Genomic DNA, 108,437 nt, shown 5'->3' with positions numbered 1-108,437 from the left:
TTTTTTTTAATAATTTTCTTTGTTTAATTTAGTTTATTAATGTTAAATTTTTTTATTTAGTTATCAGCTTTTCATGACACTGATCGCGGGTTTAACAGGTTAACTTGGTTTCACGGGTTAGCCCATACTTTTTTTTTCTTTTTAATTAATTTTTTTCGTTTACTTTAGTTTGTTAATGTTAAATTTCTTTCTATTTAGTTATCAGACTTTCATGACACATATCCCAAGTTTCACGGGTTAACCTGGTTTCACGGGTTAACCCAGTTAATTCTGGGTTAACCCGTCCATTTTTTTTGTTTTTTTTATTTTGTTAATGTTAAATTTTTTTTATTTAGTTATCAGACTTTCATGACACGGATCTCGGGTTTAACAGGTTAACCTGGAGCAGTCTCTTTTATCTTTTCGTTTTTTTCCTTTTTTTTTTGAGCTGTTTTTTCTTTTTTTTTTTTGAGCTGTTTTTTTTTTATTTTTTATGCCTTTCGTTTTTTTTTGCTTCTTTCTTTGTTTTTTTTTAATAATTTCTTTGTTTAATTTAGTTTGTTAATGTTAAATTTTTTTATTTAGTTATCAGCTTTTCATGACACTGATCGCGGGTTTAACAGGTTAACTTGGTTTCACGAGTTAGCCCAGAATTTTATTTTATTTTTAATTAATTTTTTTTGTTTACTTTAATTTGTTAATGTTAAATTTCTTTCTATTTAGTTATCAGACTTTCATGACACATATCTCAAAGTTTCACGGGTTAACCTGGTTAATTCTGGGTTAACCCATCCATTTTTTTTGTTTTTTTTCTTTTGTTAATGTCAAATTTTTTTTATTTAGTTATCAGACTTTCATGACACGGATCCTGAGTTTAACGGGTTAACCTGGTTTGACGACTTAACCCGGAGTTTTTTTTTTTTTTGCTTTTTTTTCTTTTTAATTAATGTTTTTTCATTTACCTTAGTTTGTTAATGTTAAATTTCTTTCTATTTACTTATCAAACTTTCATGACACATATCTCAGGTTTTACGGGTTAACCCGTCCTTTTTTTTGTTTTTTTTTCTTTTGTTAATGTTAAAAAAAATTTATTTAGCTATCAGACTTTCATGACACCGATCCCGGGTTTAACAGGTTAACCTGGTTTGACAAGGTAACCTGGAGTTTTTTTTGTTTTTTTTCTTTTTAATTAATTTTTTTCGTTTAGTTTAGTTTGTTAATGTTAAATTTCTTTTTATTTAGTTATCAGATTTTCATGATACATATCCCGGGTTTGACGGGTTAATATGGTTTCACGGGTTAACCGAGTTAATTCTAGGTTAACCCGTTAATTTTTTTTTTCTATTTAGTTATCAAACTTTCATGACGTGAATCCCAGGTTTGATGGGTTAACCTGGTTTGAAGGGTTAACCTAGTTAATTCATATTTTTTTCTTTTTCTTCATTAGTTTTTTTCTTCATGTTGGTTTTTTTCTTTGTTTTTTTTTTATTAATCTATTTAATTATCACACTTTTATGACACGACCTTGCAGCCAGACCCACATCCAAGGCTCTTGGCTCTGGTGTTGCAGTCAGACTCACTTAAACTTGAGTCATGTAAGTTTAATATTATTATTAATATTATAAATATTATTCTTGGGTCAAAGCTTTTGGGTATATCTTTGCAGAAAGACCTAACACTCTTAGATCTTAGCCTTTTTTATATTTTTTATGCAAGAAAAAAAATTAACCCGTGGGTATACCTTTGTTTTTTTTTCCTTTTCTTTTTATTTTAAAGCCTTTTACTGTGGACTGCACAGTGCAGTCCACAGTGAAAAAGTTGATACCTTTAGTTTTTTTTTTTCTTTTCTTTGTTTCTTTGTTTTTTAATTATTTTTTTAATTTCCTTTCTTAATATTAAATTTTTTCTATTTAATTATCAGACTTTTATGACACGAATCTCAGATTTGACGGGTTAACCCAGTTGATTCAGATTTTCTTTCTTTTTCTTCATTAGTTTTTTTCTTTCTGTGACTTTTTTTTTCTTTGCTTTTTTTTTAATTAATATTTTTTTTAATTTAGTTCATTAATCTTTTTTTTTTCTATTTAGTTATCACACTTTCATAACAATGATCTCAGGTTTAATGGGTTAACCTAATTTAGCAGGTTAACCCAGTTGATTCAGATTTTTTTAATTATTTTTTTTCTTATAATTTCATCTTTTAATATTGTATGCAGTCCACAGTAAAAAGGTTGATGCCTTTAGTTTTTTCTTTCTTTTTTCTTTTTATGCCTTTCACTGTGACCTGCATATTGGAGTCCACGATGAAAAGGCTGATGTTTTTTTTTTTCTTTTCAATTAATTTTTTTTAATTTATTTTGTTGATATTAAATTTTTTTCTATTTAGTTATCAGACTTTCATGACACGGATCTCAGGTTTGATAGGTTAAAATAGTTAATTTAGATTTTTTTTCTTTTTTTTCATTAGTTTTTTCTTCTTATAGGTTTTTTCTTCTTTTTCTTTTTAATTAATATTTTTTTGTTTAACTTAGTTCATTAATATTAATTTTTTTTTCTATTTAGTTAGTTTTTTTTTTGTTTTTTTGTTGTTTTTATGCCTTTGACTCTAGACTGCACAGTGTAGTCCACAGTGAAAAAACTGATGCCTTTTGTTTGTTTTTGTTTTTTTTTTTTACTTTTTAATTAATTTTTTTCTTTTAATTTGGTTTGTTTATGTTAAATTTTTTTCTATTTAGTTATAAGACTTTCATGACACGGATCTCATGTTTGACGGGTTAGCTCAGTTAATTTAGATTTTTTTTCTTTTTCTTCATTAGTTTTTTTTCCGTATAGGTTTTTTCTTCTTTGTTTTTCCCTTTTTAATTATTTTTTTTAATTTAATTTGTTCATATTAAAATTCATTCTATTTAGTTATCAGACTTTCATGACACGGATCTCAGGTTTGACGAGTTACCCAGTTAATTTAGATTTTTTTTTCTTCATTAGTTTTTTTCTTGCTATATGTTTTTTTTCTTTTAACCCAGTTAGTCTTTTTCTTTTTGCTTTTTTTCCTTTTTTATGCCTTTGACTGCGAACTGCAGAGTGCAGTCCACAGTGAAAAGGCCGATGTCTTTTATTTGTTTTTGTTTTTTTCCTTTTTAATTAATTTTTTTTGTTTATTTTAGTTTGTTAATGTTAAATTTTTTTTCTATTTAGTTATCAAACTTTCATGACACGGATCCCCGGTTTGACTGGTTAACCTGGTTTGAAGGGTTAACCCAGTTAATTCAGATTTTTTTTCTTTTTCTTTATTAGTTATTTTCTTCATGTTGGTTTTTTTTCCTATGTTTTTTTATCTTAATCTATTTAATTATCACACTTTTATGATACGATATTGCAGCCAAACCCACATCCAAGGCTATTGAGTCTGGTATTGCAGCCAAACCCACTTAAACTTGGGTCATGCAAGTTTAATGTTATTATTAATATTATAAATATTACTTTTGGGTCAGGCGTTGCAACCAAACCCAAGATTCTTAGGTATAGCTTTACAGAAAGACTTAACACTTTTAAATCTTAATTTTTTTTAATATTTTTTATGCAAAAAACAATTGACACGCGACATCGCGCGGGTCATCTAACTAGTTCAACCTAAACCGGAACGGCATCCGATAAAAAGACAAATTACATTATTAGCCACCACAAAACAATCTAGGATATTTTTCAAATCTAACAAGGAATTAAAATTCATGAAAAGTAAGCATTATAATTGAAAAGGGGCATGGATTATCCAATGGAAAATCTTGGTTTTGGACCATCAGTCAGCTATTCCAATCATAACAAAAAAAAAATATCATCTTTTAAGGAAAATAGTATTCTACGGTATCATGAGGAGGACGAAAGCAATATGATTATGATAGTAACTTAATTATTATTTATTTAGCATTAATATCTTCACAAAAAAGGACAGTGTCCATTGATTAAATGGATTTATTGTTAAATTCAGTGCAATCGTGCTACAATGAATTCGTCCAATCCGAGCCATGCACGTTGTTGGTCATCAAAACTTAGTGCTAGTCTGACTCAGACCTGGTCCACGTTGACATGAACATGCCACAGGCAAACGAGGAAGACGCCATAGGCATACCTGTGGTTTTCTGCCCTAGACTGAGTTTTTAATTCAATTCTTGTGACTTTGAATATCTTTTTATTGATTGATTGGATGACTTGAAAATAACATAAAGCATACACAATGCAAATTTGATTTCATATCAGCCATGATAATTTGTGCCTTTGAAGTTGACAATAATGGAGTGTTTGATTATGTGTTTCAAGCTATATTTAGAGTGTTTTTAATTTATTTTTTATAAAAAAAATATCAAATTGATATATTTTATGTTTTTTTATTTATTGATATAAAAAAATTTAAAAATATATTATTTTAATATATTTTTAATTGAAAAATATTTTTATAAAAACACATATTACCAAACACAATAAATGATAATTTAACATTGTGGTAAATTCTCTGCTTCTCGTCTAAAAATATATTAAATTGATATTTTTTTAGGTGTTTTTTATGGTTTTGATATGCTAAAATAACAAATAAAAAAATATTATTTCAATATATTTTTAATTAAAAAATATTTTTATAAAAATATAATACACAACATTATCAAACACATGTTAAAAAAAACTCATGGTTGCCATGATTTTTTTTTTTAAAAAAAAAACTGAACTAGTTTCAATGCTTAAACTTTTTTTTTATTCAATAGTAAAACATATATATTTTTTAATATAGTGAATATTTTTAAGTTAGGTTGTTTAGAATAATTTTAAGAATAGGCCTTTTATATCAACTTAGTATATATAGGAAAATAATTTTTAAAAAAATATAAATTTGAAAATCTGAACCAACAAAATCGAGAGATAATTCACACGTGTTCTGCCCAAATTTAAGCAAGTCCATCATTAAAGTGTATCGTGATTATTAATTTCCAGAATTTGTTTAAATGCTCCACTAGCAGTATACAACACCAAGTACACAACCACTTGGCTTCTAACTCGATTTGAAGTTACGTGCTGTGATGGATGGATTTAATTCATGTTCCCATGATTGTTCTGGTTTTGCTGACAGCTCAGTGCAATCCGCCATGAACATGCCCTTTTCAAGCATTCATTCTGGGCAAGCTGATTGCTGGTCAATTTCATTGTTTTTTTCTTGGTGAACATTATGAGCTTTGAATTAATGCAGATGATAAGATCAATCTGTCAAACATTTGGCCTTAGGGTTTGGGGGTTAGGCCTTCTTCATTTAATTTCTTTTGCTGGGCCAAGTCTTAAACTAGTCTGGCCTTTCATGCCTGTCTGCTTGCTTTGTCCCTAGTTAGTTTTTGCATAGTTCTTCTAAAAAAGAAAAAGGAAATTGTTGCAGAAGGGATTGTCCCTCTCTCGAAAATGAATATCACTTTGAGCTGGCTTCCTTTTAATCCAGAAATGTCATTAATGAGGACAGATCTATTAGTTGTCCGAGATCAATTTAGAGTTTAGATAATGTGGGTGTTTGGTATTGTAAGGGTTTTTTCAAAAATATCTTTTAATTGAAATTATATTAAAATGATTTCAATTAGGATTTTGTATGGGATCTACTCTAGGACATCTAGGATTTAAGCCAGGGCACCTGAGGTTCGGATCGTCGTCTTAGGCACTCAACTATAGTTCATGATTGAGTGTTTGTTTGGGAATGTAGTTACGATTATTTTTTAAAGTGTTTTTTACTTAGAAATATATTTAAATAATATTTTTTTATTTTTAAAAAATTATTTTTGATATCAGCGTATTAAAATAATCTAAAAATATAAGAAACATATTAATTTAAAACAAAAATAAATAAATAAAATTAATATTTTAAAAAAATATTTTTAAATCACAAGACCAAACAATAGCTGAATCAATGATGCTCGGTTTCGATTTGAGGCACCCGAGATATGAGGTGAAACCTGTGTTAGGGTGCTCGGTGTTAGGGCTTGGATGTGATTTGGCATGCTTAGGTCTTAAGACATGGCATAGGGTTAGGACTAAATCTAGATCACACAGGGTTAAGGTTGAGATCGAATCTGAGGTGTCTGACTAAATCGAAATTTAATTTTTCCTGGTTTCATGGGGAGAATAATATCAAGTTTTATTTCCCAGCCCCCTAGCCTCTTGTCTTCGTCACTGTTTAGAACTTCAAGGATCGACCACATACAAGGCTGTAAGGTGTTCGGTTAAGATTAGGTTCATAGTGTCTCGAGGTAAGAGGTCAGGAGCATCTTGAGTTCAAGAGCACGATTAATATCTAATTAAAAATATATTTTTTTATGTTTTAAAAGTTTTTTAAAAAAATTAAAAATTTTATTTTTTTATTTTAAATTAATATTTTTTTAATATTTTCATATTATTTTGATGTGTTGATGTGAAAAATAATTTTTTTAAAATTAAAAAAAATATTTTTTTAATGTATTTTCTAATAAAAAACATTTTAAAAATTAATCATTATTCCACTCAATGCTTTTGTGTTTTTATAGAAAAAGCTAAAATAAAAAACTAGTAAAAAAAGTTATCAGATTTTTAAAAACAAGAAAAGATAGTTGAAAAATGGAAACAAAAACAAGAAATAGAAACAGAAAACAGATATGATTCAAAATAGCCCCTCAATTATTCATAAAAACAACCTCAGAATCAAATTGTCGCATCAAGTATTCGTGTATGATTGACCCTCGACGTGGATTACGTAATATATTTATATACCACGTTGTTCTTAAGATAGACAAATTAATAAGGCAAGCCTCGATGATCCTGAAGCCAGGCAAAACAAGTACAGGCAAGCTGTACGTCACTGAAATAGAAACTCCTGGCAAATAGTCTTGAATTCTGAAACGTTGAGGAAGTCTATTTCTATTTTATGGACTTGGAGGCCAAGCTGAGAACCGAACCGTGATAATATTGTTAATTTTTTATTTTAGTATTTTTTATTTTTTTTATGGAGTGATTGGTACATCATGCTTGTTATTTGTAAAATGTTTTTTATTTATTTGATATCTCCCTAACGATTAAATTAATGTTGATTTAGAGAGAAATCAATTATATTTGTAAGAAAATAGCTTTTTAGGTTAGATCTATCATTGTAAAATAAAGAAAAAAAAATTGAAAAAATTATCTTATTTTTTTATAACTCTTAAGGTCTCTCCTAGCATATTGGTAAAATATATTTATCTTGTCAGAGTAAAAATTCTCTTACGTATTAGGATAAGATATTACTGTCTTGTCAGGATAAAAAAAAATCTCTTACGTATCATGATAATAAATCCATGTCCTGTCAGGGCAGAAAATATCTTTGACTTGTTAGGATAAAATATCTTTATCATGTCAGGATAGAAAATATATCTGATTTGTCATGATAAAAATATTTCAGACTTATCAGTATAAAAATATCTATAACTCACTGTCCATCATGAAGCTTAAGATTCTTCCGAGTTAAAAAAAAGTTTTTCTAGAGTTAAAAAAAAACATAAGCTTGTCTGATAAATTGCTAGACTTATAGACATAGGCTTACCAACTAGTCAAACTCATACATATTTTGGCTCAGTACTTGATTAAGTCTAGAGATGATAGTTCTAACAGCTTATCAGACTCATATACATCTGAGATCAATGTTATATATATAAACAAACTTAACATTAGGTTAATTCCAGCGGTCAATCGTATGGTTCGCCATGTTAATAAAATTTTGATATTTTTAACACAATAAACTGTGCTTGATATTTTTAACGGGACCAACCATTCTATTAGCTGTGTTAACTGTTAACACACGCAGTGTTTTTTTTTTTCACACGCTATGCCCATTTCCATTTAGGTATTCCTGGTCTGATGCATATGCGTTGGTCAACTTGGCACATTGCTTTCGGTTTGGCACTGAAATTTTGTTAATTGCTAAGTCATGGTTTTCAGTGTTGGCTGTTTATTTTTGTATTTGAAAAGCATTTTAAAAAAAAATTAAAATTTTTTATTTTTTTTTAAATTAATATTTTTATATGTTTTTAAATTATTTTGATGCGCTGATATCAAAAATAATTTTTTTTAAAATAAAAAAAATTATTTTAATACATTTCTGAGTGAAAAACACTTTAAAAAACAACCGCAACCACACTCCTAAACATACTTAATACAACTATTAATTTAGATTTTTTCCCCAATAATTTGGGGCAATACTGTAAAGGGCAAAGAAGTGTTTTAGTTCAAAATCTCTCAGTCATGATCGTTTATTCAGCTTTTTTTTTTAAATCCTAATAAAACAAATTTAATTACACAAGTTAACCCCTAAATCTGATTTTAAATATAATTTTTTTTAACAAAATGTGAACACTTTAGTTGATCCAATTTTGGGAAATCTTCTTGTTACACCACTAACATTGCCCCTAATAATTTTGATTTAAAATGTATTAAAATAATATTATTTTATTTTATTTTTTAAAAACTAATTTTTAATCGCAACCCATCAAAACAATTAAAAATAAATAAAAAAATTAAAACAATTTTTCTTAAAAGAAGAAGAAGCAGTAAACGTTACCTTGACACTAGATATTCATGGGGGCAGACATTCACGCAAAAGTCATAGGTTATTATTGTTTCTCAACATATTTTATGTTAGAAGAAATCAAATCTCTACCGGTAGCTTTGACTTGTGTACCAAAGATTAAAAAAATAAACCAGTACAGTTGGTGGCTCTTTGTCTAGCAATTATATTTATGGCGTCAGCTCAGCTATGAACAGTGAATACAGAATCCCTCTTCTTCTTCTACCTATAGTTCTTGATCTGCAGTTGACCATTTCAATTGCTTCTTGGGTGAGATTTATTAAAATTTAATCTGATGGAGTTTTGAGTCATTTTTAACAGTGAAAATCCTATTCTTTCTTGATTCATCGTTTTGACTGGGTAGAATATGAAGAAGAGTCGATGGAAATTGTACAAAAAAATATTAAAAAAAAGTTATGCCTCCTCTTAAATCAAGGAAAATAAATAAATAAATAAACCTCAATCCTTTATCATCTTATAAAATAATTTAATCACATTGTTTTGAGTGTTTGTTTTTGAGTCACAACTTAGTTTTTAAAATACTTCTTAAGTTATTTTTTATTAAAAAATATTAAATTAATATATTTTATTTTTTAGATAATTTTAATATGTTTATATCAAAAATAAAAAAATTATAGAAAATATATTTTAAATTAAAAAGTATTTTTAAAAACATATTGTGACATAATACTAAACTCAGAACCCCTTTCACATGTAAAACACAAATCTTTTTGAGACTAGAGACAACTTTGTGAGCAAATTTGAAGTTCAACATTTTAACATTCAAATTCTTTTTTTTTTTCCTCGTTTTGTTAGTTCAGCAATAAAAAACTTAAAAGCCTAATTTAAGTTATTATATCATTAGATCAATCGTCGTTCAATGAGTGCAGTCTGGCCATTTCGAAACATTGCAGTTATCGAAGGAAAGCGCGACCCATTAGCACTAACTTGACTTCTTGGCTCTTGCCTCGGCCAGTCACCCCCTTTGACAGCAACTCTCTTTGGGATTTCACTTCTCTTCCTTTCTCTCTCTATACTCTAAACTAAGCTAAACCATACCAGTAAGGGAGAGGAAACGCTCAAAGAAGGGACCTTTACACATTTTCCAGGAAATTTCCTTCCTTCCTTCTTCAATCACATGAATGATTTAAGAAAAAGTAAGTCTCTTTATCTTCCTTTGATACTAACAAACAAAGCCAACCTTTTGTTTACAACAATCACTTGGATTTCTTCCTCTTTAGAGGTACCATTCTCCCTTTCCCTCTCTTAAAAACCCTCCCTTTTTCCTTAAAAATCCTTGTCTTTCTCTTACATGTAGTTTAATTTTGCTTCTGTTGGTTGAGTTTCAGTTTATTCTCTTATGGGGTATTTTAGTTCTGCTTATCTTTTTTTTTGTTTTTGAATTTTGCAACAAGTACTTTAAAGTTGTCCTGATTCTGGTTTTCTGTTTAATTTTGGAAAATATTTTTCCATGAAACTTAACTTTCACAAAAACAAAGGTCATTTATTGTATATATTTGTTGTGTGCCTGTCTATTGGCTGTCAAGGTATTATTTTTGTAAGGATTTTAGTGTCATATCTGCAATTGGGTGTGTCCTTTGGAAAATCTCTCCAGGTGTCACTTTTATGTAATTCTAAAAAAAAAAGTCTTTGATTAACCGTACCATTTCCGTGAGTCTATAAAATTTTCAACAAGTGTGTGAAGATAGGGTTTCTGAGTTTGTTTTATCCAATGTTTTATAATCCATTTTGTGTTTTAACAGTCAGTTTTAACTATTAGGGTTATTGTTTCTATAAATTATGATTCCAAATGTTCATGAACTGCAAAGGGTTGCATTTGCTGGAGTAGGGTTGAACAGGAATGCATTAATACAAGTTTTATTATTATTTTTTTTATTGTACTTACTGTTTTTCTTGCAGGGGTTGGCATTTTAGTAGATTAGTGCGCAGTATATGAAGAAGTTTCTTGGATTTAATTTTTTGATTAAAGGTTGATTTTTTTATTGTGGACTACCACTTAAATTAAGCCAGAATCATGAATCAACCACAAGAGAAGTTTGTGAGGTTAGTTCATTTCCACATTGCAGATATTTGTTAACTTAAGTGTTTTATTTACTTTTGATGGCATTTTTATGCTGGAATTTAAGGAACAATTGTAACATTTCAGAATTACATTTCTTAGACATGCAAGCAAATGATAATTGATGCATCATCTGTACTGCTGCTTCACATAGACGCGGAGAGAATGAGGGTGCTGATTGCTTGCTTTTAAAAGTGAAGTTTTGTATTACTGTTCCATCATGGATGCCTTTGTAGCATTAATGGTCAATACGTTGCCAAGTTTTGTTGTTATATTGGAACCAACTTTGGAATCTCCACTTATTATGCATTGTTTAACAAGAATGAATTACTATTCTGTAATTTGTTATTAGCAACTTTTAACTGCCAGCGTCACTGCCAGTTCCCTTTCTCTTCTCCCCAGCCATCATCATTGCTATTGGTTTTTTGCATCTAATAGCTTACATCCAGGTGTGGTCTCGAGATGTTATATAATTTTGGTGTTGCATTTCGTGCTTCTGTGATTGCTTGTTGCATATTTGATGTTCAATTTAAGTGGATGGTTTAGAGTGAGGGTAAACCATTATGTTGATAATGTGTTGTTCAGGTTTCAAGATTGGAAATCAGAGAAAACTACTGAAGGTCGGTATTCTGCAAGTAATGGGATATATCCAGGAAAAATTAGAACAACAATAAGCTCAGTTTCGGAGAAGGTTCAAAGAGGATTGGAATCTGGTTCTGCAAGCTTTAGAAGGATTTCAAAATCATTAAAATCACATTCATTCAACAGTGAGTTTGCTTCCAAGCAGAAAATTCTTGACCCACAGGGGCCTTTCCTTCAAAGGTGGAACAAGATATTCGTATTATCATGCGTGATTGCTGTTTCACTGGATCCTTTGTTTTTCTATGTCCCTGTGATTGATGATAAGAAGAAATGTCTTTCTTTGGACAACACGATGGAGATTACAGCAAGTGTTTTGCGCTCTTTTACGGACATCTTTTATATACTACATATTATATTTGAATTCCGCACTGGATTCATCGCTCCTTCTTCTCGGGTATTTGGAAGAGGTGTTTTGGTTGAGGATACTTGGGCAATAGCTAAGAGATATCTATCATCATATTTCTTAATTGACATTCTGGCAGTCCTTCCACTCCCACAGGTAAAGGAACTTCTTTTCCCTGCCTATATACTGTTTGTGACATGCTTATCAGACACAGTATTTACAAAGAGGACTATATTTCATTTGGCCTTTATACTTGTGATGGATACTTAAACTTGTTTTCCTAAGGTGAACACGGAAGAACTTTGTGCCTGTATATAACCCTCATTAGTGGACCTTGAACTGTGAATTGGGGTCACTTGAGATTGTTATGTGAGATATCCATGGGTTTATCCATGGAAATTCTCCATCCACCATCAAAGTTTTTCTTCACTTTTCCTTTGCCCTATCCTTTTAATCAATCAGATGCTCCTTGTACCATGGGGAATACACATATGCTATCCATGTGGCAGAAACTGGGAGGATAGGTTTATCTCCCAAAACTAAATGCTTTTTGTATCTAATACTAAAATTTGGCATTTTATCAAAGCAAGTTGCTTGAAGAACCATAGTTTTCAATTTTTTTGCTCTTGGGAAACTTTTACTGGTCAAAATCTTGGCTTAGTTGGCATTGTTATTTATAGAGTTTGATGTGGCTTGTGGGCTTCTAACTCGCTGCTCAATTTCCAGGTGGTGATTTTAATTATCATTCCAAAAATGGGCGGCTCAAGTTATTTGAATACAAAGAACTTGTTAAAATTTGTTGTTATCTTCCAGTATGTTCCAAGGTTTGTGCGAATCTATCCATTATATAAGGAAGTTACAACTTCTGGCATCCTTACCGAAACTGCATGGGCTGGAGCTGCATTTAATCTGTTTCTGTACATGCTTGCGAGTCATGTAAGTTTGACTTACTTGATCTGTGTTTAATTTATAGTAAAATAGATGAGAAATCTACTGCATGTGCCATTCATATATATATATATATATATATATATATATATATATATGTTGAATAAGCTATCCATAGGATAGTTTATGTTGGGATCAACTAAGGATGAGCTGGCCTAATAAACACTCGTTACCTTAACACTATTATGTCAATAAAAGTTTTAAGGGAATGCATTTTAAACTGAGGTGGCATCAAAAGGTTGATCAATTATGTCTACCGGTATATATAATGATATTCATCTTTTGTTGTACAATTATTTCAATGAATTCTACCATTTTTCTATTTGTTTACTCAGATGTTTTATTAGTTTGTCCTTTATCGTGTCATGTGAACTACACTCCATGCATTTTAATGTTTTATATGCTCTTGACATGTGCTCATATATATATTTTTTTAAGTGGATTTGGTGCTTGGCTCATTCTATTGAACACGAAATGATATGTTGGATCTATTGATAACTGGGTCTATTGATAACTGAAGAAGATTATGGAAAGGGTTGCAACTTTTCATAATTTGAAAGTTTTGTCATTGTCTTTCATGAATTCATTTCTGTTTAAAACCTGATTAGATTAAGCATGCTGTATTATGCCAGAGCTCTCTCTCTCTCTCTCTCTCTCTCTCTTTTCTTTTTTCTTTTTTCTTTTTCGGAGTCAGAATTTGATTGTGATTGGAAGTGCATCTTCTGGCTTGAAGCATAACTTTCAGACTACTAATTGGTTTAACTCAAATTTTAGATACTTGGAGCCTTTTGGTATTTGTTCTCAATAGAACGAGAAACAAATTGTTGGAGAAAAGCTTGTGGGAAAAATTGTGGATGCAAGCCTGAACTTTTGTTTTGTGATAGAGATGTTGTTGGAGATGTCACATTTCTGGATGGTTATTGCCCGATACAAACACCAAACGAAACAATCTTCAATTTTGGAATATTCCTTGATGCCCTTCAGTCTGGTGTTGTTTTGTCGTCCATGGATTTTCCACAGAAGTTCTTTTACTGTTTTTGGTGGGGCCTGCAAAATCTGAGGTAACCGTCATTTAAATTATTTTCACATTACCGGGTTTATGCATCATCAATCAAGGCAGAAAGGCTGAACACTAAATTATGAAGTGATTAGTGTTCGTAACCTCATTCGGTAAAAGACCACTACCCAATTATGTTCTATCTGAACTCTTTAGAGAGAGTATGTGAGAACAGTCCTGTCCTTTTTTCATGAGATGGTTGTACTGAAACCTACAAGTTTGTAAACATCCTTTTAAAAATATTGTGGTTTATGTTCTGCAAAGGTCTCTGCTTTATAATAGTTATGATCACCATTTTGTTATTTAGGGCTTTTGAATCTTGGTTATGTGTCCCCCCTCCCCTGACAGTGCATGCATGCACACACCAATGATGTTGTGATTGTCTCTTTGAATCTTGGTTTTATGTCCTCTTCTTCAGTCCATTTCTCTTTTTTTTTTTTTTTTTTTGCAGTCCAACTCCTTGTATATTTTTATGCTCTCTGCATTCATGTCCTGTAATGAACTATTGGTACTGAAAAGGTTCTCTGATATCTCATGTGTGTCTTTTGCAGTTCTCTTGGTCAAAATCTTCAAACAAGTACCTATGTTTGGGAAATCTGCTTTGCAGTTTTCATTTCTATCTCCGGCTTGGTACTATTTTCATTTCTCATCGGAAATATGCAGGTTGGTATTATTATCTTTATTTTATATCTCTTTGTAATGCAGTTATATGCGGCAGAGTTGAGTAGAACTTTTTCTAATTTCAAGCAGGAGTTTATTAAATTTTTATTGTTGGGAGCATGCATCTTATGCTTTCATGCCATGGTCCCAAAATTGAGTCCCACAAACACCTGATCAAGCATTCTTTGATCAGTAATTAGAAGGACCTTCCTTATAGTTTGCATCTGGTGGTATTGGTAGGGTAGCTTAGTCTTTAGTGGAATCTCTCATTAACAATATGTACAATATGAAGGCGCTAGGATTTATTTCTTTTTACTTTTCTGTCATCTTTGTTTTTCTTATTTTTTTGTTCTTTGAAAAAAAAGATCTAGTATCTGTGATGCTGCTTTGAGAATAGTAAGTAGGATTCTTATTCATTATGGCCACCAATGACATGCTCCTTGGTTTGCTTAACCATTGCCAAAGGGTTACCATCTTGATTTTTGGACTATCCAAGGAACATGGGTTCCTGAAAGTTCATAAATAGTTTAGTTTACAGATCAAGCATGAGATATTTGTTAATGAAATGGTTGAGAGACATCTTTTATTTTCACGATGCCCATATCTTTTGTGTTTTGATGAACTGAAGTTATTCTTAATCAGACATATTTGCAATCCACAACTACAAGATTGGAGGAAATGAGAATCAAAAGACGAGATGCAGAGCAGTGGATGTCCCATCGCTTGCTTCCAGATAATATAAAGGAGCGGATTAGGCGGTATGAGCAATATAGATGGCAAGAAACTAGAGGTGTTGATGAAGAGACCCTTGTCCATAATCTTCCCAAGGACCTTAGAAGAGACATTAAGCGTCACCTCTGCTTGGCTTTGCTCATGAGAGTGAGTTATTCATCTTTTTGTAATTTCCACTGGTGTTGCACATATTGATGGTGATTTAACTGATATTTCCCTTGCTACTACCTGCAAATGTTGGCTTAATCTCCTTGTGGTTTCAAATGTTCTTTCAAATTACATCTTTGGGTAGCAATTTATTGATATGACTAGTTGATCTGCATTTATCATTTGAGAACTATTTAGTGCACTTTTATTGGAGATGACTTGAGTAGTCATGTCATGAGAATCCTTTAAACCACCCATTTTGGAGAAAGGTTCATTTTTCTATAGTTTTTTTTTTTTGTTTTTTTTTCCATGAGTGTTATATGAAGAGGTTTAAGCTCTTATTGCCTGCTCATTTTATTTTGCATGCATACTCCACGATCCACAAAGAAGAAAGGCTGCCAGAAATTACTTTGCGAGTTGAAATTTCATTGCATCCTTGGTTAACTACTAGATGTTTAATTTCTTCTCTTGTTTGGGATGTGATTCTCAGGTGCCGATGTTTGAAAAAATGGATGAACAATTACTAGATGCTATGTGTGACCGTCTTAAGCCAGCATTATACACAGAGGAGAGCTACATTGTTCGTGAGGGTGACCCGGTTGATGAAATGCTCTTTGTTATGCGGGGCAAGCTATTGACCATGACCACCAATGGTGGAAGAACTGGCTTCTTCAACTCTGAGTACCTCAAGGCTGGTGACTTTTGTGGAGAGGAACTTCTCACATGGGCTTTAGATCCCCACTCCTCATCTAATCTGCCTATCTCAACTAGAACAGTTCGAACCATTACGGAAGTTGAAGCCTTCGCTCTAATGGCCGATGACTTGAAATTTGTTGCTTCTCAATTCCGGCGGCTCCACAGTAAGCAGCTCCGGCACACTTTCAGGTTTTACTCACAGCAGTGGAGGACATGGGCAGCCTGTTTTATACAGGCTGCATGGCGCCGTTATAGTAAAAAGAAGCTCGAAGAGTCTCTTCGGCAAGAGGAAAACAGACTACAAGATGCATTAGCCAAGGCTAGTGCGAGCTCACCAAGTTTAGGTGCCACAATATATGCCTCCAGATTTGCTGCTAACGCTTTGCGTGCTCTACGGCGTGGTAGCAATCGCAAGTCAAGGGTACCGGATAGAGTTCCACCAATGCTGCTGCAGAAGCCAGCAGAGCCTGATTTTACTGCTGAAGAATGAATGACGGGAAGTATGCTACTTTTCATAATTTGTGCTTTTGATTGTTTGTAGAAACTAGACCAACTTTTTCCAGCAAAATATTAGATAAAAAAAAAAAAATCAAGAAAGGAGAGCTTGGCACAATGTTATAGCAGATGGCTGCAGTTAGTGGGTGTTCCGAGGCCTGTATATGTATATGTATATCATGTTGTATATGGAAGTGTTCAATTGTTTCCTGAGTTGATTTATGTTCATAGTTTAGAACAGAGAAATCTAACAGGATGTAATGAATTAGTGCAGAGTGGTGTCTGAATATGCAGAACTATGTTAAGGGAAGGCATGCTAGATTACTTATTCTAGCCTTTCTTATTTTTTTATTTTATTAAGAATATCACTAATTGATTTGTTTCTCAAATAATTATTAAGATGTTGCATGTCATCATCCTATTGGTTAATCATTGGTCAATTGATGACAAATGGTCAAACTAACATAGCTTCACCATAGAGATAGACAGAAGAATACATGTCAAGATGCTTTTCAAGGGCAAGAAATGGAATAAGCTTTTAGTTTTCACCATTGTAGGGATCAAATTGAAAACATTTTTAGAAAATGGACTGAATTTATTATATTGTTAGAGGTGAGCCACGCCCGCGCCTACTAAACAACTCCCGATTGACAATCTAGAAAATCCAGAAATTTTCCCAGTAGTTAGATTTTTTGAACATAAAATCAATTGTTGGATGTTCAAATAGTTCGGATATTATGAACATAACATAGTATGCATTTCAAAACATGACATGACAAATCATGTTTTAAATTTCATAATTAATTTTGGAATTAATAATCTAAAACAAAAAGAAAAAAAAAATTAATAGTCTGTTTGTTACCATTCACTGTTTTCTATTTTTAGAAAATCAAATATTCCAAAACATGCATGGCAATAATAATAATAATAATATATTTGCAAGGGATATAAAGATAATAATGATAGTATTTGTGAAGTTAATGATAATAATGAAGATGTTAAAGAAAGTGATGGTTGTGAAAGAGTTAGATAAAAATGTTGGCTGTGGTATTTAAGACAGCTGATATCGTGTTTCTTAAAAAAATAATTTATTTTTTATTTTTAAATTTTTTTAATGTGTTGATGTTAATTTAAAAAAGAAAACTAAAAAAATATTATTTTGATATATTTCCGAACAAAAAACACTTTGAACCGCAACCATTACCACACTTCCAAATACTTCTTTAGTGATTGTGATATTTTGATGATGATTGTGATGATGATAACAAGGATAATATTTTAATAATGATAATACTAATGATGATGATATTTTAATAATGATTATGATAATAGTAACCAAAATGATATTTTAATAATTATAGTATTAGTGAAGTTAATGATATTTTGAACCGCAACTACTACTACACTCTCAAGCATCTTTTTAATAATAATTATATTTTGATGATGATTGTGATAATAGTAATGATAGTGATATTTTAATAATAATGATATTAATGATGATGATATTTTGATAATAATTATGACAATGATAACGAGAATGATATTTTAATAAATAATCTAGAAAATTATTAATTATTTCTTAACGAATAGCCGAAATCATTAACATCATGTTATGTCAATATCAAGTAGATTTCTTTTGGCGAAAGTGATGTAGTAATTTTTCTAATTATAAATATGAACAATCAAACATAAAATAAAATGCTTATGACCTTAAAAATATCATGATTTTCACATTCAAATAATTATTTAAAAAATGCATTGAGATCTTCAATGTAATTTAATGAAAAAAACTATGTTAATTTCTTTTTTAATCCTCAATTATTTTTTACGTGAGCTGTTTATGGAATAAAACGTACAATAATGGAATAAAAAGAGAATCACATTCTAAATAAACTCTTTATATATCACACAACTACCTATTAAATAGAAAATTACTTCTCAAATCAACAAATAGAATTTTAATATTAATATTTATTAAACTATTTGATAGCCTATCATCTCAATTATATAAATCACATCTTACAATCTACACATTGTCAAAGGAGTTAAGTTAAATACTCATAACTTCATTGCCATGTTATATATTAATAATGTTTTTTAAAAGTCTGTTTATTATTGTGGTAATGATTATTTTTTAAAGCGTTTTTTGCTTGAAAATATATTAAAATACTGTTTTTTTTAATTTATTTTTGATATCAGCACATCAAAATGATTTAAAGACATAAAAAATTAATTTGAAGTAAAACAATAGTTTTTTATAATTATTTTTAAAAATATTTTTAAAACATAAAAACAAACGAGTTTTATATTCTTTGAAACAATTGATATATTCTGTTAACTTCATTAAGAAACCTCAAAAAACCCGAAAGTTAACTTCATCTAATGTTAGTTAACCAAGATCTGCTCCCTTGATGATAAATTGATAGATTTGATTTTATGAAGATTAAATTGTTGTTTTAGGAAATTGAAGTGTCTTTACTTTGATTTAGGTCTCATATATCTATTATATGAGATTTTGTTCCTTCTACATCTTTAAATTTAATATAATTATATTTTTATCTCCATTTGTTTAGGTTAAATTTAGGAAAATAAAAAGGGAATTTAGACAATAGATATAGTATGGTATTGTAAGAAATATAAAATTTAATCTCTAAATGGATATACTTATTTCAACCCACTTAAACCATATTCTATCACTCCATTTAAATTGCCTGTCTTATTTTTACCAAGCTTATGATTTGACGCATAGGGACTTAATTGACTCTTATAATTTAAATAATACATTATATTTATTGTAAAATATAAGGACACAAATTCACATAAGGATGTATTTGTAAAAAAAATAAAATAGAAAGACTAAAGTAAAATTTTAAACAAAAGACCAAAACGAATACAAACGAAAAAATCATTTTGTGGGCTGAATTTTTAAACGGGTTAATGGGAATTAGTAGCTTCGGCCACCTTACTCCCACTCTCCCAACACAAAAAAAATCATAATAATAATATCAATCACAGTTATAAAATACAATCACAATTATAACATTAGTTGATCCTAAAATATCATAAACTTTGTAATAAATTCTATGAAGAGGTGTTGATACTAATTTTTATGTTTTTCAATGGAGGACATTTCTCTGTTTGATACTGATGTGCTCATAACTTCTTCTTTTTTTGGATTCGAGGAAACTTCATTTCCTGGAAAGCACATTTTGTGGGTCCAGATGAGCGAGTAAAACCCCGATTATCCCAGATACTTACAAGAGGTGTACGCCCTGACTCGAACTCGAGACTTACTGTGCAGATCTCAAGTTCTTTACCATCACGTCACGCCCCTTGAGTACTGATATGCTGATAACGAGTGCACAGACACAATCATAGAGGTTTCAAATGTGACTCTCATTTATGAATCTTTCCTTTTATCTTTAATATTTATGCAGTTGCTTATAACGCTGGTTGATTCTCAAAAAAGGTGAAAAGAAATTCTGCTTGCTCAACACAAGATTGAAAAGACATGATAAGTGGCAGGGATAACCTCTATACTAGCTAGAAAAAGAAGGGAAAGAAGAAGACAGCTTGTTCTTTATTCAATATTCTACCAGAAGTTATAAGGGGCTGCAGAGAGAACATATTAAAGTTCTTTTCCGAACAATTTTGGTGGGCCATGCATTCATAACTTTATATATGTATACTCTCCATGCACTTCACATGTTACCGCATAAAAAAAAATCGAGTCTAGCTCAAACAACTAATTACTTCTTAATTAATAAAGACCAGAAATCATTAACTTTTCTTAGATACTAGGTTAATTTACTCATAGTTATTAAACCTGATAAATTAATATAATAATTTAAAATATAATTTAAATTAAGTTTATTTCAAATAATTGTTGACCCGAGTTCAATTTCTGTTGATTCGGTAAAAGAAGGATTAAAAAATTATTTTTTTAGATAAAAATAACAGACTTAAATTAACCGGATAATTTTAATGACCCGAGCTCTTAAATTGATTTAATTAAATTCTAGACTGAATGGACGTGACAGCCATAATTTATATAAATCATTAACATATACTTGATTTATATTTGCATCATTTCTGTGGTTATTTAGTTCGAAAAATTCTACATTAGGTCTGGATTTTATTTTCGAACTAGTGTAGTTGCAAACTTATTTTCTAAAACAAAGATCTTTTTCACATAATGGCATTAAAATATATATTGAAAAAAAAGATGACATGCAAATTGAAAAAAATAAGAATTCTTTGGCACAAATTAACTGATATTAATTTTAATATATATTGAAAAGGAAAATTAAGCTCCCTCTCCATTCCTTGTATTTGAAAACCTGTAATATTTTGCTTTCATATTCCATAAACAACCAAAATAAATACAGGTATAAGTATTATATTAAATTACTATGACATTTAAAGTTTAAAATACTAATCTCAATTTGTTTTACTAATTATTATCACTACAACTAAAAACTTGAGCTCAGTTTAACTAATCATATAAACATAACAAATCATATAAACAATGAATCATGTTAAATAAATTTGTGTTTAATTTTTATCTTATATATTTACAAAATATGAACTATTGTTATGAATAAAGAATAATATTTTATCTAGCCATATATTATTCATAATATGAACTATATAAGCATATAATTTAATATTTATAGGATTTTGAATCAAAATAAATACAAGTATAGAAATTATATTAAATCACTACATGACATTTAAAATTTAAAATGATAATCCCATTTTTTTTAAACTAATTTATATACTAAAAATCTTATAACAAGTTTATATGCTTAATCTATAGTCATTTTAATTCAAATATCACAATAATAAATTTATTCGCAACACAATAACTTGATTGTTTTGTTTCATGGCACAACGTACGCAACACAACAAAACACGATGAACGGACCACAACATTAACCGAATCATTGTGCAGCACAATGCTGTCCAACGTGAATTCAAATAGGCTCAAAGGAATAGAGCACAACTTCCAAGTAAGCTAAAATACTTGCTCCAAGCTAAAGCCACTTCACTTTCAAGCTAGACCGATCAATCACTTGGTATAAATTACTATAAATTAGTTCTAGTTAACAGATCCTATTCTTGTGTTTATCATTAGTGTGTATACGTACTAACAATGTCTATAGCACTAAACATTGAGGGCTCTTCACATAGTCCTTCACATAGTCCTTCGCATAGTACTGATCATGCGTGGCTGCAGTCCTTGATGACCGAAAGTAGGGCCGGAAATTCCAACCAAGTGAATGAGCTAGAGGTTCCAAGGGTTCCATCAGAGTTTCGTAAAATGAAAGAGAACACGGATTGCTATGAGCCACTGGTTGTCTCCATCGGTCCCTATCACCATGGGAAAAAAGAACTCAAGGAAATGGAGAAGCTCAAGGCTGAAATGGCCGGCCAGTTTGTCAAAGATAGGAGAGTGACTGCTGAAGAAATGTACAGCAAGGTCAAAGAGTTGGTCACCGATGCAAGGAAATGCTATGCAGAGGAGTCAACACGTCAGTTCAACGATGAGAAATTCACCCAGATGATGTTTCTTGATGGCTATTTCATTCTCCATGTTGTCTCCCACAAGCTTGCGAAACAGAACCTGAGGAAGGAAGAAGTTGCTTCGGTTAGAAGGGACTTGTTCTTACTAGAGAACCAACTCCCCTTTCGAGTTCTTATCCCATTGATGAGGTTGTTGGTTACAAGTATGCTAATGTTTAATTTAACTAGATGTGATTTAGCATGAACATGAACTAGAATTTTTACTTTAGTTGAAGTTGTAATCTTAGCATTAAAATTATAATTGTTGATGAACTCAGGTTATATAAAAGGAAAGGGGATCACATTGCCGTGGAGGATACTTCTTCGTCCAAACATGTAAAACAATCTTCTTTCTGCCATCTATTTTAGTTCTTTTGTGTTTAGTTTAGGAGCATTCTAAATTTATTAATTTTTTATTGAATTATTTATATTATTCTGCTCATAACTTGCATGCATCATATATTGTACTCGCATAAAAAATTGAACAACACAATTTTATTGCATTTTTTCCAGAGTTCGAGTCCGGAAAGTGAAGATCAAAATTGGATGAAAATACTTGAAAATTTCTCCAAAGACATTCATGAAATACCCCCTCAAAGAGAGTTGTGCTGGAAAAAAATATCCCTTTTTTTTTCAGAATTGCCGAGAGCATTAAAATTAAGATCGAAATCCCCAATATCCAAGGATACTGCCTTTGGTTTAGATCCTTATGATCATCTTCTCGAATTTTTTTATTTCATGTTCGTATACGGCAAATTAGGACAACATCTACCAGAGAGAAGAAGGTACGGGGAGATCACAAGCTGGAACCGGTATTATTCTGTCAACGAGCTTAAGAACGTTGGAATTTCTTTTATGCCAAGCAACACCCGTGTCTTCACCGATGTCAAGTTCAAAAATACATTGCTCGGTGGAGCACTCTGCATTCCTCCACTAAGCATAGAGGACTCAACCAAGTCCTTGCTTCTGAACTTGGCAGCCTATGAAACATGCGCTGGTTGGTATTATGGTAGGTGCACTTCGTATGTATGCCTTATGCGTTCACTGATTGATAAACCTGAAGATGTGAAGGAGCTGCGATCAAAGGGAATACTCCGCACCACTATAGGAAGTGACGATCAGATAGCACAAATCTTCAAAGAGATGACAACCAATCTGGCGCCCAACCCTACTGCTTATACGAAGGTCAAACGCTCTGTTGAATCGCATTATAGAAGCAGTGTCAAGAGATGGATCCTTGAAAATAAGGGTCCTTTTTCTAGAGCAGTGGTCAAGTACTCTTTTATTTATGGCATTGCAGTAAGTGCCATACAAGCTTACTTAGCAGAAACAAAAGAGAAACCAGGTTTCGGCAACTGCAGCTGCTCAAACGCCACCCTATAACACCCTTAAAACTTGATCATACACATAAGAGCTGTTTTTTTTTCTTCGTCCTTTTGTTCCCCCCATTAACAGTGTGGATTGGTTTGCCATATATATGTAATGTTGTACTGTTTGGATTGTCATTTCTTTCAAGAAGTCGTGTGATTCAAATTGATAATAAGCAATATATCATTTCCAGATACAAATTTATTAATGCATTCGCTTTCGCATGCACTTTCAAGAAGTCGTACAATTTACAGTTCATGGTTCTTTCTTTTCTTCTCTTATGCATTTTCAAGCTTTCATGGGACCAGTAAAGCATTCATATTGAAGCTATCTTTATCCCCCACGCATTTCACATTTTACAGCATGGAAAAAATTAAAAAAAATCAAGTCTAGCTTGAACAAGAAACGATGAGTTACTTCTTAATTAAGAGCAGAAATCATTAACATCACTTGAATATTAGGTATACATAAATCGATATTGACAAACACCCTACATCTAAAATTAATATATATTTTTTTAATATGAGCCTAGCTACCTTCAGATAAAAGGATAATTAATATGATATCAATGCCATATTTTCTATTTAAAAAACATATGAAATAGATAAAGCAAATCCAAGGTGTAGGGATTTAGTGTGCATAAAAGAAAGAGATAAAGCTTAATGAAATTGATTTTTTTTTAGAGTTGCTGGGATATAGGATGATGATGTGATACATTAATTAATAGGATTGAATGAGTATTATAAAATTGTTTTTAGACATTTTCAGTCAATATCTTTACTCCAATTAAATAAGAAATTATTAGGTATACTTTTTTTATATAATAATTATTAGGTAGGGCATTATTACCAGACATTTTAATATTTTTAAACATTAAAAAATTTGAAAAGTTGACTTCGAAAATGTTTAGGAATATAGTTGTGGTTGTTTTCAAAGTACTTTTCACTTAAAAATACATCAAAAAAATATATTTTTTTATTTTTTAAAAATTATTTTTGATATCAACGCATTAAAACAATCCAAAAACACAAAAACAATATTAATTTTAAACAAAAAAAATTCAAAATTTTTAGAAACACAAGTTGGACCGTGTACCAAAACGGTCTCTTCATCTGACTCTCCACAGCTAAATTTGGCTCCTCTTCATTAACAATAAAATTTCATAACAACTGTTTTAGAGGGTGTTTGAAAATATAGTAACGATTATTTTTTAAAATACTTTTCGCTCAGAAATGCATCAAAATAATATTTTTTTTATTTAAAAAAATTATTTTTGATATCAACTCATTAAAGCAATAAAAAATAAAAAAAATAAAAAAACTTTTAATAAAAAAATTATTTTTTAAAAAAACTATTTGGAATACAATTCCAAATCACCTTAAGTTCATGACTGAGGAACAATTTTTGTTTTTTCAAAACTGAAGCAAAAGAAAACTAAACAATTGTGAAACACGCTGTTAATAATTTTGACTTGAAAGGAAATTTCTGATAATCCCTTAAAATATCTTCACGAGAGTTGTGATTTGCATTTGGTATCAATTTCTACAAAATGGGGGAGGAAGACCTGCATTATGTAGATCTTGTAGAAAGAATTACTATGGTGTCCCACCTTCAGTGGACTTCCTAGTGACATTTTCTTTGCTGGTAAATGTCAAAATGCAGTTAAGAAGGTTAGATAAGAACCTAGTGATAATTTATTCACACAATTCGTAATCAAGATTCACATTTAACTCTGAAAAGCTAAAAAAATTCGATAAAAATGACTCACCACGTTAAATATTGTATTATCAGTACTCAGCCTCTAATAAACATTGATCATAAACACCATCGATTCCCCAACAATTAATATCAGAGTATAATTTTATAATAATATTTGATTTTTGCTCGAAAATAAAAGTGATCCAAATAGTGTTTTGGACATACCATCATGTAGAGGAGATTGAGAAAAGCACAAGGGTGAAAACGGTATAAAATTCTGACGTGAAACATGACCGCATGCGCCATAACACGTCGACGAGGGAGGCTGCCCACGCGTACCAACACGCCCACATGTTTTCTTCTCTGAAATGGGTTGACCCGACCCAACCCATGCATATGACCCGAATCATGATGACATCTTCATGACATCAACATGCACTGTTGACACGCCATGTCTACGACCAGTCAGCTATAGTGTTTTTACATGATGACTCTATTTAATAGAATTTTGTGTTGTTTGTACTTGTTTTTCTAGTATTGTTTTTATTTATATTATTTTTAATTTAATCATTAAATCAACTCTTTTTTATTGTTTATTTTGCCAGTATATTTTACAAGTCCAGTTGTATAAAGGATCGGCAAAATGTAATCATTTAAGCTCGTTTTTGAAATCTACATGAGGCTCAGAAGTTGTTATTTAAGATTATTCTATATTTTTCTAGTTATTTTTATATTCTTCTTTTGGTTAGATTTCAAAATTTTAATTTGATATGACATAATAATAGCATCTATTTAAACAGCTTGTAAGTTATGTTATATCAAAACAGAGTAGTGTCGTCTCTTTAGCACTTGAAAAGCCCAGAATTGCCTCAATGGAAGAAATGGCCGTAAGAGATGCAAGAACTAACTGATGAATCAAAGTCCTCTTCTCTGTTACCTGATTCCATTTAAGTTCAGTAACTTATGTTCAATATCCTATAATGTCCCTGGCTGATATAATAAAAATCCAATGGCCAAAGCCACAAAAAAACTACAGAGTGTGGTCTCCTTTTGATGGGGATCATGGAGTTAGCTCACCTCCCTTGGTCTTGGAGTAAGCTCACCTCTCTCTTCAAAAATCTTGGCAATGCAAAGGCAGCTGAGTGAACCTGTCCAGAAAGCATCACAGACAATATTCAGCTCTGCGAGTTTTAAGCCGACAGTTCAATTACACTGCTACTCTGAGTAACAGGATATCTTCTCCCTGGGAGTCCCAGGCGAGAAATTAGTTTTAAAGATGAGAAAATCCGTGAAATGCAGTTACCATCAATGTAATAAAGATTCCAAGACAGAATCTTTATGTTTACATGATGCAACATAAGAAAATAAAAATGTGGGGTTTTTGCAAATCCCAAATTGGCCATGAGAAATCAACTCTTGCAGGTACTGCTCATCTCTCATCCAGCTACAGCAAAAAGCTGTGCTCATGTCTACATTTTTAACCATCCTTGGAAAGGAAATAGACCACAGTAAGGAAATGAAACCATGAGCAGATAAAGTTGAATTTTGACCAAGCAAGAAGCTTTTCTACCTAATGAACCTATGAACATTAGAGATATGAAGACAAGTCCAGATAGGAGCAATTCAACAGTGCACAAAATTCAAGACATTTTTCATCAGCAACCATCACATTCACCTAATGAACCTATGAGCATTAGAGATATGAAGATGCGAGGAGATGACATGTACTTGAATTTCAAACTTTAAAACGGAGCTATTACCTCAGAATTATAGTACTTGAGTTCTTTTTTATGCTTGGTAGCTCCTTCTAACTTCTTGATAGGATTGACAGGATTCAAGAAATCAACAGGCGGGCCCTCTGTTGAGCATAGGACAAAGCCGATCACACCGCTGCATGCCAGATAGCAAAAGAGACGTGTAAGAATCAGTTCATACTCAGATAGAGAATTCACTAACATTAATAAAAACCAAAATCTCAACTTCATGTTGAAATTATTCAGCATTGAACATAAACAACAAAGGGTGTGATTGCAGAACTATACTTCAAGTGGGCATGATTTAAGTATCCACTGGTCCCACAATTGTTAGAAAAATATTTATGAGATGAAAAAAGCAAGAACAAGTATGAAAAGAAATAGAGCTCATCATTACCTTGGATATGTTGGAACACTTGCCCAGGCATAACGGACAGAACCCTTAAATGTTTCACAGCATATAGAGATCATATCCTGAATAAGATGTGTATGTAGCCACGTACTTTCTGCCATGTTACAGAGCACACCACCAGGCCTTAATGCTCTAGCTATTGACTCGAAAAATGGCTTTTCTACAAGCTCTTGAGCAGGACCTTAATCATGAAGAAAAATCTCATGAGCAACATTCCTAAATGCTACAAGGCTTAAAACTACAGAAGTTTCTATGAAGATCACAGAAACCAAGTTTTCAAATACTTCAGTTCTGACCTGTAAAAGGCAAATTAGGAAACTCTAGAACCAAAAAATTATTTCTCAAACTCAAAGGACAGTTTCTAGCAAAAATTTTCAATCAAATCAAACCAACACTTACGTTGAGAATATCCTCCAAATATAAACAACTAGAAACCAGAAGTTACAACAAGTTCATTCATTTGCACAGTTCCGTGGTTCCAAAACATGATTCTACCTCAATAAGTTACTGGCCAGGTATCCTGATTTTCCCTCTGGTGTTAACCACTCAACCTTATAAATAGGACAAAGACAGGTGCGCAAGGAGAAAGAGAGAAAATAAAGAAAGCACCACTTATTCATATTCTAGAACATACCTATAGGGTCTAACGAATCAACAATAATGGCATCGTCCTTCCCTTCAGGAGCTGACCGGAGAAACTCTACAGCTGTAAAGATTTCAGAAGTGAGATCAGCTAGGAAGATAACTGCAATTCGCTTCAATTAACCCAAGGAAAATTCATGCACAAATAATGAAGTCTTTATATAACCCAAGGAAAAGTGTAGAAAAAGGAACATGAAAAAAAAATGTTTGAACATACCATCACCTACATGAAGTCGGACACGAGGATCCTCAAACCCAACAGATAATTGTGGAAAAAACTTCTTAGACACCTACAGTAAATTGAAGGAGTTAGATGGAGAAGCACATAGCTTGTGATACATGAAGTGTTTCACCAAATCATCGCTTACATCTATAACCATCTGATCTATTTCACATATATCAATAAGGTCCACAGAACTATGGCGAGAAAGTTCCTCAAGAACTCCACCATCACCACCACCAACCACCAAAACCTGCGTTAGGCGTTGCATGAAGTGAGTATGAACCAAACATGAAAATGAAATTAAATACAACAAGTTCAAAAGACATCAAGACATAAAACATGAAAATGCTGTTTCCAAGGAAAAGCAACCAGTCAATTTTTAGCTGCATGGCTATGGGGAAACATATCCATGAAGTTCTAACGAGGAAATACAAAAACTGTAGCAAGGTAAATGACTCTTTTGCTACAACTACACAGAGTACTACGGCATCATATCAGGATTCATACAAGGGTAGTGGAAACACTATTGCATGACATCTCATGAATTTCAGATTGAAGACTCAAGCTTATCTTAAACTCAAGTTTCATTCTACTATCATTTTCTCGTGCTTTTCTTGCTTTAATTTACTATTTCAGAAAGAAAGGTAATAATAGTTCTTTCTTTGGAATGGAAGTTTTCATAACTCATTGACAAGTATAACTGTGAGAAAAAAAGAGAAGTAATGTTCATCTTCCATTTCAAAATTTCCTCCTAGAGTTCCAACGAACAGGTATTTGGCGGGGAAAAAACATGAATGTTGCCTAACCAATCACTTCTGGCAGTAAATAAAATACAAGAGGGTGAAATTATTAGCACTGGTTCATACAGTTTTGGGAGATGGAATCGAACAAAGGGGAAGATGAGTGATCATCTCCTGGTATGCACATTCATCTTTCTCAGTCAATTGAACAATACCATCAAGAACAAGCACTTTCCCAAATGATGTTGACTGCGAAGAAACAACTCTGTATCAGCCATGTCATTTACAAACTACACAGATGCATCAAATGTAGGTAGACTTCATAAAGAGAGGTGGCCAAACCTCAAAAACCAGGATCTCTTGGTACTCTGACTTTCCCTGGTAAAAAATCTCTTTCACTTCCAATGTGTGTGCTTCTCCTGAAAAAGGATGCCCCAAACAACATCTGAAGAGAAATTAAAATTTTAATTGCTGATACATTCTATATAGGACGAGATTTGCTGCATAAGAGAAAATTAAAAAGAAGAAGAAGAAGTAAGCAAAAAATTAAAAGAACTCTATTGTGGAAGCTAAAAGATGGCAGGTTGAACCTCTGGCATCCTCTGTCCCTAATATTATTTCCCAAGGTTCTCCTCTGTCGTGCAATGTTTTTAAATTAACTTCAGCAATTAAAAGAATCACGGAAAACACTTGGAGATTACTATTCACCTCAAAAACTGCAGAATTCGATACAAATAATTTGAAGTTGCAAGTTATTTACTATCATCAGTAAAAACACAATCCCAGATAAGCGTATACAGGGTCAACAAGTGGAGATAGTATTGCATTAAATGGAAATTCCGTAAAGGAGTGAAGCATACCGGGCCACATGGGGTTGTTGAAGTAAACCCTTTTGCTAGCTTTACCTATAATAACAAGGGAAAAGGAGTGTTAGCAATAGTAGCAACCAACAAAAACCAAAATTCCCAAAATCAAAAACAGAAATAATAAAAAAAAAAAAGATAATGACCAGAGCAAGAATGAGATTCTGAGAACCACCCAGAAACAACTGTAGAGTGGCATTTTGCATCAAGCTCAGGGGCAGATGCCTTAGCCTTCAAGCAACAAGAAGGAATAGCCTTCTCTGAACTATTCCCGTTATTCACCTTCCCATCCATAGTCTTCTGGCATTCCAAACCTCTTCCTGCGCCGCCCTCCATAGATTATCCTTTTCTTCTCCGGCTCAAGCCTCTGAACACCACAGAGTCAAGAAAAATTAGTGAATGCAAATAAAAAAAAAAAACAAACTTTATTAGTGAATACAAATGAAAAAACAATCATGGTGGTTAATCAATGATAACAAAATCAAAAGTTGGCCTTCAAATACAATCATTCAAAACATAAGAGTAAAGATTACCAAAAAAACTGTATAATTAGTGAATATAAATTATTAAAAAAATGAATAATTAGTGAATAAATACCGCAATGATAACAGGATCAAGAGTATTGATAATCAATAAATTCCAGATTAGTGATTGATTCAGTACCAAATAGAAAGCACAAGAATATATAATTAAGACTCTAATTGGATACAGATGCTACTTTCACTGAATATCAGAGAAGAAATTATTCATTTCCATTTTTGAATAATGTCACGGCATGCAAAGTGTATAACTTAGAAAGAAAAAGAACAAGAAGAAGTCCTATCTACACAGAAATAATCTATTCAAAAAATATTAAAAAGAAAAAGAAAATGTCAAAGGCAGGGAAATTGAGAGTTGGTTTATTAATAAAACAAAAAAGGAAAGGAAAGTCAAATTCAACTAGCACTGCCTTATTTATTGAACATGATAGCAACAAACGCGCAATAAACAAAAAAGGGTATGTTTGGTTCCCAAGAAACTGTAGGAAAATAAAAAAGAATCAAGAATATCAACATTCTTTTTCCACAAACAATAGTTTTTTTGTTTTATCGTTCTTTGAGAAATTAAAGAAAGGGTGCAAGAAACTGAATTTTCTCGAGAAACAAACAAGAAAACGTTAGGGTTTACTAAAAATGGAAAAAGAAACAAAGCCTTTAAAAAAACTTCTCTTAAAAAAAAACCCAAGAATGAATTCAAGAAAATGAAAAACTAGAAAAAAATATATATGAAAAAAATGATAAAAGCAACACATAGAGATATGACTGAAAGAAAGCTTAAAAGATAAAGAAAAAGATTATAAGAAAAGAAAGGTTCTTTCCTGGTGTTAATGTCAGTGAGAGAATGTATTATTGTCAGGCTCAATCTATGATGATCAGAAAGAATGAAGTGAGTAAACGGGTAATGACAGAGAGAGAGAGAGAGAGAGAGAGTCTCTCCCTTGTGATGTCATTCTTTTACCACCACTTGTCGAGTGTCTCGTTTCTAGATCAGATGCACCAATCATATTGCAGTAACCCCTTTATGTATTGACATGTTTTCTTGGATAATTTTATTATAAGCGAAAATGATCAATAATGTAGTGATTTCATAGCCCACATTTCGGTTTTTTAAACATTGAAATAAAATTTGAATTTTTTTTATGTTTTTATATTGTTTTTTATGTGTTGATATTAAAAATAAAATTTTTAAAAATATATATTATTTTAATTTATTTTAAAAAAATAATTTAAAAAGTAATTATTACTACAATATCAAACGCAAATTATATCAAACAATTTAATTATTAAGAGTGTTTATGATGATAATAATAAAAATAACTTTTCAATCATAACTAAATAGCTTCTAATAAAAAAAATATTTAATAGAAAAATGAACTCAAAATATTTTTAAAAAAGAATTGAAGGTAGTAAAAGTTAGAAAAAATGAGTTAAAATTTTCTAAAATAAAAATTTGAGTCTTTTAACTATCTTTTTTATTCAAGTCAAAAATTAATTTTAATCAAATATATTTATAATTTTTTTATTCAAAATCTAAATACACAATTTAAATTAACTTATAAAAATTATATCAAATATAATTCAAATTATCCGGTATCAATGGATTAATATAATGGTTAATAAAATGTAGATTCAAAACTCATACTTGCTATAAGTAAAATCTTATAAATACTTTAATTTTGATGTAATTAGTGTGTGTTTGGTAATACAGTGCAAGATGTTTTTTAAAAATATTTTTTAATTAAAAGTTTATCAAAATGATATTAGTATATCAAAATAATTTAAAAATATATATAAATTAGCAATTTAATATTTTAACATGTGAAAAGTAATTTGAGAAGTAGAAACTAGAAACTAAAACCAATTCAAGAATATCATCGAACATTAAAAAAATAAATAAATAAATAAAACTTGATATTTGTGAGCCAATATACACCATATATACACCATATATCTTAAAGTGAATCAAATAAATCATTGTTTTTACTTTCTATTTGCTTGTGATGGTGATAAATGTGGATCATACAAATTATATAGATTTTGTTTGGAATTTTTTTTTTTATTTTATAAATTTTGTTTTAATATCAATATATTAAAATAATTTTAAATAAAATAATAAATTTAAAACAAACAAGAGTTTTAACTGCAATTCCTAGCTTTCCTTGTCAGATTCTGTCTTTTCTTCAAAAAGTAGCTTGTTGCCTAAAGAGAAACGATTTGTACAGTAGCTGTTGCTGTCCTAAAGAGAAACGTAATGGTACTTTACCTTGATCGAGCTTCCATTTTCATGGCTCTGTTTTTTCTCAGCTTCACATTAGGAATGGTCCCAATGTGAATGATGTGATTGGATGTCACGTTCATTTGATGCTCGAGGCCAATGTCGTTGTGCTAGACAAATAGAAAGTTATAATTTTTTTTGATTCCTAAAAGTGTGTTTGTTTTGTGTTTAAATATTAAAAAAATATTATTAATTTTTTTATAAATTTAAATTGTTTTAATGTGATGATATTAAAAATAAATTTTAAAAATAAAAAATTATTATTTTAATAAATTTTCAAGTAAAAAACACTTTGAAAAACAATCGCTACTACAATTTCAAACACTACCTAAAAATTACACTTTAAAATTATATAAAAAAAACTCAAATTCTAAATAAATTTATAAAAAGATTAATTTTAAAACTAATCTCAACATTGATTATAAAACTACTTGCTATTTAACCTAGCGGGTTGTAAATGTTTTTCCAAAAAACAATATTGGGTATACAAGCTATTTCGAAGTGTTTTTTTACATAAAGAAATTCAAAGTTAAAATAAAAAAAGATTTATTCAAATATCTAATGAAATAGATCAATAATCATTAATATAAATAAACAAAAAAAATTATCAACAATAACTAAAAGAGAAATTGGTAAAATTAAGAGATGAATGTATATCAAGATATTTAATAACATAAAATAAAATATTTATCTGATTGTGTTTACTGAACTTGTTTATTTAAAAAAATAAATGATAATAGAAATATAAACATAAATAAAACTGATTGAATAAACTCATGTCCTAAAAAATATTATGCTAGGCCGAACATACAAGAAATATTATTTAAAAATAAATATTTTTTATTTTGAAAAATAAAGCTCATTTGTATAAAACAAAAAAAATGAATGAATTAAAATAATATCTTTAAAAATCAAATACAAACAAAATAGTTTTTTTTAGAAAAAAAAAATTCTATTCAAAAAACATTTGAAAACTTGTGACTCAAGTAATAAGACTAGAATAAACTTATAGAAAATAAATTTAAGATAATCACAAAATCAATCTTTATTTTTAGAATGACAAGATGTCTAACGACATTAACTTTTTAAACATGTAACCCGAGTCATTAACTAGATTAAAATCATTGCAAATGGAAAACAAATAAAGCTCAATCCCCAACAAATCAAATGTCGATGATGAAACTAGAAAAAAACATTAATTACACAAAAGAATCTAAAAAAATTATAATTAAGAGAATGAGGGTGAAGATAAAAAAAATAGAGCACAAACAAAAACTTTCAATTGGAGGGTTAAATTGAAATGAAAAATAAATTTAACAAAATAAAAACAAATCAAAATAATGAGGGTCAAATTAAAAAAAAAACAACATAAACTTTGATTGAATTGTGAAATTGAAAACCAATCAAATTTTAACAAAAGGGACAAGGAGAAAAAAAAAAAAAGAACCAAAATGAAAAAAAATACTAGAAATTATAATTAAAGTACTAAATTGAAAACAAAATTTTTTTTTCTAAAAGGGATAAGAATGAAAATAATAAATCAAAAGAATGAGAATTGAAATTGAAATAACAAAAACAAAAAGTAAAATTATGTACTTTAATTTCCTAGTAAGAGAGAGAAAAGAAGCGGAAAAAAAATGATCAGTGGCTACAAATCGCTATCATATGTTATAATGTGTTACACCACGAGGAAGAAGATGTGGTGATGTTTCCAATGACACAATAAAAGTGCATGTTTGGTCACAGGATGACGTCTCATGTGCCGCCTAAAAAGCATTGATGCCACCCATAAACTAGTGTATAATAAGCACAACTCAGCAGCTTTCTGAAATAAAAAAACTGAAAATTCAAAATAAATATACCAAAACACCTCTTATTACTCTGGAAATTACAAATAAACTCGTGTGAAAGGACAAAAACATCTCTAAACACAAAAGGTTATTTTTTGTCTTTTCTAAGAGCAAACACATATTTCTAATGTATTAAATAAGGGCAGAACAAAAAAAACTCTTGGTCAACAACTCAATATTTTTTTTTACCTTGGAGGTAAATATTTTTACTATTTTAAAGTCTTTAGAAAGACTAAAAAACCCTTGGTCAACAATTCTAATTTTTCTTGACTCCAAGGGTAGAAATGTAATTTAAGTGTACAAAAAAATTAGAAAAGATTAAGATACTCCCAAATAATCTTTTAATGACAAATGGACCTCTAGAAATGACCAAACCACCCTCATCACAAAACCTCTCATTTTTTTCCATCCAATAGCAGAATGATAATTTTATTATAGTTATCCACAATAAACTATAGCTATCCAAGGGCAAAATGATAATTTTACTTACTCTTTGAACATGATAGAATAATTTAGTGTATAACTAAATGCGTGTTCGATACTACGCTATGAGCTAACCTATTTTTTTTAATGTAAAAAGAATGTTAAAGTTATGCAAGCATTTCCAAAAAAGAAAGGAAATTTGAGACTCATGTTATTATTTCAACTATATTTAATAAACTTGGTTAATTTAAATAACTTGAATAAAAAATACAATGATAATAAATAAATTGGAAAAAAATTCACAATGAAAAAAAAAACATGTTCAATTTGAGACCCTGATCATTGATTTGACTAGGTTCAATAAACTTGATTGATGGAATAATATGATTAAAAAAACCATCAATAGTAAATTAATCATTTTTTTTGCAATAATAATTAACTATAAAAATGAGTTGCCAAAATAATAATCAAGAGGAGAATAAAGAAATGCAAGTTGAAAACTCATCATTGCTCTGTTGTGGACATCTCTTTACCATAAAAAAGAGTTAATCAAGATGGTTCTGATGCTATAATGAAAGGTTGTATTATAACACCAAAAGAGGCTACACGCATCGTAAGAGAAATAACTTAGAAAGCAAATCAAACATAAAATCATGAAGTGAGCATCTCATACTTATATTTAATTAATTAATTTAATTTTAAAAAAAAGGACTCGAGATAACCCTGCTCAATTCCAAACCCAGTGAAAATTCCTATAGAAAGGAAATAAAAAAATAATAAAGTCCAATCTCCAATTAAATAAATGTTGATGAATGAAACTTAAAAATGCATGAGCTTAAAAAATGAAAAAAAAAAACAAGCAGATTCAGGAGAATCTCTTAAACTTGAGTTAATCTCTTAAACTCACAACTCGTGAAATCCTTGATCCAAACCCAATCAATAAGCTCAATTCCCAACCAATTTAATGTTAAAGAATGAAATTGAAAAAAAATAAATTTAAAAAGTTTATCATAGCAGAAAAAATAACCATACAAAAAATTTAATCTTATATGAGAAAAAATGGAGGATGAAATCGTAAAAAATCAATTTAAAAAACCATCTAAAATAAAATAAATAACAATAAAAAGAATAAGGACTAAATCTGATAAATAAAAATAATTTAAAGGAGGATGAAATTAAAAAAAAATCCAATTCTATAAATTAATTTAAATAAAACAAATAATAATTAAAAGAACATGGACCAAATCAGAAGGAAAACAAATTGAAGGGTTGCTTTAAAAGTTTGGAGGGTCAGGTATAAAAATCAAGGAGGAGAGAGAAAAAAAGACTGAAGGAGCCAATCTAGAGATCCGTTGGCCATACGTGCACCATAAGCAATCGTTTGATTGCCAAACACCAACGCGTGCAGCACATGTCAATCACTTTGTTTTATTAGTATTAGTATTTATTAAATGACTAAATTACCTTGAAATCAACTTGATTATAACAAAAACAAAACCATAAAAATATGAAAAAGCTCATGAATGTTAGTCAAAGAATTTTTTTTCTTAGAAGGGTATTTTAATTAAGAAAAAAACACATAGATTTGTTTTAATAAAAGCAAAGGCACAAAATAGCAAAAGAACATATTATTGCCATATATAGTATTTTGTGACATGATACAAAGTAAAAACATTATCTCTTTGAAATTGTATGGCATTATATTTTTTAAAAAGTGATTTTTACTTGAAAATATATTACATTAAAATCATATAATATTTTGATATGTTAGCCAATTTAATGTTTTTTTAAATTTGTTTTTTTTTATTTTTAATATCAATACATCAAAATCATCAAAAAAATACTATAAAAATTAATTTAATATTTTCCAAAAAATATATATTTTTAAAAAGCATATAAAAACAAATCCATTACACTCCCAAAAATATTTTTTAATTTTTATTTATTTATTTATTTATTTTTGTTAATGGTAATTGATTTTTTCACTTTAAATTAAAATGTTTTAGTATTTTTTGATTATTTTGATGTGATGATGTTAAAAATAAATTAAAAAACAAAAAAAAAATTGAATTCAATATATTTTCAAGAAAAAAACAATTTAAAAAACAATTGTTATCACAATGCCAAACAAGTAGGCAAAATTAAATAATTATGGTAGCTTATGCTTTTATGGTAGATCAAAGTTAAAATAACATATTTTTTATTTATAAAAATTTAATTTTTATTTATTTTATATATAAAAAAATATCTAACTAAACATATATTTTTTTTAAATCAATTTTTATAAAACTATGTTATAAAAATTGAGGACCATTACAAATGCTAGGGCAAGTTTACCAACCATAGAGGCCTGTAAGCAATTTGGACTTTTAGTCCTTTAAAGGGGAGTAGATGATGCACAACTCCAAGTTGAGGTAGGAGCTTAACCAAGTATAAAATATATATTGCATTTCCTTCAACTCTACAAGGCTTTTGATTTGATTAATTCATTAGAAGTGAAATAATAATTATTTTTTAAAATATTTTTTATTTTTTATTTTTTAAAAATTATTTTTAACATCAACATAACATAACATATCAAAACGATATGAGAATAAAAAAAATATTAATTTAAAATAAAAAAATAATTTTTTTTATATTTTTTTCAAACATCTGATTTGATTCAAAATTCTTTTTATGATTTATTATGTAAATCCTAAAATAATATCATTTTAATTTAAAAATGAAGCAACATTATTTTAAATAAATAAATCAATACCGGATTGTATCTCAGCTAAGTCATAAGTTTGATCAAATTAAATATATTCAAGATCTATATCTTTAATCACTAAAACTCGGCCTGAACGACACTCCAAACCCTTAAATTTCAAAGTTAATCATTCAGATGTACTAATTGCCGTTTGGTAGAGCGATTAGACCGCATTTAGATTTAATCGAATAAACTAAATCAAACAAGTTTGATCAAATTAAATATATTCAAGAAGATCCATCTTCAAATTCGGCCTGAACGAAAACTCCAAACCCATAAATTACCAAGTTAATTCGGTTCTAACATAACCATTAGTTAGAGATCATCATTCAATTGTACTAATTGCCGTTTGGTAGAGCGATTATACTGCTTTCGAAAATACTTTCAACTTGAAGCAGAAAGTCTATGATCCATCAAGATCTAGTTATAGTATTTCAAAGTCAAATACAACGAAAAAAATATAAATATAAACAGGTACCATACTGTACGCATATGTATGTTAAATACTCTATATTAACAGGGAAAACTGCGGAGCTTCTTTAGCTCAACAACGATCACAGTAATGTTATCTTTACTACCCCGAGCCATTGCAAGCTCGGTTAGCACTGCCGCTGCCTCAGCTGCGCGACAACTCTCGCTCACGACTCCCTCCCGGGACTCCCTCCTCCTCATCCGGCCACTTAGACATCTCTTTGTGACCCGGCATGCGAATTCGTTGGCGATGACATCCCATAGGCCATCGCTTGCTAGGATGAGGAATTCATCATCTTCTGTTCGTTCAATCACGGTGACATCTGGTTTGGATGATACAAATGGTTTGAGATACTCATCGCCTGCACCAGGATATTAAAGCCTCGTGAGGAAGGATTCATAATAAAATCTACAGAGAACAGAGTCAATTTAATAAGCTTCAGACATACCTAAGGATCTAGAAGTGGCAAGAACTCCAAGAACACGGTGTCCATTCCAGTTTATAACCCTTCCACCTGCCGCCTCAACCCTCTCCAACTCATCAGGTCTGTCGGGCTTTGCAAAAAAGAGGTGTCAACAGATTGTTCATTAATTCTTAATTATATATTTATATTTTTACAGTAGCAGTGTAATTTACAGATTCTGATTTCATTTTCCTTTTGAAATTTAATATAGGACCTTGAGTTAAGATAAAAAGGTGACCGTCCCATTTGATTATCATAATATTCTATTATTATCAAATGATTTTTACTAACTAAACAACACACAGCACCCTAAAGACAAATTTTATTGAACATTACCTTATGATCAACAGACAATGGTACAGCAACCCCACTTGTACAAATCACAGCTCTGGAGTCCCCACAATTAGCCACCACAACCTCGTCCTTCCCAACCACCGCAACAACCGCCGTGGACCCAATCATCTTATTCTTCACCACCTCCTCATCCATCCTCCTAAAACAATCTTCCATCAACTCCTCCCACTCCACACCACTAACCCCTTTCTTTCCGAGCTTTCTCTCCATTATCTCCTCCACAATAACTCCATGCAACCTCTCTTTACAAGCCTCCGCCACAAGAGCCCCACCATGTCCATCATAAACACCAAAAAAATCATACTTCTTTTCACCTCCATTAAAACTCAAAAACCCCAACTCCACCTTCATTGTATCCTCCATTTCTTTCCTCATCCCTATAACCGAAGCTGATCCATAAGACGAAACAAAGTCATCTTCCAAAACAACATCATTTCTCAGCGATGTTAACGACAAAGACTCTTCCTTTGACTCATCACCATCGTTAGCTTTTGCACCAAAGAATTCTTCTATCTTCTTCTCTTCTTTCTTATCTTCACCCCACAAATTACCACCCTTCCTCTCAGTGCCACCATCCCCGCCGGAGATTGTGACATGGGATTTACTATTTTGACACGTGTACCTCATTCGCCGGGTTTTTAATCTTCTACTTGATTCATTTCTCGCTGTAAGCTATCTCAAAAAAATCGCCAAGTTGTCGCAACGGACCACAACACGAACAAAAAAGGGAAAAAATCAGTCTTTCTAGTGTTAACAAAACAATCCCCACAAAAAGCAAAACTCAAAGTCTTGGTGCCGACACCTTCATTTGCATGCATGAAAGAAGAAAGCTTTTTAGCAGTACAGAAAGAAAGGCACTTACACCTAAATATAAACAAATTAGCAATGGTGATTACCTAAGGGTTAGGCCATTGATATTTTTGGTTCACTTGGACACTGCCACATGGGATGTATAAGAGCCGCTGGTGTAGATATTGTAAGAGAGACGTGGAGGGTGGAGATTGAATAAGGAGTACGTGGAGGGTGGATATGTGAGTTCGAGATTCGATGCGGTAGAGAGTGGGACCCAAGAGGGTATCGTGTTGTTTAATTAAAGTAGTGAGAGTTTGGGGTTTTGGATGTGTTCGTATCTGACAAGGAAATTTTTAAGACACGTGTTTAATGACGCAGAGTCGCTTGTCCGATGGGCTGCTGCTTTGACTATCAGTGTCGGTTATGAAATTCTGTGTTTATCTTGTTGGACGGTTGCTACGTATACGTTAAAATGTTCACGGTGGGTGCGTGTACAATAATCGGAGGCATGTCGTTAGTCGGGAGAAAATTTCGAATTGTACTATAGATTAGTGATTATTTTTAAAAATTATTTTTTTATTTAAAAATATATTAAAATAATATTTTTTATTTTTAAAAATTATTTTTAATATTAACATATTAAAATAATCTGAAAAGAAATTAAAATTAAAAAAAATTAAAAATTTTTTTATTAAAAAAATATTTTTAAAACATGAAAACAAATAAACTCAAAGCAGTGATGGGAGGAAAGAGAGAGAAAAAAATATATCATGATTCTAAAGATATATTGAAACTTTAACTACAACAATTATAGTATTGATATAAAGATATCAATAAATCAAATCTAATAATATAATAAAAGGTTACCGATAGTAGTTGAAGTAGGCTATATATATTGTCCGAATAACACATTTTATTTTTATAAGGCATATGTGGTATACTTTGATTATCCATTGATGATTTTTTTATATATATATTATTTAATTTATCTCATCAAAATATTTTTAATAATTTTAAAGATGATTATTAATAATTTTAAAGATGTAATCATCGAGGCTTCGATATTACTCCATATTCTTATTTATTTTTTGTTTCTTTCTTTTTCATTTCTCTCTCTAAGCTTTTTATTTTAACAATTCTTTAAAATATCAACTTTTAGAAGGCCTATATTCAACTTTTAGAATTTATGTATTTTTTTCTAAAATAGTTTATTGTATAAAAGGGATATTAAAAGGAAGTGATTTTAGGATCATGAAAATGTTACAAAAATAATCAATTAAATTATATTTTGATTCGATTATTTATACAATGACATGAAAATACACGCATAAATTGATGTCTATAGTTCTTTATTTTGAGCTCATCCCTTTAGTTTTAGTTACATAGGACTGAAAATACAATGAAAAATACAATATTATCAATGAGAATATTGAGGGATGTATAGTACTGTTATTAAACCTTCTTCTAACTTAGTTACTCATTAAAATGGTCATGTTTTTTTATTTCTTCATAAGCTCTGCTTATCCATCCATGAAGATTAGCAGTCGATGAATTTTTATCAAGAACATAACTAGTAGGTTTACAAATCCCAGGCCAGTCAACAAAATGGAAATGGAATCTCCTTGTAGCTTTTTTGAATGAACAAACGTATACTACATTGAGTTGTCAATAACTTTCTGTCAAACAATGTGATTACATTTACCAGTAATCATTGCAGGAGCAGGTTCCATCCTTGAAATGATGAAATCTATTGGCATCCCTTAACACTATTTCTTTCCTTCTGACAATAGAGAAGTATTTGAATGCTGTGTGACAATCTCCGCAGACGCGAAGATTTTTGAACACCCTTATAGGTCTAGATGTTGATGTGCTTATAAAACCATATGCAACAGCAATTTTCTCACTGTGCTGGAACAAGTATTGCTCCTTCTGTTCTTCTTCCACATCATGAAGAACAAAATCTGTGCTGGGAATATAGCCTAATTCCTTTATTTTCAAAGCCAATTGATCTAGTTCATCATAAATCTCTTGTGCTTGTGGGTGTGAAGTATCCCCAACATAGAACTTGTGCACCTTGTTTTCCACTTCTATCCAGCTACAACCAGCTTCTTTAGTCAAATTTCTCTCCTTCATTTTCTTTCTTATTTCAGCCACCTCTTCCCATTGACCAGCTGAAGCATGCAAGTTTGAAAGTAGGATATATGCTGCTGGATCATGTGGATCCTGCTCAAGAATGATCTCTGCAGCATGTTTCCCGAGATCCATGTTGCCATGAACTCGGCATGCTCCCAGAAATGTACGGAGGACCAAGGCATCGGCCTTGAAGGGCATTGAGTTAACAAGCTCCATTGCTTCTTCAAGATGTCCTGATCGACCCAATAAATCCACCACACATGCGTAATGTTCCATTCTCGGAACAATCCCATGTTCTACCTTCATTGACTTGAAGTGTTTCAATCCCTCAGAAATCAAACCCACATGGCTACAAGCTGATAAAACAGCAATATAGGTGACCTCATTTGGGCTCACACCTGCTTCTAGCATTTTATGGAAGGTTTCCAGAGCTCTTGTTGCAAATCCATGTTTTGCAAACCCTGTGATCATTGATGTCCAGGATATAACATTGCCATCTCCCATCTCATTAAAAACTTGGAAAGCAGCTTCTATATTTCCGCACCTAGAGTACATGGAGATCAGAGCATTACAAATGTGAAGGTTTGACTTAAAACCAGATTTCAGTATCCGAGAATGGATTTGCTCGCCCTTACCAATTGCTCCAATGCTAGAAGCTCCACTTAAGAGACTAGCAAACGTGAAAGCATTAACCCCAGTCCCTGCACCCTCAATTTCATTAAACAGTTCAAATGCTTCTTCAGAATTCAAACTCTTGGCATATGCATTAACGATCGTATTATAAGAAACCAAATTCTTCTCAAACAGAACATCAAAGGCTTTCCTAGCATTTTCCATGTTACCACACCGAGAATACATGCTAATAAGAGAATTCCCAACACAATTAATCGACGCAAGCCTCATTTTAACCACAAGTGCATAAACCTGTTCACCAAGCCAAATATCAGAAAGATTTGCACATGCCTTGAGAACGCTAGAAAATGTGAAATGGTTCGGTTTAACTTGTCCCTGAACCATTTCCAAGAAGAGTTCAATTGCTTCCCTATCACACCCACCACTCTGCACATATCCCGTGATAATTGCAGTCCAAGACATAACATTATGAACAGGCATCCTATCAAACACTTTCCTAGCATCATCAACAGACCCATCCGCCACACACTTTGCATACATATCCACCAAACTACACCCAACACAAACATCCAGATCCAACCCTGACTTCATAACCAAACAATGGAATTGCCTCCCTAGCGACAACAAACCCATTTCAGCACAAGCCGAAACAACCCCACTTAACGTAAACCTATCCGGGACATATCCACTTAGAACCATATCTAAAAACAAATCAACAGCATCCCTTGAAAATCCCAATTGTTGAAACCTAGTTATCATCAAAGTCCAAGTAACCACATTTCTGTCAGGCATTCTATCAAACACCTTATAAGCAGATTCCAAATCACCATTCCCCTTCACAAACATATCAATCAAAGCACAACCCACACACACATCAGACTCAAAATACCCAGTTTTTAACAAAAACCCAAAAATGATTTTCCCAAGCGAAATGTTCTCTTTGTTCGAACATGCCCGAAAAACCCCAGTAAAACAATACTCATTAGGATAAAACCCACATTCAAGCATGTCAAAAAAAGCACTAATAGCCTCAAATGCTTTCTCATTATTAGCATAACAAGAAATCAATGCGCTCCATGACACCAAATCTCTCTTATTTCCCATACTTTCAAAGATTTCATGTGCTTGTTGCCAATCACCACATTTTGAGTAGAGACTGATTAAAGAGTTCAAAATGACCGAGTCAAGCTCGAGTCCCGACTGAGTCAAACGATGATGGACGAGGTGACCCAGTTGGTAATTATGTGACCTGATGCAGGATTTGAGGAGGAGAGAGTAAGTGATGAGGTCTGGGTGGGTCCCTTTTTGGGACATTTGATCAAGGGTCGAGATTGCTTTCTGGAGATGACCCGCATTAAGGTGGTGAAACAGACGGTCCTTGAGGGAGTAGAAGCTGCTGTTTTGGGGTTTGAAGGTTGTTGACGATGGAGGTTTTTGGCGGGAAGGGTGGTTAGTGGGTTTTGGAGAAGGTAGATGGGTTTTGGCGGGAGAAGAAGGTAGAGAGAGACTTATCATTGTTCGTTTCGTTATGACAATTTGATGTCTGAAGAGGTCCATGTGTTTGGTTATTATGGAGTAAATTCTCTTTTAATCCCTCAGTTTTGAACATTGTTATAAATTAGTCCTTTAACTTTTATCACCATTGTTATTAAACCCAGCCCAACAAATCTACTGTTGTTGAAATTTAATATTATTTTTACCCGACCAGATTCCCCAATGAATACCATAGGCTAGCATACGGGTTTCCTGTTGTTGAAATTTCCTTTTGAACAAAAACTTTCACCGAAACAAAACTTAATCAATATCGCATGCATCATTGAAAACCTAACCAATCCACGAAATATTATCTGGATGAATTCCTAAATTTTAATATGAATTACACTTGTAAGACTCAACTGAAAAGGGTTTTTCATTCTGCAAAAGCTTGCTTTAATATACTATGATCATTTAAATTAAAAAATAAATCATGTGCTTTTAAATTTTGTAATACCCACCTATGGATTTGCATGGTCAGCAAGTAGACTTGCTTCCAAAATGTGTTTTGGTTCGAGTGCTAGATCATGAGGATCTATTTGCCAGTAAATTTAATTCTAGTATGTGTAAGCTATTTAAGAATAAAGCTTTATACTATCAAAAAATTGATATATGAAGAAAATAACCTGGCTGTATGGAATTTCTCACCAAAATTTGCCTCAGCATATTTTTATCACCAACATCGGCAAGTAGTTTTTGATTCTTATCACCTGCGATACTAAATGCCGATGTTCCTTCAGGAACTGGAGAAGACTTTGGAGGCAATGTTAGGCTTTCTACTCCTTGTTCCAGCATCTCCAGGACTTTGTTCATTGGAGGACGGTTGTCAGGAATTATTTGTATGCACCATAGCGCGCGGCGGCGACAACTATCTTCTTTGCTGTTGTCTTCTCCTCCTCTCCTGTTGCATCTCCAAATTCCATGTCTTTTCCGTGCAAAATTTTAGTGTAACAAACGTGAAGGAAAGTAAATCTGGATTGAATTATCTTGTTCGGCCACTTTATTCAACCTCTTTCTTTAGCCTGCCTTTTCCATTAACAGCATGCCAAAACTATAAATGTCAGCTTTCCGTGAAATACTTCCAACGTTTTAGCAGAAACAAATCTGGTGCTATGTATCTTATTGTTCCTGTTGCTGCAGTCAGAAACAGTGTTGCTGCTCGAAGGATACAATTTAGCAAGTCCGAAATCAGAAACTTTCGGAGTGAAATTCTCTCCAAGAAGAACGATCTGTGGCTTGATGTCAAAATGCAGAATCTGCATTTCACAGCCCCGATGAAAATATTCAATCCCACCAGCCACCTCAAGAGAAATCTCATACATTTTTTGCCAACTCAAAAAGGTATTTCCTTTTCGAGATAGAAAACATTTACCGAGAGATCCATTAGGCATGAAGCCATACACCAAAGGACGCTTTGATCACTCATCACAGAAACCAACGAGCCTAACATGGTGAATCCTTACTAGAAAAAATAGTATTGAAAGAAAAAAACCAGGAAGATGGAAATAACAGAGAGTGCTTGAGGAACCTTAGATGTTGTCGTTTGAGTGTTTGAATAAAATAGGCACTTAGCCGACTTAGTTAGAAAAGAAAGAAAATCCTAAAATTATTAGAAAAATAAAAAATATCTAGGAAAAATTAAAGAAAATTAAAAACAATATATTCTAGGTTAAATTTTGAGACCTTCCCTACCTGAACTTTAGCTGACATTGCTATAAAACAGAGCCTGTAAAACATTTTAAGTATAAATGATTAACTAAATAATTATCACAATTTTTCATTAGTTTCAACAAGCTATGTAATTAGTAAAAAAACTAATTGCTAATATGAATGGCAAAGTTTGATGATAAAGAAAAAGAAAAAAACATAACAAATAAAATGCACATGATTTTTTTTTGTTTGGCACAAAAACAATATAAACTACAATCTTAAATGATAAGTGCAAAGATCACAAACATAAAATTAAGTGATTTATGGACCAAATTGCTAGACAATGATGATATATAACTTGGATCACGCTAGCTCAAGTTGTTGTTTGAAAGTGTAGTTGCGGTTATTTTTTAAAGTGCTTTTTCACTCGGAAATGCATTAAAATATTTTTTTTTATTTTTAAAAAATTATTTTTGATATCAGCGCATTAAAATGATCTGAAAACACTAAAAAAATATTAATTTAAAGTAAAGAAAAAAATAAAAAAAATTAAAATTTTTCAAAAACATTTTTAAAATGCAAAAACAAACAGGATATAGTATCATGGACGTAGTTATGTATTAGTTGATCTTACTTTTGCTATTGTCATTTTTTTTCTCACTTTTCTCTCCCCTTCTCTGTTTTTTTTTCACCGTCACTTCTCACTCCTTTTATTTTTCTTTGTTTTTATACTATCATCTTTTTTTAAGATAACAAAAAATTAAAATAAAAAGACGAGAAAATAAAAGTACGAAGAAAAATTTTAGCAGAAAACACCACTCAATTTCCTTGTTTCTTCTTCTGTCTCCTTATCAAACTTTGTTGTGCAGATGAAGTCTAGAGAGAAACCACACTCTGGATCAATTAGGATGTACTTTTCCAGTCGATTTTTAGTATATATATTTTTTTATATTTAGAAAATCTTGATATTATAGCTACAGGATATCAATAGGATTCTTTTGGATATTTACTTTAAGATCTTTTACTTTTGAGTATGTGAGCTGATAATTTTTTATATATTATACTAAAAAACTAATATAAATACTTGAATTGTTAATATGAAATTTATCATGCTTCTTGATAATTCTTATATTATTATTTTTTCCTTATCTTATTTATGATTAAACATGATCATTTATTGAAATTGAATCTTTGATATGAACTATTATACATTTATGAATTGATAGCTCATCATTTGATTAATGTTATTAGTTGAGCCTTGAGATATGAATGTGTGTTTGATTATGATATAAACATATGGTATGTCAGTTAGAATACTCATATTAATATGGTTGTGTTAGTCTTTATGCACATCATATCTGAAACTCTAGGGAGTCACCAACCTGTATGGACTAATCATCCTACAATACGGAGCCTCATGCTCATTATATTTTGATTTTTTTACGAGCTTTATCTTATAATATTCTTGTTATGGCTTATTTGAGAAACTTTCTTATAAGAACCTAAAGTCATATTTGTATATATATTTATCATTGTTGTATTACCTCGTGTATGTATATTGAATGTTATCTACTCACTGAGTTGTTGAACTCACCCTCTCATTATTTATCATTTTCAGGCTTATAGCTTGTTAGCAAGTCGTTTTTGTTTTACCTTCAGAACTTGTTCTTTTGTTGTAATTAGTACTTTTCAATTATGTCTAGCTAGTACTCCGCAATTATAAAAGTTTGTATTTAACTCCCATATTAAGACTATCAAATTATATTATGAAGTAAATTTTGTATTAGTGTTCTGTTAAACAATGATTGAGTTATTTAAAGAATAAGTTTATATGTAAGTTTAGGTTCGTTTGGGTATGAGTGTCTGGAGGGGGATTTTGTCTATGTGTTGGTCATGGATCCGGAAATTGGATCGTGACATGATGTCTTATACCAAGATGTATAACATTTCATCATTTCCAGATGAAATCATTAGAGGAAACAATAGTCTTTCTTTGAATTGGACCAGACCAGAATGTGGATTTTGTGAAGAGCAAGGCAAGTACAATAAATTGAAGGTTAACACTTCCATGCTTGAAACTGAATGTTATGACAAGCCCAAACCAACTAGAGGTATATTCATACTTCCACATTGTATGATAGTTTTGCAGTATCTTATGATTCTTTCAAGTTCCGTCAACTTTACAAGCTAAAAGAAACCATTTCTATTGCAGGAACCACAAGAAGATTGTGGCTGCTGGTGGGTTGTCTGTGCTTTTCGCTTTTATGCTTTGTTAATATTTTCTTGCCTGTACTAATTGTTTAGAAGACATGGATTCTTGACTGGTAATTTTTTTATGCAGTTAAAACTATTGGTTTGTTTCTTCTAGTACTATTGGTGGTTGCATTCTACCGCAGATTAAGGTCTGACAAAGCAGCAAAAGAAAACCAAGAGAGGGTTGAAAGGTTTTTGGAGGATTATAAAGCTCTCAAGCCTGAAAGATATTCATATGCCGAAATCAAAAGGATTACAAATGACTTCAAGGAATTTCTGGGTCCGGTAACTTGGAAAAGTGTTTAAAGGAAAGCTTTCTGATGAAATCTTTGTTGCTGTGAAGAACTGTTTCAACAGGAAACGGGGTAGAGTTCATTAATGAAGTAGGAATAATGGGAAAAACATGTCAACAATGTTCGCTTAGTTGGCTATTGTGCTGATGATTCAAAAGGGCTCTAGTTTATGAGTACCTTGCAAATGAATCACTAGAGAAATTTTATCTTCAGTTCTTGGAAAGAGTGTACCTCTTGGTTGGAAGAAGCTTCAGGATTTTTCCCTTGGCGTCACCAGAGGCATTGAGTATCTTCATCAAGGATGTGACCAGAGAATCCTTCAAGACCAGAGAATCCTTCATTTTGACATTAAGCTACAGAATATCCTGCTGGTTGAAAATTGCAATCCAAAAATTTCTGATTTCGGTCTGGCGAAATTATGTTCCAAGGTTCAAAGTGCTGTTTCCATGACTACAGCTCGAGGGACCATGGCCTATATTGCACCTGAAGTTTTCTCTAGGAACTTTGGGAACGTGTGCTATAAATCTGATGTTCACTGTTTTGGGATGGTATTGCTAGCAACAGTTGGGGGCAGGAAAAATACAGATGATACAGCAGAGAACACTGGCCAAGTATATTTCCCAGAATGGATATACAACTGTTTAGATGGAGGAGAAGAGCTGAGACTCAAGATCCAGAAATTGCAAAGAAACTTGCGATTGTAGGATTTTGGTGCATTCAGTGGCACCCTATGGATCGTCCCTCAATGAAAACTGAAGTTCAAATGTTGGAAGGAGAAGGAAACATATTTGCAACTTTTGCCTCTTCTGGTGCAGGGAGAATGAATGCAAATATGGCTAGCAGACAGCTTCACCATGACTTGGTTGCGATTCCTGAAGCGGAATGAAGTTTCATACCACCTATAATATTCAGAGATGGATAGGAAGATCATGATTAAGCCCAGCAATGTAATTTTTCTTCCACTAAAGGTTCTGAACTAGTTTCCAAAAGTGTAATTTTGCATGACATACCAGACAATAAATTAACTGCACATATATTTTATTTTTTTACTAAGTTTGATGGGCATCATGGTGAAGCATATGCCGTTTCTTACCTGAAGTCAAGTTAATTGTTATAGGCTGAGCTCTGCAGTGAAAGTAACCTCAACACTAATACACATTAGAAAATTGCTCAAACTAAGAAGAAAGAATTCTCAGCAATTTTGAGAGAAAATTATCTGCCAAGGAATCTCACTATCCTCAAAGTATGTACATGAGTAAAATTTTTGCAGAAAGAAGGTAAAATTGAGCCTTTACAAATTAGTTATTCAACCAGAGTTTATAAGTAAACTAATTGTTTCATTCGAGTCAAATAGCATAGAAGATGAACATGTTTCGTCCGTAGAGTAAGTGTAATTCGTAGGTGTTTCATCTGGAAATAGAACAGGTTTTGGAGGAAATTCTAGGCTTTCAACATCTCCTTCAAGCATCTCCACAACTTTGTTCATTGGAGGACGATTAATAGGCTTCATTTGTATGCACCACAGTGCCACTATAATAATCTTCTTTGCCAATTTATTTTCATCTTTTGTAGCATCTGCAATTTCAACCCTTCCATCAACAACTTGGTTGTAAACCCAGTCAGGGAAGTAGTTTTCGCTGTTACTCTCTGTCACCGGATTTGTACTATGTCTCTTTCCAACCATTTCCATTAACAACATACCAAAACTATAAACATCAGCTTTGTAGGAAACACTACCGATGTTTTTGTAGAACAATTCTGGTGCTATGTATCCTAGTGTTCCTCTTGCCGCAGTAAGCATGACAGTGTTGTTATTTGTAGGATATAATTTTGCAAGTCCAAAATCAGAAACTTTTGGAGCGAAATTCTCATCAAGAAGAACATTGTGAGGCTTAATGTCAAAATGTAGAATCTGCATGTCACAACCTCTGTGTAAATATTCAATGCCACGAGCCACTCCCAGAGAAATTTCATACATTTTTTGCCAGCTTAAAATGGTATTCCCTTGTCGAGATAGAACATATTTGTCAAGCGATCCATTAGGCATGAAATCATATACAAGCGCACGCTTTGATCCCTCAGCACAAAAGCCGATTAATCTCACAACATTAACATGGTGAATCCTTCCAATTGTTGCTACTTCATTGATGAAATCTTGACCATTTGCACTGGACTTGTCCAGCATCTTTACTGCTGCAAGATGTCCACTACGGAGCTTCCCTTTATAGACAGATCCATAGCCTCCTTGACCTAACTTTTCCTTGAAACCATTGGTTATCTTCTTAATATCCGAGTAAGAGTACCTTATAGGTGCAAAGTTATTTTGACTTTGCAAAAATTCTTCAATAATGTCATACATCGATAAATGTCTCCTTAGCCATTTATATATCAAGAATGCGAACACAAATGGACTGCATAGTACAGTTCTTGCAATGATGAGTCCCGCTGTGTAGTAAAAATTTCAGGGAAAAGAAAGTCAGCTGCTATTGGCATCTTTGCCTCCTGGAAAATATGATTTAAACTTATAATCCAAAGAACAGAAAGACTCTTACCAATCATCATCAATATAAACCACCAAAGTACTGTAAGAACAAAATAACATTAATCAGGGGAGTCATAATCAGATAGCTGAAACCCAATTACACTATCTTCTAAACCAAATGCAAGCTGAGATAGGCAGGGGCTAAAAACATTGTCCTCATGAATACTAACCCTGCACATGTTTTGGCTACCTATGCATAGACTCAGAGGCTCCTGTTATTTTTTGGTATTTATGCATACTGTTGCAGCTTCGTTTTCGAAACCATATCTATAAACAACGGATAGCATCCATTTACCATTCTATCAGGTCCATATGCATTGTGAGCTATTTTCCATTTCTAAAATTCACAGCCAAAAATGACCTCTTTAAAGACTATATTTTTATCTACATTATGATGACATCTTGTGGCTAGATAAACATTTTCTGCAGAAATTTTTCATGGTGATGTGGGGGAAGTGATCAGTGCTAGCTGCTAGGTGTATGCTTATGCAAAGCAAGAGCCAGTAACAAAATGGAGAGAGAATCCTTACATCTGATTTGGGTGATTATTTGGTCAAATATACCTACACATTACGAAAAACAGATAACATCAGCAAAAAAAAAAGGGGGAAGATAAATCTATAACAGAACAAGAGTGCTGCAATTTTAAACAAAAATGGAATCATTTATGACCAGGTGGCTCAGTTGGTGCCATTAACTCTACCAAGATGGTTTTTTATCAAAACAAGGTTAGTATTGTCACATATGCAAGGAATTCAAAGTTTCAGCTGAGCTATGATTTTTCTCGAAAACAAAGGGATCCACAAAAGGTAAAACAAGACAGTAATTGCTTACTTTCTGTGGGACAGGAAAAACCTTTGCTTGGGAGGTAGCACTTTTCTTTTCCTTTGCAAATTCCACAGTTTACCTCATTCCACCAAAGCTCAAATCCATAGACAAGTCTATTGTGGATGTCCATGTAGGAAATGTTTCTGTAATCTTTTATCGGCAACGATGACATAGCAATTAGCTCCACTCTGCACAAGTTCTCCACATATGACAAATTGGCCTCAATTAGAACATAAGAATTTGTTCCATTGATGCAAGGAGCAGTGTCCATATAAAGAGGAGACTTCACCGGATTCGCACACTTCATGAACATCATTATCTTCTGTGATTCATTACTGGGTGACCAAAAAGAGGTTCGCCAATCAAAAGGGTCTGCGTAACTGAAGTTGCTTCCTGTCAAAGAATGCTGAGGGAGAGAGGAGCAGTTACCCTTATTAACATTGGAATCAACAACTCTAATTGTGGAGTTATTGTAATTAATGGACTGTACAAGGTATCTTCCTGAATACATGTACAGGACTGTCTGATTGTTCTCACATGATAGCTCGTAGAAAGAGAAACCACAGTTTGGTGGATCCCCTTTTAGCCTAAAAGGCAAGCTGATGTTATGGAGACTGCCACAAGAAGAAGGAGCACAAACATGATTAGTCTGTGATGTGCAAGTTTGGACTTGGATACATATGATGAGAAAGAGAAGAAGAGCTGTGCCTGTGTGACTGGCAAGGAGGATCTTTGTTGCAGACATCTCACGAAAGTCAGAGGTTCTGCAATTACGAGGGCCTGAAATGTGTTGATAATGTAAAAGCAAGGGCACCCCTTGGGATCTCAGAGCATCTCCAGTAACAACAAGTTAGGAATAAAAAAAGTATTATTTTAATTTTTTTTAATTTACATATTTTAAAAAATTACTAAACAAAAAAATATTTTACTTTAAAAAAAAAAAAATTATTCCCACGAATCTTACAAAAATACTAAAATACTATTTATTACAATACTATTTTTTTTCTTTTAATTTTTTTAAAAATTTATATTTTTTATGAGATTATTTTGATTAATTATAAATTTGATGAGTTTATCCAGTTAACTCGTATAATTTTTTTAGTTTTTTAATTGATTTTTTAAAAATTTATCAATTAATATTAAATTAATTGAAAATAACCCGGGTTATTTTTAGACTTGTAAAATTAACTAATCATATTAAATTATTTAAATATAATTAGTTCTTCTAAAAGGTTATTTTGCATTGGAATACACCAAAAAAAAAATTATGTACACTATTCATAGTCATATTATCAAATGTGATGTCTGCCATGCGCACAAATTAATTCAAATTTGACTTATTTTTCCATTTGGTTCATAAACAATGGACTATATTCCCTGGTTTGGAAAGGTATCCATTTATTGAAAAAATAAAAAATAAAAAAGCCAATGGATATTGCATTTTAAAATGCTATTGGAGTCCCTTTCAAAATTATTGGGATTTCCTGCATATGGGCAGCATTAGCTTATGCATCTTTAAGAACAAAAAAAAAAAATTCCATATTCATAAAGAAAATCATACATATGAGTTGTGGAAAATGCAGAGGTGACAAATTTGACTTCACCTTCCCCCACCCTTTTCTTTAATGTATCCATGTTTGACTTCTTCTTAGCAGTTCCCCATCACGACATTCACTGCACCAAGAAAAAACAATGGTATCCGCTGCATCTGTGTGCACCACAAAGCTACAATAATCATTTTCTTTGCTGTTTTCTTTTCATCTTCTGCTGCATCTCCAATTTCAAGTCTTTCTTCAACAATTTGGTTATAAACCCAAGAGGGAAAATAGCTTTCACTGGAACTCTCTGCCACTGGATTAGTGTTATTTCTTTTTCCAGCCATTTTCAATAACAACATTCCAAAACTATAAACATCAGCTTTATATGAAACACTTACGATGTTTTTGTAGAACAATTCCGGTGCAATATATCCTATTGTGCCTCTTGCTGCAGTAAGAGTGACAGTGTTGTAGTTTGTAGGATACAATTTAGCAAGTCCAAAATCAGAGACTTTTGGAGTGAAATTCTCATCAAGAAGAACATTGTGAGGCTTGATGTCCAAATGTAGAATCTGCATGTCACAACCTCGGTGTAGATATCGATGCCACGAGCCACTCCCAGAGAAATTTCATACATTTTTTTCCAGCTTAAAATTGTCAAGTGATCCATTAGGCATGAAATCATATGCAAGCGCACGATTTGATCCCTCAGCACAAAAGCCAGTTAGTCTTACCACATTAACATGGTGAATCCTTCCAATTGTTACTACTTCATTGATGAAATCTTGGCCATTTCCACTGGACTTGCCCAACATCTTCACTTCTGCAAGACTTCCACTACGAAGCTTCCCTTCGTAGACAGATCCATAGCCTCCTTGACCCAGCTTGTTCTTAAAGCCATTGGTTATTTTCTTAATTTCTGAGTAAAGAGTATCTTATTGGTCTGAAGCTATTCTGATGTTGCAGAAATTCTTCGATATTCTGATACATTGATGTATGCCTCCTTCGCCATGTGTAAATCAAAAAAGCAAACACAAATGGACAGAAAAAAATTTCCCTTCCAACAATTAGTGCCCCTGTTCAGTAAAACCATCAGGGAAATGATTTCAGTTGCTGTTGGCATCTTTTACCACCTGGAAATTATGCGATCAAAAGAATTTATGCATTCAAATATAAAAAATTTAAGTTCTTACCAATGAGCATCATTGTGAACCAACGTTCTACTGCATGAACAGGAAAATAATTAGGTGGGTTAGATATATTAAGTTGAAAGCTAGCATATTTTCCCTACCCCATTCTACTACCATCTAAAACAAATGACAAGATAGAGAAGCCAGGGATAGAAACTTTTTTCAGTTTAGGATTTGAGGCTTTGTTGTTGTTTTGTTGTATTTTATAGTATCTTGCTTTTAGATAAACATGATCATTGCAGTTGCAACTCTTAATTATGCTGTGAGTATTTTAGGGTAGATGAATCTTGATTTTACTTTTTCGTGAAAAAAAAGAAGATAAAATGGATGGATCTGTTCGATTATGCTGCCAATGATATCTGTAATAGATGACAATACAGTAAAATCAGCGAATCTCACAAGCAGATCATACTAGATCAGAGAAATTCTCACAAGAAAATTATTGAAGAGATAGTTGTCCCTACCTTTTGAGGGGCATGGAAAACGTTGGCCTGGAAGGTAGCACCTTTCTTCTCCTCTGCAAACTACACAGTAAATTTCATTTCAGGAGAGCTCGAATCCGTAAGCTAGCCTGTTGTGGATGTCCATGTAGGAAATGTTTCTGTAATCTTTTATCGGCATTGATGATATAGCAATCAGCTCCAGTTTGCACAAGTTCTCCACATATGTGATATTGCTCTTAATTAGAACATAAGAATACGTTCCATTAATGCAAGGAGCAGTGTTCACATAAAAAGGAGACTTCACTGGATTTGCACACTTCATGAATATCATTAGCATCTGTGATTCTTCGCCGAAAGAAGATAGAGAAATAGGCGGGTTATAAGGGTCTCCATAGTTGAAGTTGGTTATGGTCAAAGGATGCTGAGGGAGAGAGGAGCAGTTGTCCTTATTAACACCGGCATCCATAACTCTTATTGTGGAGTTGTTGTAATTGATTGACTGTACAAGGTATTTCCCCGAATACAAGTGCAGGAATGTTGATTTTTCTCTCAAGCTAGCTCATAGAAAAAGTAACCACAGCTTGGTGGATCCCCTTTCAGCCAGAAAGGTGAGCTTACATTTCGGATATTGCCACAGGAAGAAGGAGCACAAAGGTGACTAGTCTGTGCAGTGCCAGTCTGGACTTGGAAACTTATGATGATGATGATGATGATGATGATGATGATGATGAGGAGGAGGAGGAGGAGGAGGAGGAGAAGAGAATCCATGTTGCAAACATCTGCAGAGAGAGTGAGAGGCTCTACGATCTTTGATGCATGTATAAAACCTTTCCATAGTTTCTTTGAACATACCAATTCTTCACCCTATGTATAAGAACATAAGATAATTTCAACAAAACAATAAACTCTGTAATTTCCATGTAACATTTTACTTACCATGTATCTATAATCATCAAAATCCATGATCTACGACCCTGTCACAAATCATATATTATCATTAGGCTCCAATAAACTCAGTAATTTATTTGTGAGTACTAATCCATAAATCTGATTTGCTCATGTAGACCCAATTGAATGTCAATCATTGATTTTAAGAACCAAATCATGACATTTCAAACCCCAATGACTAGAATGTATCATTATAAACTTACAGGGACCATTGAAGATTTTTACACATCATCTTCCTCAAATTTCATGCAAATCCCTTCGTTCAATAACAGTAACAAAGTCAAATCAAAGATCATTACAACGACAACGATCCTCTTACTTCTAAATTCATATAAAACCATTAAATTTCCCAAAATTTCTAAAAGAACATTAATGCAGACAAAGTATAAGCATATATGAACTTCAAGAATGACAAGAGTGGAGTTTGTTCAAACCTTTTACCCTACTCCCCTTGTTGGTTTGGAAAGGTGAGAGACCCCCTTCAAGAATTCTGATGGGGGAACCCTTTTGCGTATGGCCAACATTAGATCATGGCATTTCACGTTTGCTTAATATGTCCTGTAATTAGTGTTTGCGTAGTATGCCATGTAACTAATTAATGAGTTACATGGTATTATTATATTTATATAAATATATATTTATTATATTATTTTTAGTATTCATATAATATTATATTAATAAATCTAGAATAAAGATAAAGTTCACGAGTCAAAAATATTTTGTAAAGAAAATTATAAAGTTGTTATAATTATAAGATTCATTGTAACACCCTGTAATTTAGTACATTCATAAAAGAACTTTGAGCCTTAACTTTTAAAAAAATGGGTATTTTTTTTTCATCCACCGAACTTATCCGAGAGTTGCCAAAATTTCCACTGAAATTTCGGCAGAGTTTCCTTTATACCTGGAGGTCCCAAGTTATCGACAATCATCCTGTATAGTTATACTCATTTCTCAATCATATCATAGTCATGTAGAACCTTAACAACACATCATTCATGGTACATGCCTCACATTTCGCATGCGCATTTCTTTCCCATTAACACACATAATTCATAACAATTGCAAGTAAACAAACTAAGATTACAAATACAGAATAATACATTTTTATGTCCGACACTTAATGTAAAAGGAGTACTATTACATATTAAGTCATTTAGTTCCTTAAAGACAAAATACATTAATGTTCATCTTCTTATTCAATCATACAAAAGGAGACTAGAGGACCTAAAACGCTACTCCTGGCGTGAATCTGAAGGACCTGCAATTTCATAATGTATATAATAAATATAGCATAAAAGGAAAATCACACAATACATGCACAAGTAATTAAACATATATTCAACGATATGCAATCATAATTCCTTGAAATTCTCATTTATCCTTCCATTATTACGTCTCTATTCATCCTTCCTAGAATCATTCAACATTTTCATTTTGTGTCTTGTTTCACCTCACGAGCGCATTTAATCCATTATAATATCTACCATGTGATTTCTCTCCCTCTTACTCTATCTCTTTATATCAATTTCAATCCCAACATCTATTATACCCATTATGGCTTTTCCATATAAGTTGTCGAACTTGTCATGATTTCGGTCCAATTTTAGTTTATAAATATATTCAACTTACAAATTTCTTGTGCCCATTTCGACACATTCCAATGTTTCTTTAGATTTTCAGTAAAATCTCTCATTATCATGGAACCTGCCATCATTTTCACAATATTCACATCCGATCCATCTTCAAATAATATGAATACCATACATACATCATTCTCTTTAATTCATCAACCTAATCTCATTTGACCACTATAATTAAGGCCAAATTTCATTATCTATCACTATTATTGGCATTTTATTACACTAGTATAATTATCACCAAATTCTTATCATGCCAGCAACAACACGAAACCTTACTACAACATATTTACATTATTAGTCATAATTTCTTTGACATCCTCCATGTGCGCAGGACATGATTCTCAAATTATATCAATTACAATTCATTAATTAATTCAAAATACAACATATATATATAGCATTGCATTCCTTAAGTGTATAACACCTACCATGGTTAATGAACTTCTATTCTCACGTCCCAAGCGATACGATATTTGCCTCCATCCTTCACAAGAATTAGATCTTCATCAGTTTCTCTCTTTTTTTTTTCTTCAATAATCCATAACATAAACATAAATTACCATTTTTGTTTAACAATTAGGTATCGTCCAACATTCCGTTTATAATCTGACAAGTCAGTCATCCTGACAATATTAACACCACACAAGTAAGTTTAACTCAAGTTGTATATTCCGGTCATTAGAAAACAAAACTAATGCCACTAGCCCATCACCGGTTAACTAGTTCCTCCGCCCATCTTATTCCATAATTTCCAATCAATATCCGCCTCTTCAAGGCCGAATGAATAATCCTATCAAGATGTCAATCCCCATTTCATTAATATTTTTAATTATTCCCTATCGGAAATATCATTATAATACCTCTCCCCTAAAACTTGGAAGGGAATGCTGACACTAATAAATTTTCATTAGTGTTATTAGTCTCCCATATCAGGATCGGCTAATCAAGTTCATTGTAAACATCAAAATTAATACCACTGATTGATGTTGTCGACTATTTCTAACATGAAATAGCCAATCAGATTTTTCTTTCCATAATATCTAGGAATATTTCCGGAAATATTGATGTCAAGATTCTTGACACCATTAGCTTTCACTTCAGGAATAGCTAGTCAGGTTTCATGTGATTGCCGATATCGACAACACCGGTCGATATCATTAACTATTCTCACCCAAATAGTTAATCAAATTCAGTATCCCTCATTTTCAGGGATGATTATGCCGATGTTAGTAAACCTTACTAACATCATTAGCCTCCGCATTCGGGACCGGCTAATCAAGTTTCGTGTGATTGCCGATATTGACAGCACCGGTCAATATCATTAACTATTCTCACCCGAATAGTTAATCAAGTTCAGTATCCCTCGTTTTCAGGGATGATTATGCCGATGTTAGTAAACCTTACTAACATCATTAGCCTCCGCATTCGGGACCGGCTAATCAAGTTTCGTGTGATTGCCGATATTGACAGCACCAGTCAATATCATTAACTATTCTCACCTGAATAGTTAATCAAGTTCAGTATCCCTCGTTTTCAGGGATGATTATGCCGATGTTAGTAAACCTTACTAACATCATTAGCCTCCGCATTCGGGACCGGCTAATCAAGTTCGAGGAATGATCATCAACAAAGTCTATTAGTGTAATCCATATTCTTAACCCAGTCAAGTACTCAAATCCATTTTTAATTTCTCGTTTATTTCACTTTATCCTCTCTCTTTGTGGTTTCACCCATAGACGCAAAGACCAAGAATTTAATAAGTTAGTAAATTAACGCTACGTAAAAAGTATAGGTATAGAACACCTACCAGCTGCAGAAGCTCAACTCGCTCTTCCTTGTTGTTGTTGTGCCCCTCTTGCAGTCCTTCCTTAAGCTCCTACTATACGAGCTCCTGAGAAGTCGAGTGAATGCTTCTCCTACATTTTTAATAAAACATCCTGAATCATTATTGAATCTTCCCGATTTATTCATAATATTCATAAATTCACAAAATCGAATACTTCCGTAAACAATTTCCATGAATGTATTTTATTTTCTTACTTGTCATTTAAATTCATTTACATTAGAATTTATTTACACTAACATTAAACGCCCATTTAATTCAATTTTTCATCGATGATCTTCAATGTCCAAAGGGCATGACTTTTCGTCACCGATTTTCTTTTGTCCCAAGACATTTAATCTATCACCAAACAATGTAATTTAACTTAAATTTCATCAATGACTACACATGCCAATTTTTTCCAAAAGCACACTCAAAATGATTCCTTATATCATAATTCAACTTACAACATGATTTCCCATTCTAACACAACCAAAGTATTAGTCAATCACTATTCTTTATAGAATTTAACTATATCATCACTTATCAACACATCAAACATGACTCAAACATAACACAAACACAACCATCATCATTAAACCCATTGCCATTATCCTTAGTCCCAAAACATACTTTTTATGCTAAACCTCATATTCTCATTCAATATTTCTCAAACCAAACTTAAAACATCATTCTGTAAGTTTAGAATTCAATAAATCCAAACAGTGGAATTATACATCATCATCATTAGAATAACATATCCAAAATTAACATACATCCAACGGTTAAACCTCCCGATATCAGAACAATACTGGACTGACCTGAAATTTGGAGACCTGCTGTTCGGGAAGTATAATTTCTGGTAGGAGTGTTCTTTTCCGATCCAAACCGTTCAGAATTTATATAACATCTGGATGAATAACATATCCAAAATCCAGACCAATCCAACGGTGAAACGATGATATAACGGCCGACGAACAAAGCTGTCTTGAAGGGTGATTTTCCAGAAATGTTCCTCCGGTGACAGCCCTCAAAGGAAATCTGATATTTGCAATCCCTCCGGTCAGAATGTAGGTGACATGGAGTATAATAACATATCCAAAATTCAATCTAATCCAACGGTGCAAAGTCAAAATATGGCTGCCGAAGTTCCTGCCCTGTTGCAATCCCAAAACCCATAGTTTCAAATCAATTTATTCCTTCTATTTTTCAGCAAATCAAGCCATTATCATGCAATTAATCTTGAAATTCACATGAACAATTACTCCCCCAAAATATTTACATGAACCCTAGAATTTTAAACTTGGAGGTTTTCTTCTCCTCATGCAAGAACAAGAGAGAAAAACGAAATTACTAAAGGGTATGTTGCTTACCTTTGCTACTTTAACTTATTTCAATGAATTCTTGCAAAAATTTACAAAAATCATGTCCTCCTCTTCCAATTTCCAGCTTCTTCTCTTTGTTTCTCTCAAGCTCTATAACTCTCTAAGTTGTCATTTAATTTGTTTTCTTGGATATAATCCTCCTAAGCACACTCCCTTTTGATTTAGCTTGAAGAAATGAAGAGAAAATGAAGAAAATGGGACAAAACAAATGGTCTCCCTCCTGTTTTTCCATTTGCAGAGGACGTGCTCTGTTTTTAAAGAGAGGAGAGGAGAGTATTTGTTTTGATAAAATTACAAAAATGCCCTTATTAATGCCCCTTGTGTCATCTTCTTCAATTTACCCGATTTTCAGTGCTCTCGTAAATCCTTCCCAAACTTCGATTAACATGAAATTTGAACCTAATATAAAATAATATGTTTGGAGATTCCTTATAAAATTTCAGCCCGATCCAACGGTCGGATTGAGATATATCATCGATACCGTAAAACTAGACAATCAATGTCTTTTACGCTAAAATCTGAATTTCATGCATTAATTTATTTACTTAAATCCTCGTGACATTTCCCCTTAATTTATACTCAATAAATTCAATATTACCACATTTATCATTAATTTGTCAAAATACGTGTTTTGACCGGGGTTTACATATCTTCTGGTTTTTTTTTTTCTTATTCTTTTATCCATTAAAACTCGTCACTGGTTTCGCTAACGTTACAAGTTTTAAACTAAAAATCATGACTCTCTTTTCGACTTCAACAATATCTTTAAATTTGTTTATGGAGATCATTCTCTCTCTCACATGACACATTTATTGTCATTCCTACTATTTATTCATTTCTTTCATACCGAATATCCATTACTCATCGAAATGTCATTACTTCGATCCTATGTGTTTTATTATTATTATTATTATTATTATTATTATTATTATTATTATTATTATTTATTTTTATTTACGGGGGTTTACATTCATATTGCATCAAAATATTGTTTCTAAAATGTTCATGGTTGATGCTTTCTTAAATACTAGATATTTATTAGAGCCGTAAAAACTAGTACATATTATGTTTATTTTTTTATGAAAGGAATCAATTATTCTCATAAGCTAAGGTATAAGGGATACCTCGAACTAATATGTAAGTGTTTGTCACAAAACATGTACACTGAACTAACCTGCATGAGAATTCCATATGGAAAGATCACATATATCTATGGAAAGACTCATTTGACTGTATGTTGTGTAAATGATTCTTAGACTTGAGATCATTAAGTCATTTTATATAGATAATATTATGTTTTGATCATGTTACATGTTATTTTAATTGAGGTAATGAAAGAACAGATATTGGGTATAGCATAAACTATATTAAGGTATTTGAATGATTAAGAGATGATTCATTACCCTAAGTTAATTAGGAAAAATGTTTCATCTGTTCTCAAATAGTATTAACTGAGAAATCATTTGCCAAAGTGGAATGAGATTTTAAAAGAGTTTCAAATCTTATTCATACGATCAATGACTATTATGTATAAAACAAACATAATTTAACATGGCAAATATACTCATTGCTTTAATGTTAAATCGAAACATTATTGATGAAATGATATTAATTACACTGAGAAATCAGTCATTATAAAAGTTAAGTCAAACCACTAATGATTTTTCTAATATTTGGAGGATCATGCCATGTTGCTAGACGATGCACTTAATCTTCAAATATAAATTAATCAATTGTTTAATTGATAATAAATTAAATTATTTAATTCTATTTAATTATAATTATAATTTATATTTGAACTAACATATTAGGAATCTAATGGATTACACATATTAAGAATTATTAGTCATAAATTAAATTGGGATGATTTAATTAAGTATGACTTGATTAAAATATCTTTTAAAATTTAGAACTAGAATATAATTAATACATGGATTATATATCTAGACCTAGAAAAATCAAGTAAGGACTTGATTGAGTTAATTTTTAAAATTATCTTGATTTAATATATAAATATTATTCATGTGAAAAATTGATATTTTATCAATTTATAGGGTTTTTTATTTTTTTATAAATAGTAAGTTATGACTCTTATTTTTAAGAGTTATTGTTTGTTAGATAAAAAATTACAAAAATATAAAATTAGAGTTAGCACTTTTGGCATAGCAATCTCTCTCTTTTAAATAAGAATTTAAGAGATTTCTCACGGGTGGTTTGTATGAATTACTGTTGGAAGGCGAACAATTGAACGACTTGTGGTTTGCGACAGTCCAATCTTTAAAAAATTATTTAAAACCGAAAAAATCAGATTTTCAGATAATAAATAATTAAATAACTCTAAATTTATCTAATAAAATCATAAAAACTCCTAAATAATTTTATTTAATGGTTTAGTTTCCACTGCATATCATATTGAGAGGCCAACATTTCCATGAATCAAAAACTCCACGTTCATGAAGAAAAATGACACATAATTTAACGTTTTTTAAAAATCAATTTAGTGCTGCCTCTAGGGATGGATCATGGAAGAAGGGATATTGCTCATCTTTTTCGTGGAAAATGACAAACTTGACTATATTTTTTCCGTATACTATGGTCACAAGAGTTAATGCTTTCTCAAGGTGGCAGATTTGACTCCTGACTCTTCCCAGCACCACAACATCGTTACCCCACACGGAAAGAAATAATATATTTTTTTTATTTCAAATTGAGAAAGTCATTGAATATTTCAAGTCAACTATATGTGTAAAGAGCCAAACCACAAGTTACAATCTCAAAATAATAACATCATAGATGTGTGTTCTTGGTCCAAACACTCATATTAAATTAAAAAAAAAAAAAATAACAACATCATTTGCAGGGCAGCTGAGCTCAAAAGAACTTGTCTTTGGAAATGGATCTCTCTGTAGTTGGCTTGTTGATGCTGGTCCTTGTAGGTCATGGAGTTGGCCTTCCTGATCAACTCCTTCCTGATCGGTGCCAAGAAGTGAGGTGTAAGAAAGACGGTCCAGCCATAAGATTTCCATTCAGCCTCAAAGAAAAGCAGCCAGATGACTGTGGCTATCCTGGGTTTGAGCTATCCTGCACGGACAGGACAGAAACGTTGTTGCAGCTACCAAATTCTGTGAAACTATACGTCAACAAAATTGACTATACATCACAGCTGATCTTTGCTGCTGACCCAGATAAATGCTTTCCAAAGCAACTCAGAAACTTCAATTTGTCTACATCTCCTTTCAAGTTTCGAGACATGCAGCAGGATGATTATGCAATTTTCAACTGTACATCATGGAAGGGAGATACATATCAGAAACTGGCTTGCCTTAGTGGTCCTGGATATGATATTTTTGCCTATAGATCTGATTATCTCATCAGCTATACAGACCTGACATCTTGTACTAAGATATATAATCTTTCATCAGTTCCAATGGAAATCATGATGGAGGAAAAAATACTACGTTTGAATTGGTCAATGCCAGCATGTAGACTTTGTGAAGCACAAGGCAAGTTCTGCAGATGGAAGACTAGTGCTAGGCTTGACACTGAATGCTATGACAAGCCTAAATCAAATGAAGGTATGGTCTTTCTTACACCTTTCTCAGTTCACTTTTAAACTATTGGATTATTTGTAAGTTAATAAAATCAAATTTGTTTATGAGTTCTTCAAGTATTAGTAATGAAACATATAGTATCCATGTCAAGTAGAACCGAAAAATAAGTTTAAGTAATCTTAATTGGAAATAAATCAGTCCAATTATCAGTAGATTGGGTAGTTGATAAATGATAATTATTAGGAATTTCTGCTAATTAGTCCTGATTTGCATAGAATCCATGGATAATGATTCTCAAATGCATGCTGTTAAAGAAACTGATGATACCATAAATTTTCTTTCACAGGCATCAGGATAAAGATAGCGGCTGCAGGTGAGAATTCTGCGAATATAGCATTTTCAACTTCTCTCCTTATCTTGCAACTTCTAAACTATATTGATGACTTCTTGATCACAAATGTTTTATTTGCAGTCGCGACCGTGGGTTCGGTTCTTCTATTACTGGTTTTTTTTGCAGCCTACCGTGTCTACAGCTCTGACAAAGCAGCGAAAGAAAATCAGAAAAGGATTGAAAACTTTTTGGCAGATTATAAAGCTTTCAAGCCCACCAGATATACGTATGCCGACATAAAAAGGATTACGAATGAATTCAAGGACAAGTTGGGTCAGGGAGCGTATGGAACTGTGTTCAAAGGACAGCTTTCTGATGAGATCTTTGTAGCCGTGAAGATCCTGAACAATTCAACAGGGAATGGAGAAGAGTTCGTTAATGAAGTGGGAACAATGGGAAAAATCCATCACGTCAACGTTATTCGCTTAGTCGGCTACTGTGCTGATGGGTTCAGAAGAGCTCTAGTTTACGACTACCTGTCAAATGAATCACTAGAGAAATTTATATCTTCAGAGCATGGCGACGCATCCGCTCTTAGTTGGGAGAAACTTCAGGATATTGCTCTTGGCATGGCCAAAGGAATAGAGTATCTTCACCAAGGTTGTGATCAGCGAATCCTCCATTTCGACATCAAACCTCATAACATCTTGCTAGACGACAATTTCAATCCAAAAATCTCTGATTTTGGTCTGGCGAAACTATGCTCCAAGGATCAGAGTGCAGTTTCCATGACTACAGCTAGAGGAACCTTGGGGTACATTGCACCTGAAGTGTTCTCTAGGAACTTCGGTAATGTATCCTACAAGTCTGATGTTTATAGTTTTGGAATGGTGCTGCTTGAAATGGTTGGAGGGAGGAAGACTATCGATGATAAGATAGAGAACAACAACCAAATCTACTTCCCAGAATGGGTCTACAACAGCCTGGATAATGGAGAAGAGCTGAGAATCAGAATTGAAAAGGAGGGTGATGCACAGATTGCCAAGAAGCTGACAATTGTAGGACTTTGGTGCATTCAATGGCACCCTGTGGATCGTCCCTCAATGAATGCTGTAGTTCAAATGTTGGAAGGAGCAGGGGACACATTAACAATGCCTCCCAGCCCTTTTGCTTCTGCAGGTCAAGAAAGAAGGAATGTCAATATGCCGGGGAGACCTCTTCATCAAGCTTTGGAAGTGATCTCAGAGGCAGAGTGACCATACAATGCTCTATACTAGATAATCGTTTTTTCAGGAGACTTCACTTGATTTACACTCTTCGGTGACATCCTTAGCGTGTTCATTGCTGAATAGAAGCCGGTGAAAGAGGTCTCCGTAACTGGAGTATTTTCCTGAACTACTCGATTGTTCTCACAAGCTAGCTCATATAAGGTGTAACCACATTTTGGTGGATCCCCTAAAGCTTTCAATAAATATGATCAATGCATACAGATTATGAATCTTTGAACTCTATTCTTTGGTTCTTTAAGTGATAAGAATGAAGGTTAATTTCGAATGTTTTTCGCCTTTCCCCTGGATTGGAAAGGTATGAGCCAGACTCCAATGGATATTTGAATGTTTCAACAGAACTATCATCACTGCTGATGCAGTCCCCCATCAAAAGTATTGAGCTTTTCCATATGGCCAGCATTTGCTAGCTTGTGCATTCCAACCAAAAAAAAGAGAGGAAAAACTCTTTTGCTCTGCATCAACTTCGTGAAATAGCATAGTACTGACTGTTCCAGATATCTGGTTCAGCACCAAACATCCAGTTCAAGGACTTTGAGTTTTGACAAGGATTAATTCATCCTACTCTGAATTTGGTCGTGGTGGTCCTTCAACTTCAGAATTTTGTTTGTGTGCGCGTCCCCTGCTTTCATATCTGACGAGGTGGATGGGTTGCTAACTCTGTTAGGCTTGTAAAATTGAGGCTCTGATATGTGCCTGGGTGACAATTGAGATTAATATAATAAAATTTAATTTAAAAAAGTCTTATACCCAAATTTGATTATTGCCGGTATTTTCTGAAATAGTTACTTTTGGTCCCTAAACTATTGTAATTTGACTAATCAAGTCCCATGACGGCTGATTTAATTCATTAATTCCATTAAATACTCGTTTTGTTTGCAATCAGAACCATTCATCCATGATGGAATTAGCAACGAGTTTCCATCACACTCGATACATGACACGTTTTTATGTTGACAAATCTATCATGATCCTTAGTTCTTAAAAGGCAAAAAAAGCTAGGAAGAGATATAATAATTTTAAAACAACAAAAAAACATCAAAATATCCCATAAATTCCATTAAAATAATTAAGAAAAAGAAACAGTAATTTAAAGATAAGTTTTTAATTTAGTTACGGGATATCTTAGGGTTTTACATTGTTGTTATTTATATTATTTAATTATCTTAAATAATTCAAAGTTCATAAAAATCAAATATAATTTGTTGATCGTTTTTTTTCTTTTACAAATTGAATACCAAGCTAGATTTAGTCAATAGGAACATGTATCAAAACACCGCTAATATCTTTATAAATAGTACAGGGACTCAATTGATCAAATTAATAATATGAGAACTCCATTAATACATTTTGTAATATGTTGAAAATAATGGATTGGAAAAGACATTTATACCATTTGATGAATAGTTAAGGGTATAAATAATTTAGGGATATTTTGGATCATTTCGTATATTTTTGACAAATATAAATAGGAAGTCAATAAAAAAAAAAAAGAGGAACGTAAAAAAAAGGGAGGGAAAGAAGGGGAAAAAAAAGAAAGGAGAAAGTACAAAAGGAAAGAAGAAGTGAAAGTTAGACATCTTGTTGTTTTAGGCTTGAGTCTATTGGTTTGGTTAGAGGATTTTGGGTAATTTAAGATGTTTAATTAATGTTTTAGGGTGTTAATTTGGCTTAATTGATTTAATATGAGGACTGGATATATAGGTTTTTGAGGAATATGTTGGATTATTTTAGGATGTTTTAGGCTTGAATTAAAATACAGTTAAATTTTATATAATTTAATTTTTTGTGTATTGAGACTTAATGTAGGTGGGGTTGGAAAACACTAACAAAACATCAAATTTAAATGTGTTGAGGCTTAATGAGGTTTTCTTGGTTATAATCAACTTGTTTGGAAAACATCAACACCTTAACATAAAATAATCATCACTAGCATTGTCATGGTATATTCTTAAACCTTAACACTAAAAAAAAAAACCTAAAACCAATTTATAATTCATCTCTTTCAACATCTATGTGCATTGAAATTCTGCATCAAGGAAGAATTTCTGAGCTATGCATCAACTATGGAAATGGGAACATTGTATTGCTTTAGATGACCGTACTTTAGTTTTCAAAAAATATTTGATCTCTCTTAAAATGGAAGAAAAATCACACAAAATTTAATGCTTTCTCTTGGGATGGAAGAAGGATTCTTGCTTATCTAATCCATGGAAAATTTACAAACTAGAGTAACTAGACAACAACTTATGACTTATCCCTAACCTTTGGTTACAATTCCATGCTTTCTTGAGGTGACAGATTTGGCTCCGACTTTCCTAGCAATTTCACATCCCAATCTCACTACCTCACACGCAAAAATATATTCCACAAAGACCATGACAGTTCTTGAAATATTTTTCCATGATTTAAGTCAATGGAGTAAAGTAAGCAGAAATTACTCTAAAGAGCCAAACCACAAGTTGCATTCTCAAGATAAGAACATCATTTGCAGGGCTGCTGAGCGCAAAAGAACTTGTCTTTGGAAATGGATCTCTCTGTAGTTGGCTTGTTGATGCTGGTCCTTGTAGGTCATGGAGTTGGCCTTAATGATCTGTGCCAAGAAGCGAGGTGTGAGAACCACGGTCCAGCCGTAAGATTTCCATTCAGCCTCAGAGAAAAGTGTTAGGAATCCTGTTAGAGATATATTAGGAATGAATAACTTACATGAGTTCCCTACTGTAATACTAAGTCTATAGGACAATGAATTCCGAGGAAGTGTTGGATTCCTAGTAGATGAGAATAACTGTATAGACTCTTGTATAAATATGCGATGCAATCAATAATAATTCTCATTCCAGCAAATTCTATTCTTCTCAATTCTATTCTTCTCTTATCGATTTACATGGTATCAGAGCTGGACTAATTATCTCCATCAAAATTTTCATCAATTCTCTGTTTCGTTCCTCCTTCCACATCAGTCTTTATCTTCTCTGTTTCCATCCTTTAAACCTAGAAACCACAAAACCTTCAGAGCATGGATCTTACAAAAGCAAATCTCTCAAACCCCTTCTTTACTCATCATTCAGATCATCCTGGACTGATTTTAATCTCAAAGCCCTTAAATGGAGATAACTACTCTACGTGGAAAAGAGCAATGACATTGGCTTTAAACTCCAAAAACAAATTGGGCTTTGTCAATGGCTCGATCAGAGCTCCCTCAGAAGACAATGATCCTGAAGAACATGCAGCCTGGTCCCGGTGCAACGACATGGTTCACTCTTGGATTATTAGCACCCTTAATCCAGAAATATCAGATAGTGTGATATATTATTCAACTGCTTATGAAGTTTGGGAAGACCTTCATGAACGATTTTCTCACAGCAACGCGCCTCGCATCTTTGAAATTCAGCGCGACATTGCTTGCCTTCGACAAGAGCAGCTCTCAGTTTCTACCTATTACACAAAATTGAAGGGGTTGTGGGATGAACTAGCCTCCTACAACGACACTGTACATGGAACGCAGCAAGAACAACAAAAATTGATGCAGTTTTTGATGGGATTAAACGAATCTTACAGTGCCATTCGCGGTCAAATCCTCTTAATGAATCCTCTTCCTTCAGTGCGGCAAGCATATTCCTCCATCTCACAAGAAGAAAAACAGCGCCTCCTAAGCTCAATGCATACAGGAGGTGATTCCAGTGGTAGTGCTGCCATGGCAGTCCGTAATAGCAACAATCGATCAACTGAACATCTCAGTGCAGGATTTGGGAGATCAGAGCGCTTCAACAACTCATATGGGCCACAAGGATTCAGATCACAAGAGAAACCAGCAGGGAATTTCAGTGGAGGACGACGATTTCAACAGGATGGACGACGCCCAACCTTTGGCAGAGGGCGTCCTTATTGTACACACTGTGAAGAAGCGGGTCATTGGGTGCAAACATGCTATCAATTACATGGGTATCCAGCGGGTCATCCAAAGACAAAATATGGGTCAGGATCAAAGCGTTTCAATAACAATAAACACATAGCTAATCATGTGTCCACAGCCGAAAATGAGCAACCAGTTATCGGTATTTCACAGGATCAATTAAAACAGCTCTTGTCACTCCTAGACAATAAAACTGAAGGTTCTAGTCCTCATGCGAATGCCGTAACTAAACCAGGTTTGTCTAAAGTTACTTCCCGCAATTGGATCATCGATAGCGGCGCAACAGATCATATCTCTTCTAAATTATTCACTGAGAAGCACACCAAATGTTCATTACCACCGGTACTAATGCCCAGTGGACAAAAGGCTGACATTGTGGCAAAGGGATCTTTACCCATTAATTCTGTCTATTATTTACACAATGTGTTGTGTGTCCCTACATTCAAAGTAGACTTGTTATCTGTCAGTCGCTTGACAAGAGACCTTAATTGCTCAATAATCTTCTTTCCTTATTGGTGTCTATTGCAGGATCTGGCTACGAGGAGGATGATTGGTTTGGGTAAACAACATAACGGACTTTACTATTTGGTGGCTCTGGCAACGAAGCAATATACATCTAAACAAACCCCCACCATCAATCAACCAACCTGCAATCTCATCACCTCATCCACCAACCTTTGGCATAATCGCTTAGGCCATACATCACCTTCTCGTTTACGCTTCATTGCTCAAAATTTTTTAAATTTTTCCATTCAGTCCAATAATACTTGCCATGTATGTCCTTTGGCAAAACAGAGTCGTCTACCTTTCCATTCTAGTGTAATTTCTTCTACAAAACCTTTTGCATTAATTCATTGTGACATTTGGGGTCCTTATCGACACCCTTCCATTTCTGGTGCTCGTTTTTTTCTCACTATTGTTGATGACTTCTCACGTTTCACATGGATTTTCTTAATGCGACATAAAAGTGAGACGCAATCAATTCTAAAAAAAATTTTCCGTTACGTTTTCACTCAATTTGAAGCTCATATTAAAATTTTTCGAAGTGACAACGGGGGAGAATTTATATCACTTCGCACCTTTTTTCACAATAATGGTGTCATTTTCCAACGTTCTTGTGTTTACACACCTCAACAAAATGAGGTTGTGGAACGCAAACATCGTCACATTCTACAAGTAGCTCGAGCTTTAAGATTTCAAGCTCACCTCTCCACCCAATTTTGGGGGGAATGTGCCCTTACTGCTACTCACATCATCAATCGCCTCCCATCTCCTGTCCTCTCCTTCAAAACCCCTTTTGAACTTCTCTTTTCCAAACCACCTTCCTTTTCTCATCTTCGTGTCTTCGGTTGTTTGGCTTATGCTACCAATGTCCGCATTACTCATAAATTTGCTCCTCGTTCCATCCCTTCTATTTTTCTTGGGTATCCTCCCGGTCAAAAAGCTTATAAATTGTTTGATTTATCAAACGAAAAAATTTTTACTAGCCGCGATGTCATATTTCATGAAAACATTTTTCCTTATGCATTTACCCATCCCACTCCTTCCTCCCCACCTTACAATCCTGGACCCATTCCCCTAATCCATACCGACACCACCACCTTTCCCTTTCCACCATCCTCTTCACCACAACCACCCCTACCTACCCAAATTCCCCTTTCCACCACACACTCTTCCCCACCTCCCACCACTCTACGCACCTACACACGCCGCCCCAAACCCATTAACCTTGACACTCATCCCACTGATTGCTCCAACACACCTTCCACCATCATTTCGGCTCAAACACCACCCTCCACTACTTCACCCTCTTTGGAACCAGGTTCCATTGCGCCAACCCCCCTCTCTTTAGAAATCAGCCCACCAATCACACCTGCACCCACCCCGCTTCGCCGATCCAGCCGCCATATTGGCCCCCCGGTCAAGCTTCGTGACTATGTCTGCTCCCATGTTTTCTCCGGCCAATCACCCTCCTCCCCACTAGGTCTGAACCAAGGTACTCGCTATCCATTATCCAATTATGTTTCCTATCACAGATATACATCTCCACATCATTCATTTATTGCTCAAATTAGCCATACCATGGAACCTAAATCCTATTCAGAAGCAGCTGCTCATCCTGAGTGGCAGGCCGCCATGCTCTCTGAACTACAAGCTCTTCAGCAGAATGGTACTTGGTCACTCACTTCTCTTCCACAGGGCAAAACTTTGATTGGCTGTCGCTGGGTCTACAAAGTCAAGCACCGATCTGATGGCTCTGTGGAGAGATACAAAGCCCGTTTGGTGGCTAAGGGTTTCACCCAACTTGAGGGAATCGACTATCAGGACACTTTCTCCCCAACTGCCAAAATTGTTTCTGTCCGTTGCTTGCTTGCTCTGGCCGCAGCTCGTGGTTGGACCCTCCATCAATTGGATGTTCACAACGCGTTTCTCCACGGTGAATTATCAGAGGAGATTTATATGTCTCCGCCGCCAGGGCTTCTTCGACAGGGGGAGGAAGACTTGGTATGCCATCTTCATAAGTCCTTATACGGGCTGAAGCAAGCATCACGCCAATGGTTCGCCAAGTTCTCTGAAGCCATTTGCTCTGCTGGATTCAAACAATCTCAAGCCGACCACTCTTTATTCACCAGACAACGAGATAAGTCCTTCACTGCCCTTTTAATATATGTTGATGATATTTTGATTACTAGAAACGATCGCGACAGTATCGCTATGAAAAAGAAATTTCTGCATAGCCATTTCCACCTTAAAGATCTTGGCCCCTTAAAATACTTCCTTGGTATAGAGTTCTCAGCTTCTAAGAACGGCATTTTCATTTCTCAACGTAAATATGCATTGGAAATTATTGAGGATGCAGGATTGTTGGGTGCAGCCCCTATTGATACACCTATGGAACGTGGCTTAAAATTATCAGACAAGAGCGACTTGCTTAAAGATCCGGGTCGTTTTAGAAGATTGGTTGGTAGATTGATTTATTTGACTGTTTCAAGACCAGATATCACTTATGCTGTGCATGTTCTGAGCAGATTTATGCACCAACCCCGGAAGCTTCATATGGAAGCTGCTCTTCGGGTTGTTCGATATCTGAAAGGGGCACCTGGTCAAGGGTTATTCTTTCCTTCACACACTGATTACAAATTAAGAGCCTATTCAGACTCAGATTGGGCAGGTTGCCCACTGACTCGGAGGTCTACCACGGGTTATTGTGTGTTCCTTGGACCCTCGTTGATATCCTGGAGATCAAAACGACAGAAAACAGTCTCACTCTCCTCTGCAGAGGCAGAGTATCGTGCAATGACAGGAGCATGTTGTGAGTTGACATGGCTCCGATGTCTGTTGAGGGATTTAGGCCTTTTACATCATGAACCTGCTTTGCTACATTGTGATAACAAGGCTGCATTACACATTGCAGCCAACCCAGTCTTTCATGAGCGCACCCGACATATTGAGATGGACTGTCACTATATCAGGGACAAAATTCAAGATGGCTCAGTGATAACAAGACATGTTCATTCTGAACATCAATTGGCAGACATCTTCACCAAACCCTTAGGAAAAGATGTCTTCATTCCTATGATTCACAAGTTGGGAGTGCAGGACATCCACTCTCCAACTTGAGGGGGAGTGTTAGGAATCCTGTTAGAGATATATTAGGAATGAATAACTTACATGAGTTCCCTACTGTAATACTAAGTCTATAGGACAATGAATTCCGAGGAAGTGTTGGATTCCTAGTAGATGAGAATAACTGTATATACTTTTTTATAAATATGCGATGCAATCAATAATAATTCTCATTCCAGCAAATTCTATTCTTCTCAATTCTATTCTTCTCTTATCGATTTACAAAAAGCAGCCAGATAACTGTAGCTATCCTGGGTTTGAGCTATCCTGCACGGACAGGAGAGAAACGTTGTTGCTGCTACCAAATTCTGTGAAACTATACGTCAACAAAATTGACTACGCATCACAGTTGATCATCGCTAGTGACCCAGATCAATGCCTCCCAGGACAGCTCAGACACTTCAATTTGTCTACGTCTCCTTTCAAGTTTGGAGACATGGAGCAGGATGATTATGCATTTTTCAACTGTACATCATGGAAGGGAGATACATCTCGGCAACTGGCTTGCCTTAGTGGTCCTGGATATGATATTTTTGCCTATTTTTCCTCTTATCCCATCGGCTATAGCGACCTGACTTCTTGTACCAAGATGTATAATCTTTCATCAATTCCACGGGAAATCTTTTGGCAGAACAATATACTTCATTTGAATTGGTCAGGGCCAGAATGTGTACATTGTGAAGCTCATGGCAAGTTCTGCAGATCGAAGAATAACAGTGCTGGGCTTGGAACTGAATGCTATGACAAGCCTAAATCAAAAGAAGGTATGGTCTGTCTTGCACATTTTTCTGTTCATCTTGGAACTATTGGGTCATTTGTTAGTTTAGAAAATCAAATTTTCTTGTCAGTTCTTCAAGCATTAGAGATGAAATATATAGTATCCATGTCAAGTTGAACATAAAAATAAGTTTGAAGTGAACTTAATTGGAAACAAATCTGTCCATATATCATTAGGTTGGCTACTTGATAAATCTTTGGAATTAGGCTCCTTTGTCATGGTTTCCATAGAATCCATGGATTATTATTCTCAAATACATGCTGCTAAAGAAGCTGACGATACCATATATTTTCTTTCCAGACATCAAGAAAAAGATAGAGGCTTCAGGTGAGAATTCTGCGAATTTGGCATTTTCAACTTCTTTCCTTACCTAGCAACTTCTAAACTAAATTGATGATTTATTGATCACAAATGTTTTCTATGCAGTCGCGACCGTGGGTTCGGTTCTTCTATTACTGGTTTTTTTTGCAGCCTTCCGTGTCTACAGCTCTGACAAAGCAGCGAAAGAAAATCAGAAAAGGATTGAAAACTTTTTGGCAGATTATAAAGCTTTCAAGCCCACCAGATATACGTATGCCGACATAAAAAGGATTACGAATGAATTCAAGGACAAGTTGGGTCAGGGAGCGTATGGAACTGTGTTCAAAGGACAGCTTTCTGATGAGATCTTTGTAGCAGTGAAGATCCTGAACAATTCAACAGGGAATGGAGAAGAGTTCATTAATGAAGTGGGAACAATGGGAAAAATCCATCACGTCAACGTTATTCGCTTAGTCGGCTACTGTGCTGATGGATTTAGAAGAGCTCTAGTTTACGACTACCTGTCAAATGAATCACTAGAGAAATTTATATCTTCAGAGCATGGCGACGCGTCCGCTCTTAGTTGGGAGAAACTTCAGGATATTGCCTTGGCATGGCCAAAGGAATAGAGTATCTTCACCAAGGTTGTGATCAGCGAATCCTCCATTTCGACATCAAACCTCATAACATCTTGCTAGACGACAATTTCAATCCAAAAATCTCTGATTTCGGTCTGGCGAAACTATGCTCCAAGGATCAGAGTGCAGTTTCCATGACTACAGCTAGAGGAACCATGGGGTACATTGCACCTGAAGTGTTCTCTAGGAACTTCGGTAATGTATCCTACAAGTCTGATGTTTATGGTTTTGGAATGGTGCTGCTTGAAATGGTTGGGGGGAGGAAGACTATCGATGATAAGATAGAGAACAACAACCAAATCTACTTCCCAGAATGGGTCTACAACAGCCTGGATAATGGAGAAGAGCTGCGAATCAGAATTGAAAAGGAGGGTGATGCACAGATTGCCAAGAAGCTGACAATTGTAGGACTTTGGTGCATTCAATGGCACCCCGTGGATCGTCCCTCCATGAATGCTGTAGTTCAAATGCTGGAAGGAGAAGGGGACACATTAACAATGCCTCCCAGCCCTTTTGCTTCTGCAGGTCCAGGAAGAAGGAATGCCAATATGCCGGGGAGACCTCTTCATCAAGCTCTGGAAGTGATCACCGAGGCAGAGTAATCATACAAATCTCTATACTAGATAATCGTTTTTTCAGATGAATATTTTCCTGAATACATGTAGAGGACCATTTGATTGTTCCCACAAGCTACCTCATACAAAGTGTAGCCACAGTTTGTTGGATACCCTAAAGCCTTCAATAAATATGATCAATGCGTGCAAAGTATGAATCTTTGAACTATATTCTTTTGGTTCTTGGAGTGATAAGAGGGAAGGTTGATTCCAAATGTTTTTCACCTTTCCCCTGAACTGGAAAGGTTCGTATAAGCCAAACTCCAATGGATACTTCGATATTTTAGCAGAAATATCATCACTGCTAATGGAGTCTCCCAACTGGCCAGCATTTGCTTGTGCACCTCAACCAAAAAGAAAAAAAATATTTTGGTGTTGAACGATTTGTGCTCCCTGTAGTCTTGAAAGTTATTCATATTAACCCTTGTACTCCGAATCTGATATGTGCCAAGGGGACAGGTAAGATTAAATACACTAAAATTAAATTAAAATGAAAAACAAGAAAGTTCGAGACCCAAATCTGAATGGTGCCAATTTTTTATGCAAGGGTTGATTGTAGATGTGGTCCTTGTTCTATTGTAGTTTGACTAATTGAGTCTCTCAACTACTAATTTAATTAATTGAGTCCCTCCATTATGCATTTTTCTTCTTCCAATCAAGGCCCTTCATCCACAATGGTGTCAGCACTGACTTGCAGCCATCCTCAATGCAAGACACATGTCCATGATCACTAAATCTGCCTTGTTCTTCAATCTTTAAAAAGAAAAAGGTTATAGCACATTTTAGAAAATCTCTATTTCCAATTGTTGCTATTAGGAACCTTGATTTTTTATTTACTAAAATGTTTTTGACTTGTGTTACTTTGTGAAAAATCTTTTTTTCAAACAATACTAATTTGTTTTAAAATAAAAAACACAAACTCATATTTTTCTATTTTTTTTATAGTAATAATCTAGAGATTTATCTATTAAAAGTATATTTGGTATTGTAATAATGGTTATTTTTCAAACTTTTTTTTATTTAGAAATGTATCAAAAAAATATTTTTAATATCAATATATTAAAATAATAAAAAAATACCAAAATAAAATTATTTTAAAAAAATAAATTATTTTTTTAACATAAAAATTAACATGCTCTAAAAAGAAAAGAAAAAAAAAACTGGTGGTTCCTCAAGTTGACATATTTGACCTTTTTCCTAGCAGTTACACATCATAACCCAAAAGGAAAAGAAAAATAATGGTATCCAGACTTGCAGGCATTAAGAAACACTAATTTAATCCTCAAAAACTAGCATTGATCAAATAGGGTAATAAAGCCAAGTCAAAGGAAATATTGCTAGTCAGTGGAGATAAAGGCAAACCAACAAGGATGTTTTAAGATAAGATCATTTGTTAGGGCATGGAGCTGAAAATATTCCAAGTCATGGACATGGATCTCTCTTTACTTTGCTTGTTATTGCTACTCCTTGTAAGCCATGGAGTTGGCCTTAAAGATATGTGCCAAGAAGCAAGGTGTAAGAAGCATGGTCCCGTCATAAGATTCCCGTTTAGAATCAAAGGCAAGCAGCCAGATTACTGTGGCTATCCTGGGTTTGATCTATCTTGCACTGACAGGAAAGAAACATTGTTGGAGCTGCCAACTTCAGTGAAACTCTACATCAATAATATTGATTATGCATCAGAGTTGATCACTGCAACTGATCCAGAAAACTGCCTTCCAAGGCAGCTCCTGAACTTCAATTTATCAACATCTCCTTTCAAATTTGCAGCACAGTTACAGAGGGACTTGGACTTTTTCAACTGCACTTCAAGGCGGAGAGACTCTTATCTATGGACGTCTTGCCTTGGTGTTCCAGGATATGATATTTATGCCTTTATGTCTGGTAGTATCGTTACTTATTTCGACCTGACTTCTTGTAGCAAGATGTATAACCTTTCATCGGTTCCAGATGATTTAAATAGCAGGGACAACATTCTTCATTTGAATTGGTCAAGACCGGCATGTGGACTTTGTGGTGCACTGGGTAAGTTCTGCAGATTGAAGAATAACACAGATAGGATCGAGACTGAATGCTATGACAAGCCTAAATCAAATGAAGGTACAGCTTGTCTTACACTTTCTGCTTTAGTTTATTTGAGGCCAATCCAAATTGTGTGTTTATTTTGGAACTGTTGGATTATTTGTTTATTTAAGAAAATAAGATTTAAGTATTCTTAATTGGAATTCTTGAAATACCCATCAAAAACACTTTAAACCCACCTCTAGCTTCCATCGTCTAGTTTTCTCTTGATTGGATCCTGCTTTGGTCCTTTCCAATGGATCTATGGATGAGGAATATGATAAGTTAGTGCTTTGAGTTGTTCGCTTTGATAATTGATATTCTACAACCTGCTGCTGCATCTGGTCTAACTGCCCTGTTGCTTTCATTTGCAAAAGGCTGGTGTTTTAGTTGTTTTTTGGCTCAGTTTTCCTGTTTGTGGCTAAGGCATTGAGGTGGATGAAGGTCTGCAATTTGGTTGTTGGAATTTAGTGTTCTACAGGGAAAGTTCAGGTTGGTAATGGTTAAACAGTTGAAGGCGTTGTCAGGGGACTAGTTAGAGGAGATGGTGATCTTGCGAGGGGAGTTGTCTTGGGTATAATGCAGTCGGATTTGTAGGGTTTAGCTAGTTAAGGCGGAATTGAGTTTCTTGTTTGAGCTACTAGTACTTACACAGTCAAATCGGAGCTTGGACTTCAAGGGGTGAATTTTGGTGATGGATATAAATTTGGGAGATGGTGATTCAGGTGAATCTTGGGCAATTGAGGTTATTCTCAGCTGTGGGAGCAGCAACAGCAATAGCAGCAGGAGCAGCTATAAGGGTTTTGGCAAGCAGCAGCATGGCATTTTATATGTTGATATTTATGAGGTTCATCAGTCTTGTTTCACAGTCTACCTCTTGAGTCATGTTCGTTTTGGCCTAGCATGAGTAGTGCTACTCTTGGCATTGGTGGTTTGTATAAGTGGCTCGACGAATGGTTGTAGTGCTTTATCATACACTGTTTTGGGGTATTGGTGATTTCCAGATGTTGCTTGGGGAATGTCTGGGTGCAGGATCTCCTTTTAACCAGAACTATTTAGCGAGTTGTTGTATCGATATACAGTAGGATTTGCTCACCTTTTCTCTCCTTATTAGGATCATTTATAGGATATGTCAGGTTTTCAAAATTTAAAAGTACTCTTAATTGGAAACAAATCGGTCCATTTGTCGGTAGGTCGACTGTGTTGATAAATGTTGAGCATCAGTTACTTGTGCTGATTGAAGTATGATTGTCAAATGTCATGCCATGCTGCTGAGAAGCTGACAGTTCCATTTTCTTGTGCAGGCATAATAAAAAAGATAGTGGCTGCAGGTAAGATTTCTCCAAATTTGGCATTCTGAGCTTCTTTCCTTGCCTAGCATCTGCTAAACTATCTAGAATGTCTTTTCTTGACTAGAAATGTTTCATGTGCAGTAATAACTGTTGGTTCAGCTATTCTGCTGCTGATACTCTTTGCGCTCTATCGTGTCTACAGCTCCGACAAAGCAGCAAAACAACATCAGAAAAGGATTGAAATTTTTTTGGCAGATTATAAAGCTCTCAAGCCCGCTAGATACACTTATGCTGACATAAAAAGGATTACAAATGATTTCAAGGAGAAATTGGGTCAGGGTGCATATGGAACTGTGTTTAAAGGAAAGCTTTCTAATGAGATCTTTGTAGCTGTGAAGATCCTGAACAATTCAACAGGGAATGGTGAAGAGTTCGTTAACGAAGTGGGAACAATGGGAAGAATTCATCATGTCAACATTGTTCGATTAGTCGGTTACTGTGCTGATGGATTTAGAAGAGCTCTAGTTTACGACTACCTGCCAAATGAATCACTAGAGAAATTTGTATCTTCAGAACACGGCAAGACCTGTCCTCTTAGTTGGGAGAAACTTCAGGATATTGCTCTTGGCATAGCTAGGGGAATAGAGTATCTTCACCAAGGTTGTGATCAGCGAATCCTCCATTTCGACATCAAACCTCATAATATCTTGCTAGACGATAATTTCAGTCCAAAAATTTCTGATTTTGGTCTGGCGAAACTATGTTCCAAGGATCAGAGTGCTGTTTCCATGACTACAGCTAGAGGAACCATGGGGTACATTGCACCTGAAGTTTTCTCTAGGAACTTTGGGAATGTGTCCTCCAAGTCAGATGTTTATAGTTATGGAATGGTGTTGCTTGAAATGGTTGGAGGAAGGAAAACTGTCGATAAAGAAGTAGAGAACAACACCCAAATCTACTTCCCTGAATGGGTCTACAACAGCCTGGATAACGGAGAAGAGCTGATAATCCGGGTTGAAAAGGAGGGAGATGCACAAATTGCAAAGAAGCTGACAATTGTTGGTTTATGGTGCATTCAGTGGCACCCTGTGGAGCGTCCCTCAATGAATACTGTAGTTCAAATGTTGGAAGGAGAAGGAGACAAATTAACAATGCCTCCTAGCCCTTTTTCGTCGGCGGGTCCAGGAAGAATGAAATCACATTTACCAGGGAGACCTCTTCATCAGATTTTGGAAGTGATATCTGAAACAGATTGACCATGGAATGATCAGCAGTACACGACTCCTTTAGCAGGAGTATATTTTCTTTTATTCATGGATTCTGATCTTTGAATGCTACATCAAAAATTAAAAAATGAAACTGACAAACAAAATCATATTTAACAGCAATGACCATTGTCAGTAACAATTGTTGAATCTTACTAAAATCATAATTAAATCTGCTTCAGAGACTTCAAATATTGTATATGAAATACAGTGAAGAGTATAGACAAGATGCAACCATTGGATCAAAGTAATGTAAATTAATGCAGAAATCTGTCTTACCAAAAAGGAGAAGATTCCTCATTAGCTACCAACTTCAGTGAAGATTTTATTCAAGTTTGATTATATGCATCCCATTTGATCAATGCAACTGATCAAAGAAACCGCCTCTAAGACAGCTCAAAAACTACAATTTATCAGTATCAAGAAAATTGACTTTGCAGGTAAAATGGGTCACTTCAAATTCAACAATTCAACCAGAGTTTCTAATTAAACTAACTGAGGCTCTACAGTCTAGTAGCATAGAGCATGACCACGTTTCATCTGTAGAATCTATCTACTGTACAGGTTTTTATTCTGGAAAAAGAACAGGCTTGGGAGGCAAATCTAAGCTCTCAATCTCTTCTTCAAGCATCTCCACAACTTTGTTCATTGGAAGACGATCAATAGGCTTCATCAGTATGCACCATAATGCGACTATGATCATCTTCTTTGCTATTGTCTATTCATCTTCTGCTGCATCTCCGATTTCAAATCTTTCGTCTACTATTTGTTTATAAACCCAGGAAGTGAAGTAGTTTTAGCTGGAACTCTCTGCCGCCGGATTCATATTCTTTCTTTATCCATCCATTTCCATTAACAACATTCCAAAGCTACAAACGTCAGCTTTGTAGGAAACATTAGGAAAACTTTTGTAGAACAGTTCTGGTGCTATGTATCCTATTGTTCCTCATTGTAATGTTTTGAATATAAAGACATAGGAAAAGGCTAGAAAGCCCTTGAATGCTTAGATGTAGGAATAAATTAATGAGAGGTATTGTAGTAATTGTATATAAAGATGATAAATATAAATAGAAAGAAGAAAAAAAAAAAGGAGATCTGAATATTTGAGAGAGCAAACCGTGAGAGAGAAGGGAGAAAGAAGAAGAAGAAGAGAAAAGGGGGAAATTAGAAGGGAAATAGAAAGGAGTTGAAGGAAATAAGTTTAAAGGTAAGATTATGTATAAATGTGTTAATTAAGCTTTAATTTCGGTTTTGATGAATGTTAGGGTTTTGAAAATTTGTGTTTTGGGTTAATTGATGAATTAAGTTGAATGTTATGGGTTAATTGTTGTGGGTATTTGATTATTTGGTTGATTTTGAGAGATTGAATTGAAAGATGATGATTTTGAGTTATGATTTTTGTTTGAATGGTGAATTTGTGTTAGAAATTTGGAGAGAACAGTGGGTTTTCTGTTGAAATTCTGGGTTGGAGGTTGAAGATGACGAAAATTCAATTTGGTCCCTCAATGTTGGAAAATTACAGTTTAGTCCCCAAACTTTGGAAAATTTGCAGATTGGTCCCTGGAGCCTATTCCGAGATTCTGAACAGAATAACATATGAATTATGGGCAGAATTCCTGTATAGTTATGAAATTTTAACACTTTCAATTTAGTCCTCCAATTTGATAAAAATTACAATTGACCCTAAAAATTTGGTAAAATTCCAGAATGGTCCTTGGAGTATAATGAGATGATCTGGGCAGAAATGAGGACTAATTATGGTCAGAAATTCAGTATAGTAATGGATTTATGACAATTTCAGTTTGGTCCTTCAATTTGACAAAAGTTGCAATTTGACCCTTAAAAATAGGATAAATTACAGATTAGTCCCTAGCTGTAATATTAGCTTTTGCAGATTGGTTTGATGAATAATTAAGGGTTATTTAGTGAATTATTACCAATTTTATTATTTGTTTTATTATGGATTAGATTTCGGGAAAAACCGTTAATGTTGGGTTTTTAGGAAAAATTGACTAGTTAGTTCAAAAACATATAGGAATACGGAATACACCCTTAGTTAAGTGTATTAAATAAGTTAAATATTCTTTCGAGTCGTTCTTGAATATGCCTCCTTTGTATTCAGATAATCCTGATATTCTACCGGCGGGACGTCAGTAGGATTTCCTTCGATATCAGCTTTGAGTTTTGTTGCTTTCGAGTCAGGTGAGTGGATAATTTTCCATATGCATGAGAAATAGTATAAATATTTGATTTGTTATTATGAATTGAATCATGCTTCTTGATAATATATATGTTGATTATTATCCTTGTTTTGATAAAGCATGATCAATTGTTGAATCTGAATTCTTGATATGAACCAGTATATATTTTGAATTGAATTCTGAATTGATAGCTCCTCATTTGATTGATGTCATGAGTTGAGCCTTGAGATATAAATATGTCTGTTTGATTATGATTATGAACCTATGGTATGTCAGTCAGAATACCCATGCTAACAGGGTAGTGTTAGTCTTTGTGCACGTCGTATCTGAACCCTAGTTGGTCGGGGGAGTCACCAACCTGTGTGGACTGATCATCCCACAGTACGGAGCCTCATGCTCATTGCATTTTGATTTTCTGACGAGTTTTACCATATGATCTTCTTGTTATGGCCAATTTGAGAACACTTCCATAAGAACCTAAAGCCATACTTGTATATATATTTCTCATTGCTGTATTACCTCGTGTGTGTATATTGAACGTTATCTACTCACTGAGTTGTTGAACTCACCCTCTCATTATTATTCTTTTCAGGCTTATAGCTTGATAGTAGGTTACTTTTGTTGAACCTTCCGAACCTGCTTTTTGGTTGTAAATTGTACCTTCCTTTTATGTCAAGTTAGTGCTCCAAAACTATGAATTATATTAACTCTTGTATTAAGACAATTCAATTATATTATGAAGTTGATTTTGTTATTAATGCTGTGTTGAACTCTGATTAAGTTAGGATAAGTTTGTGTGTAAGTTTGGGTTCGCATAGGTATGAAACCTTGGAGGAGAACTTTGCCTATGTGCCGGTCATGGATCCGGGATTCGGGTCGTGACATTCATGCTGCAGTAAGAGTGACAGCGTTGATATTTGTAAGACACAATTTTGCGAGTCCGAAATCAGAAATTTTCGTTGTGTTCTCATCAAGAAGTATGATGTGAGGCTTGATATCAAAGTGTAGGATTTGCACATCACAACTTCGACGCGGGTATTCAATCCCTCAAGCAGCCCCCAGAGAAATCTCATACATTTCCTCCCAGCTCAAGGAAGTATTCCCTTCTCCAGGAAAAACACATTTATCCAGTGATCCATTCGGCATAAACTCGTATAAAAGGGCACGTTTTGATCCCTTGGTGGAAAAAAACAGTTATTATTACTGCGTTAACGTGGTGAATCCTTCCGATTGTTGCTGCTTCATTTATCAACTCTTGGCCATTTGCACTTGACTTGTCCAACATCTGCCACAAGAAATCCGCTATAAAGCTTCCCTTTATAGACAGAGCCATAGCCTCCTTAACCCAACCTGTCCTTAAAACCATAGGTCATTTTCTTAATTTCTGAGTAAAAGTATCTTATTGGTATGAAGTTATTCTGATGTTGCAGAAATTCTTCAGCAATAACAATATCTGCAAAACAAAATGACAATACAATAAAATCATCAAATAAGAACATGAAATTAACAGATCAGAGAAAATTGTTACAAGAAAACTATTGAAGTACGACCTTTGTTTTCAATGTAGCACCTCCCCTTTCCTCTGCAAATACCACATTTAACTCCATACCATCTAAGTTTAAATCCTTAAACAAGCCTTTTGCGGATGTCCCTATAGGAAATGTTTCTGTGATATCTTCTCGGAAATGATGTCTTAGCAGTCACCTTCACTCCGCACAAGCGCTCCACTTTTTTCATATTATCAGTAATTAGAACATAAGAGTGTTCCAAGGAGATGTGTTCGCATGAAGAGGAGACTTCGCTGGATTTGCACACTTCATGAAAATAATTAGCGGACGTGACTCTTTAGTGAATCAAAGCCAGGCAAAAGGGTCTTCACAACTGCAGTTGTTTCCCGTCAAAGAATGCTGAGGGAGAGAGGAGAAGGTATCCTTATTAACACGGGCGTCGACAACTCTAATTATGGAGTTATGGTAATTGATGGACTGTACAAGGTATTTTCCTGAATACAAGTGCAGGAATGTTTGATTTTTCTCACAAACTAGCTCATATAAAGATTAATCACAGTTTGGTGGATCTCCTTTTAGCCGAAAAGGAGGGCTGATGTTATGGAGATTACCACAAGAAGATGGAGCACAAAGATGATTAATCTGTGATGTGCAAATTTGGACTTGGAGACATATCAGAAAGAGAAGAAGGGCTATGCCTATGAGACCTGCAAAAAGGATCCTTGTTGTAAACATCTGAGAAAGTGAAAGGTTCTGTATCCTCTGTCTCTTAGGGCATACAATTTTAGCATGTATACATGCGCAAGCTCGAACTTCTGATGTTTCCAGTGCTGACAACATCAATACTGACATATATATTCTGTTTTCATTTGGTATCTATGCCAAACTCTCATGGACATCAAATTTTTCAAATACTAATGGAGTCCCACCTTCAAAACTATTGAGCTTTTGCACATGGCAGGCATTAGCTTCTGCATTCTTTTTATTATTAAGAGAAAACTCACGCTCCTAAAGAAAATCACACAACTATTGGTATCCTCACATCAGCGAATAGTAATTTTTAATAGCATTGATTTCAAAACATCTACATCAACTAGGCCCAAGTCCTTGTACTGAACAGAAATGGAGCTCCATAGAACTAGTGTTGGTGATGGATCTCTCTTTGTTTCGCTTGTTCATGTTGGTCCTTGTAGGCCACGGAATTGGAGATCATTGCCAAGAAGCAAGGTGTAGGAGACATGGCAACAGTCACAAGACAAGCAAGGTCTAGACTTCGTTAATGATATTTCTTGACATTTCTTGATTTCGTTGTAGTAGTCTATTCAATATCTTTTCAATGATACCATAGTGTTATTATCACAGTTTCGGTATGTCTAAGAAATCTTTTCCTTTTTTTTTTTCACTCTCCTCCTGCACTCCATTTAATTTTTGCATACCATTTTACAGTTTTAGAGGACACATGCTAGCCATGAGTTGTAGATATCATCTGTTATTTTTCTAAATACTTCACGGACTGTTGTTTCATCAAAAAAAAAAAAAATGCAGTGAAGTACACAAAAATCTATGCTGCTGTGTATCCAAGAGTTTGATCACCATGCATGACAAAATTGTCATGAAAGATCCTCGTGACATTACAGCATACCGGAAATCCATGATCAAACTATAGGTATACATATTTCTTGCTGGATTGATGATTATTTGAAAAGGTATCAAAGATAGGTTACTAAAAATCATTGAATATTGAATTTCTTTTTTTTTTTTTTTGAAATCTTTGAATCTTAAATTTGTTTAATATTGTTAAGTGGTTGCTTTTAAAGTGTTTTTTTATTTGAAAATACATAAAAATAATATTTTTATTTAAAAAAATTGATATTAATAAATAAAATTAAAAAATATATATTATTTTTATAAAAAAAATAAAAAGAAATCTCAATATTTTATCTCTCTGCAGCATTTAATTTGGACAACAACCTTTGCCCCTTGTTTTTTCTGAAAACTTGTACTGGTATCACCTGCCTCTTGATGTTTAATTACTTTGATTTTTCTATTGAAAATCTGCACGCTCCTCGACTGCTAAATCCACGTCCTTTCATTGAACCTTCAACCGTTTGATTTTCTTTCCCCTGCTGCTAAATCCACGTCCTTTCATTGAACCTTCAACCGTTTGATTTTCTTTCCTCTGCTGCTTCCTCTGATAGTTGGTACAAATAAAATACAGATTCTCACTTTGCCATTTACTTTGGAAAGGCATCCGCCTGCCTTTGTACCACTGGCATCTCAATCTGTTTTTTTGAGAGACCTTCCACCCCTTTTGTAATCTCAACTGGAAGTGTTTAAAGAACTCAGCACAGGTAGATGATCTCTTCAGTCATTTAGATCAATCCTGTGTGCACTTTTCTATCATATAGAAGTATATCAGACTTGCCATTTTGCTTTCATACTTCAAAATGATCTCTTAAAGGCTAATAACTAGTGGAAATGTTGCAAATATAACCTAGGCATCATCACCCATGTTATGATAGAACCGGACTCCTCTTTCTCAAGATTCAGCTGTTCCAAAAGAAGATGGACAATAGTTCTTTACAAGCAATATTAAATATATTCTAAGTTTCTAACACAAGCAAGCAAGGAGTGTGACCCAATACAATAGTTTTGATCAAGATTCAGCTGGTGGCAATCTTTCAGGAGAATTTCTGCAAATGGGACAAGAAGCATTCAACCGAAGCCATTCATCAATGCAATCAGAATGGAAGCAATGCTTGCATTCAGGAATGGTCTTGAGCGTCTCCATAGGCTTGTACTCACACAAGCATATTGAGCAAGTGTTGTCATCAGGCTTAGGCAACCTTCTGCTCTCGCCAAGGACTATCTTGGGATAGGACTCTATTGTTGGTCCATCCAACCCAGCAATAATAACTACAGATTCTGTATCAACCGTGGAATCGACTTCCGGTAGACCGCCCGATTCGCTGCTGCTTCTATCACAGTATTTGACCCTGCCACAGATGAAACATAGGAGACCTACTAGGATTAATGCCCCTGGTATCCCAGCTGCTGTGATGATGGCATAGAGAGCTGACCTTGGAAATTCTGACCATGTTGTAGCCACTAGATTAGTTTACGGTATAATTCTACTATCAAGAAGAGTAATGTTATTTTTATTGAATATTAAGAGAACACGTGTCTCAACAAAGATTGAAAAATATTTGCCACTCATTTTCCTAGACAAAGTTTACTCCCTCGAGAAAATTAAGAAGGATCCGTGTTGAAACTGTATTTTGCTATAATCACATAATCAATATATAATATAGTTTTGCATGGTTGGTTTCATACGTAATCTAATTTTTTTTTTATATCTATTTTTTCAAATTAAAATCATAAAAACTATCATAATATCAAACATCAATCGATTGCCAATGAGAACTTGTATGGCTTTGTTACATATGTTGCATTAGGTATAATTTGCTAGTGTGGCCAAAGGGGAAATAGTCTGAGTCAACCATCAAAAATTATGATTGCAATCTGGAAGGTGTTGAATCCATTTCAAGCGAGGAGGAGGATATTACATAATCTTCAGACCAATTCTTGGAGAAATATAGTATATGTAATAATTGGTCAACACTTCAGCTCTAGCAAGGCAGCCAATCACTAGCCTTAATTAAATTATCCAAAATGATAACCTCATGCAACTAATTAATCTGTGTTCTATAGAATATCATCTGGATAATAAGTTGCTAAGTGTATATATAGGGATAAGCTGCCAAGTCTCTACTTGTTCATGAGTTGATGATTATTAAATAAATTTAACAAAAAAAAAAAAACTTGAAACATCTCCATGATTAAGATATAATTAAGATTTTCAACTGGGATTTTCATTTGAAAATCACAGATTTAAATCAAAGAAAGATGGGATTTAAGAATAGAAGAGGACAATCTCCTTTTACTTGGTCAAAAATTGTAGCATTATTTTTTATTTATTTAATTCAGCATGATCATGCACTATGTGTAAGCTTGTTATAGGAGGAGGCTTCTCCAAAATATTCATTCCATCTTTATCAAAAATCAAATTATAACCCAACAACATTATTGTTTTTTCTCTAAGTTCATATATAGTTTTCTTAAATCAAGATGAGATTATTTTTTTATTTTATTTTATTTTAGTTTAACGTGGGTGTCTGGTCCAGCTTGCGCGTACCTCGACTAATCCCACGGGCCCTGAAGTTAACGACCATGTAAGCCTCTAGTAGCCATCATATGAGCAACCACATGACTCAAACCGGAGACCACAGAGGGAGCAAATCTCTTGGTCCCAAGCTTTTACCACTGGGCCACCACCTAGATGGTTATTATTTTTATTTTTATTTTTATTATTTTTTTTATTTTTCAATTGATTTCTAGGTAGCTCTCCGCACCTAATGTATTTATAAAAAAAAAAAACTTTCTCAAATTTAAATCCGAAATGATAATACAAAGAATAATCACACTTAATTAACAACTCACGCTAAACTAATTTACTAATTTATCAGAGTTTAACATTTCAGTCCCTAATCACCAACCAAAAACAAAAATAAAAATTCTAACCTCCATCGGCCTGACGGACTCTACCAACTTAGATTATGTCCTACCCAAATGGGGTCTTTTTTAATTATTATTTGGGAACATGATGTAATAGAATTTGATTACTTCAACTCTTAAAATTATAGTTTTTATTTTAATTCTCTTGATTATAAAACTTAATCAGTCACCTAAAACCTAACTCAAGTTATTTTAAATTGATTTTTTTTTATCAAAAATAATATCATTTAAGAGGTTTCAAAAAAAAACTCTAAAATTTTTATTTTAAAGGTTTCAAAAAATCAAAACTTAAATGGAATAATAACTCAGAGGTCAATTCACTCCACCCATGACCAGAGTCTTGGATTGAGTCACCTGATCAAGTTTGTTCTTATAGCTATTTTTACTATGTTTACCACTAGATAATTGCTATACCAAGGAGGTACCGACTGTCATGATGATGGCCATATATACATGGGAAGAGATTAGGCAAAGATCAGATAGAGAGTATGAAGCAAATTACCATGACGGGGAAGATTTGAGCAAACAACTTTACTAGAATTGATCTTGAGGGCACACCGTCCACCCCTCGACTCGCACTTTCCGCAGTCAGGTTCTTCCCAAGTGAGATGCAGGTCCTCGCTAAGGTCCGAGGACGAAATTTGCTGATAAAATGGCCAGTCAACTGGAACAGGAACCACCCTGATTAAATTACAGGATGAATTCCCATTCTGTAGAGAACTTACAACCGTTGAATTAGATGTAGCAAAAACTGTGTACGTAGAGCCACTAAGACAAGCTATTGGATTTAGCCCGTATTTCCTATAATCAGAAGATGAGCAATTAAAGAACGTGAAAGATTGATAGTAAAGGCCAATAAAAGGAGAGCCAAAGAGATTAAGCGAAAGGATTCGATCGGCAAGGCAGTTTCCCTGATCATTAATCCATATTTCTTGTGTGGCATAGTCTATAGCTTGAACAACAAATTTTCCTGAAGAGTGTAGCTCTAGCATGGTCTCATTGGAGCTACCACAGGATATGTCAAAACCTGGATAACCACATGCCTTCGATTGACGATTTTGAATCCGAAAAGGGAATCGAATCACTGGCTCGCTGCGGTTACAAGCAGTCCTCAAGCAAAAGTTTTGACTTGTTGCAATGTTTAGATAGGAGATCATGGTAAGGAAGAGGGAGATGGAGGAGATGACTTTGAGAGAGTACACCATTTTGGTGGAGAAAATCTGATGCTTTGTGATATGTAGAGACCAAATGATGAGAAAAGATTTTAATAAAGAGAAGAGTAGAGGGGGGTTGATTCTAGTGCAGGTTCCACTTGCTGCAATGTTGGAACTTAATCACACAACCACATAGAAGGAACAAGTCTACCAGGACATCTTTTGTAATAAAAAAAATGGAAGTCAACCCTGTCGTTAAATCATAACAGAACCAAGGATTCAAATTGCCATGTATGATGCTTCATTTTCTCTAGTGTCAAATAGGATTTACATGTAGGAAAAAGCTGTGATTGCTTATTTCAATCGATTAGATGTGGAGAAAATGATCACTTCTTGACTCATGTGGATACAAATTCTACCATGATTTGTAAAGCCATGATTGTCCTTGCCGAGCTAGCACTATATTTTTACAATTACATGGATATAAACGAAGATTGATTTCGAAAAAAGCTTATGTCATTAGATTGATTTTTAGATTTTTAGATCAATTACTTTTATTAAAATAATAGTATTTTATTTTTTTATAAAATATTAACTCGACTATATTTAAATTAGATTATCATTAAAAGCTCAATCGGATCGAATGAGTTTGGCTATATCGACTAAAAACCACCTTGCTTGTAACAAGCTTCAAGTTCATATCAATCCGCTAGCTTGAATCGTGTTTAACAACTTTGGATGAGGGCATTTCAAACTACAATTTACCTAAATCAGAATGGTTGGTATCCATCACTTATTATAGAATCAATAGGTGATCATGTGTTGGGCACCGACCATCCAGATTTCTGCATTTGCGAGACTGTGTCTCTCTTATCAAGATTTCCAATCATAACATGGTTGACTGAAACTTGTTTGCATATGTGAGATGACATTGATAAGAAATTTTTCAAGTAAATTGTCTTCCAAGATCAATTATGGCAGGATGGACGTTAATGCATATATCTTTGAATACCTTTTGAGAAGATTTGCAGATTGGATTCTGAATACACATTGGTTACTTCAAATGGATGAAACTGAAGTTTTCAACTTCATATTCAAAAATGAAGTTAAAACTCGTCAATTATGGCGGCTAGATTGTATAAATAACGAACAAGGTTAAGATCCACTTGGTCCTGTTTCAGCCTGACTCGTAGGTGCACCAATCTCCATAGCATCAGCCTGCGGGATTAGCTTGAGCCCAGGAGGTGGGGAGTTCCACTCTGCCAGAAGAGATGCTTGACTGCACCAGAACAAGCCATATAAATCTGCACAAAAGTTCCCCACTTTAAACTGGAGCTGCATCTCACTCTCCAAAATCTTGAATAGCTTGCTCAACAGTCAACACCATTCACCAAGTGCAAAAGGGTGTGGCAATCAGCAGGATTTGAATTAAGTATTCCAACAGACTCTCCATGGAATCTGACTCAACCTCAAGAAGTCTGCAACCTCTCCCTTTAAAGTGCTCATCTGGAATTTCTCCACCAGCACCAGCCCGTACCGATTGCCCAATGAGCTACCATCTACATTTAACTTCCACCAGCCAGCTGCCAGTTTTTTCCCAGAGATTTCATGACAGCTAGACAGCTTAGAAGTCGTGGCAATCCTTTTAAAACCCAGAAGAAGGAAATTTTTCTTCATATTTTGCCTAACAACAATCTGCGACGGCAGATCCACCATGATGAATTGCCCAATCCTATTAAAGCCATCCAGAAGACAATACAAAAACGAAACAATTTATAACCACTAGAAGGCATATAAGAAGTAGTAAACTACATCCCATTCTGTCCAAATAAGCTTTATCACCTGCTCTTGTAGGACTAGACAGAAGCACAGGCACAGCATAAATAAGCCATGCAGCACTCTTCATAAGCAAAATAATGTGGGCTAGAAGAAAATGACAACAATCTTAAAGAGTTGAAAAACTTTGATGATTCATGGTTACAACCCAGAAAATCACTACAATCAATATTATTAGCAAGATCCAAAATTAAACTAGCATTAATAAAAACAAAAAACATGGGGAAAAAGAAATCTAAAAATCAGAGCAACGACCATTGCGTTCCCAATCACCAAATCGAGTAGGCTCAGGTCCTTTCGGCCCACCAATCTCACCAGTCTCTTTATTCACATACTCTCCACCATCTTCATCATCTTCTTCATTTTGAGAATCTTGATGGGTTATTTCTTCCTGTTCTTGTTTCTTGACAGTTTCTTGATCTTGATTTTCTTGTGGCAGCTGCTGGGTTGCAAGCTTCACGATTCGGTCCGTGTATTCGGATCTAACGGGGGTTGTGTCTATGACCCAAGTTTTGGAGATGGTGTTTGATGATGATGATGGTGCTAGTGATGAAAACAGACGGTTCAGATTGATTCTTCTTGCTGCTGCCATTTTTGGGTTTCTTGTTTAGCTCTCTCTCTCTCTCTCTCTCTCTCTCTGCATCTGCTAAAGTGAAAAACAAAACCAATCACGTTTTTTATAAGAGAGAGACAAAGACAGACCGCGGCGCTGTTTCAGGGCTGTTTTGTTGACACGTACTGCTCCTATAACCTGCCACGTGCTAGAAAGATATAAATTAAGAAGCACGTAATTTTTCAAGAAGTAAATTGTAATTTAGTCCCTAATTTTTTAAAAAACTATTGCAATGCGAAACACATTTATATTATATAGTCAAGAGAATTCCAGGCATTAAATTCCCACAAAGGCTGTGATTTTCGAAATTAGTCTCTGGTAATGTGATTTATGATCTTATATATACATTAGTTGATGGTAGAGGTCAAAGGTACAAGGTCATGGCTCTGGTGGTACAGTGTTCTGATGCTTCTTCAAGCCTTTTCTCACCACCTTCATCCATTCTTTTTTTCTCCAGATTACCATTGTTACCGTCAAGCTTCATGGCTTACCGTAAACCATCTCAGCTGGCTTCTACATATCCAGCACAGTTCATAATCTCAACTCTTGAGCAAACACCATTCCTATTATACACAAACAAGCTTGTGCAAATAAAGCTTCCCGCACCACCAGCCAATGCTGCTGAGGGGGGCAAAGCTTCTCTTCAGCCTGAATGCACAGTACCAGTCTCAGAAAGGGAAATTGAGGCGGTCCAGGCGAGGAAGACGTTTTTTGCCATCTTGAGGCTTCAGGACGCTGAACATTTTGACAAAATCACGTAAATATATATGACATTGAAGAACTGTTCAAGAAATTAGCCTAATTCAACCAAACAACCGTCAAGAATTTACAACAGTACACCCCAGCTCAGTCCAGGATAACAGTTCTCGAAAATTATTTCCTCGAGGATTCTTTGGAAGCTTTTAAGAACGGCACTGCTATCTTGTTTTCTGGTCCAACAAGCAAATCTTTTTGTCACCTCTCGCTTAACCAATTCGTTTTGTTCCCTCTTGCAGGTGGGTGGCATCTTCTGACTTCACAACCAATAAGCTTATGGAAGAAGGGCACTGCTATCTTATTTTCTGATCTAATATTTCATCCTCCTTTGTTCCAGTGAACTGTTCATTTGCACTTCTAACTTTTGTTGCCGATGTATAAAGGAGAAGTGACTCACGGTGGTGGATTGGAATAGTGAAAGTACGCATTTGCCCTTGACAAAAAAAAAATTGGATGGACTGGATTTTGGGGATAAAATGGTTTTTAAGAGATCCATTCGTCATTTTATAATTGTTAGGAGGCATCTCGATTTTTTTACAATTTTATAGTGGAATTATTTTAATACTCTTAAAAGTAAAAAAAAAATAACTATAGTCTAAGAGCATTTTTTGTACTTTAATTTTTTAAGTACAGGGTAATAACTTTATTGCTTTTCAAAGTATGGTTACAAGGATATTTTGTAATTTCAGAATGGTTTTTTCATATTAATTATTTGATCATTTGGTCCCATGACTAATGTGATATTTTGATAAATAAAATTTAAAAAATAAAAAAATTATTGACTTGTGCATTGCACACGTCAACTGCTCTACTGTATGTAGGCAGAGCATGCAGCTGACTCCGGTGATAGGAACCATCATTCCATCTTGTTATTCAATTTGTCTCGGCATCCTCTTTATTTTAGACAGCATGTGCATGGTGATTCCCTCTAGTTTGGTTCTGGTTTGATTTTTTTTTCTTTCATTTCTCTTTCAACACCTCGATTTGCACGCTACTCCTCAAATAAATCACGACAGCCCTTCAATAATCGTTGTCATACCGCATCATTCGATTCATCTCAGCATCTTCTTTCTCTCTAGGTGGCACGTGCATGGTGATTCTGTTTGGTTTGGAGTCGGTTTGATTTTCTTTTATTTCCTTCATTTCTCTCTTGTCCGTCACAATTTGTGTGTTGCCCTCAAAAAAATCACAACGAACCCTTCAATTTCTTTTCCTTTCAGATTTAATTCTTGTTCTTTTAATTATGATTTTTTTATTTAAAAAAATATTTCAAATTGAAAATTATTTTTAATTTTATTATCCTTTAATTTTTTTCTCTTTTTATATTTGATCTTCATTCTTTTAATTATTATTTTTTTATTTTATATGATTTATTAAGTTATTCTTTTTTTGTGATTTCAGTCTTCTTCATTTTTCTATTCTATAGGCATGATTCTAATTCTTTTTAATGTTATTTTTATGTTTTAACAAAGTTTTTTAGATTATTTTTTTTTAATATTAAATTAATTGAGAATTAAATTATTTTAAAAGATTCACTTGATTTTTCATGGTATTAAATTATAGTGAGTCTTAAATTTCTTTTATTTCTAAAAAAAAATACTAGTATTGCCCTGACTTTTTATTCTTATATCCGGAAAAACTTGGCCTGGCGGTAGTGCTGGTCATCAATATTAGAACACAGAGTTCTCCGATCCATCCTCTAAATTGAAGGCAGAATTGTTTCAACTCTTCCATGGCAGATCAAATTCAATTGAAGTCTGCACTTCTTTATGTATATAGCTAAACCACAAGGCACAACGTTATCCTTCTGCCAAAAAAATTATATCTGTTACTCAAGAACAAATAACTGGACAATCCAGAACAAAACAATTTCCCACATATTTCCATAAAATATTTGAAGAAACAAAACTGTACATTATTCCTCAACAACTACCAAATGAGCTTAACAATTTTCAAGCAAGCTGGTTGAAAGCTATTATAAAAAAAATAAAAATGAGCACCATAAATATCCTAATTTCTATACCAGCTGCACAATGCTACTTCTCACTTCTGCTCAATCATTCCAAGTCCCCAGGGTTCACATGTGGGAACCAAGCACCATTCTGGTGATCTTCAATTTATTCCTTCCACAGCATCATTCTATGAGATGATTGATCCTAGAATGATGTGCATCCTGTGTATCCCTTTTCAGCACTGTCTGAGGAAGAGAAGAAAAAAGACTCAAGGGTTGTCTACGTCATGACAGTGTGCTTGCTGCTGTCTTGATGTCTCTTGGTGAGGTCCTGGTGCCTCTTGACAAGGTCATCCTGAGTATTATCGGTGTTAATGGTAGCATCCTCTTCTTTCATGAGATATTTGTCCACCTGGGAAGCAGCTTGTCGTCCCTCTGATATTGCCCATACAACTAGGGACTGGCCTCGCCTGCAATCCCCAGCTGCAAAGATCCCTTCCACATTGGTTGAGAAGCGGCCATATTCTGCCTTGAAATTCGATCTATTATCTTGCTCCAAGCCCAACTTCTCTGCCACATTCTGTTAAAAACAAAGATGGGAAAAAAAACAGCATGAGAATTGTTGTGCAAGTATTAAAGAATTACGGGTGAGTTTTCAATCTTTTTTACAATTCTTATAGTTCTATTAATAAAATACTATTTTTTGACATTCTAATTACTATAGTGCTTAATTATTTAAATATAAATATAACATGATGGACATTTGTGTTTATCAGATGTGATTATATTCACTCATTTTCAAAAGAAGAGAGAAGATGAGGAAGGAAATACGAACCAGCTCAGGACCAAGGAATCCCATTGCTAGTAGGACTAGGTCAGCCTCAATAACTTCCTCGGAGCCCTCAACCTCCTTAAATTGAAATTTCCCTGTGGCATCCTTCTCCCAATGGACACGTACCAGCTCAAGTCCTTTCACATTCCCATTCTCATCTCCAATGAAACGCTTAGTCAACACCTCATAAGACCTCGGGTCTTTCCCGAACTTGGCGGCAGCTTCCTGGTGCCCATAGTCTACCCGGAATACTCTAGGCCACTGCCAAAAGAAATAAATTAGAACAGGTTCGCGGCATCTTATACTTGGGTGTGGTGCCCAAGCCAGCATGCATTTTGATCATGTTATTTTTATCCAAGTTTGTGAAATTATGTAAAGATCGATCGACATAAGATGAACCAACAAAACAAATAACAAGCATTAAGCACAATATAATCCAGATCCAAACAATCCCCCAACACCTCCCTCCCCTAAAAAAGACAATTGAAAAAACCAGAGGGCAATGGTTGAAATCAACATGCAGCAACAGAATGAAAGATCGTACCTGTGGCCAAGGGTTGCCCGGACCTCTAGTTCGTGGTGGCTCAGGTAGAAGCTCTAGATTTACAATGCTACTACACCCATGGCGAATAGATGTCCCAATGCAATCTGTTCCAGTGTCACCTCCACCAATGACAACAACTTTCTTGCCCTTTGCGGATATGTAGTTACCATCCTGCAAATTGCTGTCAAGCAAACTTTTGGTATTTGCATGAAGAAACTGCATAGCAAAATGGACGCCTGACAACTCCCGACCAGGTACCGGAAGGTCCCTGCAGAAAAAATTATTAAAGGTAACCATATCATCCAACACTTCATTAAAGTATTGTATTCCTATCAGGCAGGTAAGAATGTTCTTAACAATAAAAATCACTTCCTGAGAGACCAAAACTTCTCCAGCAAAAAAAAAAAAAAGTTGTTAACAAGGAGATCCAGAATCCAACAATGGCATCTAATATTTGCTTTCTACTCATGACTTGCCTTGGTTTTGTGGCTCCCACTGCCAAAACAATCGCATTGTTCTCATCTCGAAGCCGATCAAGAGAATACAAAGGATCAATTCCAACATTAGCATTTACCACAAAATTGATGCCTTCCTCAGACATAAGGTTAACACGCCGTTGAACTATATCCACTTTGTCAGTTTTCATGTTGGGAACTCCATACATCATTAGCCCTCCAATTCGATCAGCACGCTCATACACAGTCACCAAATGACCCATTTTGTTTAGTTGATCAGCAGCAGCCAAACCAGAAGGCCCGCTTCCAACAATAGCCACTCGTCTCCTGCAAGAGAAGGTATATGACATGACATTCTTCACTCATATAACATAGCATATTCTCATACAAATGAAATTCAAAAATATTTTAATTGTATAATTCAATAGGATATCGCCATTTCAATCAATGTCACATTTAAAATGACACCAGTTGCATAGAAGAAACCTTGATCAGTTCAAAATATGAAAAAACCCATGATCAGTTCAAAAGATGAAAAAACTAAGCAATAAAAGGCTTCTACTCATAATGCCAAGGTAAAAGAAAGGTATACCCAGTTCTCTTGAGGGGAGGCCGCGGAACCATCCAACCCTCCTCAAAGGCCTTGTCAATAATTGAACATTCAATGTTTTTTATAGATACTGGATCATCAATTATCCCAAGAACACAGGAACCTTCACAGGGTGCAGGGCACACTCTGCCAGTGAACTCTGGGAAGTTATTTGTCTCAAGTAACCTATCTAATGCTTCACGCCACCGATTTTGATGCACTAGCTCATTAAATTCAGGGATTTTGTTTCCAAGAGGGCATCCTGAGTTCTCCTGCATTTACCATCGAGGAGAACAAGGTGTAAAAATTCATTTCAAAATAGTGTAGAATTGACACCTGGTGCATATGCAGGATAAAGGTAGAATAACGCTTACCTGGTGACAGAAAGGAGTGCCACAGTCCATGCAACGGGCTGACTGGGTCTTTAAAAGAGGGCCAGGTTTTGACTCCTCAGTAACTTCCTTCCAGTCATTCATTCGAATATTTGGATCTCTGTACTGAACACCTTCTCGCTCATAAGCAATAAACCCTCGATGTTTAACAGCATCATTAACACGGGTAGGCCTTTTCAGAGGTCCATCTTCTACCTTCAGTGAATTTCAATGTCTCGTATTAAAACATGTACAAAAACCATTTCACCAATCATAAAACTAAAGCATGAATAAGCTCAAGTTATTTGGACAATTTTCACTAAACTCTAATAACCCCTTCTAGTAGTGCTTCAAATAATTATATCCACACAAATGCAACTCAGTTGTATCATAATTTTGTTTCATACACTATATAACAAACTGTGCAAAATGAGTCTTACATTTTTAAAACTGCAATCAATATAGTAATTTTAAGAACCTTAATAAAGATAAAAACAGTATACAAGACTTTTACATAAAAAAAAAAGACTATCAAAGAATTTACCTGAATGGAATTCCCATTCAAAGATGCAGCTGCCAGCTTCTTTAGCTCCTCAAAAGCATCTTTCTCCTTCAACTCTGCTTCATCTTGCTCCTCAGCTTCCTCAACTTCTTTAGCAGCTAGGTCAGCAGCCTCTTTTGTGGCAGATTCCTCTTTCATGTTGGCAAGAACACGTTTGTAATCCCTCGGGAAGACCTTAATAAATTTAGGTAGAAGATTATCAAAATCAGCAAGTACTTCTCTAGCTAGCAGGCTATTTGTGTGACGCTGGTGTTGTTGTATCATCATTTTTAGAGTTGTAATGTCCTCCTCTTCCTCGACTTTGTCAAGATCTACGAGTTCAGGATTGCAACGAGATCTGAATTTCCCATCCAAATCAAGAACATAAGCAACACCACCACTCATACCAGCAGCAAAATTCCTTCCAGTTTTCCCAAGCACAACAACAGTTCCACCTGTCATGTACTCACAGCCATGATCACCAACACCTTCTACAACAGCCCTTGCCCCAGAATTACGGACACAAAATCTTTCTGCTGCCATCCCATTGAAATATGCTTCACCACATGTGGCTCCATAAAGAGCTACATTACCGATCACAATGTTTTCTTTTGGATCAAACAGGCTTCCTTTTGGAGGATAAACTACAATCTTCCCACCTGATAATCCTTTACCAACGTAGTCATTGCCATCCCCTTCCAGTTCCAGCATAATGCCAGGGCAAAGGAAAGCTCCTAGACTCTGCCCAGCACTTCCTGTGAGTTTGATGTGAATAGTATCTGCGGGAAGCCCTGCCAAGTGGTAACGCTTAGTAACTTCATGACTAAGCATCGTTCCAACAGCACGGTTCACATTGCAGATAGGTGTTTCAATGTATACAGGAAGACCTTTTTCCAATGCAGCCTCAGAGAGTTTAATGAGTTTATTATCCAATGCCATGTCCAAACCATGATCCTGCTTTTGGACACAATACTGAGCAGCTTCAGGTCGAATGTCAGCAGCAGGTCTAAGTAACAAAGAGAGATCAATATTTTCCAGCTTCTCGTTGCTCTTAACAACTTCTTTATCAACTTCAAGCATGTCTGAACGACCAACCATCTCAGTCATCGTACGGAAACCAAGCTGTGCCATAATCTCCCTGAGCTCCTCTGCTAGCATAAAAAAGAAGTTGATAACATGTTCAGGTTCTCCAGCAAACTTTTCCCTCAGCACTGGATCTTGAGTAGCAATGCCTACGGGGCAGGTGTTCTTATGGCACTTTCGCATCATGATGCAACCAAGTGTTATAAGGGGTGCAGTGCTGAAACCAAACTCTTCTGCGCCAAGAAGGGCTGCAATGGCCACATCTCGTCCAGTTTTTAGTTGGCCATCAGTCTGAAGAACTGTTCGGCCACGAAGGTCATTGGCAACAAGTGTTTGATGGGTCTCAGCCAAACCAAGTTCCCATGGGAGCCCAGCGTTCTTGATGCCAGTCCATCGAGAAGCACCTGTACCTCCATCATGACCTGAGATCAAAACATGGTCAGCATGTCCCTTTACCACCCCACTGGCAATGACTCCGACACCAGCTTCAGATACCAACTTAACACTTATTCTGGCTGCTGGATTGGCATTCTGGGAAACAAAAAGAGAGATTCAAAGGTATCAGCAGGAGTGACCAACAGGTTGAACATATGAAGCGAGGACATAACACATGAAGCAGCAAATGCACATACCTTGAGATCGTGAATCAATTGAGCAAGGTCTTCAATTGAATAGATATCATGATGGGGAGGAGGACTAATGAGGCCCACCCCTGCAGTAGAATTTCTGGTAATTGCAATGTCTCCTATGACCTTGTGGCCAGGAAGCTCACCTCCTTCACCAGGCTTGGCACCCTGTGATCCAAGGCACACAAAAATCAGTCTAAATCAAATGACAAAAAGTAAACAAATTCAGTTCATATTTAATCTCACCAAATGCCAAAGCTATCACTTAAAGATGCAATGCACCCAGGGGTGCTTTGCAGACACAGCATCATCTGCCATGAACATAAATCCATAAACAATAGGAACCTCTGTTCCAACAGGAAAGCAGGGGCTAAATAGGAACACACAATGACAACAGCAGGACCATGACATAAACAGGAAGTTTCGATTTCAAAATGTGTGATTTTGACAAATACCTGAGCCATCTTTATCTGCAGCTCATCAGCATTTGTAAGATAGTAACTTGACACTCCAAATCTCCCACTTGCAACCTGCTTAATTGCACTCCTCTTTGGGTTCATTGAACCATCAGGAAGAGTCTCCATCCGAGATGGTTGTTCACCTCCCTCACCTTCAGTGGAAGAAAAATTAAAAAGAAAGAAAGAAATTACAACACATAAATATGAAGCAAATGTAGTGAGACAAGAATAGAAAAGGAGTTCAGAACCATAATTTTAGTAAAAATTCAACTATGGAAGACCAAAAAATACTTGTTATTAAACTTAAAAAAGCAAACAGGGTGATTCTATAATTTAAAAGCCAAACAGAGCGATCTATAATTTAAAAAACAAAAAGAATAAAAGGTGTTCTTGAAAAAGGTGAGAACATAGCTATCCTCTCCCCAAGTAGATACGTGCTTTTGCAAAATGGAAAGATAGACACAAGGAATTTATGACTTGCAGAACATACCTGTGTTTGATTTTCCTCCAATTTTGTTCATAGCCTGAGCCAGTGTGGTGTGTGCCTCCAATGATATTGATCCATAACTCATTGCACCAGTACAGAACCTTTTAACAATCTCACTGGCTGGTTCTACTTCATCCAAAGAAACTTTCACATCTGCCTCTTTGAACTTCAAAAGCCCACGCAAATTACAAGCTTTGTTTAACTCCTGAACACGTTTAGAATATTCCTTATAGGCAGCCACACTATTACCTCTGGCAGCTTCTTGAAGCTTTGCAATAGCAAGAGGATCATTAAGGTGAATCTCACCACCTTTTCTCCAATGATAATCCCCCGGATTGGGCAGTGCTACAGCTTCTGCACTTCCAGGAGGGAGAACACGGGAAGGAAATGCCAACTCATGCAAATGAAGTGAATCACGGGCAAGCATCTCAAATGTTGCTCCTTCTACCCTGCTTGGAGTTCCTGCAAAGCACTTGTCAATCACTTCTGATGAAAGGCCCAGGCCTTCAAAAATCTGAGCACCCTTGTAGGAGGCCAAAGTTGAAATTCCCATTTTGGCAAGCACTTTCATCATGCCATAGTTGCTTGCCTTGAAATACTTCTTGACTAGCTCATCCTTTGTGTGGAACTCGCCAGTGGATTTTGGTGGGATCTTGCCATCAACCTGTAATCTCCAAATGGCCTCTACAGCTAAGTATGGGCAGATAGCATCTGCGCCAAAACCAACCAATGTACAGAAATGGTGCACTTCACGTGGTTCAGCAGATTCAACTATCAACCCGACTTGAGTTCGCTCAAGCTTTTTTACTAGATATTGGTGGACAGCGCCAACAGCCAAGAGGGAGCTTGCAGCAACACGCTTTGATGAGAAGGCTAGCATGAAATAAAACCCAAAAGAAGTTAACTCACTGCCCATGTAGATCACTATGCTGTAATAAACTTCTAACTGCATGAGTTTACAAGGCCTTGGTAAATGTAAATCGAAGAATAGAAGTCATACCTCTGTCAGAAAGAACCAACACAGTATAACCTTCCTTGATTGCCTCGTGAGCTTCAGCACAAATCCTATCTAAAGTCTCCTCCAATCCCTTCCTACCCCGTTCCTTTGAATAAGTTATGTCGAGAACTTTGCTTCGCCAACCGCTAAAGTTCATTTTTTTCATTGCTTCCATTTGCTCAATTGATAAAAGAGGGCCTTTTAGAGAGAGACGGTGGCATTGTTCTTCAGTTGTTTCTGTCAAATCACCTTCTGGCCCAATCATGCATTCCATGGAAGTGACAATCTTCTCTCTGATGGGATCAATTGGAGGGTTTGTCACTTGAGCAAACATTTGCTTGAAGTACTCGAAAGTGAGTTTTTCCCTGTTAGACATGACAGCCAAGGGAGCATCATTTCCCATCGAACCAAGAGCCTCTGTAGCGTCCTTTGCCATGGGAAGCATCAGCATCTCCAAGGCTTCAACAGTATAGCTGCATGAGATTTATACAAAATCAGTATAAACTGCTTTTAAAAAAGTATTGGCTTCCAGATTCAAAGAAAGTTGATGCAGCCATAAGATTCACATACCCAAAAGCTTTTAATGGTGCCAGCAAACCATGAGTGCCCATATTCTGCATGCTGGTGTCATCATCAGATGCCTGAAGTGATGAAAAATCTAACTATAATGAGACTTGCACATGCACACAGAGGGAAAAATGAAGTATTTGAAAGTTTGTATAACACATACAGGAACAACCCCAGAAATGGCTGGAGCAACTCTCTCAGATTCTTGAACCGAGTCAACTATGTCACTGAGTTCAATCTTTTGCCTCTTCAGCCACTCTCCATAGGGCCTTGCTAGGGAATATTGTTGCTTCAAGGCTTCATCATCTACAATAATATGCTTCTCAAAATCCACCAGAAGCATCATTCCAGGGTTAAGTCTTCCTTTCCTAAGGACATCTTCAGGAGGAATATCCACAACACCAACTTCACTAGCCATGATAACTCGTCCACTTCGTGTAACATAAAATCTTCCTGGACGTAACCCATTGCGATCCAGAGTAGCTCCCAAGTAGTGGCCATCAGTAACTGAAAACAAAATAAAATAAAATAAATTAGCAAAAAGCAATAAATCAAATAGTGCACATGACAGCATTTGAAGAGAGCACATGAATTGTTCAAAACAATTACATGAGATAAGTGCAGGCCCATCCCACGGTTCCATAAGAGCTGAGAAGTATTCGTACAGTGCCCTCCTTTGAGGATCCATATTCTTGTCATTTTGCCAGGCTTCAGGAATCATCATCATGACAGCTTCAGGGAGACTTCTCCCAGCTCGAATTAAAAGCTCCAGCACACCATCAAAAGCCCCTGCAATTCAATTATAAAAAAATAAAAGTCAAAGACAAGTCAATATAAATATGATATCAAAGATGCACATGTAAACACACTGTTTATATTAATTTAAGCCTCTATAAATTCAAAACAAAAGAAATTCACCTGAGTCGGAAGAACTAGCATCTACAATTGGAAGAAGCTTCTTCATCTCATTCTTCGAGAGACCGAGCTCCTTGCACTTTATTAGGCCCTCGCGAGCCTTCATCCTGAAAAGCAATATTGGAAGTTAATATTCTTTCCCATACAAAAGAAAGCCCATAATCATTCCAGAGAGATAAAATAGCATATTACTATGCAATTGCAGATCAATGACACTAAACAAGGCCAAAACCGTCTCAGTTGGGGTGCTTACCAGTTTACATTGCCTCTTAGCGTGTTGATTTCCCCATTATGGCCCAAGACACGCATGGGTTGTGCACGATCCCAGCTAGGAAATGTATTTGTTGAAAATCGTGAGTGTACCTGAACCAAAAGAAAGGAACCAAGAATGTTATTTCAAGAATCCAGCCACTCAATTCATGAAAAGTAAAAGTGGTTTGAAAACCACAAGCATGAGAGTTGTCTTCAGGGCACTTCAACAAACTTTTATTGCAGCGTCTATACAAGAAACACTCAAACCTTAAGCTACCTTGACCAAACACCAACTGGAATTTTCCACCTCAAACAAGTGATCATATAGAGCACTGCAGTAAGTTTCTTACTTTCAACAATGAGGTTTCTTACCAACTCACCCATGGCATCCAATTCAGCATCCAAATTCAAATAGAAATCAAGGGAGTGGAAGAACTTAAGAGATCATTCAACTTCAATGCCTCAGAAGTCATTCCTCAACCTTGCATATCTTCAGTTACCGGTGGGTCCCATGCTGTTTGTTGAAGCATGTGTTAGTGTAATAGGAGAAAAGTGAAAGGATAAAATATTTACCAGGGCCATGTAGCTCGTAAACCTTTCATTGCCAAGATCTGCATAATAGTAACCCTTCAACTGTTCAGGCTTCAACTGACCTTTATAAACAACCGTCCTGCAGAATTCAATCAAAGGAATTGATAATTCTGTCAAGAGAAGCATTAGATAGGACCATATAAAATAGCTTATGACAAACCTTGAGGAAAGGGAACAGATATAAAAGTCCCTAACACCACCATATTGAAGGTTTAGTGCAGCTCTAATAGCTACCATTGACACCCTCCTTAATATGTACATCTGCAAAAACAGTGCAAACAATCATCAACAACGTAACTGTGGAACCTGAAGGTATAAAAATGCTCACTTGCATTGTTCAGAACCTGAAACAAATCCCTTCTTCCTCTTCATCTCCCCAATTTCTACCTCAAACATGGACAGCTACAATTACTTTGTGATGCTAATTACTTCTTTTGCTATATACTATTTAACAAAAATTCGAATAAAAAGCTACCTGCTGCTCAAAATCAGCCTTCGACCTAGGAGTGGCTGTAAGGAACACTTGCTCAATGACAGGCTCGGTCTGCAAAGCAGAATTTCCCAGTCCAGAGTTATCTGTTGGTACTGGTCGCCACCCAAGTACAGTATGCCCAAGAGACTCCGCAACCTTCATTGCCATCAAAATCAAAAACATAAGGAACAAAGTCAAAAAAAAAAAGTTAAGGTTATTTCAATTTTGACGGTCTCAAGATCACCTTAGTGAATACATTCTTGCTTTCTTCCTTACGATTATCAGATGTGGGCAAAAAGAACATGCCAACTGCATATTCCCCTGGTGGTGGCAGTTCGAACCCTATATCCTTAGCAACCTGAATAAACCAAATTGAAGTAAAATCAGCACCATGATCTAGTTTCCTTTTTAAATTAAATTCAGTAAAACTACTAATTCAAGGTTCGAAAAAAGCATTATGCATGCATAAAAGGCAAGAGATTTTAACCAAGAGTGCCGATTTTCACAGTTATTCTCAATCATTCATTAAATTCCCGAGCCTAAACCATGCAGGGATGCATTTGAAACATCAGATATGATTTCAGATGAAATATCAAATTTTTTTCTGTAAGAAAATATTATAAATGGAAAACATAGTGGGAAAATTGTAAGGAAATTAGATCCATTAAATATATCACCGTAAAGTCATTTTCACCATAACAAAAAAATAAATAAAAATAGAAAACAGCAAAGGAAATAAAAAGACACCTCCTTGTAGAAATCATGAGGAAGAGCCACAAGAATACCAGCCCCATCACCAGTATTCGTCTCACATCCACAAGCCCCTCTATGTGTCATCCTCACCAACATCTCCAAAGCATCATTTACCTTCAAAAACAACCGAAAAACAATCCTGTGCATAAAAGTCTTTAAATAAATAAATAAAAAGAAATTATCTTGAAATATCATACCGTTTTACGACTGCTATCCCCGGATAATTCAGCCACAAAACCAACCCCGCACGAATCCTTATCAAACGACGGGTCATACAACCCAAGCGGCTTCTCCGGCACACCGGACAATGCAGACCGGACAACAACTCGAAGTTTCGGCTCTCTACCCGGTCCATCCGACTGCCAAAAATGCAATCTCTCCGATCCAGCAGACCCCCGAACTTTACTTCCCAAAAACGATTTTCTCTCAACAACCACCGATTTCCTCGTCGAAGCACATCGGTTTGCCCTCGCGCTCCGCCGAGAAACAGATGCTGCTGTGGCAACATTGAGCGAAGGAGAAAGAGAAGACGATTTACTAAGCGAAGAAAACGGAGCTTTCACCGATTTTGGTTGAAGGAGAGCTCCAGAGCTCGCTGCAGCCGACATTACTCTCGTTTACACAAAAAACCTGAACAGTGAAGCTTTTTATTGTTCGGAAAAGCCAACGGGATTGGATTCGTATAAAGATTACAGTCTGATAACGATTATCAGCTTTTTTATAGTTATTTGTTGTGTAAGAAATAGTTTTTATTTTTATAAGAGTTTCACTAAAAATCAACCACTAACCCACTGATTCAGATCCGGAATTCAGATTAACGGAACTTGAGAGATCCGAATACGAAGAAAACAATCAGATAACACACAGAATATTCAAAAAAATTGATAAAAAAAAAAAAAGCAGCGCCGACGGTGAGCGGAAGGGGGGCTGCTGGGAGAAAGTTTATGGGTAAGTGAGTAGGTGTGTAATTGGAACCGGCGAGTCAAATTTATAGAGAAGAGAGACCGATAAAAATGGAGAGGGGGGGGGAGGAAAGAAAAGGCGGGGGAGTGGGGTCGACATGGATGCCAAATTTAACCTCACGATTGATGAAAAGAGTTTGACAGCTTTGATGACACGTGTGTAGTGTCCCTATGCGGCACGCGACAGCCGCTCATGGTGGGTCCCAAGGAGAAGGGATTGGGATAAACACACCCACCCTTTTCCGTCGGAGGCAACAGATGAGAGGTTAGTGTTTGTTTTTAGGTTCGGAGCCGAAGCTAGTGAGGTTAATTAAGATGGTGCGTTTTTATTTTGGGAAGTGAATGTTTTTAGTAAATAGACGTTGAAAAGGAAGGTAGTGTTTTTTTACTATAATTCGCGGCAGCGGATTGATATAATAAATTCATAACTCGACCTTAACTGAATTTTAATTTAGACTAATTTTAATATTAATTCGGTGAATTGATTGTTTTTTATTATAATTATTAAATATAGAACAACATAATAAATTTATAATCCAAAACTTGAATTGCACTGGATTTTAATTTCAATTAATTTTAATATTGATTAGGTGAATTATTCTGTTTTTTACTATAATTATTAAATTTAAAACAATAAATTGGCATGATAAATTTATTATCCAAAACTTAATCTGGATTGAATTTTAATTTTTATTAGTTTTAATATTAATTTGGTGAATTTATTTGATCAAATTGAATCTAAATTAATATTTTTAATAAAAAACTAAAATAATATTATTTTAAATAAAAATAATAGGCATAAATTTAGATGATAACTCATAAATTAACCCAATAACTTAATAAATATACCCTTTTTCAAGTTAAACCTTGATACAGGTATAGTAATTATATTTTTTTTACCTTTCTGTTTTCTATATATATATATATATATATATATATATATAATTTTTTTATACAAACGCTCCACATTGATTATTAATATTTTTCACACCAAGTTAATTATTTAAAATTCCTGCAAATTATATTTGACTATTTATAAACTTGACACATGAGAGTTCGTGTGAAAAAATAGCATAAGAAGTTGTTTTATTAAATTATTCTGAATAAATTATATGTGTGTGTGTGTGTGTGTGTGAAAAATTATTGTAAAAATTGGTCGTGGAATTAAATTGGTATATAATTTGATGTAAATATCTATTTTCGTCCAATAAAAGAAGTAAGTGACAACGTGACGTGACGCTATACAACGAAAATGAATTAGACCAAAAAAAACCGAAAATTACATACGCGGCCACTTGTAAACGTGATTTCTTGATGGCTGGGAGGTTTTTTTTTTTTTATGCGGCCAGTGGTTAAAGTGACTGTTTTGCCCATACCAGTTACCACCATAACTTTAATTAACGTTGCCTAATTAAGGTAATTCCATTAACAATTTTAAAATAATATTTTTATATATTTTTTAATTTATTCAAACACTTAAAAACAAAAACTATCATATTTCCAAATACTCACACTTCATGCAAATGCATGAACCATGTTTGTTGCATTTAATTAGTACCTCATAATAAATAACATAGACATATTTGGTTAAAAAACATAAAAATAGATATAAAATAACTTTGTTTTTTAAATGGTAATTTTTTAGTTTTTCTTCTTTTTTTTCTTTTTCAGTTTATAAATTTTACTTGTTACTATTTTTATTTTTCTATTCAATATTATTAAGCTTCTATAGTTTTTTTCTTTTCTTTTTTAATTAGTAATGACAAGTTTTTATAGTTTATTTTGTATAAAATGTTGTGTTAGCTTTTTGACGAGTAAGATTTTAATAAATAAAAATTAAATATTTTGAATATCTCTATATATTTTTAGTATTTTTAATTTAGAAGAGTTTTAACTTGCATAACATTATTTTTTTATATGAAAGTGGATAATTTATTATAACCCAATTAATAAGAGATTCACTAAGTTGATAAAAAGGTCGGGTTCGCCAAACTTGATTAATTAAATTTTAATTTTAATATACAAAATATAATCTGAAAATATCCTGATTTTAAAATTAAAAAAAATCAACATGAGAACAAAGTTTTTAAACCATGTCACTCTAGCTTGAACCGGTTAAGGATTGGGTAGTCATTTAAAGATTGTTTTTTTTTAATAAAATAATATTTTATATATATATATATATATTAAAAAAATCAAATTAAATTTTAACCGGGTCACATTTGGACCCATTATATCCCCATTATATCAATTCCTATCCAGTTTTTTTAAACCTAGTGTAGGTTAGGTTTCAATTCCAACAGG

The 108,437-nt window shown here is 34.2% G+C and overlaps 11 protein-coding genes, 1 long non-coding RNA gene and 3 pseudogenes across 18 annotated transcripts; 5 read left to right on the top strand and 10 right to left on the bottom strand.

Annotated features, from left to right (window-relative positions):
- The first annotated feature begins 9,375 nt into the window (after window positions 1-9,375).
- Window positions 9,376-16,764, top strand: LOC7453833 (cyclic nucleotide-gated ion channel 1). 2 transcript variants are annotated; one of them, XM_024586682.2, is made up of 8 exons: window positions 9,376-9,815; window positions 10,493-10,636; window positions 11,238-11,793; window positions 12,364-12,573; window positions 13,360-13,646; window positions 14,194-14,305; window positions 14,945-15,181; window positions 15,672-16,764. In XM_024586682.2, exons 2-8 carry the CDS (start codon window positions 10,608-10,610, stop codon window positions 16,365-16,367), a joined length of 2,127 nt encoding a protein of 708 aa, XP_024442450.2. In that variant the 5' UTR covers window positions 9,376-9,815; window positions 10,493-10,607; the 3' UTR covers window positions 16,368-16,764. The 2 variants fall into 2 exon arrangements, with proteins under 2 accessions (XP_024442450.2, XP_024442449.2); XM_024586681.2 differs by having other exon boundaries at window positions 9,377-9,729.
- Window positions 16,765-21,379: 4,615 nt separating this feature from the next.
- On the top strand, window positions 21,380-23,505 carry LOC18105505 (uncharacterized). Its single transcript, XM_052447322.1, has 3 exons — window positions 21,380-22,087; window positions 22,216-22,273; window positions 22,451-23,505. The coding sequence occupies exons 1-3, from the start codon at window positions 21,528-21,530 to the stop codon at window positions 23,318-23,320; spliced, it is 1,488 nt and encodes a 495-aa protein (XP_052303282.1). The 5' UTR covers window positions 21,380-21,527; the 3' UTR covers window positions 23,321-23,505.
- Window positions 23,506-25,914: 2,409 nt separating this feature from the next.
- On the bottom strand, window positions 25,915-31,146 carry LOC7465536 (spermine synthase). 3 transcript variants are annotated; one of them, XM_052447323.1, is made up of 11 exons: window positions 30,998-31,146; window positions 29,784-30,007; window positions 29,635-29,679; window positions 29,117-29,193; window positions 28,901-29,023; window positions 28,180-28,284; window positions 28,029-28,101; window positions 27,804-27,875; window positions 27,155-27,350; window positions 26,764-26,893; window positions 25,915-26,151 (listed from the first exon to the last, which is right to left on the bottom strand). In XM_052447323.1, exons 2-11 carry the CDS (start codon window positions 29,971-29,973, stop codon window positions 26,077-26,079), a joined length of 1,086 nt encoding a protein of 361 aa, XP_052303283.1. In that variant the 5' UTR covers window positions 29,974-30,007; window positions 30,998-31,146; the 3' UTR covers window positions 25,915-26,076. The 3 variants fall into 3 exon arrangements, with proteins under 3 accessions (XP_052303283.1, XP_002321935.2, XP_024442076.1); XM_002321899.4 differs by having other exon boundaries at window positions 29,784-31,142; XM_024586308.2 differs by lacking the exon at window positions 30,998-31,146 and having other exon boundaries at window positions 29,813-29,994.
- A 6,716-nt stretch (window positions 31,147-37,862) lies between these two features.
- On the bottom strand, window positions 37,863-39,666 carry LOC112324315 (protein phosphatase 2C 51). The gene is made up of 3 exons (XM_024586352.2): window positions 38,745-39,666; window positions 38,394-38,499; window positions 37,863-38,306 (listed from the first exon to the last, which is right to left on the bottom strand). Exons 1-3 carry the CDS (start codon window positions 39,387-39,389, stop codon window positions 37,987-37,989), a joined length of 1,071 nt encoding a protein of 356 aa, XP_024442120.1. The 5' UTR covers window positions 39,390-39,666; the 3' UTR covers window positions 37,863-37,986.
- A 1,365-nt stretch (window positions 39,667-41,031) lies between these two features.
- Window positions 41,032-43,866, bottom strand: LOC7475603 (pentatricopeptide repeat-containing protein At3g49170, chloroplastic). The gene has a single exon (XM_024586291.2). The coding sequence runs from the start codon at window positions 43,833-43,835 to the stop codon at window positions 41,253-41,255; it is 2,583 nt and encodes an 860-aa protein (XP_024442059.2). The 5' UTR covers window positions 43,836-43,866; the 3' UTR covers window positions 41,032-41,252.
- A 448-nt stretch (window positions 43,867-44,314) lies between these two features.
- LOC112324366 (LEAF RUST 10 DISEASE-RESISTANCE LOCUS RECEPTOR-LIKE PROTEIN KINASE-like 2.8) lies at window positions 44,315-45,175 on the bottom strand. Its single transcript, XM_024586786.1, has 3 exons — window positions 44,940-45,175; window positions 44,480-44,754; window positions 44,315-44,388 (listed from the first exon to the last, which is right to left on the bottom strand). Exons 1-3 carry the CDS (start codon window positions 45,173-45,175, stop codon window positions 44,315-44,317), a joined length of 585 nt encoding a protein of 194 aa, XP_024442554.1.
- A 2,656-nt stretch (window positions 45,176-47,831) lies between these two features.
- On the top strand, window positions 47,832-49,065 carry LOC112325968 (rust resistance kinase Lr10-like; annotated as a pseudogene).
- A 160-nt stretch (window positions 49,066-49,225) lies between these two features.
- Window positions 49,226-52,267, bottom strand: LOC112324300 (rust resistance kinase Lr10). 2 transcript variants are annotated; one of them, XM_024586250.2, is made up of 4 exons: window positions 51,426-52,267; window positions 51,122-51,154; window positions 50,602-50,631; window positions 49,226-50,494 (listed from the first exon to the last, which is right to left on the bottom strand). In XM_024586250.2, the coding sequence occupies exons 1-4, from the start codon at window positions 52,162-52,164 to the stop codon at window positions 49,356-49,358; spliced, it is 1,941 nt and encodes a 646-aa protein (XP_024442018.1). In that variant the 5' UTR covers window positions 52,165-52,267; the 3' UTR covers window positions 49,226-49,355. The 2 variants fall into 2 exon arrangements, with proteins under 2 accessions (XP_024442018.1, XP_024442019.1); XM_024586251.2 differs by lacking the exon at window positions 50,602-50,631.
- A 484-nt stretch (window positions 52,268-52,751) lies between these two features.
- On the bottom strand, window positions 52,752-60,683 carry LOC112324347 (rust resistance kinase Lr10-like; annotated as a pseudogene).
- A 2,519-nt stretch (window positions 60,684-63,202) lies between these two features.
- Window positions 63,203-80,167, top strand: LOC18105477 (uncharacterized). The gene is made up of 7 exons (XM_002321979.4): window positions 63,203-63,963; window positions 64,286-64,312; window positions 64,412-64,966; window positions 74,855-75,411; window positions 76,824-77,526; window positions 78,792-78,818; window positions 78,921-80,167. Exons 1-7 carry the CDS (start codon window positions 63,282-63,284, stop codon window positions 80,033-80,035), a joined length of 3,666 nt encoding a protein of 1,221 aa, XP_002322015.4. The 5' UTR covers window positions 63,203-63,281; the 3' UTR covers window positions 80,036-80,167.
- Window positions 80,168-80,183: 16 nt separating this feature from the next.
- On the bottom strand, window positions 80,184-83,806 carry LOC127904337 (rust resistance kinase Lr10-like; annotated as a pseudogene).
- LOC127904338 (uncharacterized) lies at window positions 81,140-83,003 on the top strand. Its single transcript, XR_008057377.1, has 2 exons — window positions 81,140-81,251; window positions 82,167-83,003. It is a non-coding gene; the product is annotated as an uncharacterized LOC127904338 (long non-coding RNA).
- Window positions 83,807-86,266: 2,460 nt separating the features above from the next.
- On the bottom strand, window positions 86,267-89,997 carry LOC7475597 (putative RING-H2 finger protein ATL21A). The gene is made up of 2 exons (XM_024586608.2): window positions 88,831-89,997; window positions 86,267-86,843 (listed from the first exon to the last, which is right to left on the bottom strand). Exons 1-2 carry the CDS (start codon window positions 89,531-89,533, stop codon window positions 86,410-86,412), a joined length of 1,137 nt encoding a protein of 378 aa, XP_024442376.1. The 5' UTR covers window positions 89,534-89,997; the 3' UTR covers window positions 86,267-86,409.
- A 1,430-nt stretch (window positions 89,998-91,427) lies between these two features.
- On the bottom strand, window positions 91,428-91,996 carry LOC7453829 (uncharacterized). Its single transcript, XM_002321401.3, has one exon. The coding sequence runs from the start codon at window positions 91,908-91,910 to the stop codon at window positions 91,554-91,556; it is 357 nt and encodes a 118-aa protein (XP_002321437.1). The 5' UTR covers window positions 91,911-91,996; the 3' UTR covers window positions 91,428-91,553.
- A 2,549-nt stretch (window positions 91,997-94,545) lies between these two features.
- LOC7453835 (glutamate synthase [NADH], amyloplastic) lies at window positions 94,546-106,123 on the bottom strand. 3 transcript variants are annotated; one of them, XM_002321983.4, is made up of 22 exons: window positions 105,369-106,123; window positions 105,166-105,285; window positions 104,663-104,776; window positions 104,422-104,574; window positions 104,107-104,207; window positions 103,929-104,025; window positions 103,357-103,466; window positions 103,107-103,210; window positions 102,798-102,977; window positions 102,352-102,695; window positions 102,192-102,262; window positions 101,625-102,094; window positions 100,628-101,497; window positions 100,135-100,289; window positions 99,686-99,847; window positions 97,974-99,584; window positions 97,433-97,645; window positions 97,062-97,330; window positions 96,491-96,796; window positions 96,015-96,282; window positions 95,474-95,731; window positions 94,546-95,218 (listed from the first exon to the last, which is right to left on the bottom strand). In XM_002321983.4, the coding sequence occupies exons 1-22, from the start codon at window positions 105,777-105,779 to the stop codon at window positions 94,919-94,921; spliced, it is 6,687 nt and encodes a 2,228-aa protein (XP_002322019.3). In that variant the 5' UTR covers window positions 105,780-106,123; the 3' UTR covers window positions 94,546-94,918. The 3 variants fall into 3 exon arrangements, with proteins under 3 accessions (XP_002322019.3, XP_024441952.1, XP_024441951.1); XM_024586184.2 differs by lacking the exons at window positions 103,929-104,025; window positions 104,107-104,207; window positions 104,422-104,574; ... (1 more) ...; window positions 105,166-105,285; window positions 105,369-106,123 and adding an exon at window positions 103,728-103,840; XM_024586183.2 differs by lacking the exons at window positions 103,929-104,025; window positions 104,107-104,207; window positions 104,422-104,574; ... (1 more) ...; window positions 105,166-105,285; window positions 105,369-106,123 and adding an exon at window positions 103,736-103,774.
- Window positions 106,124-108,437: the final 2,314 nt, after the last annotated feature.

Source organism: Populus trichocarpa, chromosome 15, assembly GCF_000002775.5.
Source record: "Populus trichocarpa isolate Nisqually-1 chromosome 15, P.trichocarpa_v4.1, whole genome shotgun sequence".
Taxonomy (NCBI): domain Eukaryota; kingdom Viridiplantae; phylum Streptophyta; class Magnoliopsida; order Malpighiales; family Salicaceae; genus Populus; species Populus trichocarpa.
This window is presented reverse-complemented; position numbering and strand designations above follow the sequence as displayed.

Coding starts and splice junctions, on each gene's coding strand:
- LOC7453833 (XM_024586682.2), top strand. CDS start 10,608: ATGAATCAACCACAAGAGAAGTTTGTGAG. Junction 10,637..11,237: donor CCACAAGAGAAGTTTGTGAG/GTTAGTTCATTT, acceptor TGTGTTGTTCAG/GTTTCAAGATTGGAAATCAG. Junction 11,794..12,363: donor CAGTCCTTCCACTCCCACAG/GTAAAGGAACTT, acceptor CTCAATTTCCAG/GTGGTGATTTTAATTATCAT.
- LOC18105505 (XM_052447322.1), top strand. CDS start 21,528: ATGTCTATAGCACTAAACATTGAGGGCTCTTCACATAGTCCTTCACAT. Junction 22,088..22,215: donor GTTCTTATCCCATTGATGAG/GTTGTTGGTTAC, acceptor TGATGAACTCAG/GTTATATAAAAGGAAAGGGG. Junction 22,274..22,450: donor ATACTTCTTCGTCCAAACAT/GTAAAACAATCT, acceptor CATTTTTTCCAG/AGTTCGAGTCCGGAAAGTGA.
- LOC7465536 (XM_052447323.1), bottom strand. CDS start 29,973: ATGGAGGGCGGCGCAGGAAGAGGTTTGGAATGCCAGAAGACTATGGAT. Junction 29,680..29,783: donor AGAATCTCATTCTTGCTCTG/GTCATTATCTTT, acceptor TTGTTATTATAG/GTAAAGCTAGCAAAAGGGTT. Junction 26,152..26,763: donor TCAAGTACTATAATTCTGAG/GTAATAGCTCCG, acceptor CTTTCTGGACAG/GTTCACTCAGCTGCCTTTGC.
- LOC112324315 (XM_024586352.2), bottom strand. CDS start 39,389: ATGAGGTACACGTGTCAAAATAGTAAATCCCATGTCACAATCTCCGGC. Junction 38,500..38,744: donor CATTGTCTGTTGATCATAAG/GTAATGTTCAAT, acceptor TTTTTTGCAAAG/CCCGACAGACCTGATGAGTT. Junction 38,307..38,393: donor TGCCACTTCTAGATCCTTAG/GTATGTCTGAAG, acceptor ATCCTGGTGCAG/GCGATGAGTATCTCAAACCA.
- LOC7475603 (XM_024586291.2), bottom strand. CDS start 43,835: ATGATAAGTCTCTCTCTACCTTCTTCTCCCGCCAAAACCCATCTACCT.
- LOC112324366 (XM_024586786.1), bottom strand. CDS start 45,175: ATGTATGAGATTTCTCTTGAGGTGGCTGGTGGGATTGAATATTTTCAT. Junction 44,755..44,939: donor AGATTTGTTTCTGCTAAAAC/GTTGGAAGTATT, acceptor GAGATGCAACAG/GAGAGGAGGAGAAGACAACA. Junction 44,389..44,479: donor GAGAAATTCCATACAGCCAG/GTTATTTTCTTC, acceptor ACTGGCAAATAG/ATCCTCATGATCTAGCACTC.
- LOC112324300 (XM_024586250.2), bottom strand. CDS start 52,164: ATGTCTGCAACAAAGATCCTCCTTGCCAGTCACACAGGCACAGCTCTT. Junction 51,155..51,425: donor TTTTTCCTGTCCCACAGAAA/GTAAGCAATTAC, acceptor CGTAATGTGTAG/GTATATTTGACCAAATAATC. Junction 50,495..50,601: donor GTTTATATTGATGATGATTG/GTAAGAGTCTTT, acceptor TTTACTACACAG/CGGGACTCATCATTGCAAGA.
- LOC18105477 (XM_002321979.4), top strand. CDS start 63,282: ATGGATCTCTCTGTAGTTGGCTTGTTGATGCTGGTCCTTGTAGGTCAT. Junction 64,967..74,854: donor CCTCCATTTCGACATCAAAC/CTCATAACATCT, acceptor TCGACATCAAAC/CTCATAACATCTTGCTAGAC. Junction 78,819..78,920: donor AAAAAAGATAGTGGCTGCAG/GTAAGATTTCTC, acceptor TTTCATGTGCAG/TAATAACTGTTGGTTCAGCT.
- LOC7475597 (XM_024586608.2), bottom strand. CDS start 89,533: ATGGTGTACTCTCTCAAAGTCATCTCCTCCATCTCCCTCTTCCTTACC. Junction 86,844..88,830: donor CTCAAATCTTCCCCGTCATG/GTAATTTGCTTC, acceptor CAACATGGTCAG/AATTTCCAAGGTCAGCTCTC.
- LOC7453829 (XM_002321401.3), bottom strand. CDS start 91,910: ATGGCAGCAGCAAGAAGAATCAATCTGAACCGTCTGTTTTCATCACTA.
- LOC7453835 (XM_002321983.4), bottom strand. CDS start 105,779: ATGTCGGCTGCAGCGAGCTCTGGAGCTCTCCTTCAACCAAAATCGGTG. Junction 104,575..104,662: donor GCAAGAATGTATTCACTAAG/GTGATCTTGAGA, acceptor ATGGCAATGAAG/GTTGCGGAGTCTCTTGGGCA. Junction 101,498..101,624: donor GTTGGTTCTTTCTGACAGAG/GTATGACTTCTA, acceptor ATTTCATGCTAG/CCTTCTCATCAAAGCGTGTT.